This window comes from Ictalurus punctatus, chromosome 26, assembly GCF_001660625.3.
Source record: "Ictalurus punctatus breed USDA103 chromosome 26, Coco_2.0, whole genome shotgun sequence".
In the NCBI taxonomy this organism is placed as follows: domain Eukaryota; kingdom Metazoa; phylum Chordata; class Actinopteri; order Siluriformes; family Ictaluridae; genus Ictalurus; species Ictalurus punctatus.
This window is the reverse complement of record NC_030441.2, coordinates 12571809-12682190: the sequence shown is the minus strand read 5'-3', so window position 1 is coordinate 12682190 and position 110382 is coordinate 12571809. Positions and strand designations below refer to the sequence as shown.

The window sequence follows — 110382 nt, the reverse complement described above, 5'->3', positions numbered from 1 at the left end:
GCTAATAGGCGTTCCTTGTAATAGGCATGGTTTGTAGTCTTGCATGACCCAGACAGACCCTCCTGATACTTTATTCATTCATTATTCCCTAGAACAGTTTTAGATCGCTTCTTCCCAGAAGGCAGCATGGTGGTGCTGGGGGTAGTGCTGGCACCTCAGCTCCTAGGTTCAGTCCTGAGCTCTCTGCATGGGTTTCCTTTCACCTCCTAAAACATGCCGTTAGGTCAACTGGTTACTCTAAATTGGCCGTAGGCGTGAACGTGTGTGGACGGTGACCTGCGATGGACTGACATCATCCTACGGTGTATTCCTGTCTCACTCCAAATGTTCCTGGGATAGGCTCTGGCTCCACTGTGACCCTGAACATGATAATGCGTTTACTGAAGATGACTGAATGAAGATGACTGGGGCAAGTGATTCTAGTCTTGAGTAGACAGGGCTGCATGTGATGTGAGAAAACTGATCCCTCTACCCTTGACACTGCTCATTCTCTTAGATAAAATAACCCCAGGGAATAAAGATTAAGTCTTCGGTCTTCTCAGGGACCTTGGTATCATCCACACATTCCTGGCAGCATGGCCAGGATCCAAAAGAAACTAGAAAATGAAAGGGGTCATGGCACGGTCCTTAACCTGTCAATAAGGGAGCAAACATCCTACAAGATGTAGAAATATGTAGAACCACACAACAGAGATGCTTACTATTAGATTTCAAGTAGAGCAATTTTAAGAAGCAAAGAGCACATGAAGCAAGTACAGATGCCTCTGCCCAACATTTATCAGCATTTGGTGTCATTTTCACCAGTTCTTCAACACTGATCGGCAATCACCATTTACATACCCTAGTCTTTGGTCAAAAACTTGCAAGAATTGACAGACATCTAATGGAAATATTTTCCTGCACCAATCCCAACACACTGCTCTTCTTGGGCAATATTTTTTAAGAAGCAAATATAGGTCAGGACCTTGGACAGCGACCATGACACCTCATAACGCTGCCATCATTACCCATGACTAACAATGAAGGACTAGCACAAGACAAAACATGAAGGAAAACTCAAGTGTTCATATTAGTATCCTACTGTTGTAGAAGTTCCACATGTATAGTTGTAACCAATTATTACGCCATACAGTTAGAAGCTCAACATGCACACACAAGAAAGAGAAAAGAGAAGTAGAGTGTGGTGCAATTAGAGAAATATCAAACAGGAGGGAGCAATAAAGAACAGATGGCTAACAGCAAGTTTATTTTGGTTAGAATAATCGATACATAAAGCACGTCCTGAGGGAGTGAGGAGTGAAATATGTCACGTTGCCTTGGAGAGTTGTAAAAGTGGTGAAGTGGATAGCAGTGGAATTGTGGGTAGTGGTAGTGCATGGGGGGGGGGGGGGGGGGGGGGGTGCGCGCATGTGAATGAGGGAGAATGAAAGAGAATAATTACAAGTCAGCCAGGAGAATCAGCATAGAATTGAAATAGAATTACTGTATAGTCCAGAGCACAGCAAAGAGCCTCACTGTAAAATGGCTCAAAGAAAGAAAGGAAAAAAAACACTCCAGAGAAAAGGAGACATGACACCTGACAGACCCCATTTTTAAAACACCTCCACTGCTTAGCACTATTAAGATTTGCTCTGCTTTTAGTTCATTTAGTCAAAATGAAAAAAAAAAAAAGGCACAATGAATTTCAACTCGTTCATCTTTAATATGCACAGGAGTTGAAAAAAATACAGATGAGCCACCTTAAAGAGTGTTTCAATGCTAAAATTTATAAAAAGATACAAACAATCGGAGGCCAAAATGCGATCTGCCGCAGTTTTTTTTTTCTTCCGTCTTTTCTTCAGCAAGTAAAAATCTTGCAACTAGCAATAAGCTTGCATCCGTTTGTGATACAAGACAAAAATTTTTTAATTCTTTAAAGTGGCTCGTTTTTTTGTTGTTGTTTTTCTTTTTAAATAAGTGTCTACATAAGTTCATGAATTTCACACCTATGCAGGCCTTTGTTCATCAATAATAAATGGATAATTCCAGAAACAAAACAAAACAAAAAAAAAACAAACACACCAGGGCTGCCATTTGTCCTCAAATCCTCTTCGTCAGTAGTCTGCAGCCAAACCACAACTACATTAGTCCAAATGTAAATGTTTGTTTTTCCATACATCCCTTTACAATTAAATGCCAAGGGACCAAAAACAAAAACAAACAAAAAAAAACAGTCCTGTCCATTCTCGACAGTTAAAAAGCCTATTCCAACAATTATTTGCCCTCACAAAGAATGTGAATCTTAAAACAAAAAGACAAAAAAAATCCCCAATTAACTGTGAATCAGTAACACAATGTTATTGTTCTCAAGTGTCCCGTCAAATGTGTGGCAGCTTTTTCGATTTATACTTTACACAAGATACCCTTTTTTTTTTTTTTTTTTAAGTTTGTACAGTTATGTTTTGTAGCAAATAAATCTAACAGAAACAGCACTGCCATGGCGCTCCATTTTCCATTGCTTGTGTATACATAAAGCGAATGTCGCTTTCCAAGAACGTTTAGCCAAAATTAATAATAACAATAATAATAATATTCATATAGGGACGACAAGTGTGCATATAAGACTGAATCAAAGCTGCAAATGTGGAAGCTCCACCACAGAAAACAAACAAACAAAAAAATCACAGTTCAATCACTTCTGCAAAGTTCGTCTCTGCTGATGATTTAAGCCTACTTTTTTTGTTTTAAATTTCAAACAAGAGAGAAAATATATTCTCTCCATGTGTAGTGGAAGGGAGAAATGATTAAATTGCACATGGACATGACAACCTTTTTTGGCGTTTGTCCTTGTACAAACTTCTGTGGTTATGAAAGTGTAAAATGAAAACGAAGAATTATTCCCAAATCATCAAGTGCATGATACTGAACAATCCAGAAAGTCCACAACCACTTTGAATGGGGACAAGTGGCTTCCCTCAAAATGTCTTGTTGAATTTATGTCTTGCTATGTTTAATGATGACTTCACCTGTTCCTCTTCTCAAATGGCAATGGTTACTATGCCATGATTTAAAAAAAAAAAAAAAAAAAAAAAAAAAAAAAAAAAAAAAAAAAAAAAGAGCCAAAACCCCCCCCATACTTGTGTTGTTGATGTTTAAGTGGGTTAATCTAGAGTATGTACATTTGTTGTTTTGTGTGATTGTGTTATTTTCCCACTTTCCATATACACGTCACAGTTCCATGATGACTTCATAAAAAAAAAAAAAAGAAGAATCAGTGCTAGCATACATGCTATTTGCACACAGTTTAAGAAGAAGGGAAAAAAAAAGATGAACTGCACCACGGTCTAGTCCATAGACACCTCAGAGCAGGGGAGGCATGTTCCACATGGTTTAGCAGAGCAGAGGCTGGATGTCTTAACGTAGGGTGTCTGTCATAGCGCTCGAGAATCAGCATCGACATTTGGCTGTGACGTCCTGGTGAGAAATTTGCTGGAAGGAGAGAAATAATAAAACAAAAAAACCCTGGTTCATCTTTTTCCCCTCTCCCATCTTCCAAATAGGTTATATATATGATATGATGGCTGGTAGAAGAACGTTAGAAATTTCTAGAAATGTTGATGCACATATATGACTCAAGTCTGTGTGTTTGTGCGAGTGAGCAAAACAGCAGAAATTTCTTTTCTTTTTTTTTCTTTTGGCAATTGCAGTATGACTATAGAGGTTGTCTCCTCCATCTTATTATGAAATGTGTAGAATTCGCTCCGACTTCGGGTGACGCTCGAGAGAGATATTCGTATCCTTCAGTGCAAGTTACACCTGTAGTTTTTATGCATCTTGATTGGTTTTGACAGGTTAGTGAGTTGCAGGTTGATAGGTGATGGTTGGATCGTGGTCAGGGGTGGCGGGGAAGGACAGCAGCAGGAGATCCCGCCCGATTCAAGTTCTAACTTGGCTCTGTTAGAACTTAAACTCCTTGGTTTGGAGGTTGGATGCTGGGTCGAAGTTGAACGTGCCTCCTTGTGTGGCTTCAGGGATCAGACTTGGATCCTCATCGATCTAATCAAATAAAGCGAAAGAGAAATATATATATATAATTTTTTATCCTGGGTTATGAGAATGGAAGGCTGGTCAAATATCTGGCTTGTACAGTATCATCAAAGAAAATAAAGATTATTTTAGAGAAATGCCAGACCACGATACTCACGTCATCCCCTGAAAAGTACTGATCGATGATTTCAAACGCTAGTTTGTAGATGTCCTCGTTTTCATGCTGTTGCAGGTTTTCGATCTTTTCCAATCCTGATGAACAAACAGAACGTTTAGACCTTGCTGTTAAAGAGTTCCACACACAGCAGCAGAGAGTAGGGATGCTTTCATGACGGTTCAGGAACGTTTTAAAGGAGTTCCTGGATCCACACATGAAGGCTGAGAATCAGGATGCTAACACAGATTTGTAAATCCATGGAAGAATTGTGTTGGACAAATCAGTGATGTTTAGTAAGAAACAACACCCTACTAATTTCCGAATGAAATTTTTATTTATTTTTTCAAAGGCTGACAATAAAAAAATAAATAAATAAAAAGGTTTCTGGAGCTATGACCTAGGAACTAAAATGGGCTCTGGTGCCATTGTTGGAAACAGTTCCTGTGATGAAAAAAAAAACTCCTTTGCCGAAGACATTAAACCACTTGCACCTCAAGAGGATGACCACAGTCTAGTCCAGTGGCCACCAACCCTGTTCCTGGAGATCTACCTTCCTGAAGACTTTACCTCCAAGCATAATCGTGCCCACATCCTGACCATCTAATCACTGCCTTAAAAGGCACCAGAAATCAACTAAAACAGGTGTGTTAGATTTTGCTTGGAGATAAAAACCTGCAGGAAGGTAGATCTCAAGGAAGGGGGTTGGTGACCACCCTCTAGTCTGTGTTCTGTTTACCTCCGCACTCCTCAATGATCTCAGCAATGGTGCTAGCCTCCTCGCCGGCCATGATCAGGATGTTCTTCAGGCCGTCTAGGACCACCTGTACCACCTGCGAGTCCTTCACCGAGAGCAGATTACAGAAAGGTGGGATCACATTTTGCTGCACCAAGTACTCCACCTGTCAATCACAGCACACAGAAAGAGGAACTGATACGGTGTTCATTCTTATTCACTGTGCTTTATAAATCATGTGTGCGCATTGAGTTTACACAAACCTGATCTTTCCTTCCACTTATTGTTAAGTTGCTGATGGCCCATGCAGCCTCTTTCTGCGTGCCAAAATCACCCTGGAAACAAGAGCGAATACAAGCAGGGATATGAGGAAAACCTGGCAGCCCGCTTTATATTCACTTACGATTCACTGGTGTTATGGAATACAAAATGCACTCCCCTTTGTAGCATCTGACACTGGACCATTACAAAGGAGCCATGGTTGCAGAATTAGTGAAGGATAATTATGTGCATCTTACCTTGGCCAGCTGGTGTATGATCATGGGGATGAGCCCTGCATCTATCACAGCCTGCACCTGCTGCTGGTTCCCTGCAGTGATGTTGGACAGGAACCACACAGCCTCCTGTAGGAGAACACCACCGTAAAAAGAGACGCAATCCGATATTTGCATCCTTACAGGAGATCATTAATCCCCTGAGGCCAAAAGTACGACCTAGCATACATGCAGCGTGCATTTCAAGTACAAGTCATTTTCCTAAATCATATTCCATGTTCATTAAAGCATTTGAATAATCTTCATAAAAATAAAAACATTCCAGGTACAGGTTAAATACTGGTCTTTTGTTTCTAGAGAGTGACATGCAGCCCTCTTACTCCAATAATAAAGTTGCGGGGGGGGGGGGGCTGTCAGGCTTCAGACATGATGATTCAAACACTAGAGGGGGTATCTCCTACTGGACATCATTTTGCAAGTATACGTACATGCGCCATGTTGGCTCCTGATCATGCTGTGTGTGTGTGTATGTGTGTACGCACCTTGTTGATTTTCTCTTTGGGGTGTGTGAGCAGATTGGGGAAGTGGGAGAGAACGTCACAGTTGAGCACCACCTGAGTCTGCTCGTCCGTCCCTGTCACAATGTTACCCACTGCCCTCAGTGCTGCTGTCTGAGTGAGAGAAGGGAAAGAACATCATCAGCATGCAGATCAATAAGACATGGTGCCTAGTGCCAAAAGAAACCACTCTCCCTCAAACCCTTACTTATGTGTGTTATACAGCAGTTTTATTAATAGTTTTCAGACATGTGACTGGCGCAGACACCTGGAAGGCGAAACATCGTTCCAAAATGGCAGCCAACACTGGACACTCCATGGAACTGCAGCACAGGCCTGTGAACTTTCAATCTGTTTCAAGCCACGAATATTTTCATCAACTCTCAAAATAAGAAAAACAAAAAGGTATTCGAACAAACTGCAAGTTTTGGGCACTTTCAATCACCAAAAACAGCCAAGTCCCTGCCCGAGTTCCACTTTGGCGATGTTTATTTACATCATGTGAAGAATCCATCCCCTTACACTGCTGCCAGGATGAAAGCGTACAAAAGTATAGACCGTTATCTGTATTTTCAATCTGGATGGGTCAATAATGCTGCTGGTTGGGACATGAAGCACAAGAAATTCTTCATTGTCAGAGCAAAGATGAATGCTAATTAGCTAATGTTAGTTTCAGGTTCACCGTAGTCCGCGTTCTAGGGCAGTAATATTTTGGTTAACACAATATCTAATGACATAAATCCGATCAAAACTTTTTCCAATGTCAGGTAAACCATTCCTATTGTTTAAACGGATAGTACATCTGACTAAACAACAACTATACGGCATTTTGGCTAACGAATCTAGTAAAAATAACTGGCGGGCAGCTGAGGAAAGCCTTGTTTTGCCCTCCGGGTGGGCGTTCCCGTAAGAATGTGACGTCACGTGAACACTATGAATAGTATGTTTGGACTAAGCATTCCTTTACCAATGGGTATTTCCTTTTAGGAGCCTAAAATATTTTTAAATGCTCTAATGAGTTCATGATTTCTGTGCTAATATCTGGATTTCCACTACAAGTTTACTGTAGAACTGTTTATGCAAAATAAAGATTATAACTATTAACCCTCTCTGCTTCAGGGGCGCTGTACCATGGCCGACCCTGCGCTCTGATCCCAGCTTCCTGACATGCTGGGATATGCGAAGAAAAGAATTTCACTCTGCATATGTATGTGATCAATAAAGACGATCATTTGACAAGAAAATAGAAAAACGACCACAACTTGCATCAGGCAGAAGTACTGACTATACTAGGGGCACTCAACTCTTTTCTGGACAGTGACCACATTTTTTAGGGCTCAAAATCCTTGCGACCCTGAGGTTGAGAATCTATGCTTTAAGCCAAATACTTCCTTCAATGTCCCTCCCTAAGAAACACCCCCAAAGCACACGCATACACGCACTGCTCAGGCTAGAACCCCTAAATGCTACAACAAGGGGCAATGCTTTCTGAAATAACAGGCAACTTGATCGGATGTTGGTAATCCACATCATTTGTTTTAATTTCTTTGAATCCGTTTGCAGAGCCTTGGGTACCACAGAAATCTGAGAAATTCCCAAGCGCTGATTTTATTGAATCACTGTATCATTGTAATATTGCTCTCAATTAAAAATCTGTAGCCACCATTTAAATTAGAAAGAAGCCAAAACAGAACAGTTGAATAAAGCAGCAACTCCTATGTAAGGCCTATGTGTACTAGCTTGAGGATCTGTTTCTCCATCACACACTTCAATGCACTTCTGTAAGTTGCTCTTGGATATGATTGCCTGCTAATTGATCCTAATGGAAATGTGATTACAGCCATTTCTTCAGTCCATATTACTGCCTGGAGACTAGATTGTGCTAAAAATGGCATTTTTTTCCTGTTTATTTACCTGAACTTTGACCTCTTGGTGGCTGAGCAGGGGGACAAGGAAGGGGACGACACCTGAGTCTATGACCATTTGTATCTGTTCATTCCCTCCGTCTGTTAGGTACGATAAAGCCCACACTGTATCTACAAGAATCTAGAGGGGGAAAAAGAGAGAGAGAGAGAGAGAGAGAATTTAATGGAAAACTCAGCATTCACTTAATATAGTGCATACCTGTATGTCGGTTTATAGAATACCTGAATTTCTGTAACAGAATGAAGAGTCCAGTGCACTTACATTGATGTCTGTGTGGTATATGAGTACACATAGGGCAGGAAGGATCTGTACAAGAGAAAGAGAGACTCTGTAAGCAGTGCTTATTCAACCTGAGTCATCCGACTAGACCTTATAGCTTAGGACATGTTACGATTTCTAAACAGGAAGCGGTTTGATCATGTTTGCCTCATCTCTAAGATGATAACATCGTGTGATAACACCAATAGAGCATGATCCACATTATAATAAATATTAAAAAGGCCAACACATCAGTATCTGAATTATGTGAAAATCAGTCACCTTTACACCTAATTTGTTTATTATAGTTCAGGCAGTGAGAGGAGGATGAAGCAGAAGCTCTACAGGAAAGAGTTATCTTGAAGCTGCAGGCAGGATTTCAGTGGTGTAAACACACAAGCCTTAGGGAGTTTTTCCCCCCCTTACAGAGTGTGTATTTTTTATTTATATATATTATTATATATGTATCTCAAATACACAGACTCACTCACTCTTTCACTCACACAGCTCACCTCCTGTACTGTTTCCATGGGTGGGGGCGGGTCTTTGTTTCGGCACAGGTTGACGATGACCCAAGTGACGTTCCTCAAGAAAGTGATGGGGATAGAGGGATTGATGAACGACAGGAGAGGTTTGACCACGCCCAGTGAAATGACATAGTCTCGACACTGTGGCCCATCACCTGCATGGGTCACACACATGCACAAATTAGCACTGTTCATTCAGTTCAGTTACCAAGTCTAGTTTTATGTAAACTTGATTCATTTATCAAAAATTTGGCCAAAAATATTCACTTAATTTGGACTAGACTTAAGCCATGCCCAAAAAACTCATCCTAGTGTGTTCAAATGGAGCTATATTCACAATGTTTATGAAGGTTATTAATAACACCTTTAGTTTGTTATTAATCATTTTTAAAATAAATTCTGATTTTGTGCGTGACACATTACTGAGGTCTGTGCTGTTGTCCCTGTGCCTTTACATTGTTCATGAGAACAAATGAATAGCTAGCTGAGATGATAAGTTTAAATACTCCTTGAAGAATCTGCAAAATGTTAATTTTTTTTTTTTAAAACAATGAGGGTTCATAAAAATGGCATTTTGTGTTTTATTTAGTACTGCCCTGAATAAGCTATTTCACATAATCGATGTTTACACATAGTCCACACAATAATAACTGAATTTACACAAATGAAAAGTTTGAAGTTTATACACAGTGCCCTCCACTAATATTGGCACCTTTGGTAAATATGAACAAAGGCGGCTGTGAAAAATTGTCTTTATTGTTTAAGCTTTTAATCTCCTCCGATAATGCCTGATGAGCTTGGGGAATACATGACAAGGGAACGGAGACCATTCCTCCATACAGAATCCCTCCAGATCCTTCAAATTTCGAGGTCCACACTGGTGGACTCTCCTCTTCAGTTCACCCCACAGGTTTTCTGTGGGTTTCAAGTCAGGGGACTGGGATGGACATGGCAGGACCTTGATTTTGTGGTCAGTAAACCACTTTTGTGTTGATTTTGATATACGTTTTGGATCACTGTCCTGCTGGAAGATCCAACCACGGCCCATTTTAAACTTTCTAGCAGAGGCAGTCAGGTTTTCATTTAATATCTGTTGATATTTGATAGAGTCCATGATGCCATATATCCTAACAAAATGTCCAGGTCCTCTGGCAGAAAAACAGTCCCAAAACAAGAGCCTCCACCATATTTAACCATGGGCATGAGGTACTTTTCCATATGGCTACCTCTTTATGTACACCAAAACCACCTCTGGTGTTTTTATGGCAAAAAAGCTCTATTTTGGTTTCATCTGACAATAGAACCCGATCCCATTTGAAGTTCCAGTAGTGTCTGGCAAATTGAAGACGCTCGAGTTTGGTGTACTGAAATTTTTTTTTAAATATCAACGGGAATATACTTCAAATATATTTCTCTCATATGGTTGCCAATAATTGTTGCACACATATTTAACAAAGATTTTTTTTTTATTTTATAAATCAGTGTTGTGTTGCAATTGTCTGATATCCTTGAGAGCAGAGTATTTTTGTGATTTTTTTTTTTTAACAAAACAATCAAAAGATTAAACAGACAATTTTCACAGCCCTCTTTGCTCATATTTACTAAGGGTGCCAAAATTAGTGGAGGGCACTGTACACTTGATTCTTAATAGTGTGTGTTATCTGGATGATCAATGACTTTTGTGATAGCCGTTCATGAGTCCCTTGTTTGACCTGAGCAGTTAAACTGCCCACTGTTCTTCAGAAAAATCCTCCAGGTCCTGCACATTTGCTTTTTAAAAAAAAAAATTTATTTATTTTTTAAATTTGCTTATTATTAACCCTCTCCAACAGCGGCTATATGACATTGATTTCCATCTTATTCACACTGAGGACAACTGAGGGACTCGGACACAAATATTACAAAAGGTGCAAACATTCACTGATGCTCAAGAAGGCAACTTGATACATTAAAAGCCAGGGGGATGCAGACTTTTGAACAGGATGATCGCTATATTATATATATATATATATATATATATATATATATATATATATATATATATATATATATATATATATATATATATATATATATATATATATATATATATAGAGTTAATTATTAACATTTTGAAGATTCTGCAAAGCGCATGTAAACTTGAGACCTCAACTGTATGTGCAAGCTAGCTGTATCTTTACTGTCAGTCACCAAATAGTTTCAGAGATCAGAGTCCATCACTGACAAAAAGTATTTCAGTCCAAGTATTTCAGAGATAATAACTTGCCAATGATGTTGCCCAGCGCCCACACGGCCTGCTCACACACATTCTGATGAGGGGAATGGAGCAGTCTCAAAAACAAGGGAACAGCATCTACAGACACATGAAAGCAAAGGCATGAGAGGTCAGCTGAATATAAAATTCACATAGCTGAGAGAAATGCTCAGGGCCTGGAAGGCAGCCATCTTACTGGATTTGACCACAGCCTGCGTCTGTGCCGAGGTCCCCGACGCGATGTTAGTCAAAGCCCAGGCAGCCTCAAACTGCAACGAGGGACTGGAGAGAGATATGAGAAAGAGGGAAAGGTAGACAGTTTGAGAAATGACATAATGAAAGGGATCGAAGGGTCAGTAGCAGCTCCAGACTCCCTACACACCAAAAAACAAATATGAGATTCTCCAAGACCGGGTGTGTACCACTATCACTCAAAACTAGAACACAGCAGAAAACCTGTTCTCTATCACGCTTTGCATTTGCGTTGTATTCAACTTCTGCTATTAGACATAATGGGTCTTTGTCAAATGCCTAATAATGCACCATGTTCACCTCAAGCCACTAAGAAGGAAGTAGCTACACTAAATGGCCAAAAGTTTGTGGACACCTGACCATCACTCGCGCATTTGATTTTTGAGCATCCCATTCACTTTACTGTTAACCTCCACTCATCTTGAAAGGCTTTCCACTAGATTTTGGAGCGTGGCACGATGGACAGGTGTCCACATACTTTTGGCTACACAGTGGAGCCGTTCGTCTGGTAAATAATGGACTGGTTAATCAGACTAGAATAAGCGTAACGCTGTTCAAGATAACTGTTTGATGGTTTAATGAAGAAACAAAATAACAGAGAACACACATATACTCTATCAATACATCGACCAATGGGACAGGGTTTGGAGCGGGGCATCATGCGTTCACATCGATGTTGAGCAAGATGGAGAAGAAATCGGTAGTGTGGACTGAACTAACAAAATATTTCACTGTGCTGTCTTGGCTGATGCACAGAAACTGAATCCATCTAAAAATGGCATTGACAAACAAAATCAGGTCTAAACACAAGTCCTTCACATTGTGTGTATGATGCTGTAGGGCAGAAGTAGTAGGGATACATTGATCACAGTAAAAAGAGAGAGTGTGTGAGAGAGAGAGATATGGAGGAGGGAAAAGCCTGAAGAGCACAGCAGAATGAGGAGCTCTCCATAATCTTGGTCATGTTCCAAATGCTCTCTCCCTTACACTTTCCATCCATCCACCTCACTAATACATTGGAGTGGCGTAGTTGGGAAACCTACTTGTCGTCCCTCTCCAGGCATTTGACGAGGATGGGTAGGATCCCAGATTTTATCAAGTCATCGATGGGAGGGTTTCTGTCACTGGAGAGTAGTTTTCTGCTCATAGAAAGATCACATTATTCAGAACATGATACAGGCACTAACTAAACAGCTCAACTGGTGACATTTATTATTTTATCATCCCATTAACAATGTACCCTAAACAAACGCATTTCTAACCTGGCTGCTTGTACAGCACTGAGCTGTACTACTGCGTTGTCACTGGTGGCATTCTGAAAGAAAGAGAGACCCCGAATGAGGCGGAAAGAGCGCGTAAGACTGAGCAACAGGGGCAGAAGTAGTTCCACCACACATCAACTGGCTCAACCAGTCAAATCCCTTGCACACCACCATAAATCCCACTATCCCAGTGAAGCACTTACCTGTAAGATGGCGTCTAGTGTTACATTTTGCTAAAATACAGAAAAGGAGAAAAACAGAAAAGCGAGAATTAAGAAAAACTAAGCACATCGCATGGTTCTGTATGACAGTCATTGAAGTGAGCTTGCAGACAGACAACAGACAGGAAGAGGAAACGGGTGAAAAGAGGATGAAATTACAGAGAAAGAAAAAGAAAGGAAAGGATGGAGAGTGGAGGAAAGTCAGGAGGAAATCCTCACCCCTTTGAAGTCGGCGTCTACGTCGGAGTCCTCGAGACTTTCATCCTGTGGAACGTTGCGTTTCTTCAGTAGGTGCTCATCTCTCTTGTTCTGTAGAGGGGGAAGGTATAATGCAGGTGATGATATATGGGATGCTTACAATGCTGCCCAAATATGTGCACTTTCACATGGTCACTCGTTCACTCAAACCTCACTCGCTTAAACGTCTTCCAACACACTGCGACCAATGATCCTGAACAGGTCTTCAAATCATAGCTTTCTTAATTAAAAATAAAGGCAAACTCGGCAAAATTTTAATTATTTTCTAACAAGTAGCCAAGTTAATGCACTCTTCTATGGCAGCTGAGACGGCTCGCAAGTGTAACTGATTTTATTGCCCCATAAATATTCTGGTTACTTTGATTAATCATACTCCCTGAATGCGTCATTGAGTCTACTGTGTGGTATGTGATCTTACTGCTGTTGGGAATTTGTGCTTGGAGGAATGCACTAGTTTTTCCTCTGTACTACACACGCAAAGCATCCACATTCCCCTTCTTTTGTCCAAACAGCCTTTTATAGACAGAAACCACTGCTTCACAGATCTGCTGTTAGCCTCAACACAGGCTGGTTTCTGTGCAAAATCCTGCTTCCTGTCGAAACATGCTCCAGCAACGATTAGTTTAACATCTGAAACAGCTGTTGGATTGGAACGGGTCTGTGGTCCACAGAATCAGGACACTGCGGCACTCACAGTGGGTGAGTTCAATGAAGCGGACCTCTTTTTTTTTTTTTTTTACTTGTCCGAGACAGAAAGCGCCTACCCAGGGCCTACAAAGAAATTCCCCACCCCCACCTTGGACAATCAGGCCATACCCCCCTGTTTTTGCTGCAAACAGATAAGCAGGTCCTCAAACATGTGAAGTCTACAGTCAAAACTGAAGGCTTCTTCAGAGGGAGCTGAATTGGTGCTTCAGGACTGGAAATTGTTCAAAGAGGCTGCTACCCAGGGTTCTAACATTAACTTTTGTCGAGGATGCTTCACAGCTTACTGGCTTCATTGCCAAATGTGTTGACAAGGTCGTGATTGAAAAGAAAAGGACTTAACCCAACCAGAATCCCTGCAGGAAAAGCGAAGTCTGGATCCTCACTCAAGCGCCTCAAAACTGGCAAGGGAAATGAGCCTGGAGCAGTAACAGACTATCTAAAACAAGGTCTGCAAAGAACATCTACAGACTGCAGATTAGAGACTATGGCTGATCTATGGCACATGGCCAAATGAGCTCAAAACATTCTAGGTAGGCTTTGACGCCAACAGCCATAAGATCCTCTGAAGACCAGGTGTTTCAGCTGTCCATATATAAGGTGAGCAGATGCCTGAAGATGGCAAACGCATGGAAGGCTGGAGCATGTGCAGAACAGCTGGGATGTCTGATGATCATACCTGTTCCAAAGAAATCTGCCATTTGAATGACTACCACCCAAATTATATGAAGTGGAGAGATTAGTCATGGCACATCAAAGCCAGTATACCTGGGCATCATTCACTTTAGTTTGCCTAACAGACAACCTACTTGACAGAAGACAACCTCAGACTTGTGCACCTTGACAAAAGTAATGTTTATGCAAGAATGTTTAATATCATTATCTGCAAGAAGCTTGCCACCAAACTGTGAGCCCTTGCCATGCACTGGGTCTCAGTGGTAGACCCGAGTCTATCAAGATGTTTGACCACAGCTCCAGCACACTCATCCCAGACACTTGTGCCACACAGGCCAGTGTACTCAGTTCAATCCTATACGCCCTGTTCACCAGACATAACAAATCCAGTCAACTTCACAAAACATGTAGATGACACTACTGTGGTAGGCTTGATCCAGAGCAGTGATGAGACCACCTAGCATTTGGAAGTAGAACGTCTGGTGGACTAGTGCACTGAGAATAAACTGCACCACCAGCTCAGCAAGATTTCGGAGCTGATCGGTGACTTTAGGAAGCTGAGTGCAAACCACAGAGTTCTGCAGAGCATCAACATCATCTTGCTTGAGGTCCACGTAACTCAAGACTTCTCATGGACTCTCCTCATCTTCACCAGTGAGTATTTCACCAGGAGGGTAAGGAAGATCAAACCTACAGACCACATCCTCACCAATTTCTTTACATGTAGAGAACATATTAACCAACAACACAGACTTGTACAGAAACTCCACTTTGTCTAACCACAAAGCTCTGCATCGGGCAGCCCACCGCATCATCTGGTTAGCTTTGCCAGCCATAAAGAACACAGGGGGTTTTTTTTTGTTTGTTTTTTTTGTTTTTTTAAATGTCAAACTGCTGGTTTCCCCACACATACACACTTCCCCTGAGAACCAGAACTGTTGCAATATTGTTATCCCCTCAGTCTAGACTGTGCAATATATTTGGCATTCATGCAATCTGTACTGTATGTGATGATCATGCCTGACTAACCCAGACTGTTTTCACCATATGATATGAAACACTATTACTTCCACCTCCTTTTGCAGATGCAGTGTGTATGTGTATTTTAAAAATACATGTAGTACAGAGTGTATGGTTGTGCACTGTCATCATGGTCTTGTATTGCACTACAGTAGTGTATCCGCACTGTATCATGTACCGTTTGTTTTTACGATGCATGCTGCATCAAAGAGAGCAGTAAGGAAGCTTTTTTGTTGTTGTGCTGTACTGATATAATGACAAAGTGAAGAGCGGAGAGGCCCACATACCCCCATGAGGCTTTGCAAGGGTCCTCTTTCTGGCTTTGGGCCAAGAACAAGTGCCCAAGTATTGGGATGAGGAAAGCCCTGACCCAAATACTGCCAGCCTAAGTGTTCACTCCAATAGCAACAGTGCTTAAGGTATAGAGAGGCGACGCTGGGAAGGGAATAAATCAAGGAGAAATAAACATCCACAGTGGTAGAACAACTCAGCAGAGCAGGAGAACTCCAGAAGGGGTCAGAAACAGCATGCACATGCCAATATAATAAATATATAAATAATCAGAATAAGAAGCCAGGTTTATTCCTGGTTCAAGTTTAAAAAAAAAAGAAAAAAGAAAAAGGGGGGATATATATATATATATATATATATATATATATATATATATATATATATATATATATATATATATATATATATATATATATATATATATATATAAATAAAACAATTTTTTTTTTAAACCAGACTGAAACTGTATATCTAAATCTCACAAAGGAGGATGCGTCACTGATACAGAAGTTTTGAAATTTAATTGCTGCTCAAGAAAAAGAGTCAAAATAAAGTCCAGTAGAAGAACACCACAGTAAACAAAAAGAAGAACTGCGAAGCTGAATAAAAACCCTCATGTTTTTGTCTTGAAAGAAATGCCTCCATTTCAAAACACACAAAATTAATATGTAAATTTTACTGCAGTTATATTAAAGGAGCGGTCTGTGAGACAAAGTGCAATTGCGGTTGAAGCGAGTCACTAATAAGCCGTGCTCAGTCTGGTGAAACTACAGATCCTGAGGATGAAGGCATTTCATGGTTCATCGTGTTTCAAATGCACGACCTATATTTTGTTTCGAGTCTAGTTTCACTCCTTGCCAACACTGTGCATCTTTTTTGCAACAACTGACTGAGTTCAGTCTTTTGTCCTCTGTGACATGATCTCCCTTGTTAGTCATATTTGAAATGCTAAATTAACCCACGCAGCTGGTAGATTAACTTGTATTCCTTGTCAGTTGCATAGCAGGGAAAAGTGTAAGCTGTGCAGCTCTGCTCCTACTGCGGTGGGTCAAATCAGGGACGGAAACATGTAAACAAATAGCCTTAAAACAAAGATATCAGTGACATCCAATTAATTCTAATATTCCTCGAGAGGCTTTCGATGGCGCCATGATAATAATATAAATATGGAAGACCAGCACTTCTGTTCCCCAGTTACATGGCTGATTCTAGATCACAATTTGTAGCATTGGCTTGGTGTAAACCTGCTTATCTGGATTTATCTGGACTTTTAGGAAGGAAATCCAAGCAAATCATACTTAGATCTGAACACCAGCAAGAGCTGTTGTATTTTGTCTAGCAACCAACATAGTTACAACAGCACAGCTAACAATACTTTATAAAAGACTTTTGAGATTTTCAGGTTGGCAGAATATATTATAGTAATGATATAAAATCATTAAAACAATAACAAAGTGACTCTCCATAGGGAACCACAGTGAGCTCGATGTCAGCCTTTACACACCCTTTAAATCAAAACTCACTTTGGCCTCACTCTTTCCTGGACGTGTTTCCTTTCCATGGCACTTTTCATTCTATCTTCTGTTTCGGAGTAGACGTCATTGCAAATCAGCGAGCTTGAATCTTGAGGTTGAACATCAGCCAACTTTACTGTAGCCTCCATAAAATATTAATGACTATTGAAATACTAGGCTTATCTCTTACTTAATAAAACCCACGTATACTTGTAAGGGCTATCCATGTATGTGAAAGCTTCCCAAATGGAACAGTCCTGACTACGACAGTCAAGGTGTGTATTTCTGTAATATCGATCAGACTATAACAAACTTTAGACCCGAGATAACTTTTTCAAAATTGCTTACAGCCCCTTTAACATTAGAGAAGAACTAATTTCACAAACCTATGCTTAATCCCTACTGAAAACCATTCTAATAAACACAAACTCAAGACTACTACACACAGTCTGTTGTCTCAAACGTAAGCGTATCAGATACCTGAGGAGAATCGTGCCATGCTCAGATTAAAGGTTCCTCTCTCTGTGATCTCTCCTCTATTCCACCTACCCACACATCCACCCCCACACGCCTCCACCCAACTGTAGCTGCACTGCAAGGAACCTTCAGACATGCGGGTTTAGTTACGCTAACCGATTAAGCGCACTGTGCTGATGAGAGGAAACAAGTTTGTCAAGAGATGTGATGGTCTGTGAATTCCGGGTTTGTTATGGCATGAGATTGGAAAGATTTAATAATACAAAAAAAAAATTTAAAAGGAGGGAGTATGCATATACTTAGGAATTGCATATAGTATGACTTTCGGGAATCATTGTATTTTTTTTTTATAGTTAATTAAAAATATATTCCAGCTGGGGCGTACACCAGTGTAAAGGTAAACTGGATTTGAACAGTGATAAGCCTCGAGGTTCCCGACCCGAGTCGGTGCAATAACATCCGAGGTCATTTTCATTCTCAGAAATGGTTACTGAGTCACTGCTATTACATCAACAGGGGGAGGCCACACCATGCTCTATTTTTACCCAGAGTCGTGGGCCAACAAGCAGCAAACAGACTCGGATCAGCTTGACATTTATGAGAAGTAGAAATAACCGTAGCTATGCTTTTCTGCTGTGTACGTTTGGTCTCGATAGTAACACTAATCATTTCCAAAACCTGTTGCATGACTTACTTACCTTTCTCAGTTCGACTGTTACTTCATTACGATGTCTTCGCATAGTCTGAAAGAGAAGAAAGAGCAACGTGTCAATGCCAAGGCGTATACAAACTGGAAATTTTACCTACGTAGCATTCCACAACACAAACTTATGAAACATTTAAATTATCTGATATGAGGAGAAGAACGGGGAGAGGAAGAGGGACGCTCGCCTGTTTGGGCATTCTTCATTTTTCAGGGTGATGCCTGTAATAAAATATTGACATGTCTGCTCGGTCATAAAACTCTTCTGAACAGTCTATGAATCAACAAGAGACACGTCTCTAGCAGGTTTCCCTTCCTACCAACCTGTATGTTCTATTTATTTGATCCCATTACTGAATCATTTATTTACAGAAAAACTACAGTGATATTCCGGCATATGCAAATAAATGTTTAGCAGCTACAGCTTTCATGATAAAAGCCAATTTAACCATGTCATTTTATGCATTTCCGCATTTTCCAAATGAAAGAACTAAAAACAACATGGAGTAGTGGTCACTAAACTTTTGTAAAGTCCAATGTTAAAATGATCAGAGTTCATCAATATTAAGGGCTGTTCAGAGTTACAGGAGGAAAAGATCACTGTTGTGTCATACAACTGTATCAAAACGTAGTAGATGAAGTGTACCGAGAATAGCCTGGCTATTCTGGGTGAGAGAATTACAGAGCAGTGCTTTCATAATACGTATGAAAATCATTAATGCAGGCCCAATCCAGGACGAGGGCGGCTTATAACAAACGAGGTGTAAAGCTGCATCCACAATGAGATGAAAACAAGTTCCAGTCTGGCCACTCCACAGAACAAAGAAGCAACCGGCCGGCGTAGTCATGACAACCGGAGAAGCCCCACAGTCGCTCAAGTCTGGAGAAGCAGAGGAGCTACTTTTAACCCAATCACATGTTGAGATTCACACAGAAACCTCTCTCACACACACGACTGAATTGCCCAGTTTACTCAGTACTCATGCTCGCAAATAAGTCGCTGATTTCGCTCCAGGTTCATGTCTCGATGGGTAGCGAGCGTTACTCCTGACGCTTGGCCATCTTTTAAACATTTCCGATAAGAACTGCTAGGAAGCAAACCGTATACTGCCTACCGTACCGGTTTTACACACAAACACGTTATATTACATATTAGCATTTAATTTTTGTTAAAAGATGTTGATGGGAACTTGAGTTGAGTTTGGGGGACATCGGACATCCCGAGCAACAGGACTATTCTGAGGAACGTGTGCGCTTATCATTTGAACGTCAGTCTGCATCCCGTCTCAGCCTCCGACTCTCCAGCCATCAGTAGCGATATTAGATCGCATCGTCATGAAACTTGCACCCCTACTGTAAATCCAAGTATTAGCTTTTGATTAATCAACATACAGTAACATCCTTTTGTTAAATCTGCAACCCCAATTCTGAAAAAGCTGGGACAGTATGGAAAATGCAAAACAAAAACAGTCATTTGAAAATTCGACTCACCCTGTACTATATTGAAAACACATTATTTGATGTTTTGTGAAATTAATTTATTTTTGAAAATATACACTCATTTCAAAATACTCCAAAAAAGTTGGGACAGTTGACTGTTTAGCACTGTGTAACATCACCTTTTCTTTTAATAACACTTAAGCGTTTGGAGGCTGAAGACAGCCGATGGTTAAGTTTAGCAAGCGGAATTTCCCCCATTCATCCATTATGCATTTCTGTGCAACTGTACAGGTCTTCGTTGACTTATTTTGCACTTGACAATGCACCACACATTCTCACTGGGAGACAGGTCAGGACTGCAGGCAGGCCATGCTAGCACCCGCACTCTCTGCTTACACAACCATGCACTTGTAATCCGGGCAGAATGTAGTTTGGCGTTGTCCTGCTCTGGATGGCAGCATATGTTGTTCCAAAATGTGTACATATCTTTCTGCATTAATGCTGCCCTCACAGATGTGCAAGTTACCCATGCCATGGGCACTGACACACCCCCATACCATGAAAGACGCTGGCTTTTGGACCTGACGCTGATAACAGCTTGGATAGTAAAGCCTGATAAAGCTGATAACTTTGCATAGTAAAGCCTTAACTCGCATCTGTGGATGCAGCGGCGAATGGTGTTGAAAAAAGCTTTACTAAAGTATTCCCGAGCCCACGTCAGGATCTCCATTACAGACTCATGACTGTTTTTAAGACAGTGACGTCTGAGGAATCCGAGATCACGCGCATTCAGAAGTGGTTTTGAGCCTTGCCCTTTACGCACCGGGATTTGACCGGATTCCTCTAATCTTTTAATTATATTGTGCACTGTAGAAGGTGAGATGCCCAAAATCCTGCCGACTTGTCTTTGGGGAAAGTTGTTCTCAAAGTGTTGGATGATTCGCTGACACATCTGTTGGCAGATTGGCGAGCCTCGGCCCATCCTTGCTCTTGAAAGTCTATCCTTATATACTATGATTAGACGATTGCCTCACCTGTTTCACATCACCTTCTTATTTCAACTTGTCACATCGCCATTAGTCCTCAATTGTCCCTGTTCCAACTTTTTTGGAACGTGCTGCATGCATCAAAAAACTATGCAGTTGATTAGGTAAAACCTCAAATACCTTGTCTTTATGTTTTTTGTTTAAATACAATTCAAAGTGCATTTACAAAATCACTCCTCGTTGTTTTTATTAGCATTTTCCATACTGGAAAACTTTCAGAATTGGGGTTGTAAAACACTGATTATACAGTTTGCTGTTCGATAAAGAAAACATTCACTACTCATCGGAGTTAGCAGCCTAGCTCGTCGCTAACCAAATACGGAGATAGGGGCGTCTGGTTTCCCACACTGTCGTTGCGATGGACTTTAACAGGAAACGTGGCAATCACATCACAAAACATGACACTGCTGCCGAACTGTGAGCCAGAGTTGGGAGAGATGACTCCAAGCGTGTTTACAAAGAAATGGCAATCATATAGAGAATGTTTTGCAAATTAAGTTTACATTTCACTTTTAAAAAAACAACAACAAAAAACCCCATTAAATCTAATTAACCAAATTAATTGTGAAAATCGCTCTAGTTAGTGGTGAGGGAACAAGATATTCGTCCGTGTTTACTGACAAGGCTCTGGGGGAAAACATGTGGTTGTTTTCAGTGTCAGTCAAATGATCTCTTTCTATGAACGTACATGTTTCATGACAAAACTCTAGAGAAGGCTTCGGATTTGACTTATGAGACTAGTTTGCATCTAAATTCAAATGCATCCTGTCGCCGTGCTGCTGGAACAACAGCTCTATCACAGGAAATGAATAATCCCGTCACTTGGTAATGTGAATGGAAGCTACGCATGTCACTACATATTTCAAGTGTTTTTTTTTTTGTTTTGTATTTTTAAATGTAAAGACAAGTTTTGTTACAACAGCCAAGTTTACAAGTTTACCAACAATATACAGTTGTTGAGAAGTAAACCGACAGAGGAAGGAAGGGAACGAAGGGGTGGGGGGGCGCTCTGGAATGAACACGCGGAGATTCCACACAAGGGGGATGAAGGGAGAGATCAGGTTTGGTCTTATGACTGGGCATCTAAGTTCATGTTACAACACCAGAGCCCAAGCACCAACTTAAGCAATCCAAATGCCATGAACATGGAAAGAAACGGACCAAGAGAGCAGAAAATCTACAAATATCAAATAAATAAATAAATAAATAAATAAATAAATAAAGCAAGCAAGCAATGCATTGTATAAGTAAGTTTAGGAGCAGTAAAATAAAATTTATTGCTGTGTGGGGAGACCAAAAGGAGCGTAACTGAGTAGACATTAAACTCAACTGTGTTGTGTTATAAACCACAGACAGTCACCATTCGCTTGGTCCATTAACCCGAAACTGAGGACTTGCAACAAAAAATAAATAAAAAAAATGGCAGAAATGCCTTACACAAAAAAAATTCTTAACACTTAGTGCTTAATGGAATTTGAGCTTACTTACTGGTCAAGTGGTTAAAGACTGTTGCTAGGCAACTGAGAAACGTGAACCCAGGGCCTAAGCTAGCTAATGACTCATTTTGCTAGCTAGCAAGTCTGTGATTTAGCAGTTAAGTCATTGATACGGACAACTTAACAGCACAATGATGGTAGAAACAAAATCCTGTCTGAATAATATTAACATTTTCCTTAGCTGCGATGTTAAATTCTGGAGAAAACACTCAGTATGGCTAAAATGACACCACAGAGACACTTGACATCGACCTTAAACAGAACTTCCATGGGTTCTGCTATACTGGAAACAGCAACATCAAAACATTAAAATGAGCAACTCGGAGCTACCAAAATTTTTTGACCTGACATCATAAAAACAGCACTCTTTAGGGGAATCATTTCAAACACAGGGATATACAGTCCCTCCGAAACTATTGGAACAGAAAGGCCCATTCATTTTTTGTTTGTGTTATACACCAAAGACATTTTCCATCTTTGCTTAGCTCCAAAATGGCTTGCATTTCTCCCATAGACAGCTCTCTGATAGTCATGTTGGCTTATCCTTTTTTAATAACAAATGCGGTCCTCACAGGTGAAACTGAAGGCTAAACCCAACAGTAAATTTTCAGAGCTATTTACTGTTTAAACAATGAATCTAACAGGACACACCTGGCTAACAAGAAACACCTGTCAGTCACATGTTCCAATATATTTGCTCACCTAAAAATTGGGTCTCTGATACAAAATGAGCTATGTTCTATATCGTTTAACACATCTACATATAAATACCAGGAAATAAATGCTGAAATTCTAAACTCTCTTCTCATATCCATCTTTTGATCTCAAACCCAAATATCTTCAGTCTACAGCAACATCAAATGAACAGGCCTTACCGTCCCAATAGTTTCGGAGGGGACTGTATTGACTAAGAATTCCACACATGCCTCCTGGTCATGACTGGGTCACTACAACAGAGAAACAAAGCGTGTGCTTCATCTTAAAAAGATGTCACACAAGTACAATGGGTGGCTCCAAACAACTGATTTGCTCTTTTATGGAAATTAAGCAGAAACGCAGACTAATGTTTACAACAACATTCAGTGAAGAGAGCTGCAGGTTAAAGCATTTGCCACGTGCATGAAGCGTTAGTGTGGCCCTACAGTCTGGCATACTAATGTGTAAATAGCGTATATCGCCAACGTTGTGTGTGTGATGAGTCAGACTCAGAAGTGGGCTGAAAGCAGAGCAAAGCAGTTGGGAAACACTCCATAAGCCAGAGGCCTGAAGCTTCCCCTAGTGACATGACAGCTTGGCACTGCTGAGCTGTACATAATGGCACAGTGTGAGTATCTGTGCGAGTGTGTTTGAGATTGCTGATAGTTTGTGAACGCACGCTTGATGTGCTAATAAAGAGGCGAAACGTCCAAGACAACTTGTAACGTGTTGCGTAAAAAACTTTCTCTGCTCCTGAGCACCACCTTATCGGTCCTGGTCTTTATCACTTCCATGGGCGGTGCTCTGCGATTATTTATTTACACCTTGCTAGCAACAACACGGCACCAAATATGGAGAGACCTGCGTGATACTGGAATTTGGTCAATATTGAAGTGCTGGATTAAGAAAAAAAGAAAAGGCTTGCCTCTATTTGCAAAAGACTCAAAGACATTTAGTACGAGTCTGACTCTTTAAGCTGACTGTAAATCAATTTCATTCACGAGTCGCTTGATGTGATTCAATTTGGAAAAGATTCTTTCGCAAATTAATGTGCAGATGGGAGAAAAATTCACTGTTACACCCTTAATATATTTAGTGACAGTGAAAATTCACCAGCTTGTCGAGTCCAGGCAAGTATGTCTGTTACTAGCCTTAATGCTAACGTATTGTGCGGTCGTACAATAGGGCAATATGGTTGAGGATATTTCTATGATACATGATGCCTATCATGATATATAATAAAGCTAACAAACTGTCCGCAAAACAGTAGTAAAATGAACAAGAAGTTCAACTGGGTTTGTTGATACTTTTCTTTAATGCCTACAAAGGCAAAGAAGATAAAGTTAAAAAGTTATATATATATTACACACATTTTTAAAAAGTATGTCAATTCAGTGGCATCTATTCAGTACTATTTAACTTGTTTGTTTTTAATAATTACAATACACAGCCATGACCAAAAAGAGTCTCTGCATACAGCCAATCAGTTAATCATCACCCTTCGTTCAAATAAAGCTGATATTTAGAAAATAAATAAATAAATAAAACACAGAGACAGCAGCTTATCAACTAGGAATTCCGACTTGAAAAACAAAAACAGGAAGTGATTCTCAACCCTGAGTTCAGCACATGGCATCGTATCAACATGGCTGCTCACTTCTCTACCTTTAAATGACATTACAACAGTACAGACACATTAGCTGCTTAAATCTAATCTAACCACGATAGTTCACGAACTTGTGGTACTCAGAGTAAACGAGAGAAGAGCCTTCACAGAGACGTTTCAATCGGGGATGCAGCGTTAGCATCTTGGAGCGACTGCATGAGAACTACGAACTACAGCGCAAATTCCTGGAATAAGAGGAAGAGTGATGGCTTTCTCTTGCTTCACCCAAGAGCATACTAGCTTGTGCACACCGAAACGGCGAATCTTTACCTTCATCAGAAACAAAGCACAGCTTGTGTTGACTTGTGCGCTTCACTCGAGTATAAAAGGAAAACATCACTGTTTATCCAACCTAATCGCTATGAATCTCATTTGTAGCACATCTATGATCGCTACAGGAATGAAACCTGATAGTGAGAGGGGAAAAAAACCTGTTTTATTAATTTTATTTTAATAATGACTCTCTAGGGGCAGCTGATGAATTCTGGCACTAAGTATTTATGCAAAATACTCATTTTTGTAGAACAGCTTTATAAACACTTCATAAACCCAAAATGTGCTTGGAAGTTGAGCTTCAATTTGTCCTTTAAAAACAATACTTCATTACAGAAATGAATGTGTTTAAGGGACCAACATGGGTGAACATGGTGCACAAATACAATAAAAACTTTAGGAAAACATTAAGAACCAGATATTGCTCCAGTGTAGGAAAGCACCTGGAACGAGAAAACTCCATAACTACATTAGACATCTATTTTTGGTCAGTTCCTCCAGGATTTTGCGATCGCAGAAACGAACACAAAATCAAACAAACTCTGCTATATTTGGAGGAGCTTGCAATTTTTCAAGAATTTTTGACCAAGACACGTCATAACACGCATTCAGTCCGAGCCCTCTTCGATTCACGTGCATCGAACATGTGTACAGCTAAAACAAACATCACTGTGAAAGACCGAGCAAAACGATTTTGTGCAACTGCAATTTCACCAATTCAGGTAGTTTTCCGCAAAAAATTTAAAATAAATAAATACATAAATAAAACCCTGCATGGCAAATTTTTTTTAAAATCCGCAAGAAAATCAAGAATTTTTGGCTGCAACGATCACAAAAAAACTCCGCAAAATCCTGTTCGGACTGCATGGTTAACAGATGTTTTGAATTAGCATTATATAGTCTCATACTTTAAACGTTTATAGACAGAATTCAACAACTGCCCTTAGACATTCAGACAACTGCATAAAGGCTTTAAGTTCGTTTCTCAATGTAGTGAAATGGGTCGAAATTATAACAATAATGAGTCTTTATTAATCACGTATACATTACAGCACAGTGAAATTCTTTTCTTCACATGTCAGGAAGCTGGGGTCAGAGCGCAGGGTCAGCCATGATACAGCGCCCCTCTAGCAGAGAGGTTTAAGGGCCTTGCTCAAGGGCCCAACGGTGGCAGCTTGGTAGTGCTGGGGCTGGAACCGCCGACCTTCCGATCAGGAACCCAGATCCTTAACCACTGCCCTCATCGTATTTTCCATTGTACTCTCATGTAAACTAGCTACACAGTAAATAGAGATGAATTACTGCTTTAATGCAAGACTCTTTCATGCACATCAGTCGTTTTCTTTTGCCAGTGCTTGGTAATAGTTTGTCATATTGTACGCAAAAAACAATAATGTTTAATTCCCGTGGAAGCACACTGTTATTATAAAACACACTATTATATATTCACGTTTGGGCTGCCTAAACCACCTCTAGTCAAGATGCTCATCGTTGAACAGAATTCAAACTAACCTGTAGACACTAAAAATGTATAAAGAAATTAAAACAGGCTTAAACCTCCACAGCGTTCACACTAGGAAGAGACAAAACTTTTGTCATGTCGTCTGTTGTGGGCGCATAGCGACTGCTACTGTTGAAAATTGGTTGTTTAATTAATGTGTTACATAACAATGTCTCTATACGGGGCGATATGGATGAAATAAAACCAGTTATATGTTTTTCTTCCATTTTTTGCAGGTCAAGCAGTAAACGGGCATGAAAGTTGTGAGTGGGGAACTAAAGAAACGTCGGAGTGACTTCCAGCATGCAAATTTTCTTCAGAGACTGCAACTGGATATGACATCACGCAGCAATGTTAAAATATACCATCTATTCCTGTATGCAGGGACAACACAATCCAGGTAACTTCTCTTCTGATGTTGATTTCATATTCTTTTAAAGCTGTACTGTATAAATGCCGTAAAGCGGGAAGGTGCGACACCACTTTAATCGGTACTCCCTAAATCTCGGATTTTCTGAAGAGGTCACAGGTCTTCACGTGATACGAACGCCAATGTCAGAGTTCGCCAAACTTGAACTTTGTAACACAGCGAAACTTCTTCATATGAAGCTTCTGGTCTCCAGCGTTAATAAATGGAAATCCATGGAAATTTCACATGCTGAAACTCCAAGTGTGACCGCTCCCTTTTTTTTTTCTTTCTTTTAAATAGTGTCATACCTAATTTCAATGGTATTTCAAAAAGCTCGGTTTTCCGCAGAAATCCTGCTTATCTCTCGCACAGAAAATGAACCCGTCACTCGTTACTGTAAATGCAGGGTTGAGTGTAATAACGATGAATTTAACCAGCACTAATCAGGTAGGCTGTTCTACCAAAGAAATATGTTTAGGTTTATTTGGAGTGCACAAATCCAATCCTGACCTGAAAAGATGGAGCATATCAGATCTTTTAAAGAACATTTTAAACCAGTTTGATGCTGACTGACAGGACACACACACACAGCACCATGCACACTCAAAGGAAACAACTCATCTGAAAGCACGCCGTCCATCACAGCGCTGTTATTTTCCATAACTCAGCAACGAGAAGCTTGCAGAGTCGCTCGGTTCCTTCAAATCAGAATCGACTCTTCGATTCATACCTGACATTTATTCATTTTTTGGCAGATGGTTTTATCCAGAGTGGTTTAAGTGAGAACACAATCCAAGCACAGAGCAGATCCTACTGTGGCTCTGTCGAGACCTTCTCATGAATCATTACAGTTGAACTACTAACTTCCCTGAGCCGCTCGGTTTTATTAGACTAACAGTACTAGTTAGTAAAGGAGAGCGAGCTTGATTAACTCACACTGCTAACACGCTAGCTAATATCACCACCGGCACAAACGCTTTCTCTTTCAACATTTCTATGAAACCTCGACCACAAGGGGTTTTGTACAGCGAAGCCATGTTGGAATCGCACTAACTACCTCTACCCGGCGTATACACTCACTCACTCTCTCTCGGTCGGTCGGTCTCTACAGCTAGCTCGCTAACCAAGTAACCGGCTAAACACTAGCTAGTCAGCGTTAGCCCGCAAGAAGCTAAACTCGGTGTCGACGGTCACTAAGGAACGCAGCTCGAGCTCAACAGTCTCTCTCTCTCTCTCTCTCTCACACACACACACACACACACACACACACAACCCAATTTTTTTTTACGTTGTTTTGTTTAATAACGCTCGTTAACAGCAGATAGACAGAGTGGTGCATGTCTAGAGACATATCAGCGGTGTAAAATGAGGCCTTTCCCCCGTAGGCCGCGCCCGCCGCTCCGCATGTTACACTGAAGCAGGTTCCGGATTCGAGCTGCTGAAAATTCACCGCACAATCCGAGTGATAACGCCGGTCACTACCGCGGTGATCCTGTGTTCACTGAGCACCAACAAGACCTCCGACTCACCTCGACATCTCGGCCCTTATTTTTGAAGCTCTTAATGCGATGATTTTCCAAGCCGGCGTTTTCTGCCATGGCTGTGTGTGTATGTGTGTCTTCTCCGTGTGTTCTCTCGCGGAGCTCCGTTCAGACACTCAACCCGAGAAGCAGCGAGCCGCGGGCGAACAGACGTGACAGCATTATTTTTTTCCCCACCTCTATTCCGAGAAGTCCCTCCTTCTCCGCGTTGATTGGCTACAGCAGGCTGGAATCCGATTGGATTGTTTACTGTTGTGTGCAGACGTATGAACTAGTAGCCAATTGTAGCGCAGGAGGTGGTACAGTAAACCCAATCCTGGGGTAGATGGCGGGGTTAGTCGGAATATACTGGGAAAAGAAAATAATTCGACGTAACGGAAGGAGCAGAAGAGCTGTGAGAGGAGAGGAGGGAGGGAGCAAAGTGCAGGATTTCAATCCGTATGTGCTGCTGAAATGATTAAACTTTTTCAGACGCATAAATAACTCGTTTTAATCAGTTCTGTCAAGCTAATATAAACCCAGCTAATGTTGTAATATGTAGCTGGAATACAGTAAGCATTATGCCATAAAAACATTAAAGAAGTTAGCAAAGATGCTAAAAGCAGTTCAGCACATCATTTACGTCAGTCCTGCGTAGATGTTGCGCATGTTCTACTAGATGACTCGCTTATCCAGTGTTGGTGTTCATGCGCCAAAAACCTGTAAGAGGATGCGTCAAAACGCAATTTCAATATTTTAATATCTTGCAGAAGGCAAATGATGAATAAATATATTGGTTTAAGAATAAGAACTTTAAACAAATCTAACTACTGGTATGCCGAGGATGAGTTCAACTATGTCAAAACGATTTGCAAAAAACAACAAAGTTTGTTTTTAACGTTTACAACTAAATGTTTTTATTACTGTCCTTACATACATCACACAAACAACACCTGACTAATCAGTGCACATATCTTATTGGAACTTTAAAATAAGGTGTTTTACAACAACAACAACAACAACAAAAACAACCCAGAATAACTTAAAACCAAATATACTAGACCGGCACAGCATTTTTCCTGCAACCTTTATATCTTAAGTTGCTTTATAACAATATTACATGTTAGTTGCATTAGTTAAGCAAATTTCTGAAGACATGAAAAAAGACAAATATTAGACAATATATAGTGAATTAACTGCTATTACTTTCTTATGATATTTGGTGAAACCATGTTTCTCACATATGTACTGTTCAAGAAAAATCTTAAATTAAGACATGGCTTAGTTTGTACTAACGCAGTACAGAGATAACCCTCTTCCCGAAATATTCAATAATGCATAAATAGGCACAAAATATGATTCCAGCTTTGGAAATTTCCTTAACATCGCAAATATAATTCACATTTTCACTTCAGGTCAGTTGTAATGTGTCATGTCAGTTGACCCTGATTTACAAGAATTTCTAATAAGATCAGATTAGATTATTCTCCAAATGTAACCATTTTTTAAAAAGCAGCATATTATTTGTAATCCAAATCAAAGTGTGAAGAATTTTGAGTTTTTTGTGCAGACACACAAATTAGAGTTCTAATAACGATTTCCTCTAAATACATAAATCAGGGCAAAGTTGGAGTGTTCTGAGCGCCAACATGGATCGATTCTACATCATCAAAGAAATTACTGAAGATATAACACTGGTCAGTTGCACTTTTCTTTTGAACGTGGAAAAGTAAAGCATCAGCCACATAATCACAAGCACGTTGTTTCCGACTCCGGACTTCTCCAGAGATGTAGTACAGGGATTAGACACGATGACTGCAGTCTGGAAAGCTGATGGGCTCAGAGTTGCCTGAGGATCAGAAGATCTGCTGCTCAAAAAGAATCTTTTGGTAGCCTTGAGGGGGAGGATGGTAGAAGTCACTAAACTGACAATCCAAAATTGCACTGTCATCCACTGCATGATATGGGGGGAAAAAACAGAAACAAAGAATGAAATGACTTAGAACATGCCATTCATGCTACCAAAATAATGTACCAAAAATATTAAAGTGTTCCACAAGCTGTCTTATACAACAGCACTGCTGAATTCTCAATTCTGATTGGACAGACGGTGTTGCTCAGACAGTAGCTCTGATAACTGATAATATTAACGTACTCGTTCTAATACGTTATTGTTTCTATTATAACAGCTCGTTCACTGGGACCTTTGTGCTGCGCACACATAATATAATCCTAATAATAAACAGATTAAAATATGACGTGCTATTTAATGTATGGTGAAGTTATATTAGGAGTCTCCGGTGTCAGCGTTTTGTAATGGTCAGTATGTTTTCCACCGTAGGGAACAAGATTCTTCAGGACAGAGCAGCTTGCAACTCTTAGTTTGTCAATGACATGACCAGCTACGTATCTTTTGTTGTAATAACTTCACGAGAAAGAAAAATGAGAGGCTGGTGAGGGGAAAGAATGTTTACAGCTGTTATAACGTACATAACGTGAAATGACCTTATTTACAATATTAAATGCAACTAGAAATGGATAAAAAACCATGATGTCACTATGTAATAAATTAAGAATTGTAATTGATGGCAAACTGCAGTGAGATGCAATGCAGAAGAAGAATCACAGAGGTTTTATTCTGTACCACACCATCCTGTCATTGATTAGTCACCCAGAACAGCACAAGAAAGTATTTTTGAAAAGGATATATAAATGAATAATATGGAAGCCCGTTTCCACCACGCTTAAAAATAAATAAAGAAGGCAACAGCGGCTTTATATCTCAGAATTGCGACTTCATTTCCCGCAACTGCAAGTTTACATTTCACAATTCTGACTTTTTTTTTTTGCCCTTGCTATTTAGATGTCCACTTGACATTTAGTGAGTTACAAAGAATGAACAGACAAAGCATCAATCATTCTCTATTAATAGGCTATATACAGTAAGAACAACACTCATCAGCTAGTCAAAACCAGGAAAACCAGACACTAACGCGCACTCGTTACCTGAAGCTGAATTAAAAGTCAGAATTGCGAGATATAAAGTCACAATGAAAAACAGAAACGGACTTCCATAGAATAAGCATCACATGCAAATGTGAAACGCCATTATGTCTTATTATAAGTTAGTCTCTACAATAAGTCTATTTAATTTACATAAAAAGTGGACCAAATGCAGGCCTGTTCTACTAACACAGAGGTTAGTAGAGATGCATTTTACAATTTAGCAAAATGCATTGATTCTTAAATCTAAATTTTAAGAATGAAACAAACTTGACTTAAATACATTGTTTTGTCCTTCTTTTAACACACATTCTCCAACTGGATAATGAACAGACCTCTTATTAACACTTACTGCTGTCGTGATGTCAGTACATCATCTGTACAAAGGAACCCTAATCATGTTCCTGTGCTAACTAGGTTAAGCAGGTAATTGTTTTACACCTCTCACAAGCGTATTGAATACTGTACTTTATTTCTTGAATACGCCACTGGTACTAGGTAACAGTGATGGAAAGTAACGATTGAGAAAACTAGCTATTTATGTTTAGCTACCCCTTGACAATCTCTAGTACAATGCTAGTCAGTTAGCTGGCACTATTAACTAGTTAACTATTCTGTTTAGCCAATGTACACCTGTTGCAAGCTAGCTAGCTTTAGAAAACTGTTTCTAGGAAATTAGTGTACCATTTGCACATTTTTTTTTTACATAAAGCATATATAAACAATGGAATCTGACACATGGGTAAGATGGTCATGTGATGTAGGAAATAAACAGAATCTAAGATGTCAGGGCGAGTCATCAGAGATTTCTCAGTCGCAGTAACAGTTATTATATAATACAAACTAGAACCAGAGCAAATCTGTACAGATTTGGTATCATTGAGACATTATTTGCTTATACAGTAAATTATTCAGTAATTACTAATGAACAAAGTAATAATGTGATTTTGCAGAGGAAATGCATTTCATGGAAATATCAACCTCCGTTTCCAGCTGCCTCACCGTATACTACAGGGAAAACTGTTCCTCGAATTCCTGATGCTGGACAGTTCATGTTCTTCCCATTCAGATATAAATTCATCTCTACATGGTCGTACGAAACGCCCTGCAAATGAACGGAGACAAAATAAATTCAGCAAATTGGGGGGAAACTGTGCTATCGTATAACAAAGAGAAACGTATAATCATGGATAGAGTGAATTGTTGGCAAACTGCTGCGTTATAAGAGCAATAGAGTAAAAACAACTCAGGAGGCAATGTTAGTGGAAAATAATCAACTTGGAGTGATGATAGGAACCTCGTGCTGGGCTGCATCGCACCACCTGGCACTGATTATTTTCCCATACCAGCACACCCTGTCATGTTTTATTCCTTAGACTCCCTCTGAGCTCTGAGGCCAATTAGTTGTTGTCTATGTAATGTAGAGTAATGAAATAGTGCAAAAAATGTAAATGTATATTAAACATAGGTTTTCTATCTTGCCATAACTATTTCCAAAAACATGTCTCTCTGTTTCGCAGTTGCTGGGGCCCAACTTTAATCAGTCCCTCCAGGATTTTGTGATTGTACAAATTAACACAAAATGAACACAAGCAAACTCCGCAATATTTGCAAAATTGCCATTTTTCTAAATTATTGCAGATTTGGGCCAAGACGCGTCATGTGACGTCAGTACAATGCACATTCAGCCAAAGCCCTCTTCGATTCGTGTGCGTCCAACATGAATACAGCGAAATGGTCTCATTTACCAAAAAACATCACTGTGAAAGACCATGCAAAACAAGTTCGTGCGATTGCATTTTTCCTCAATTCAAGTAGTTGAATTCCACAAACTGCATCTCAAATTTTGAAAAAATTCACAGCAAAATCAAGCATTTTTGGCCACCGCAATCACAAAGAAACTCGGTGAAATAATGCACGGACTGATTAATCATCTCAAACCAGTTTCATTGTTGCTCCTGAAGAGCCTTGTTGCCTCAGAAACTCACCACGACATCTCCTTCCTGTGGCAGGCTGTTAGCCGGTAACCGGTTCTTCTCCTCGTTATTATGGTACACGGTTCCGTCTTGCCGAAGCACCAGGCTGTGTGTGTCCCTGCCCATTGGGACTTGGTTAAGGTTCGTTTTCTGCGTAGCCACCCCTACGCCCCAAACGCCTGAAGGAGCCGAAGGTGAAATAATTACCACAGGTGTGTTAATAATATTATCGATAATTGACAACATTCAAAATTATGTATTACCGTTAGAATTTTTGTCCAATAACTGTTGATATGGAATTTTCTCAAACCATGGTTGTGTCATGAAATTTCATGGCCAATGTCATCTCTATTTATTTCAATCAAACTCTTTTATTGGAACAACAAAGGTACATAAACAGAATCAAGAGCTTGGATTACAATGGATTTTAAAGTTATATTAATAACAACATTTCAAATTAAATGGTTTGTCTAACTGTACAAAGAAAAAGAAAAGAAAGTTACTTTATCTACTTGTTTAATTCTTGCTAATTTCCTGAAATTTGTTGTTAAGACCATTAAAAGCTTAATATCATACTGCCCTGCTGGTACATGCTAGTTTTGTTGAAGTGTAACAGATGTGCACCTGAACTTACCTGTGGACTGAACCTTGAACTCAAAGTAGCTCTTGTTTTGATGGAGAGGAGCATTGGCGAGGCAGGCCCCTGTGCCACATATCCTTCTGCCACTTTTTACAATAACAACATCAGTGCCTGCAATATAAGTTGTATTCACGAAAGGAGGGAAATACATGTAAATAAAATGCACAAAAAATACAATCAGTAACCCTCATAGAATTTGTAATGGTTTTAATGGGAATTGTATTGGTATTAATGGAAACTGTAATGGTCCCTGTGGGTCTCTACTAGTAATCTGTTACCTTCTATTAGTGGCATGTTATGTCTAGTGGACACCATTAAAGATTATTAATGGTTTTAATGGTTAGCTGATGGAATCTGTAGTGGAAACCATTAGAATTTCTGTGATGGTTTCTATGCTGTTGTTTTTTTTCAGCAGGGCAGAGAGAAACATTTACTACGTACGTGTATCTGTGTACAAAGTGTACTCACAGGCCAGACAGCTTTGTAGAAAAACTCAGTAGAATTTTTTAACGCTATGTTTATGTCTCTGATTTCTCCTGTATAATGGAATCTAAGTGACTGCTTTGTCACGCACTTATCACATCTCTTACCCATGTGATGGGTATCCAGCTGCACTGTGGGCATTTCTTTCAGTGCGACGTGGCCGGAGCTTCCGCGATCACAGCAGTCGAAACAGCACGAAAACAAACCCGCCATGATGATTAATTTAAAAAAAATTTTTAAACACCCTCAAGTGTAATAGTGTTGAGTCGACGGGTCGCAAATATTGTACGAATCTGCGCCTGTAAAAAAAAATCTATTTATTTACCAGTTCAGCGGAGGTCATGTTGCCCCCGGATTCACATCCGTGCTTGTAAATAACCGGAAATGACGTACATGCAGTGCAACGTCGAGAGAAGACAAACAGCGACATCTAGTGTCCGATCTGATTATTATTATTATTGTTGTTGTTATCATCATCATTAGTATTATTATTATTATTAATATTATTATTAATACTAATATTATTGTTATAAAATGATAAACATCCACATTGAACAAGTTGACAGACTACAAACTCCACAAAGTGAAACATGTTTATTTAAGTGCAGAAAACAAACAAATCTTTTGAGCAATGTAAAGATTTACAATATGTCCAAATGAGGGTGGATTTTACACATAACTCAAGTAATGAGAATGTTTATTAACACAGGAGTACGAGGGGAAACTGCTCAAGCATTTGGACTGCAATATTCTAAATGGACAGATTAGAAATGGAAAGGATTGTTTAGTTGTTGTTGTTGTTGTTTTATTATTATTCGACTAAACTGTCGCATGTGCTGGAGAGACAGTGACAAAAATGGGGAGATAAAAAAAATGACTCAAAGTCGCGTCAAAAAGCAGTGTGACCTCACAGGCTTAACTTAGCCTCCCACCGCTAAGTTTTGCATGGCAACAACAGCTAGTGGGGAACTGCTGAGAGAAAAAACCGTTAACGTTTAAGAGTTATTTTTGCATTTAACGAACTGCTCTAGAGGTCAGGACCTTCTTTGTGTCATATCTGAGTGTTTGAAGTGATTTAAAGCAACAGTTTAACCGAACTCCACTCGATAATATATTTTTTTTGAAATCTGCACGGCAACAGTCGCCATGATGACGCTTGCGAAGCGCCCTAGTAACTGGCGCGCGCCGTTTCTGTCCAATAGACGCGCGCTGCGCTTCACCCCGCGCGGACACCGAGCCTCAAACTGCGGCCAGGGTTTTTTTTCTCCTCTTTTCCTTCTGTTTTTCTTGCGAGATTTCCCGCTTAACCTGAAACAATTTAAGCTACCGTTACATGCAAAGGGCCTTTCGGGCTACCCGTAAACAGATGGCGAGGTAAATGGACCGGGACGAGGTACAGTAAGTTGGTGCTGTGTGATGATGTGTCTGCTGTGAGCGTTTCATCTTTTCCAGGTTGCACTTATTTATTGATCTGTCCATATCTCCCTTGTTGTAGGCTGATCTTTGCGTCTTCATACTGTAGCAGTCAGAGATTTGGAATAACTTCAGTCGGCTTTGTGTACCACTGGTTAGATGATGCAGGGGGTAAAACGCAGCTGAGAGATGTTGTAAATAAAGTCTCACTTTGATGTCAGACGCGGCGGCTTCTTCAAACGAACCTAGTTATTTCGAGAAAGTCCAGTTAGAGACACGCTGATTTTTCGAAGAACCTTTTGTCTGTTGAATTGCAGTCTAACTGCTGTCCTCTTTGAAGATTACCGTCTAGATTTCGCATCATCAGCCTCCCTGAGGGCTCTGCTGCCATGTCAGCGTAAAATCACCAAGATTATGTCCTAGCCTGCAGCTGCACTTCTCACCCCTTTGCTCATGAAACAGTCCCAGATCTTTCCAAGACTTACTTTCTATCAGTTGTGTTTCTTGATGTTTGTAAAACTCATAACTAGGGAAACATGACAGTATGCATTTTAGACTTACAGGGTTCTCGAGTCTTCTTACCTTAACGACACAATATTCATATTTTCCATCTTTAAAAAAAAAAAGGTTTCTGATATAAGATGCTTTCGCAGCTTTGGATATGAGCCTGTAATTTGGAGGGAAACTACTAAAAGTGCACAGTGCTCACAAGTAACCAAAGAGGTCAGTCTTATAAATTGCAGGCGTGGACATGGCACAACCAAAGACGAGGCACTGACTTGCATTTTTTTTTCTCTTCAGTATAATGGCATTTTATTAAAATTGCACCATGATCATTTGATTAACCCGAATAGAGTCACATCTATGTGACCTGCACTATGGTTAGCTGCTTGAAAACAACTGAATCAAAACCCGCGCGCAAAAAAGGAAGAGTACTCCTTGCGCGCGCGCATTTCTGTGTGTGTTTGTGTGTGTGTGTGTGTGTGTGTGTGTGTGAGCTGAGTCATCATCTCTGAAACGAGGACATCTCATTTTCCTCTTTGCAAACGTTAATACATTTTTTTTGTAACAAACAACAAAAAAATCTCATTACATTAAAAGCTTTGCACTGGACCAGGAATTCAAATCATGCCATAATTTAAGACTGACTTTCTCAGAAAACAGGGTACTGGGCTATACTATTCCTTGTCTCTAAGGTGGTTATCCTTATGTTGTTGTTTGTTTATTTATTTAGTTATTTACCTTTAATATGTATCTTTCACCTGAAACATGGCTGTAGCTTTTAGAGTAAACCTTTACAGCTAAAGCTTGCAGCTTTCTCAGATATGTAATAGATGAACGCTGGATGGTACCAAGTCAGCGACAAGGAAAAGTACAATTCAGTACCCTTTTTTCCCCCCTGAGTGTGCAGGATATTATGAGACGTGTGCTGCTTTCACACAATATTCTGAGATATTGTTAGAATATACACCTAGGTACATCATCCTGGATATGAACACTATATAAGTTGTATAAAGAATTGTAAAAATGTATAATATATAAATACTGGGACTTTTGCTGTGCAGTGTTTTTTTTGTTTTGTTTTGTTTTTTACTGTTTACTCAAACTTTTGGTGACTATTATCTTGTCCCGGAAACAGATCTGAATCCAATCTAAGTGACAGCTTTTAAAAAGACTGCCTTAATCTGTTGACCAATCCAATAATGCTTATTTATTTATTTATTTATTTATTTATTTATTGTTACAGTTTTACAAAGTACAAAACTGTACCTTCTCTTGTCAGTTCGGGTTGTACACTTATCTTTAATATCTTTATCATGTAACTTTCGTTTTATGTTTAAAAAAGATTGACTCTTTTAGTGTAAAGCGTTAAAATGACGGTTGCAATCAAAATTATTCAACCCCCATTACAAATCAGGTTTATTGTCAAAATTTACAGACTTTCAGCTGTTTACAATGAACAAATCAAACAAAAGCAATTGAAATAGTTCAACTCAACGAATGTTTCAAGTGGTTTCCCCAAATCTAACTGAAAATACAACTTATAATGATTTCTCCATTCTCAAACTTATTCAACACCTTCATGGCAAGCACCTTTAATATTTAGTAGAGGATGCTTTTGCTGTTATGACCTGCTGCAAATGAGATGCATAGCCAGACACCAGCTTCTGGCAGCATTCCTGAGGAATCTGAGCCCATTCTTCATGAGCAATGGCCTCCAGTTCAGTAATATTCTTGGGTTTGCGTGCTGCAACCGCCTTCTTCAAATCCCACCAGAGATTTTCTATGGAGTTCAAGTCAGGTAAATGGTAAATGGTCTGCACTTATATAGCGCTTTACACTGTGTCTCATTCACCCATTCACACACACACACCAATGGTAGTAGAGCTGCCATGCAAGGTGCTAACTTGCCATCGGGAGCAACTCGGGGTTCAGTGTCTCGCCCAAGGACACCTCGGCATGTAGAGTCACGTGGGCCGGGAATCGAACCGTCGATTAGTGGACAACCCGCTGTACCATCCGAGCCACAGCCGCCCACCCACAGGTGACTGTGATGGCCCTGTAGAATCTTCCAGGACTTCTTCTACAAACAAGCCTTGGTGGAATTTGAGTTATGCTTGGGATCACTGTCTTGTTGGAAGGTCCAATGACACCCAAGATTCAGCTTCCTCACAGACGGCATGATGTTTTCTAATAGGATTTCCTGATACTTCAATGAATCCATCTTCCCTTCCACACGCTGCAGGTTTCCAGTGCCAGTGGATGCAAAGCAGCCCCAGAGCATCACCGAGCCACCACCATGCTTGACTATGGACAGGGTGTTCTTTCTTCATTCTTCTTCCTCCAGACATACCGCTGATCCATCGTGCCAGGTATTTAAAGTATTTTCTGCCCCTAGCCAGTTCCGGTATTTCATGTGTTCCGACTCAAACACACCTGGTTCAACTAACGAAGCCCTTGATTAGTTGCATCAGGTGTTCTTGAGACAACACCTGTTTTGCATAATTGTGCTGTGGTGAGGGATTCTGTTCAGGGGGTTGAATGATTTTAAGACTGGAGAAGTCATTAGAAGTTGCATTTTCAGTTGAATTTGGGGAAACCACTTGAAGCATTCGTTGTGTTGAACCATTTCAATTGCTTTTGTCTGATTTGTTCATTGCAAACAACTGAGTTTAAATTTTGACAATAAACCTGATTTGCAATGGGGTTGAATGAGTTTGATTGCAACTGTATATGCACCTTCTAAGTAAAATATACACACTAAGGTACTAAAGATGTATGCAGCGACAAAAAATGGTACAACTTAGTACCTTTTTTCCTGATAGTGCAGCTAAGAATCAGGTTAATTAATGATCACAGTAATTTGATCCATCATTTATACCTTGTATAGGTCACTGCTGGTGATTTGGTTTTGTTTAGCATGTCCGTAGTGTTGCTATGTAATGGATAAACAATACCACACCTATCCAGTACATTAGCTAATGGCAGTCTGGTAATACTCGACAGTCAAATATTCTATAAAAATGAAAGGCCAGGATTTTATCACTTTTAATGTTGGAGGACAAATCTTCACCACCAAGGTGTCAACCATTAGAAGACATCCACACTCAAGACTTGCTCGCATGTTAGATGACGCAGATCCTGAATTTAAAATTGTAAACAGCCAAGTGTTTATTGACAGAGACTGGGGGATGTTTCGGTTTATAATGGAGTATCTGAGAACCGGCCGAATCACTTTATCAGGTGAATTTGAGACTGATGCACTGCTGTGTGAGGCTGAATTTTACAACATCGGCGCACTTTCCGATTTTCTGCGCAACAACTGTTATGCGAAGAGCGAAATTCTCGAGCTTCGCTTTGTCATTCAAGATGCTCAAAGTTTCTTTAGGGTGTTCAGTTCCAAGAGCACAACTCTTGATGCACTGGCCTCAAGAATATCAGTGTTCATCGAACAGCCCACAAATCCTACTCAGAATTTGATGGAGCGTTTTCCAGTGCATCGACCCTCACACCATGACCTCGTTTTTCAATGCGGTGCTGACTGCTCTGATGGAAAACAGTTGTCTGCAAGGTGAGGCGAGCAAATGTAAACTAGCATCATGTACAATCTTATATAATGTTGCATTACATGTTGATATATTTTATATGAATGAATTTATGACAGAATTCAGCATCTAATTCATGTTCATGTGATGTTTCAATATTTGATATAAGCTGGTCATAGATAGCTTGTGCAAGCATATGTTTTTCCATTTTTTTATTTACAGGTATGTCACCATTGAGCCAGATGCACGAAAACTCCTCAATGCCACAAATGTTCTTGGCCTGATGGTGGACACGATCCTGAGGGAGGGCTTTCGCTTAATCAGCACCCGCACAGTTTCTCCAGAAGAGAAAATTGAGTGTTACACCTTTGAGAGAAGGGGAACTCTTAATATTCTCATCAATGACCCCTATAAAGCGGATGTATCACCTGTACCAAAACAAACAGAGAAAAGTACAAAAAAGGGCAAATCACATAAGTGATTAAATCAATACTTGCCATGCATGTGTAAAAACCCCCAACAAATAAAAAAACAAAAACAAAAAAAAAACAAGCCATCAGCCGAAGTGAGAACCTGAGGCGATTTGAGGTTTCCCAGAAGATGGCGATGCTGTGTTATTTAGGGCATGATGCATTTGTAAAAAAAAAAAAAAAAAATTTGATAACGGTTTATTATTTGAGACAATAGTACCATGTTTTATACAATAACCAGTAATGTGTATTAAAAAAAAATTTTGATGTCATTTACTTAGACGGGTTACTAATTTTTTTTTTTTTCAAATCTTTCTATTATGTGCTATTTTTATGACCAGAAAGGCCTTTAATGTTATTCTTCATAATGTAGCCCTGTTAATATGGATTAGTGTATATATGATTTATAATATCTTAGTTGTAATATTTGATCTGCACAGAGTAAGACAACCAATTACAAACAAGTTCATCTTTATTTAAATGTTATTTTATTTTCTTGCACAATAAATCATCTGTACAACAATTACATCGCAATCTGTCATTGAACTATGAATCCACAGTAATTATTTATGCCACATAAAAGCTTATGGACTTAGACATGTCTGTATGTATACATATGCAATATACTTCTAATCAATTTTGAATCCAGGTTCCTTGTACAAACAAATGTCACGTTAACTATTACATTCTTTATAACACTAGCAGTTATCAGAGTGCTGAAGGAGGCCCGCTCAGACTTAATATTTCACGGTTGTTGGCATGCTGTAGTGAGAGATGACCTACCTCCCCTTTCCCCTCTCCGTGGCTGAGACTTGTGCAGCGCGAGCGGACGCAGAACCGAGTGGAGTGGACGGTAAACGGCCCGCCTAACTTCAGCAGCACGGTCAATACTGGAGGATTCACTACTGGTTTAACTCCAATATTTACGTGCTGCTACAGCCAGGCAGCCAGTCGCGGCGATGGTCAGGACTCCCCCCCCCCCCCCCCCACGCGCACAGAGAGTCAGAGTGACGTTCACAAAGCTACCGTTTTGCATACTTTCCTTTTGATTCGGAAGCGCGCTTGTCCCGGCGTTGCTGCCGCAGCACAGCACGGCCTGCACCCTCTTTTTAAAAAAACTCACAAACCATTCTGTGCTGCTACGGCACCGCCAGGCCCCCCGCGCGTGTGAGCGCGCGCACGCGCAAACGCACTCGCGCGCGACCGAAAACACAGACGCGCTCGCTCGCCCGCGCGCGCAACCGGACAGACCGGGGCTTCCAATCCTGCAAACACAAAGACGAAAGAGAGAACTTAAAGATAAATAAATAAATAGATAAAATACGGCGAAAAATGTGCCGGTGCAGGGTAAAAAATTTCTTTCTTTCTTTTTTTAAACGCTGACATGAACCAACAGAAAGTGAGAGTGAATGTAAGCTAGTGTGAGATAACCAAGCAGAAGATGCGATAATTAAGACGCGACCTTTGAATGAAATGAATCTGTAATTTGTCATGGTGGTGATTCTGGTATTATAACACGTCCTGACATTAAACATGACGTGCACATTTCTATATTAAAGGAGTTTTTCACGCGCACTTGCGCAAATTTGGATTTATTCCTAAGCAACATACACCCTGACAAATAATAACGCGTTAATTAACTTTGTATTATGACTGTTTTAATACACTTTTCGCAAAACTGTAGTAAGAAGAGAGATATAGAGAGAGGGGTGGTCAGTACATCATTTGTACAAATAATTTCAGATCAAGCTGTGAACAGGCTTTAATTTTCCCTCATATCTACTGCTTTTACATTATTTTATGTGTGTGTGTGTATGAGTCAGAATTAGATGAGGCTGGTGTAAGTAATATAAAGTATCCTTTTCCACTAGACTTTATCTTAATCCATTTTTGTGTTACAAAACCTCACCATATTTAACACACACTGGCTTGAAAGTAACTAAATGAACTCTAACTGGACGCACCCGGAGGTGTGATCACAAACTGACGGTTTTGAAAGTGGAATAAAATTCAGGAACATCCAAACACCATGCCATATCCTGTGACTCTAAAATTTGAATTAAAAGCCCTGCTTCACCTATGCTTATCAATAAAAAAAATAAGGGGGGGGGGGGGGGGGGGTGGGGGGGGGGCACGAACAATAAGACCTTCAGAGGAGACTCAAAACCTTCTACAATCGGATTCGTGTTTAAAATAATAATAACACCACCACCACCAAATACGTTACTGCTTTATATCTGGCACAATTTTAAAATGTTGGCTCTCTGTTTATCAGTACTGCTTTCACATGTCATGTAAATAACTGATAATGCCCCCCCGCCCCCCAACACACACACACACACACACACACACACACACACACAAACAGCCTTTTTGCCTAAAGGCATTCCCCTCTCCCCTGCAAACCCATTGTACACAACACCTTTGCCTACCAACTGTTCACTACCATAAAATAACAAAAGGCCGGCTGATTCACAAGAGCACACCTGTATTTAAAATGATGTTTTTAAAAAAAAGCCTCACTAAACAACCAGACTAACTAAACAAGACTGACAGGTTTCTCAAGTTGTCATGTCACAGTGTCGAAAACTTTCAAACTGATTACCGTATAAAATTTCTAAACGTTCAGCAGAAACTTAATATCGAAACAATCTTTCCTTCATTATTTCTCATACTCTCAATGATCTGACAAATTTTACATTTGTGTGTGTGTGTGTGGTGTGTGTGTGGTTGTGTGGTAAAGTCAGCCAGGGGAACGTGCTGTAAACTGTAAAATTACACAGGACGAAAAAAAAAGGGCTAATGCGGTGGGTTTTCTAGGTACCCGTCCATGATACAGATAAATTACAGCATTTACTCTGACTGCTTTTTCCCCCTGCCTCTTTGAGACAGCAGCAATTACATAATCGACTCAGTGAATTTTCTTTAGGCTCCAACATGCATCAGACATCCGATCTCCCTCATAGCTGTGTTGCTTATATTGTTTTAGTATATTTTTGTACACGCTATTCTTGGATGTGGGGCATCCCGGATAAAAACCCTTGAACACTGCGTGGCTGCGCAGGAGTCTCGAGCTCAAACTCAAACACACACATCAACATACAATTTAGAGAAATGAACTAATCTACTTACCATGGCATTATTCAGATACGCCGTTGTCTTTAGCTGGAATTGTGTGTGTAACCGTTTACTTTAATTGTTCTGTGGGGAAAAAAAGGAGAATAAAACACATTACTGAAATGCATGGACTCGCATCACTGGCATGTCTGGCTGCTACTGTTCAGTGACTGGTTTATTTCTGTTTTCGCTACTTTTACAGCTACACGTGGCGTTAACACGAGGTAAATCGTTTCAACAATTGAGGTATGCACGGATTAAGATTAATCACGGTTTTATAGTTTCTATGTGCCTGGGTGTGTGCTTGTGTGTGTGTATATGTGTGAAGAAAACCTTTTCTGCCCTTGAATAATTTCCCTTGTTTTTGTTAGTTTTAGGTCTCAAGTTTTATGACAGTAGGAATGAAGAATCCTACAATGTACAGAGTTTTATTTTAATCAACACTCTGCTGCTGCATGCTTTCGAGGAGACAGGGTAATACAGCACTTTAGAGAAACTTTAAACAGACTAACTTCGAACAGAATTTTTATTTGACTTTCAACTCAATGAGCCAAAAATTATACAAATCCATACAAATGGATGCACCACAGCAAACTTCTTTCTTATCTATTCTAGCATAACGAAAATCGACGAGTCATCGCTCTGACCTCGACAACAGCACTTTTAATAGAAAACTGTATTCAAAAAATGCTTTTAACCAAGAGATTTAGTTATAGTAATGTGGATTATATACTATTATGTGTTCAAGCATTTATTCACCAGCAGCAGTGAAACTCAACCATTAAGACAAACATCAGGGTGGGAAAATGTGTTGCAAAGTATTTCAAGACCGTATCAAAGTAATCCACAACCGTAGCAAAAAAAAAAAAAAAAAAAATTATAAAATAAAATTATAAAATATAATAATGAATTGCTCTAAAAAGTTTTCCAGAGTGGATGGAAATGAAACAGCGTTTTTCTTACATCATGCTGTAGTGTAAACTTTTAATCTTAGGTACTGAGAAAGTAGTGTAAGTCAGTTCGAGTTTGTAACTGTGAATATGTCAAAGCTTACAAAAAAAAAAAAAAAAACATTTACTTCCTACCACAAAAAGGGAAGTTGCTACAGTATTTTTTTACTAAAGTCATAAGCAAAAGGGGATAACATGATACAATGTACCGAGTGTGTCAGAGTGTGACTTGTGCACCATGTGTATAATATATATATATATATATATATATATACACACACACACACATATGTGTGTGTGTTTGTGGCCTCAGCTTCTTATGCAGTATTAAGAATTATCAAACCAATGACATTGTAGCAAACCACAAAGTCCAAACACACCATCCACAAAAGTTTCTGCAACTTCCTATTTATTCTGATCATTTCTCAAACTGAAACACTTCCACTTTATCACACAACACCAGAAACCCATCAATAAAAAAATAAATAAAAATAAAATAAAATAAAGAAACAGGCAGGAAAACATTCAGCTCAAATTAAACCATCGTTAATACAAAATAAATCACAAAATAATCATTTACATCAGCGTTAAAGTGGTGGAAATCAGAAATTAGAGTGTACATACAGGCCTCTCAGGAGTTCAGTCCCAGCAGTCGTCAGACACACACACTAACACACACGACTCCTCAAAGGCAAAGGCAGGCCAAGTCCAAGTACCAAGTACCGTTTACCTTAATAACGTCAGAGAAGAGGGGGAGTCCTGACAGACAGCACGTGCTGAACTGAGGACAGCTCTAACGCAGCATGCTTACATCAGAGCCACATGTTCTTCAGAGCACACGCAGCTCTGTAATTGGCAATCACGTTGAGGCTTTCACTGCTGCACTTCACTCGCCGAAAACACACTCAAAGGGCCAAAACCTCCGAAGCGAATGATGAGTTCACAGACAACCAACTTGTGCAACTGAGCTCAACCCCCACACTGCTGACCTTCAAAGGCTTCCTACTCTCGACACTTTATGGCCTTAAAAATAACATGCAAATCTTTTTAATGTTCAAGCTACTTTTAACCAACTTCCTCGAATTTTACACACATGCTTACTTAAAATGTTTTAAACTAGAGGAGGGAGATAAAAAAAAATGCATCTCATCCTAGTGACAAATCCTGCTGGAGCATTTAACTTTAAAAATAATAATAATAATAATAATAATAATAATAAAAGGGTATAAATATAAAATGTTTATGGGCACATAAAAAAACAAAACAAGACAATGATAAAACTCAAGTGAAAAAGCTCGTTGGAACAGTCTGTATTATTTACAAGAGAAGCTTCCTCTCAAAGGGAGATTATAACGTGATCCCTTTGAAGTGAACACAGCCCTTAAAGCTCGAACCCCACGTCACAAAGCAGTATACATTTTGAAAGCAGCGCTTTATTACCAGTAATGAAACAAATATTTGTTAATAAAATCAGCTGTGATGGGCAGAGTGTATATGGATATAGTTTGCTCCATAAATAATATAAATATATACACACACACATTATTTTATATATAAATATATAAATATATAAATATATATATATATATATATATATATATATATATATATATATACACATACACACGTGTGTATATGAACTATATAAGCAAGCTATATATGTATATATTATACACACACACACACCTCACTCAATATGAGGTTGAGCCAAATGTTTAAAAAAAAATATTTTGCTTTCTTTACTGGTGTGACAAAAGTGTATCATTTTTCTACACATCTCCATTTCGTTCAACGCAAGTATCTGCATTCCTCCTGAAAACAATTTGAGTCACTCCTAATTTAACGTCGCACTTTTAAGGTTTTCGTTTGACTCACTCTCATGTAAAAAAAAAAAAATTGAAATACCTACGAATATAACTACAATGCCAAAATTTGAGGTCACCAAATATTTTTTTTGTTTTTGCAAGTATACGCGGTGAGGCAGATTTCGGCTACCAGCAGCACAGAAATGACTATGCAGCGGAAAACAGTGACAATGACGTCTGTGACCTAAACAACAAATCTGTCCAATGTTATTGGCCTCTCTGTAATTGTGAGAGGTGCTTGAGTCAAAGCCAATATCATGTAATCATTTACATTACACATAAATGAGTGGTGAAAACGCCTCTCGCTAATATGAACCACCGCTTAGGCTATATCAAGCAGGCCGGGCCTGTATCAAGCACTTTAAGGGTATCCTTTTGGACGTTTGCCAGGAGGTTACAAGTCTATTTGAAGCCTGACTAATTTGAGGGGAACGGGCTTGTGCGGTATTTCGCTGCACCACTAGTCATTGTTGGTGATCATTATTTCTACTAATTGGTCACAGTGGCTGTGCTGCAACCAGCATGTGAAGGGTGGATGTCCAAAAAAAGAACTGAGAGGAAAAAATATTTTTTTGTTCGTCTTCACAAAAATCAAGACAGAAAAATATCCAGAACTGATGTCAGCCTTATGAGTAAAAATGCTAGTTTGTCACTTTGTGCATTCACTACTTTGCATGGTAAGCATAACCACTAGATTTAATATATATATATATATATATATATATATATATATATATATATATATATATATATATATATATATATATATACACACACACACACACATACATATATAATATAATATTATATATATATATATATATATATATATATATATATATATATACACACACACACATACATACACACACACACACACACACACACATAAAATTCATTATCACTAATAATACAATGAGCAATATAGAAAATATTTAAAAATGTTTACTCTTAGGCTAATGGAATGTTTTAATTATGTTTAATTATGTTTTGCTTTCTTTTTATTTATTTATAGCATATAGCCACTGAGGACTTCTCTTTTCCACAGTCATGCTGATTGCGAGGAGGGACAGGGACAAGGACAGGAACGCCTGAGAGACACCTGGGTCTCAAATCGGCAATTCTGATTACATCACATATTGTGCACCTGAATTTAATGTCTATTATTGTACATGATACATGCACACTGCTTGGTGTTCTCCAGCACTGTGATTGACTGCTGGTTGACAATATAGCTTAAATTCATACGAAAAATATTTTAGGATTATTTTATTTAATATAACAAATTGCACTAAAATGTTTGTTGGTGTGGGATTGACTGTGTGATGTTCTTACACCACATGTAAAGATGCTCTTTATGACAAGTAGCATTTAACCTCAGTTAAGAAGATGGCTGTTCTTATTAAGGCCTACATTTTGAAGCCTGTGTCAAGTACAATAAGCCAAATACAACAAAAAAAATTTTTTTGGCAACTACCAAATAACATGAAATGATGTTGGTGTACATTATGATTATTAAACGTATATTTCTGCTTATAAGACAAATTGCAGCAGTCACTCCTGAGGTTAAATACTGAAATACACACTGTGAAATACACACTGTGTGTATTTTATGGGTCTCCAGACCTGAGTCCACCTGGGGCCTAACAAATCATAACTTTATTATTATTATTCTTGTTATATGATTACATATTAATAATTATAAAATAATAATAATATAATAACAACAACAAAAATACTCATAGTAATATATGTACAGCAAAACCAGCACTAGTAATTATACAATAGTGTAATATATAGAAACAATACATTTTACTTTTTAGGTTGCACTTTTTGTTGAAGTCCAAGATGAGGGCTACACTTTATGTAGAATAGGAGGAGAGCTACATAAAACTGGTACACAATTTGGACAATTCATTAATAAAGCCCAGAAAACTGCCATTGTTGAGCTGGACAAGTAACAGATAAACAAAACTCATCGTTACCATGACGATACTGGTTTATCACGTATCACATTCTTATCTAATAAGACCTCGAGGTGAGTGGATTCTTATGTACAGCCCCCCTTTTCCCCTTTCCAATGGGTCCTAGTGTGAAAAGAGACATGGTATTTTAGTCTAATAAAAATGAGGAATCTTATACACATATGTTAATGTGATCACTGAAAGTGTGGCGGTGTGTGCACACACAAGTTTTAAAGGGTGTGTAACCCGTGTGAGTATATTTAGTTACACAGGACTTCCTCAAACGACTGACAGTAACAATAAGCTAAAAGTAAAACTATTAACATATAGGAGTGTATCAAATATAAAGCATGTGCTACAATTTGCAATGTATAATTATATCAATTCAGATCTGACAGGAAACTTTATTTGCCACTTTTCTTCTAATCATGTCTCCTTCGATTGCAAAATGAAACAAATAGTTTTGTGACAACACCCACACACTCTCTAATATCTAACTTTCACTACACGAGTATTAGTGTGTAATACACTCACCTAGTAATTATGTGTGGCTACATGCATTATTTATTATCTGTCACAAGGAAATAGGATCCTGGCACCTAGTCATTTTTCATGCAATTTGAAAAGCAAATATTTCAAACACTCTCCTGTCAATAATGACATATGGACATGCAAGAACTTGGCCAACATTCAGGTTTGTGGTAATATTTCACTTTAGCAACTGTACTCTGTGGCAATTATCATTTTCTACAAAAGCCCGGAAATATTTTTCCAACATTATTGGTCAAGAGAATCTCTATTGCTGAGTCACTAATTTTTTAGAAGCTACATGGACATCCAAGAAACACTGGTTATGGTGAAAAGTGTGAGAAGCGTCATTCTTGACACTGTGTGTGTGTGTGTGTGTGTTGTCGAAAATGTATTCACAGTGTGAGACCACAGGCCAACAATAGAATAACAACTGGAAACTTGTTTTATTTTTTTTTTCTTTCTTTGAATTCTGGTAAACTATATTACAGCTGAAACCATCTGACCTGGCTCAGAAATGTACTCTCCCCAAACCTTTACAGTCTTATTATTATAATATAAGAACCTGTCTAAAGGGTAAAGTATATTTATTTAAAAAAAAACAAAAAAAACAACAACAACAACAACAAAAAAACAGCGCCTCCATGTTGAGATCTTAATACGACCAGAGAATGGGGGGGTCTTGCTGAAAGTTAATATTATGAATAATTATTATTTTTAAATTCCAGTACTAGTTAACCCTGTGCATACCTTATGTGCTGTGAATTGGTGTGACTCATTTAATATATAAGCACAGGTCATAAATACGTGTGTGTGTGGGATTAATGAATTTAATATATTTGTGCAATATTTCTGTGCTCTTGAAGGCGCATAGAGAATCTCCAGGTGCGCAACACACACCCGGGGCAAGTAGGGCTTGAGCTGAACGGTTAGTGGAACACACACACACACACACACACCTCTGCCAAGTCTGAAACTTCATTTTCCCCCCCTTCTTCTTCTAGCACTCCTTCAATTAACCACTCCCACACATCTTAAACTACACAAATAGCACAAAAATCAGCCTCCTTGACCCTGTAATGTAGTCAAAATAAATAAATAACAATACATTTCTGAGTGCTCATTTTCCCTGACACACATAAAAACACCACATACTCAGTCCTGAAGGCAGTAACGTAAACACACATCAAATCAAAAGCTCAAACACATTATGAGAGATATGCTATCTGTAGGAGCCCAGTGTGTATTTTATGATCAAAAGTGTCATTCTAAAAGTAGCTTAGCTAAACTACACACACTCAATAACCAGGCCCTCACACATCTAACACCTCCTTTACCCCCCACAATCATTTCAATAAGCACAAGGTTCATTTCAGTGTCTCTTTTAGGAAAAGTTACATAACAGAGCAAATCGGCTGACATTAACAAGGCCTGGTAGATATGAAACAAGCCTATTAGGGATGAATATGGAGAAGATGAATAAACATGGTAGCTACATTGTCCAGCTACAAGGCTATTTTGTTGCAAGGAACTTCTCCCTAGACGCTGGGAAACGTAAAATGGCGCAAATAGCCTAAGAGAACTCTTAAAAATATACATTAAATTATTTAAAAAAAAAAGTCATTTATGCGTCGACATGGTTTCTAGATATAACAACAAACTGGACATTAACAGGTAGGCTAGTTAGTTAGTAAATGAGGTTGGAAAGAAAGTCTTACCAGCCCGGTTGGGTGAGTGGTGTAGTTATGCGGCTCGGCTGTCAATGTGTGTGTGTGTGTGTGTGTGTGTGTGTGAGAGAGAGAGAGAGAGAAAGAGAGAGAGTGTGAGAGAGAGAGAGAGAGTGTGTGTGTGTAGAGTGCATCAGGGCGAGCGGACTGCACCAGCACACACATCCGTTAGTCCCGCTCAAACTCGAAGCCGAGAAAAACACCCAAAACGACGTTTACTCCAAAAAATCGACATCGAAACCGCGTCTCAAACATCTGAAGTATTTTACAGAATTTTTCAAGATTTTTTTTCTCCAAACACCTGATTCATTTTTTAAACGATTTTTTTTGGTCTTTTTTCAAAAAATGCTCCTTTTCCATAACGGAGCACGGAGAAAGAAAAAAAAAAACAACAACAGACGAGTCTTTCTCTCGCGCTCTCTCTCTCTTTTCCTCCCACGGACTCCGTATCAGTTAGAGACGTTTGATCACTTTGAACAGTCGCTTAATAATAATATTAATAAAAAAATAAAATAAATTAAACGTGGATAGTTTTTTTGTTTGTTTTTTTTTAAAGCTAAATTACTCGATGTTTTTTCCCCCTTCCTCCATTATCCGCAGCGTCGGGAGGGCCGGAGCGGAGTGCGCAGGCAGTGTTGATGTTATCGCGGCGCACTCGAAAATGGCGCCGAAAGTGACTCTGTTCATTCAAATCGTGAGGAGCCGCCCCCAGCCCGCCTGGGCATGCCGGGAACACAGACTGACTTTAAGAGCTTTGAAGGTGGCAGACTCCGGGTTTTTTTTCTCTTCTTCTTCTGGCAACTCTCACAGGCACATTTTCACCGCGAACACAACTCGAATGAATCTTTTTTTGTTTAGTCAGTGTCCTGTTTGAAAAAGGTCTGCAAAAGAGTTGGGAGTGAAAAGGCGTCGCCATATCGCGTTTGATAAGAGCATACAAGATAATGAAAAACAGAAAGCACCCTGTAGTCTCATGTAGCACTGAGGTCAATTAGGCTAAACCCCCCCCCCCCCCCCCCCCCCCCAAAAAAAAAAAAAAAAACCCCCACATCTTTATGGACTAGTGTATGTAAATCTATCCCCATCTCACTAATGGTCAACGGTGTAAAATGTGTTTTCTGCTCATTAAAAGAAAAACTGAGCTGATTTTTCCTCACCAGCTGCCTCTGAAACACACTTGGACGCCAGATTACAAACTTGCTGGCATATAGTTGCTACTACTACTACTAATTATTATTATTATTGTTATTATTAGTGAAATCAGGGGCAGCAGTGTGTAGCTATTAACTAGCCTATATACTCACTTATATTATAACTAGCTGAGGCCTGGTTCTCAGCTAGTTATAGGTTTAAATTAGCCAGATATTTAGGCAACACCATACCACAGCTTTCTTTCTTCATATTCTGGTATACACCCAGCTGTAAAAATAAAAAATAAAAAAAATAAATGCGTTCTGACTGCCATCTGACCAAAGCTAGACAAATCTATAGGCTATGTAATGTGATACATGGATAACATGAACTAGGCTATAAATATACAGTGCTGTGAAAAAGTATTTCCTGATTTCTTCTGTTTTTGTGTATATCTCATACTAAATAGTTTTAGATCTTCCTAACGAAATACAACATAAAACAGTGGCAACCTGATACAGTCGATAACACATGATACAGTCTTTATTTGTTTATTTATTTTTATTGAAGCAAAAAAAAAAAATGTTATCTAACACCTATCACCAATGTGGAAAAACTAATTGGCCCCTTAAACTTAAAATCTGGTCGTGCCACCTTTAGCAGCAATAACTGCAAACAAACGCTTCCGATAACTGGAGATCAGTCTTTCACTTACTTCTAGGACTAGGATTTACTCCTATGCTTTGGATCATGGTCTTGCTGCATAATCCAGTTGTGCTTCAGTTTCAATTTACGGACTGAAGACCGGGCATTCTCCTTTAGGATTTTCTGGTAGAGAGCAGAATTCATGTTTCCCTCAATTATTGCAAGTTGGCCAGGCTCTGAAGCAGAAAAGCATCCCCACACCATCACACTTCCACCACCATGCTTGGCCATAGGTATGATGTTCATTTTTGTGGAATTTTGTGTTCAATTTATGCCAGATGTAAAGGGACACCTGTTTTCCAAACAGTTCACTTTTTACTCATCAGTCCACAGAACATTCTCCCAAAATGCTTTTGGCAATTTTGGCAAAATTCAGACGAGCTTTTATGCTCTTCTGAGTTAGCAGTGGTTTTCACCTCGACACACTTTCATGGATGCCATTTTTGCCCAGTGTCTTTTGATAGTGGAGTCATAAACAGTGACCTTTTTTGATGCAAGAGAGGCCTGTAGGTCCTTTGATGTTGTCCTTGGCTCTTTTGTGACTTCCTGGATGAGTCGTTGCTGTGCGCTTGGAGGAATTTTGGAAGGTCGGCCACTTCTGGGAAGATTCACTACTATGTGGAGTTTTTCCATTTGGAGATAATGTCTCTCACTGTGGTTCTTTGGAGTCCTGGAGCCTTTGAAATAGCTTTGTAACCCTTCCCAGACTGATGTTTTTCAATCTCTTTCTTCCTCATCATTTCTGGAACTTCTTTCAACATTGGCATAGTGTATTACTGAGTAAGACCTTTTAACCAATTTCATGCTGTTGAAAAAGTTCTATTTAAGTGTTGATTTGATTGAAGAGGGCTGGAAGTAAACAAGCCTGGTTGCGTCTAGTCCAGCTGAACCCCATTTTATTATTGAATTAGTAACTGCTGGAGCAAATACATTTTTACACAGGCCTAGTTGGTACTGGACAACTTTTTTGCTTCAGTAAATAACATTATCATTTAAAAACTGTATTTTGTCTTTACTCTGGTTGTCTTTGTTTTATCTTAGATTTTGATTTAATTTCTGAAACAATTTAGTATGAGATATACACAAAAACAGAGTAAATCACTGTAGCCTATTATCCATACATTAATGCAATACAACTAAGACTTCTGATATTACAGTTAATATGTATTCTGTTTCTGTTTTTAAGTGATATACAAAGGCAATGTGTGTACACAGTATCACTTTTTATACAAGTTAGATTTGTCCCCCATGCATTGTTGCTAAGAAAAAAAAAGTACACAAATTTCTTAAGCGTTGTCATAAATAGTCAGAATTAAATACTAATCAGAAATAGAAATGCATAAATGACTACTTCATGGTACATTATTATCCTATGGACTATGTATATTCATGAATATGTACTATGTGTACATCCATACCTCAAAGCTTAGATATTTATTTGGATGTATTTTATAGCAAAAATGCTACAAATTTCTTTTTAAATTAAATGTCACCAAATTTACTAACAGCCAATTGTCTTTCTAATAAAAGAAACATGTGGATTCTTATTCATACCTCTTTTTGTTTTCCATCACTTCTTATAATCTTTTAATTATTCACTTTAAGAGGAAGGTTTCGAGGATACAACATTAAGGCCACATTTTAGGTGTGCATGCTTATTTTTTTTTATATAGTGTGTATTATATAGTGCCCAGCACCTCCTGTCTGTAATGTTTCTATCTATGATGAACACTATTACATTTTTTCAAAATTATATGAAACTATGAATCACAATATATTTATATGAAACTATGAATCAAAATATATTAAATGAAACTATGAATCAGAATATATTCTTGACTACCTTACAAAATCAGTCATAGAGTAACACTAATTTTGATGACCTTAAACTGTGACCAGGCTGTTCGTGCATGGCATGAGCCGTTTACGAGAGATGCCCATTATAAGAGCACATCCAAATTTTTCCTCTTGGTTATACTGTGGCATGGACAGTGTTTGACATAGCTGAGAGCTGCACACGAGCATGAATAGTAAGATTTACTTGAGTAGGACTAAGTGGTGAGTGTTTGGGGGCTGCCCAAAGTTAGTCACAATTTATTAAATGAAATCACAGCCAAAACATACAAAGCAGTGTTCTGTGACATATATTTCATATAACCATGGAGGTCTAGAAGTCCACTACTATAACTGCAGTTGATTCTCTTTAAGAATGAAAATGAAATAAGAATAAAAGTCTGACAACAAGCTTTATTCACTTCTATGAAAACTGACACTGCATATTTCTGACATTTACGATACACAACATGCAAATGTCTAAAGAGGCCTGTACCAAACTACAGTGACCTTGGAGCTACAATGCCTTTGGACCTCTGCTTGTATCTTTGAAAGGTCAAAATAAATTGCTTCATAACATAATCTATAATTCACATACTCAAGCTGTAAGTGAGATGCTAACTACCTCAATCTAATTGGCCATTTTACACTCAAACACTCCTCACACTACAATAAAATGACTCTCAGTACATGTTTGCAGCACTGTTATTTACATGTCGCTAAGGCATTTACATAAAAAATCCATGAGGCTGTTCGAATGCCTCTTCTTGTACGTAGTGAATAGATGAGGGCTATGTACCTATATGACCTGTCAAACAAGGTCAGCATGGAAATGCCCTAATAATAGTTTCTTGTACACTTTTTTGGTAGTGTCCATTCCTTCTCAATTTGATACAACAACAACAACAACAACAACCATTAATTCAGACCACCAGCAAAAATGTGGTGTAAATTCCACCACATGCTTAGCATTATTCATTGTAATAGATATTCAGATCTGTATGGCTGTCACTTCTGAGATGTCATTTTCATCATCGACTCAGAGAACGTCATTACAGCTGTGTTTGAAGGCCATCTGAAAATGAGAAGGTGGATCTAAACAATAGCTGTTTTGTATATCACTGCTAAAGAACAGGGTTGGGGTTGGAAATATACAGGAAAAATAGCGACCTACATAACTAGCTATAAAAATGAGTTTTAGAACATTTGCTATACGCCAGCCATTATTGTTGCAATTTGCCAGAATTCTTATGAACCAAGTACATTTGGTAGATAAAAAAACATTTCTGATTTTGATGCATTGTTACTGTGCCTTTGTATCCAGTATCTTTATATTTAAACAAGGTTTAAACCTTCACAGACCTATCTGAAGATAATAATTAAGGTAATAATGCTTCTGCAGCATTGTACACTATACCTTTGCTCTCTCACCCCCAGAAACGCTGCCAAGTCTGCTGCACGTCAAGTGAACTTTCGTGCACCCCGTCACTTGTCAGACACCGCTTTATTGTGTAAGAATAGGCGTAGTTGTAAGGGGCAAGCATGTGTGTGTATATGTGTGTGTGGAAGAGAGAGAGAGAGAGAGAGAGTGAGAAAGAGTGAGAGAAAAGGTTTTGTTCTCATTGAGGAGGCTCAGCCATCTCCCCTCCCTGGACTAAAGTTGTCTGTAGCAGCTGCACCCCTGTGATCTCCCCTAAACAGTGTGGGAGGGGGCAAGTGTGGGTACACGTCACCCCCCCACACACCCTCCCCTTTTATAGAGGCCAAAGCTGCACACTTAAGCGACAACATCCATCAAAAGCCAATAGAAGCCTGCAGGTCAAGCCTGAGAACACAACAGCGACCTCTGACCCCTGTTAAGTGAGCTGGCCTAACAAGACATGACCGCTGACTCACGCTGGTTTATTTGGTTTATTTCACCAATTAGAGTCCTGCAGGGGGGAGAGATTGCAAATGTGACAGCCTTCTGATTGCATGACATGAACAAAAAAGCCTTTATAAGCATTTAAAATATGTTCAAGCTTGTAGTGAGACTCCTTGATTACATAGCCTCAAGCAACAAATGCATCTTAAATAGTTATCAGTGTCTGAGTGACATTCTTCTCTATATTTTTAAAATCTAATGCAGAATTTTGTAAAGACATCACAATGCTCCTCAAATCCCCAAACTTTCAAGCTACAACTGCCTTGAGATCTTTTTTTTCACCACCAAGTTGTCATTAAAATCAGCACAGTCATCTTGTCATTAAAATACAAGTACAAGTACAAAACTACAAGTAGCCTAGTAAGCTACAACCTTCTTTCATAAAGTTACCGAGGTTCAAAGCAGAAGGATTGAGTACCTTCGTACACTGTTGATGTTCACAGTAGGCTAACATTTAGCCGATACACAGCTAATCACACATGCTCTGTCAAAAAAAGGTGTTTTAGAGACATAATTTGTTGCCCAAAATGCTAACACAGTTCCTTATAGTCTAATTATCTACCTCTACAATTTCATTGTACTAAAGGGTGCAAGAAACCTCAAATAGCCTGCGCACAATCGTGACAGGAGGACAGTCGTAACATGGTAACTAGCTTCTTCCTGTCACTGTGCACATGCTTGATATTGTCCTTTTTGAGTGTGATAAATTTCAACCACATGCACCTGACCTCTATTATGTTCTGGATAGCTCCTTGTATCTACTTGACCTTGAAATTACACATGTTATTGTGATCATTGGACTGTCTTCTAAAAAAAAACCCAAACATGACAGTGTGTACAATTTGACATTTTTGTAGCTGCTGTTTTTACTGTTAGTGTGTTAAATACAAAAAAACAAACTTGTGCATTGTGTATAGCTTTGAAAGACACAGGACTCTTGCACTTGGTGATCAATTTCAAAAACAGATTGATGGCCTCTAACAGCTCAGAGGAATATTAAAAGAAGGGCACAAATACATGGCAGAATTTAACTTCAGTTCTTATATCATATACTTGTTTACAGGCTTAGAAATATTTGTTACTGTTCCTGAAATGAAGATTGTAAATGGTAAGCACTGTACACTTTGTGTTTACATACGTACATGTCATGGAAATTATTCACTACGTCGATACGTGTTGTTGGTAGAACCAAGAGAGAAATATTGAGTTTTAAAGAGTGATATAATTATTCCTACCTTTGTACCATGAAATGTAACGGTTCATAAGTATACACACACACACACATACATACACACACACACACACACACACACACACACACACCAAGCTGAAAGCACAATCTGAAATGTTCTGCAAAATATAATAAAGGTCTGTGCATGTTTTTATTCTGGGATATTAATGTTTAAAATGTCTTAGGTTGCATGTACATCAGTCAAGTCCAGAATAAGCTCTTCAACTGTTTGGATGCAGCACTAAACATCCTTTTTTTTTTTCAAAAATTTTTTTTATCTGGGAATTCATTAATGTTACACACAGTCGATCTGAGATGCTGATGAACGAGCCCGTGCCTGCTTGCTCTCTCGCTCTCTCTCTCCCTCCACCGCCACCGCTACGAACTCAAACCCAACCGGATGTCCCGCCCTCCCGAGCTCTACCTCGATGATGTAAGCCCCCCCTCCGTCCAAATTTAGCACGTTGTTGATGCCTCAGAAGTTTTTCCTCTGGCTGAGAGCGCTGTCCGTTACACGACGTCACCACTATCCTGTTATTATTGTAAACAGTCTAGCCGTTTCTTTACCGAAGCCCCTCCACTGAGCGAAAAATCGCCCCGCTTCTTTGTTCGCAAAGTCAGCCGGTAGAGATGTTTTTTTTTAAAGCGAACTACACGGACTATTTTATTAGCCTAATAAACCGCCATTGGTAATACAGAGGTTTGCAAACGAGCAACATGTGTGAAAAATGTGTATTTCGAGATTGTCGCCAGAGTAACCTAGTGCTGTTGTCCTCAGTTTGAATGTGAGCTCTGATTAAAGAAAAAAAAAAAAGAAAAAACCGGCACTTCGGTTTCGCACAGAAAAAAAAGCTTCCGCCGGTGACTGAATACAAAAAGCGCACGGATTTAAACACTCAATGACAAAATAATAATAATAATAACAATGAAATTGAGACTTACAGCATTAACACCAGGGACTTCATTTTCTCAATCCTTTTGTGTCAGAGCGTAGCCTATAACCTGCCACCAAACCCGAATAAGCAATATTACTTTGGGGGAAATAGCGCCATTCTTCTTCTTCTTCTATTTGTTTGTGGTTTTTTGTGTGTGTTTTAAAAAAAATATATATTATTATTACACCCAACAACTGTAATGCACTCGCGCTCTCGTTGTTTACCTCCCCCGCTCCTGGAGGAATTTTGATAAGCTAGATAATGAGCCGTCGGTTTTACCCGGGAAACAACGCTGCAACTTTCATCCTCAAACATGAAGCCAGTGCATGAAAACACACCTATATGTACAGTAGATTTGTAAGGAAGCCCTACAACAAAGCGCGCTGGGTCGCGTTGCTCTAATTCGAGACAAACGCGCAGCTACACTGATATACAGGCTGTGGATAGAGGAGGAGAAAGGGGGGGGGGGGGGAAGGTTTGCGATTGAATAATGATACTTACTTCAGCGGTGGATAGCAGCGCTATAGGATTCCCATCACATCGTAATGTGCACAGGAGAGCACATCAAAATCACAAATAATATTCCAGCAAACTGGCACACACCGGGCTCCGGTTAGCGCGCGCCAGTCGAGGCGGCTGTATCTCTCTCTCTCTCTCTCTCTCTCTCTCTCTCTCTCCTTTACTCTCTCACTCTCTCTCTCTCTCTGTCTCTCTCTCTCTCTCTCTCTCTCTTTTTTTTTGCAATTATACGCCAAGCTTCAAGGAAGTTGTCCTTTTGTTCCAGCATTTATACATTGCGTCAATGTTGCGAAAAGAGGAGGCGGAGCGGTGGCACTTGGAGTAAAGAGAGAGAGAGAGAGAGAGAGAGAGAGAGAGAGAGAGAATAAAACACACAAGCACACGACCTTATGTACACAAACCCAGAAATCCTCCACCCTAACAAAACCGGCGGATCAGCTCGGGTCACGTGCTCCGGCGCTCGCACCATGGTCTACGGCAAAGTTAGCGCGGAGGAGCAAAAAAAGCTCGCCCCTTTTTCCACTCGGTTTCGTGTATACGGCTCACGGGAAGTGGGTAGACCAAGTGGCCCGGCAATTCTTCACCAATTCGCTCCGTGATGGAAAAACTGAACGTGGTGAAAACGAGTGCGTGCGGGCGCGCGTGCGTGCGTAAGTGTGTGTGTGTGTGTGTGTGTGTGTGTGAGAGAGAGAGAGAGAGAGAGAGAGAGAGAGAGCGCGAGCCGGTGTGTGTTGGCTGTCAGCACAGAGCGCGCGCACCCTGCCGTAGCAAAACCGATGGTTCAATGCGCGGAGAGAAAACGCTTCCTCCGTTTTCATGATGTCTGTATTTGCTGTTTGAAGTAGTAGAGAATGTAGGCTATTAAATGCTACTCATTGGGTTGCCCTATAGCTCGCTATTACAGCCGAGTTGCATCACGAAGTTTGCTTACCGGCTCTGCTGTCAATCATTTTTTTCTGGCTTCACGCGACGACCAATAAACGCTGCTGCTTGTCCTTCAGGTAACTGGACGCGTTCAATGTATAATGTTTTTTTTTTTTTTTAATTATTTAAATTTGGTAGTTATTCAATAATCTATTTTTATATTTGATATATTTTAGGTTCTTTTTGTCTTCTTTTAGAGTTACATATGCATATGTGTGTTAAGCGCCCGCACATAGGCTATGTTTTCAGGAAAGAGTGTTCAGTCTAATAACCAAAACGGTTCACCAGTGTGTACCAGGGAAACCTTGAAGTTCTATGTAGATTCTGAGAACAAAGGGTTGCCCTTACAGAAGAGTTTCTGGGAACCCGTGCACCCAAAAAATCCCCCTTTTTAAAAGAGTGAAGCTATTATTCTTATATCAAGAGTGTGAGCAATAACAGGTGGTTGTCTGAGGCTACAAGGCAAACTGGAGAACAGGCTGGAGAAGTGGTTGAGATTTTCCACTTGACTAGGCATTATTTCTCATGTGAGATCTCTATGCTTGTTTTACCACCATTCAACCCTGTTTTTATTTATTTATTTATTTATTTAATTTTTTTTTAATTGTAGCTGAATTTGAGACTTGGTGGAACTCACAGCATGAAAATATTCATGAAATACACACCGATAAGAAATAACCTCAAAACTAACAACAGACTTACTGCTTACAAGGTAAAGGCGTTATTATTTTTATTATCAAAGGTCACATTTCATGAGGCCGAATGTATGACAGGCTGCTTCAAACTCTCATAATTCAAAGACAGACCAAGGAAAATGTTTTTTTTTAATGAACTTTCATGCCCTAAAAGGAAGTGAGCAGCCCTACAGCAAATAACCTATACTATTCAAAATGTTGTTTTTTTTGTTTTGTTTTGTTTTTTGTTTTTTAAATAGCATGGGTCCCTGGTGGTGCAGGCCTATAAAACCCACACAGCCCATCTCTGTAGAGGTCATCTGAGCTTTGGTGTCACCTGTCAGTCGATGTAGGTGTATCTGTTCCCTAACACCCAGGGGACGACAAGTCCATTAATGCCTTATTGTGTGCATGTATAAGGTAAACAAAACCCGTACACCCTGGAAAGAGTATGAACTTCCATATTCCAGGCTACATGTCCGCATCAACAAGTAATTTTTTTATGCTGTTTTAGACAAGCTGATACCAATGTTAGGAATGAGTTGGACGCATGAGCAGATAAATAGCTCATAGGCTACTCTCGGAAATAAAGATACCAAACTGCACTTTTCCTTGTTGAAGGAACGGTACATCAGCCGTACATCTTTATATGTATCTCTGACCAGGGAAGGTGCACGAGAGTAAAGCATTAACGTCAGTGGTCCTTAAAGAGCAAATATTTACCTTAAAATGATTTATATATATATATATATATATATATATATATATATATATATATATATATATATATATATATATATTTAAAAAATATATATATATTCCCGTTTCCAGCTGAACAAAACCGATTAAAGATATATAAATACTCTTTGTTGTACCACACCAACGACAAGGGGAATAAAATACTGTTTATTTCTGAGAGTGTGCTGAATGATTCCGTAGGTGCCCGCACGTGCGTTTTACAGTCTAATTCTAACATCTAATTTAACGATCCTTCACTACAGGATATAAGAAGAGCCGAATTTTTGTCCGATTCGAGTTTCATAAATGTCTCACCGGTTTGCATTACCATCCCAAGATGCTTAATGTAAATTCAGGATGTTATATCTGGAACGAAAAGTCACACACCGGACTGAATCAGATGACATTATATTCTATGCGCTTATAATAAAGTTGTTGCATGACAGCAATCAACGCCAGAGAGAGATATCTATTAATCCGACACCCACAGGCTGTTCAAGTTCAGGTCTTTTTTTAAACAATAAAAGCCTGAAACAGCAAACTATAACGAAATCATTGACGCTGTATGGTTGTGTGGTGTTAAAACGATGGAAAGTGTCTGGTGGGAGTTTATTTTATTCTGAGCTCCATATAAAGCGACTTCTTACAAAATTCGTTGTAACGCTATTTTGACAACCGGTTTATTTTGTTCATTTCTTTCAGACATGACGGATGGACACGCGGGAATTGCGACTGTTTCAGTGAGTTATTTAGAAAAGGCAGACTATCTGGCAACAATAGTGTCTTTAAGAAAAAGGGGAAAAAACAGGGACGTTTCAAATTTCTCCAAAACTACGACATTATTGATAAACGCCAAACGGAATAAACGTGATTATAAGACAGAAATACGGATTATAAAACAGAAATACGGATTATTTTCAAGGGTGGGGAAAAAAAACCCCAAATAAACCCAAATGCTACTTAAAAATATGATCATATATTTCCATTTAAATTTACATGCAATATTATCAATCAAGTCTAAGTGAGTAATAGGAAGTAAAAAAAAACTTGTCATGTAAAGACAGATCATTTCCACCCTACACAAATAAAACTTCGTCTTGTATTTATTAATCACTAGTTTCACCAAGATATTATTTTTATTTTATGGTACATATTTCAGCATGTTCGTTTGCATAACACTCTGTATAGGTCCAGCACGCGCGTTTTGCATTGCCTGTTGTGTCTAACTTTTCTTTAGCAGAACATTTTCCTTTTTAGTCATTTGTTTATTTGTGTGTTCTGTAGATTTGTCGATTCAAATCGTAGCGCGCGCACACATAATTTAAATGGAGACTGTAACTGTGAATGCAAATGCATAGGCTATAAATAAGTCGAAACATGTAATAGAGGGTATAAGCTATTGCAAGATATCAAACTGAATGTTGCCTGTGACATTATTGGAAATATAGCCTATGCTCACACAGATAGGATATTTTTTGAAGAAGAAGAAAAAAAAAGGTCGCACATTTTTTCTATTACTTTTAGGCTATGTTTTTTTTTATTACTATTTCAAACAGCACCGTTTTATACTTTGACGTCATAATTTTTATTTATTCATTTATTTTTAATAAAAGGATCTACTTTTAACCAACTGTTTGAGCAGATTAGTTGATGGGCTTCATTGAGCCGGAGTTAAAACTGAATGCTCAAGCGAAACCTCCAACAATAGCGCTTTTATTGGCGTAATGAGTCATTACAATTACTGCACTAAACCTGAAATAGGATAAATATTGTCTTTCATTTTTTTCCCCCCTTGATGAGTCATAAGCTTGGGCTTATTGCGCGGTATTCTTGAAATGACTGACATGGTAATGTAGGCCCTAACAGATGAGAATGTGAAAGGTCACGTTGTATCGGTTTAACTCTGAATGTTACTCATGCTCAATTTAACTCTTAATTATGAATACTATCAAGTTTCTAAATATAGACCAATAGACCATAGTTTACCATTATCTCACTTGATAACACGGTTTACTTCATTCAGTCATTTATGACAGCAGCAATCGGAGTAGGGTCTAAATCTATAATTTGTGTGCACTGAAAATAATGATAACGCATTGATTTAATATTTATATACAACATTTTCACAGTCCAGAAAAGTTACAGTCCAGAAAAGCTTTAACACTCCAGCAAACTAAAACAAAACAAAACAAAACAAAAGCAAAACCTACTGTGTTGAATTAACGCCTCCAATGTTCCCACTTTACAAGTGAATAGGCTACTGTAAAAGTTAATTCAGCACCAGGAGTTAATTCAGATGGTTAATCCAGCACTCACGTGGTCATTTGGCCTCTTAAAATGTAATTCCAGTGACATTCAGAATTCATATCCTGCTTTCCCTCGTCTGTCGATTCAACTCACGGTTGCCAGATTGGGCAGGTTCCCTCCAAATTTTTTTGATATGACTTTAATCTAAATGGACTGGAAGATTTCTTGTACTGGTAGTGGAAATATTATCTGGACTGGTTTATTGAAGAAGGTTTTAATTGTTAATTGTTACAGTTAATAACACCCATACACTAATTCCTGGTGGTTCTTTGTGGCGTTCCCCTTTGAGGGGGTGGTTTCTTAAACTTTCTTAACATTTTCCCTTTCAGAAAAACAGTATCAACCCTGCTGGGAAAAAAGCCCAAGAGAAACCATGACAGAAATTCTTATGGTTTCCACTACAAATACAATTACAAAAAATCAGCTGTTAACCATCTGCATCCAAAATAGGATATAATGTGTTTGTGTACATCTTAGATCATTATCATCAAACCAATTAAGCCATGGTAGAGACAGATTTGAATTTGGATGCTTAATGATGTCCTAATGGTCCCTACTGGTGTCCAGTAGATACCAACATGTGATCTTTAAGTTGCCAACGGTGTTATATTGGTCCTTAATAATATCCACTCGACATAAAATGCCACCAATAGAAGGCAACAAATTACCAGACACAGAGGGACTATTAGAGTTTCTATTAAAACCAGTACAATTCTCATTATAAACATAAAAACCATTACATATTCTATAAGGGTTTCTATTGGGGGGTTTTTCAGCAGGGAATTTTTTTTTTAAAGAAAAATAGAATTAACAGAAACTATTAAAATACCCCTTAAGAGATCTCTATTTTTTTTTTTTTTTTTTTACTTAACATTTCCATGGTAAACAGGAAAGAAGCCTATTTAGATAACAGGACATTCACAGGTGTCTCATGGCCTCCTGTCTCTCAACTCGTTCATGTCTGATCATGTATTGCCTTCTCTGATATCACAACCGTTCCAGGTTTGTGCCCAGTTTCAGGATCAGATTCCTCTCCTGTTTGGATCCCATTATAATCATCAGTGTTAATTCCTACATGGTACATTTGGTGCATTTGGAGCTAATACAGTATGAATTCTAAAACTTCTCTAAAAGTTAGCAGTGGTTCTCCAGCATACTGACATTCAGTCACATAGGCAGGGCCTGAGATCTGTGTCGATCTTGAAGAATCCCAGACCTGGGGTCAGGTTGCACTGTGTCAGCTCTAATCTCAGTCACAGCAGCATGACAGTCAGGACTGATCCAGAAGCAGTGTTTCCACTCTGTGATGCTTCATAACGGGCGAGACCTATTTATAAAGAGTTGCTAGCCTCTTCAGTTTCACTGTCTGCTCTCCATCCCTATACTGCTGAGCATTCAGGAGTCTTTTACTTCGCCAAACAAGAAAACGGATCCAAGAGGGTTGTCCAAGTGTTCGACATAAACAGAAAACAAATATAGAGGAAACTGCAAGGTTAGAAGGTCAGAAGTGCTTGTGTGTTTGTTTGTGCCTGCGTGTGTGTGGGGTGTTTGTTAGTGTGGTGTACTGCTTTCAGATAATACTCACTGTAGTTGTGAACCGACTTTACCTTTGTATAAATGTGCTTAATATTTACTATGTACAATTTTTTGTACAATATCCAAATAAAAAATACAGATCATTCATTCAGTTGTGATGTGTGATGTGCTTTGACAAGGGTTTTAAAGGTGGGGTCAGAGATTTTTTTCTAGAGAAAAATTTCTGGAGTAAAAATTGTTTTGTAATATTTGGTAAAGTTCAAAACAAGGAGACGGATCTCTTTGCAAGTCGAATCTGAACGCAACAAACTTTTCACTATTGTTCAGGCGTTCTAGCCTAGGCAGCACAAATGCATGGTTTTGGGGGTATGGCTTTGGGAGGAACAACAAATAAAGGGTCTGTGTTTTCTTTTCAAACCACTGACTGTAACTTTAACTGATTTAGCTGTCCTAGTGTAGTCACACACAGGAAGAACAATATTATATTTATGGGTCCAATGAGGTTCCAAAGAGGCCTACATTTTAATGGCCATCTGTAGCTTCTCTATTTTGTATTGGCTAGTCAGAAGGCACAGGATGTGTGTGTGTGTGTGTGTGTGTGTGTGTGTGTGTGTGTGTGTGTGTGTGTGTGTGTGTGTGTGTGTGTGTGTGTGTGTTTATACAGGCATTTTGAGGAAGTTAATGAGTAAAAGTACAGTGGTTAGAGATACCTCCTGCTGTCATGACCTGAACTAGGTCAGAATCCAAACAGAGAGATCACTGACTTAGAACGATGTGCCCTCTACAAAAAGAAAAATAATAGAGTGAAAACCTTCTTTCCTTCTCTTTCTCTTTTGCTCTCTGCCTTTTCTTTTTTACCATGGAATGATAATTAGATAGTAAGGCTGACCTACATGTCCCCGTAATGAATTGTGGGCTGCTCTTCATTTAAGTGTGACATCTTGCCAGCAGGGGGAAGGCCAAGGGTCCCTGTCACAAGACACAAGAACCAGAGACACATGAAGAACCGCCCTGACCAGCACCCACTTGGCCTCGTGGGAACTGTGGAGGAGGACTTTATGGAAATGCAGATTTAAAAAACGTAGTAGCCTCAGGCCATCTTGCTGATTTTATTTTCTTTCAGGCAGCAAACAAGCACAAAAGCTTAAAGGACTGGTTCAATAGTTCATGCTATTTATCAGCTCAGGTATGTTTGGTGTCCGATGTTTGAGTTACAAGGCTATTGTACCTGTAACCTGCAACGGAAGTTTATCTCACCCAAATCCTTTTGTTTTAAAGGTCACTAGACAATTCATTTACTTCCTTTAAGAATTCATGTTATAAACAGATTTACTGAATAGATAAAAATCTATAACCTAAATTTCACAATATTATATATAACGTCCATAAATTTGGAGTGTGGAGTGTAATGTGTAATGTGTATAAATGGAGTATAATGTAATATTTAATTACATTATACATAATACATATTTAATATATTATGTATGGCCACACTTAGTTTTTGTCACGATATTGATTTAGAGGCAAATGCAGAATACAACTGAAACGTTTTAATAAGGCACAAACAAAACACAAAACAAGACTTACATAAATCCAGGACTAGACGAACATAATACAGAAGGATAAATCAAACAATGCAAGACAATCTGTGCAGTGCAGAACGCGACTATTTATACACAAGTGCTAATGGGCCAAACTTGAATCAGGTGAAACAGAATAGGTGCAGTGGCTGATGGGAATCGTTGTCTTAGTCTTTCTGCACAGCCAATGAGCAGCCAGTGGGAGGAACAAAGCGCAAGGCGGATGCTAGAGGGTGATGTGAGGGGGGAGGGAAGTTCTTTGCGAGGACAGAGGTGGGAGCAAAGTTGTCCACGAGGCCAGAGGGGGGAGTGAAGTTCTCCGCGAGGCCAGAGGGGGGTGCGAAGTTCTCCACAAGGCCAGAGGGGGGAGTGAAGTTCTCCGCGAGGCCAGAGGGAGTGAAGTTCTCCGCGAGGCCAAAGGGGGGAGTGAAGTTCTGAGCGAGGCCAGAGGAGGGAGCGACGTTCACCGCGAGGCCAGAGGGGTTTGTGAAGTTCTCTGCGAGGCCAGAGGGGGGAGTGAAGTTCTCCGCGAGGCCAGAGGGGGGAGTGAAGTTCTGAGCGAGGCCAGAAGAGGAAGGGATGTTTTCCGCGAGGGCAGAGGAGGGAGCGATGCTCTTCGCGAATCATGACGGAGGAGCGATATCCTCCGTGCAGCAGGAAGGGGAAGTGACATACAGCAGGATAACAGAGTGATGTCCTCAGCTGAGCAGGATGGCAGAGCGACGTCCTTAGCCAAGCAGGGTGGCAGAACGACATTCTCTGTTGGCTCGGTGAGCTGAACAAGATCCACAGTGGGACAGGGAGGGTGGGAGATGACTTCAGCCTGGTTGGAAAGCTCCTTCTTGATCTATCCCCTGATGGCAGACATCACTTCATTGGACTCTGAAAAATTCTGCTGCATCCATTGTTTTAGGTCATGTGTTCCGTCACGATATTGATTTAGAGGTGGATGCAAATGCAGAATAAAATTGAAACCTTTTAATAAGGTGCAAACAAAACAGAAACTTACATGAAACCAGGACTAGAATAACGTGCTACAGCTGGACATACCAAACAATGCAAGACAATCCGTGCAGTGCAGAACGTGACTATTTATGCACAAGGTCTAATGAGCCAAACGTGAATTAGGTGAAACAGACATGTGACTCGGTGCATTGGCTAATGGGAATCGTAGTCTTAGTCTTTCTGCACTATTTACATGACAGATCACCCTCCTTAACACGCAACTCCCGAATGTGTAATCAGATCAGGAGGGGATCCAGGATCCCCAGACCAGATGTCCCTAAGCACTTCAGAATTCCTTTGTCTCTCATCCCCCACGGGGCTGGACAGAGGACGCCTGATGTATTCTCTGAGGTTCAGGTGTGGGGCAGTCTCTTCCGAACTACAGAGAGATGACGATATGCCCCGCCTGGCATGGGCGCAGAGTGATGGCTACTGCGCAGCAGTAAGTCAGAAAGAGGAAAGAAGCTCAAGGCGAAGCCTGAGGGGGGAGCGACGTCCACCATGAAGCTAGAAAGGGGAGCGACACTCTCCGCGAGGTCCAAGGGAGAAGTGACGTTCTCTGCTAGGCCTTAGGAGGGAGCAAATTTCTCCATGAGGCCAGAGGGGGAGTCAAGTTCTCCCTGAGGCCAGTGGGTGAGGGAAGTTCTCCGTGAGGCCAGAGGGGGAGGGAAGTTCTCCGTGAGACCAGAAGGGGGAACTATGTCCTCCAGAGCAGAAAGGGGAAGTGACATATGGCACGAAGCAAAGAAAAGGAGCAACGTCTTCAGTGGCACATGGCGGCAGAATGACATTCTTAGCTGAGCAGGATGGCAGAGTGACGTCCTCAGCCAAGCATGGTGGCAGAGCAATGTCCTCAGCCGAGCAAAAAGGCGGAGCGACATCCTCTGAAAAGTAGGAAGGCGGAGCAATGTCCAAATAGGAGTCTGTCGTAGTGACATCCGAGGTGGAGCAGGGAAGCAAAGCAGAGCTCTTGTCTGCACCGGGAGATGGAGCAACGTCCTCAGCTGAACAGATAGACTGAGGGGCGTCCTCAATCGATCAGGGATGCTGAACGGTGTCCTCAGTTGCGCAGGGAGGTAGAACGACATTCTTCGTTCACTTGGCGGGCTGAGCAAGATCCACAGTGGGGGAGGGAGGGTGGGAGATGATTTTCACCTGGTTGGAAGGCTCCTTCTTGATATATCCCCTGATGGCATAGATCACGTCAAGCCATTCCCGATTGGCTTTGATTAGGGAAAATCTCCCTTCCTTCTCCTACTTTGATTTTTCCCTTTCATAAAGGGCCTCTTGGACTCTGAAAAATTCTGCTGCATCTATTGTTTTAGGCCTTGCGTTCTGTCATGATATTGATTTAGAGGTGGCTGCAAATGCAGAATACAAGTGAAATGTTTTAATAAGGTGCAAACAAAACACAAAAAAAGACTTAGATGAAACCAGGACTAGAATAACGTGATACAGATGGACATACCAAACAACACAAGACAACCCTTGCAGTGCAGAACATCACTATTTATACACAAGTGCTAATGAGCCAAATGTGAATCAGGTGAAACAGACTAGATGCAGTGGCTGATGGGAATCATAGTCTTAGTCTTGCTTCGCTGTTCACATGACAGGTTTTTTTTTTTCATTAGATTTTTATAAACAAATAAGCCAATGTAATGTGGTGCAGGTTCAGGAAATAAAAGTGCTCCTGTTTAGAATAAAATTTACATTTGCTACATGACTCTACACGAGCTACAGTACTGTAAAAGTAACACTGAACTTGAACTTGAACCCAGCTATCTGAATCAGCGAGATGACCAAGCACTTAGCTATTATGGATAGCATGCATACTAATGGCGTTATGAGCGTTACATTTCTATCCAAGTTGAGATGGACACCATATATGCATGCACACACACACACACACACACACACACACACACACACACACACATACACAGTACTCAATGTTGGGAATGCCATGCATCCTGTGCTCAGTCAGCTGGTCTCTATGTTAATTCATGAGGTCAAATGCCATAGTGAACCCGGTCAGCTTCAAATATACTAGTGCTAACTGGATAATGGACCCAGCACACTTAAAAGGTTTGTAATTTTTCAAGTGTTTTTTTATTTTTAATATCCATAAAATTCTAATGATACTTTAGAAAAATGGTCATTCGCAATGGACATGCAATGGATCTGGATCCAAATTTGTTTTGTTTGTATATTTAAGGCTCTTGTAAAGTTATTTTCTGGCCCAGAAATTAGTTCCTTCCAAGTTACGACATACCCCTTTTTCTTAAATCTATGTACGTAGTTTGAAATGACACGGCCAGTTCATTGGTAGGAAGAGGAAGACTTGTCGTTGCCTTGTTAGAAGAGAGATTTAAGAATAACAGACTGTTATTCCACTTTCCATAGCTGTTACAGTCTTTACCAGGACACAATGTATTTGTATTTTATAGTGTATAGTAAAAAAAAAATGATAACATCATTTTGTTTATCACAATACAAACAGCAATGTGGCAAGATGAAAATATCATGAACACCACTAGTAGGAATAATAAGAGTTACGAAAGTAACGGTTACAGCAGAAGTTATGTACTGTAGCAGACTGTTTGTGTTTTCGGGCCGGTTCAGTAGCAGGAATCTCTCTGGCATGACTTGCCAACAGAGGCAGCTGTGTGGCTCACAGACAGACACACACACCCATGGTGTCTGTAACCGCCCCCCAGCTGTTGCCTGACTGCATGTCAGAGCTGCCACAGTGAACGCGAGCGTGAATGCCAAAGATTGTAGCTTCTGACATACTCCCTCTCTTTCTCTCTTTCTCTCTCTTTCTCTCTCTCTCTCTCACCCCCCTCCATCCACCTAGCAGACTGATGAGTACACGAAGAAGGGAATGTACCTAAATGTGTACCAGTGCGAGTTTTCGTGGCACACTCCGCAGGCACCCGAACCATTTGCACTTGCTAATGACGTTCGCCAACCACACCAAAGGTTTAAACACAACGATGCCATGGCACTTAGCTGTCTCTTAAGAAAGGCCATCAAAGGCAGTAGTACATCCAGCTGGGTGCTTAGATTAAGCCTAGACATGAGCCATGGTGTAGCAGAGCTGTACAAGGCTGTAGGGATCAAGGGTGAGGTGACTGATGAGGAATTATTCTAGAGTTAGTTGTTTAATGCTATAGGTTACTTTTTAAATAATACAGATCCTTCTCAATGTATCACCATTTAGAGTCGCATATATAAAATTTCCTATTCCACTGTAAAAAATATTGATGACCTTATTTAATAAGACTTGATTTTGTATGATCAGTTAAACGTTGTGCCAACCTTTTAGCAAGGAAAGGAATTAAACTAAATCAGATTTTATTAACCCTTGCTTAAAAGTATAAACTAGGTCTAAATTGTCATCACTCTATGTTTTAACAATGTACATTATGAATGTTCATTTTCTTTTTTGAGTATTGTCTCTTAAGTCTTCAAATGGTCTCATCATAAATAATGATTTTGAGTTATGGCCTTGTCATGAGTTGTTTTTATTATGTTTTAAAGTATCATAATAATGTCATAAACATATCCTGACAACAGCCGTAACTGGGTACATTGAGTGATATAATAGTGTTTTGTTAGCCCATGTGCTCGCATATTGATTAGAACACCATTAGTGTCAAATAAGATGTAATGTTGATGTTTGTCATTAAAAAATATGCTAGCTACAGGACAAAAATTAGCATGTGACCTAAACTCTTGGAATAAACATGACAGCTAGCATGACAATTATTGGCATTAGACTCAGAGCCATCAAAGCTAACGCATGCAGGCACATGAGCGTCTTTCTCCCAGAGTGCTAGCCCTCATCGACCACAGTGGATATTTAGCACTTTAGCCTGAAACTCAGCGGAGAATTTCATCACAGAAATATATCAATAAAGTACCAATTACTAAATCAGTGCAGAAAAAACATTATCATGTACTATATGGGATATAATACTGTTTATTAGTATTCTCTTAAATAACAATTCTCCTAAAATATTGCGAATACAGTATGTATGTATATATTCAGTATTTTTTTAATACCTCAATTCCATTCTCAATTCCACGTCCTCCTTAGAATAAATAATTTATCATATATATTTTAGCTTAGTTTATTCCCTTTTTACTTCCTCCTATTTCTTTTAATTATTTGCATATCAATGTTACATGCATTCACCAGACAAAAACAGGGCCACATCAACAAAAGCATTGTTCAAAGTAAGTGCTTTTTTCTGTCCATTAGCATGTTTTTTTTTATGGTTCACAATTGCCACTATGGGATTTGTAACCGTTTTGTGTTATACTATGTTACGTGTTGTAGTTCCTATTGGTGGCTTTTGAGTGAGCATCATAGCAGAGATCATGCTGAAATTTTAATAAAAAATGTTGTCATCAGCTGTCCTTTTCTCCTGTGATCAAATCATTAAGTCACTTACTGCTTTTATCACAGGAGAAACAACACCACAGCTCTGTTTTTGACACTATTCATTCGTAAAACACTCAACTGAACACTGTACTTCCATATTTGGTTCAAATCTATTCAGGTATACCAACTGAACAACTGTACTAACATGATAGATCAGACTGGTTCTTCAAATCTGGCCCTCGAGGTGCACTGTCCTGCAGAGTTTACCTCCAATCTCAAACTCACAATAAATTACAGCACAATGCTACTATAGAGGACTTATTTCAGACAAAAGTTCATCATTTGTATCTGGTCCACCACCAGAGATATTAAACCCACAAGTGAGGGATTTTTTTTTTAAATACTCAAACATGAAATGTTTTGCATGGACAATATACTTACCTAGATATCCCATTCAAAATTAAGACTGAGTCTTGAACCCTTCCAATTATAAATTGACCCTACAAGTGGAACTGTGAGAAATCTTGAGCATTACATTTGGACTTAAGTTGTAAGTCTAAGGAACATGAATGTGCAAAATGTTTATATATGTACATATACCTTGTAATCTTTAGAGAAAAGTTTTTGTTCCAAGGAGCTAGGACCATCCTGAGCCGAGATATTAACATTTTTGTAAACAGCTGTATAACCAAAAGTTGTTCTGTGCCATGACACAAAGATGGCCACTATCATTAAACCAAGTAAAATAAAAATAAAAAATCAGGTGATTTTGCAATGCCTACAGACGATCACCCTGTATTGGACCACTTGAGATGGAATTACCCAGCACTGATCTCAACTCATGACCAATGAAAGGTCATAAATCATACAGTGTAAAGCCAAATAAATCATCTCTCATTTCTATTTCTTTTTTCTTTTCTTTTTTTTTTACCTAAACTAATTCCATGAAACTTTTTCCACTAAGCTGAATTAAAAGATGCAAAGAGGAAAAGAAAAACATAAACTGATGTAAGAGAAGCAACAGGAAGTGAGGGAGAGAAAAGAGAGAAAGAGAGAGAGGGAGAGAGAGCACGAGAGAGAGAGAGCACGTTTATAAACCAGTGAACATGTGTGAAAGAGAGATAAAGAGAGAGAATAAAAGACAGAGGGCTGGGGTAACTCTCGGAGCGTGAACTGTCATTTATATATCGAACATGAATCATCTTCAATGAGACGAACCCACACACTGACCACAAGCACATCAAAGCAGACCAAAGATCAAATTCGACAGTGTGTACTGGATAAAAAAAGTGCATGCAGCATATAGTTGTGTTTCTACACATATGTAATACTCTAAATACTCATCATGTTTACTGTTCAAAGCCTTCACATTACAGCATGTGTATAAGCCTGCAGCAGCTATTAGATCAGGTATTATTCTGGGTGTGGAAAATCTTCCTACTCAGTTGCTGGTACTGAATTGTTTATATTGTAAATTGTATTGTACATTATTATTATTATTATTATTATTATTATTATTATTATTATTATTATTATTATTATTATTATTATTATTTAACCATGAATTAAAATGAAATTGATGCAGTGCATTAATTTTAATATGAAGATAATTTATTGACAGTCTGACATCCTGACATCTGTTTTTGCACATATGTTTAACAAAAAAAAAAATTCTGCTACAAAAGACTATATCATGTTCCAAAAGATTTTTTTTATTTTTTTTTAAATCACATACTGTTTAATGAATGCAAAATAAAAAAAATCTGCCACCTGCCATCTAAATATTGTGCTTCTCCTCTGATGTCAATTTGAAAAATGTATGATGTGCATTTGGATATGAAAGGCATTTGCAGATGAGACATGGTCCTTGCACGTAAAAAATGAATCAAATTGTGCTCTGACCAGTACAAATCCATCATGTCATCAATGCACTAAAAGCAGAGGAGAAGGGAGTAGGTGTTTATGATATGTCCTTAAGAGATCAATATTAGACCAAGACCACACATTCCTGTGGGAAGGCATTACAGAGTACAAAAAAATCCCTGCTGTAGATGACATTTTTGGACATTTTTAACAAAAAAGAAAGAAAGAAGCAATTGAATATTAATTGTTTGTGTTCAAACACAATTGAATATTAAAGAGATTATACTGTTATACTGCCATGGACAGAAGTACTAAACATTTATATTTCATAAACTATGAAAAGTGAAAACTGTGTCACTTCCTAAAGCAAAGAAACTCAAGAGAAGGTAATATCATAATTTTTTCATAAGTGCCAGATTCTTTTTTTATTATTATTTATTTACTCACAGCAATGTTTTATTGACACTGGTAATATTTACCTAGAGATGGGTGACAAATTAAAGTTAAACCCGGTGGCTCTGTTATGCTGTGGGCGACATTATTTTCTGGCATGATTTGTGTCCACTTTTCCTCTTAGAGGAAATGCTCACTGCAAATCAATACAAAGTTCTTCTGACTGATCACCTTTATCCTATGATGAAACATTTCTATCCTGTTGGGAGTGGTCTCTTCCTGGATGACTCCTCCCCTATCCACAGGGCACGAGATCTCACTAACTAGAATGATAAGGATGAAAATGATGTCAATCATATACTATGGCCTTCACAGTAATCAGATCTTAATCCAATTGAACATCTTTGGGAGATTCTAGAGTGAAGTGTTACCCAGAGCTCGAACAATCATCACCACAGTCATCAAAGCACTAAATGAGGGAATATCTTTTGGAAGATTGGTGTTCATATCTCCGGTTCATCTCTCAACACCATACCAATACCATTTATGTTGTTTTTTTCCTTTCATTTAGGCTAACCACAGGCCATCTATTCCCTAAACATGCTCACTACATGGAGAAAATGCAGTGTGCCATACACCTCACCAACATAATCCAGTAAGTGACTGCTGGAAATGAACTACATTGCATGCAATATCATTTTTAAAACACATGATGTACTTGTTTATTAAACTTCATCAGTAAAAGTGTACAAATAAAAAAAAAAGTGAAAATAAAGTATGCCATAAATGACACGCATTCATTCAGCGACCTGTGAAATTCATACAGTTGTATCTATTGCATGTTTACGCAATTAGAAGGTAACTTATAATGAGTCAGAGGTTAAACATAATCAAAATCAAAACAATCATTTGCATAGACTTTATTTTCAGAATCACTGATCTGCTTTTCTTAGCTCTATCAGTCATGTTTCTTCTCAGACATAATCAAACTTTTCCCCTGTTCTTCGGTCAGTATAAGTCCCTCGAACAATTTTAAAAAGTGACATGTAAGTGTGTGGAGCTGATCTTGAATCAGCAGGAGGGGGAGTTGAGTTGTGGTGGATGCTAACAGCAGCCCACAGCACAGCCGTGTGGAGGCAGGGGGGAAAGCTTGTCTCTGTCATCCCCTCAGAGAGAGGACACCCTGCTGCAACTCCACACCACCGCACCTCAGTGCAACCTCAGCTATTCCCAATAATTCAACACACCCAATCACTCTCTCTCTCTCACACAAACACACACACCTGCTTCATCTGTTCCTGATCTCTAATGGAGAAAAAGAGGGAAAGAGGAAGAACGTTAAATTAACCAAACTAGCCATAACATGTTGTTTAACATATAATATGGTATACATTCTTATTCAGGGTTTGTTATCTATTCCAATTCTACAAATGAAGCAAATTAAAGTAGATGAAATATCCATTACAGGAATACTTCCATGGTTTTCAGCCTATTCTCTATCATCCATCCATCCATTTACCACTTATCCTACACAGGGTCAGGGGAACTCGGGGCATAAGGTGATGGACACCCTGGACGGAGTGCTACAATCATTCACACACTACAGACAATTTAGCGATGCCAATCAGCCTAAAATGCATGTCTTTGGACTGGGGGAGGAAACTGGAGTACCCAGAGGAAATCCCTGAAGCAACAGGAGATCATGCAAGCTCTGTGCACATGGGGCAGAGGCAGGAATCAAACCCCCAACCCTGAAAGTGCGAGGCAAATTTGCTAACCACTAAGCCACCATGCCCCCTGCATGCATGATCACCAAAGACAATTTCTAAGATGTACTGTAGTGAAAGCTGCTCGGAAAACCTTCCTACTCAAACTCTTGCTCATAATGGAAGTCTAAGGGGCAATTGTTGACCTTTGTCAATATACGAAAACATCACCTTCTAACATTAAAGGTCTTAGAAAAAAGCAGACATGTGGTAATATCTTATGAATGTTCTCATGGCATTTTGTGCAACTTTAAAACTGTGGGGTAGTAGAATAAAATGTCGTTTGTGTTGCACAAGAATTTGCGGTTTCCATGTCTGATCAGAGCAACACCAACTACAAGACCAACTACAACTGTTAATGCAAAGGTTTTCCATGAAAAAGTAGTCCTTCAAAGGACAAAATATACGGATTTAGAACTAAATTTACAAATACTTTGACTGAAGAATGATATAACAACTGCCCTTACACTTCCATTAGGTGTGTGTGGAGTAAACGAGTTTTCTGTCCTTTTCTGAATTTATGTGATAATCATACAGACTCACAGTATATGCAGTAAAAAAAACAACATCAACAGGTTGACAAATGCTGGAGTACTCCTTTAATCGGAATTCAAATATATTAAATAAATATGTTAGTTCACTTAATGTGTGAATCCTTCAAATATTCATATTCTGACGGCAGTCCTGGCGCTGACTGCAGAAGCTATTTGAGTGTTAAAGACGGAAAAAATCAGAAACAAAGAGATAAAATAAAGAGAAGCTCGGAGAGAAAGAAGGATGAGTCGCGTGGATAATGTGGTGAGTGAATGTGTGTGAGTGTGTGTATAATAGTTGAGAGGGGGTGGAAACCTGTGAACCATGCTCAGCTCTGTGTATTTGACTCTGCTTTGTACTGAGTTGATCATACCCCCAGTCCACCATCCCATAATGCTTTAGTCCTTCTGGCTTGTTTATTCACTCGTGTAATAATGACATAATGATACATGGCCTAGTATAGTCAAGCTAGAATGGTGATACAAGTCTGACTAAGACTACTACTAGACTAATCAGAGTGTTATTTGCACACTGGCATGCATGAATTGTAACAGTGCTGTGAGATTGCTTCAGATACTTTATATTGCACACAGGACAGGTGAAAATGAAACTTTTAGGTATGTAGGTGTTTTTTCATGTTTGGGTGTATGCTCGTAATATGCGTTTGTGTTTTACATAGTATGACACCCACGAGTCACGATCAACACTGAGTCACGCTCATGCAGAAACACAGACTCTTTTTTGCCATTACAAAGAAGAATCAAAACAGACTATCCCCCCCACCCCCCCCCCCACCCCCCAAGTTTTCCCTTTGCAAGATATTACAGTGTGTAAAGATTTATTTTAAAAGGGTTACTATTTGTGCTGTGTGTTTTTTTCTGAGTCATAGCAGAAAAGAAAACAGGCAGGAAATCACTGAGATGAGAAAAAGGAAACAGAACGAACACTATTAGAGCTTAACTGCAGCACTATGCAGTAACTAAACTGAATCCAAAACTATCTGTACCATAGTCGAGTGCTCGTGTGCGTTTCTTTCCCATTGCGTTATAGTACTCATGTAGCTCTTTGGAAATTCTTTGGAAGTTAATGAATTACATAGTGCTGGAATGTTAAACAGATTTTTTCCTGAAATAAAATAAATAAATAAATAAATAAATAAATAAAACAGGCATATAGCTTTTTATTAATGTGCCTATACTTTCATTAGAGTGAGAAAAGAGAGAAAAGTGTCCACTTTGTTATATGATATTCAAATAAACAACAGGGGGGGGGGGGGGGGGGTACAAGAAGCCATTCTTTTCTGTGGTTGAATGTCAAACATTGTCCTACTAGTCCTGTAGTGTATTATGTAGCTCTTATACATCTATCATGTTATACACATGTTGTATATAGTATATAGTGTATGTTTATATACATCGTGCATTGGAAACCATTTAGGATTCAGCCTAAAATGGCAGATTTAAAAAAAAATCAAAAACAGCATAAGAAATGTAATGTAATGGTATATTGCCTGTTACCAGAAAAACCACGAGTAAAGGACTAGAAGCAAATGTGAAACATGATAATATTAGCATGTCTTATAATAAAATTGTAACACTGCCTTCTAAAACCACCAGATCTTCCTAAACAGCACATCATTCTAAATATCATGTTACTATATGAAATAACACATTTTGGTCTACAGCAGCATTTTGTCGAACATTTCACCACCATTCTGCACTATTTATAGCTCTGACCTGTTTGATAGGTCATGGCAAGATGCATTACTAAATTCAGCACAGCTACTTAGCTATAGTACTTCTACAGCACTTCTACATCCTCAATGCACCTCAGCCTCGATTCTCCAAGTCTCTAAACATTGTACTGGAGGAATGAACATCGTTCTTCTAAAGCATATTTCCCTCAACTTGTGTTTTGATGATGCTGGTAGAGAGTGCTGTCTAACATGCTGGTCCAAAATCTCCCATAGGTATTCGATTGGGTTGCATTCTGGTGACTGTGTAGGCCATAGCAAATTACTTCCATCATTTTCGTCCTCATTAATCCATTCAGTGAGCCTTCGTGCCCTGTGGATGGGGGCAGAATCATCCTGGAAGAGGTCACTCCCATCAGACTAGAAATGTTAAATCATAAGATAAAGATGATGAGGTAGAAGAACTTTGTATTGATTTACAGTGACCCTTCCCTCAAAGGGAACAAGTGTAATCAAACTTTGCCAGCAAAATGGCCACCAAGAGCATAACCATTTTTCCTTTAATGCATTATTTGTATGTATGTGCTTCAATGAAAGTCATTTCAAAGGCATATTACAGAGCTTGGCATGTTGTAACATCCCATTGTGTTTCCTTAACTTTGCTTTCCTGTTTCACTTTCACTCTCTCCCTCTAGTTCAGAGTTAAGGTAGCATTTTATATTTGAAATGGCACATATTCAGCAGTTGTAGGCCTTCACATGACAGAGAATGGATTTTCAGCAAATCAAAACGTTTAAAGACAAACTTTTATTCTCCTGTCCAATCAGAAGGTAGCAGGGAGGCCCTATCACTATAGAGACTATCGCCATGGCGTGTCTCCAGGGGAGTGGCCCTTGATAATCCAGTTCTGCAGGTTAAAAGCTAAACGAACCGGTTGGCTGAGTTGTCAGGAACAAGATTAACAAACGCTAACAACAGCATAGACAACATGTTTGTTGTGTGACAACTGTAACTCACACAGGAATAATTCTTTTGAAATAAAACTTGCTTGCTTGACTTTTTGCTGCCTCTGCTAAACGCAACACTACAATGGAAAACAAAAATCCTCTGTCACCATCAATCCACTTGTTTAGCAATAGAGAGAATAGCAGGCATTGAAAGAGTGAGTGAAGGACAGAGAGTAGACTATAATGGCAAGAGCACATGGTAAATAAAATAGGAGGAAGAACAGTGAGTGTGTGGCGAAAGCAGACTTCAGTGTCGCGTGACTCTGGCTCTGTCTCTGGAAGGCCAGGAGACAAAACTGCTCTTCACGCCCAGAAAGAAGTGGGTTTATGGGGCAGAGGGAGGAAAACAAGGAGGAGGTGGAGGAGTTCAGGGTGGTCAGACTTTACTGTGGTGGTGTCTTTGTGTTATATCCATGTGTACTGCATCAAACTGGCATACAGTATAGTACGTACATCTGTGAGGCAGCATAGGAAAACCCTTCACATGGTGAATTTTTTTAAATATTTTCTACTATTTATATAATTTTGAAATATGTCTCTCAATCAGAAGTCAGTTATAGCATTTTAAATTTACCCTCCAAAAATTAAAAGGGAGAAAATTGCATTCAAAGATTTCATCCCATTTCCATTGGGACACATTATCTAAAAGCAGCTGCTATTCATTGATGATGTAATTTGCATTTGATTTAGCATGTAACAAATAAAATACAAAAATAATAAATCTGAGCATATCTTTACACATTCATAGCCTAGAACTGCTTCTGCATCTGCATTTGTTAAACTGACTCTACCTAATGTTATCTTGTAAAAAATCTAGGAAAGTTTACAAAGTTAATGAAAATATTTCTACAGCCATCCATTTTCTGTACCTCTTATCCTTGCTAGGTCACGGGGAACCTGGAGCCTATCCCAGGGGGCATGGGGCACAAGGCGGGGGATACCCTGGACGACGTCCCAATCCATAGCAGGGCACAATCACACACACATTCATACACTACGGACATTTTTGGACATGCCAATCAGCCTACAATGCATTTCTTTGGACTGGGGGAGGAAACCGGAGTATCCAGAGGAAACTCCCAAGTCACGGGGAGAACATGTAAACTCCACACATACAGGGCCGCAGTGGGAATCAAACCTTCAACCCTGGCGGTGTGAGGCAAACGCGTTAATCACTAAGATCCACATTGCCCCACATTTCTATATAGTTTTGGGAAATGTATTCATGTTTTCTTAAAGTTGAGGTTGTCAAAGCCAAAGTTATAGGCAGAAAATTGTTTTTTGGCCAAAACCCCGTTTTTGTATTTTGGTTTGCCAGAATTCAGCCGCAGCAACATTCAGTGGGTTTTCCCACACTACACATATTACAACTTACATTTACAACAGAATATATATCATTTATGATTATCCATCCATCCATCTTCTATCCATGAGGATAATGTAATGAAAGGCTACTTCACATTAAATCAAAATGGCTGCCACCACAACATTGCAGCATCCAGCTAGATAGTGAGGTTCTGTTCATTTTTATAGATTACACTAAGTGAAAAAGCGGATGGGGTTTGAAGCAGATATTCCCAGAAAAGATTTAAAGTGAGTCAAACTTATATTATTTGTTAGCTATGCTAGCTTTTGTTACTCAAAACGAATGGTGCAAAACCTGAAAGAAAGACTACATTTGTGGTGAGAAGAAAATTGTGTAAACGTTGCATTTTTTTTTATACTATTCCTTTAGCTGAAAGACCACTTTCGTTCTGGAATGGCTCTTTAAGATGTTTTGGAGTGTGATTATTGGAGTGTCTATTATACTGTATGTACCTATTTCATATATAAAGGTGCTTCATGCAGGTCAACCTACAGAAGTTCCTTTAATGTATACATAGGAAGTGAAGCATATGAGGTGTTTTTTGTTAACCAATTTCAGTGACTGGTTAAACTTAGCTCAGAATATCCATTCAATGTATGGTGCTTTTAATGGTAGAACTAGATAAAGACTTTTAAGGGTTTGTCTAAGGAGGAGTTTCATTTTAAAAAGTTTGACCATGACAAAGGAAAGGACTGGAGAGCGAGCAGAGCTTTTCAGAATTGTGAATGCAAAACCACGTGTTGCTTACAAGGGAGCACCTAATGAACTGCCTTTGTGTGTGTGTGTGTGTGTGTGTGTGTGTGTGTGTGTGTGTGTGTGTGTGTGTGTGTGCAGCTGGGGCAGGAGACATAGGGACACACTCACTGTGCTTGTATTGATCGTGCTGCAGCCAGAACTCATCTAGAAGCACAAGCCCTGGGGCACTGAGAGAGAGAGAGAGAGAGAGAGAGAGAGAGAGAGAGAGAGAGAGAGAGAGAGAGAGAGAGAGAGAGAGAGAAGCAAGAGAGGGAGGGGAAAATAGTGGGAACAAAAGACAACCAGAGTTTTTACTCCAGCGTTTTGGACAAAGAGGGTATGTGTATGTGTGTCAGCCACACACTCTTACACACGCACACACCAAACGAATAAGAGAGAGGCTGAAAGACTGCTGGCTCTCCTGGCTTCGGCCCAGAGGATGATGTCATGGGGATGACTTCACCATGCAGTGTCATCACGGCCTCCTCCCCTGCTCCCCATCCATCCATCCATCCATCCATCCATCCCTCCCCCTCTTCCTCCCTCCCTTCATCTCTCTCCTTCTCCTTCTCCCTCACTCCACCCTCGCTGAGAAGGTGCTGCTACACACACTCGCGCCAAAACACAAGCCATGACAATCCGTCCGCCTTGGCTACTGCCACTGCACTGTTTAAAGACAAAGAGACACGATTAGAGAGATGGGGTGAAGGATCACAATTTAAAAAAAAAGTCAGAAAGTTGATAGCAGAAAGAGAATGTTGTCATATTGTCAGGTGTTGAACAAAAAAAAGTGAGAGAAAGGAATTAGAGATCTGTGTTGGAGATGCTAAATAGGGATTAAGTGGCTTAGGGACAGTGAAAAGGAACGCGAGAAAAAGGGAGAGAGATATTGTGAGGGGGTGGGCTGGTTTAATTACATTTCTCAGTGCCACTCTGCTGCCATAAGGCCCAACAGTAAACAGCAATGTGCATGCACACACATACACACAATACACACACACACACACACACACACACACACACACACACAGCAGGGCATAGGGAGGTGCAGTTCTACCACCCTTACAGACTGCTTCCGCTTACTCACACAAACAAATGACGACAAACACACCAAAGAGTGAACACATCTCAATATAAGGGCATGGAGTGCACATAAAATAAACAAAGCAACCAATAGGTTATTTAAAAGCCTGTTATCCATTTTTGCATTTACATTTTTTTTCTTATTTATTTTTTTCAAACCTATTGATCAAGCCTTTTAAAGCACATATTATTACTATAATAGCCTAATAAAAATCTACACTATAATTTTCATAGCCTGTGCTCTTTCAGAAGTCTGACCGACACAAAAGTGAGGTGTGTAAGGTGTGTAAGGTATATAATTAACCCATCCTTTACATGTTCCCATTTTTTATTAAGACTTTGACGCTAGATCAGGGTTTTAAAAAGAAAACAAAACAAACAACAAAAAAAAAACAACAGTTGGGCAGCAGTAACTATATCCAGATTGGGCCAGACCTGGACCAGGCAGGGGAGCGACAGGCTTTGGACCGATGAAGAGAGAGTGAGAGAGAGAGGGATAGAGAGTGAGAGCAAGAGAGATGTATGCATTGCCAGGACTCCTGACTCTAATGCATCTGTCACTGAGTCACAAGTATCAACTGTGATCATGTGCCTCCATATCTGTTATGTGTGATCTATACCCTGTAAATCCTACCACCAAATGAAAAAAGAATTTATTTGGATGATATTCGCTGTAGTATTCAATTATGCAAATCTAAAATGTAAAATAAAAAATCTAGCCATACTGTGTATATGAGAACCTGCACTGAATTAACATATTTAATATATTTTATTTGCAGGTCCCCTCATAAAGACCTTATAGAACATTCATAACATGTACATAACTTGTTTATAAATCCCACTGGGACATTTATGAGCACTTATGTCAACAACTGGAGGTACACCACTACCTAAATGTGTCTACTCATGCTTGTAGTTGTCTATATAAGTGACCATAAATGTCCATTTGATTAAACATTTTAATAAAGTACTTGCATATAAAATTGAGCTAAAGGGATACTTTAATTCAACACCAGTCATTTTATCCAAATTTTAAAAAAACAAAAACAAAAAAACACGCATGAATTTCACAATCTGATGCTTTTTGTATGTTCGACTCAGAGGGCCCTCAAACTGTTTGCAGCAACATTCTATCAAAGCACAGATTTATTTTATGAACATAATCCACTCATTTTTATATGACAGATAGGTAAATATGTACCATCATGTTTATACGGAATATTGGAGGCAAGATCTTAAATTTTACCAACCACTAAACCCAAAGCAATCACACTGTCTTCAAACTTCAAATCATATTAACAATGCTTTTACTAGTTTTACTAAAATTGCAGTTCAGTTCACACTGACATTATGCATATTTTACAGTTATTGAGCTTAAGATTAAACACATACAGTTCAAGTGACCAGTTGAGTAGGCTTGTAATAATTCAATTAAAACTATAATAACAGTGATTAGTTAGTTATCATGTCCATCAGTGTAAAAGGTTTTTTTTTTTTTTTTTTTAAATAAATAAATAAATAAATTGTGGGGGACTGGTTATGCGTCACAGACCTCCACTTTGAGAATCATGGTATTTCAGTCGTATTTCTCTCTCTCTCTCTCTCTCTCTCTCTCTCTCTCACACACACACACACACACACACACTCTCCTCAGTTCTTCCCCAGCACATGGTTCAAATGAGGCCCTCACCAGGTCTGGTTGTGATTAGACCGGGCTAATGTGTAAAACCTCACTATCTTAAAGGCACTAATAGCATGGCCCATTAACGACATACTAATTACACCGTGTTTGTGCCCAGGGGGAGGGAGGGGGGCCGCTGCTTTGAAGTTGTGCCACAGCGTCTGCCTGTAAGAAGGCTACTTACTTCAGCGAGGGGGTGGAGGGCGGGCAGAGTCTGAGGCCTGTAAGAGAAGTTAACAGCAAAGTGTTGACAGCCTTGTTTATCTGTTATTCTACAGCTCTCTCTCTCTCTCTCTCTCTCTCTCTCTCTCTCTCTCTCTCTCTCTCTCTCTCTATGTCTCTCATATATCTGTCATCAATATAGCTTTCACCTAAGCTTCCTGGTATTGTGCACTCTCTCCCTACTTGCCTCAATTTACTGCCTTTAGTAATTCTTCAGTTCTTTCTGAAGCCTCGTTCACATCCCCACATTACAGAGGAATTTAATTGGGAAAGAGTTAAGTTATAGCAAGTCAGAGTTGTGACAATCAGTCAGGATGACATCTTGTACATTTCCAAAGAACATACTGGGAGGAAAGCTTGCATCCCTGTAAGATAGTGTTAAAAGGCTGCAGGTTTGAATGATGAAAAGCCCAAATACTCATTTATAAGTCTTTTAGTAAAGCCGTGTGTAATATTTTTAACAAAAAATTTCCACCAGATTTACAAATGATTACTGTTGATTTTGTTTTATATTGGCCTGCATATGTTGATAAACGGCGATCAGAAATGTGTATGAAACGTGTATGAATGTAGCAACAGCCACAAAACTCCATAAAAGGCAAATTTCAAAGAGAACTGACAGCAACCAAATAAGAACTAAATGGCAAAAGAGCATGCCATGTGTTAAATATCCAGTTATGCACCTCAGGTTCAATATGAAACAGCCACTGAAATTCCACAGAATGTTCCCTAAATTTGTGCATTCATTTAACATAAATAAGCTTAACTCAGTCATGACAGTGCAATCCATATATTAAATTTCAGTAACCCATGCCAATTATATTATCTGAAGCTTATCAATTGATGTTCACAGTAGTGAGTCTCCTTATATGTAAATTTACTCTCAGATGGGATATGAAGTGTTTTGTTCCAAACAAACTTGATTTTCAAGTATACCACATTTATTGTGTAAATGCTCCTGCAAAACATTTACGAATAAACTTGTATAAATAAATATATGCCAATAATAACTTTGGTTTTGAGTATAAAATTATTTCACTTGTTCACACTGATGATCATATTCTCACATTTACACCAATTTGCTCCATAATTATTCAGTAGGTTCTGTTTGCCAATAAGGGAGTCATTGGCCTTTTCACATAGTTAACATGTGCTAAACTGACAGGAAGTCATTTATAGATATTCAGAATTTTCACCACTAAATCTAGCCATCTATTTAACATAGGATAACATGACAGGATTTTAAGGTCATACTTAGAAATGTTCCTAATCTTTACTGTTACCACTTTTCAGCTAAACTAAGCTGCAGCATTTATGAGATGTTCATCATTTGCATTGCTCACAGATACAGTAACTATCCTGACATGATTTCTAAGTCCTGTCAGGTAAAATATTTATATAAAGTAAATATTTATAATAGCCAACTGGCTATTATAAATATATTTTTTAATATAAATATTTATAATAGAGAGTGATATTTAAAAAAAATTAAATGTTTTTTAAACATTATCTTTTATATAAAGTAAATATTTATAATAGCCAACTAGCTAATTAAAAAACAAACAATCAAAAAGAGTAATAAAAAGTGTACTGTATTAAAAACATATTATTAACACATTATTTGATGTTTTACTCTGTGAATTTAATTTATTCTTGAAAATATACACTCATTTCAAAACACTCCAAAAAAGTTGGGACAGTCGACTGTTTACCACTGTGTAACATCACCTTTTATTTTAATAACACTTATTAAGCGTTTGGGCGCTGAGTGAAGACAGCAGTTGGTTAAGTTTAGCGAGCTGAATTTTCCCCCATTCATCCATTATGCATTTCTTCAGCTGCACAACGGTACGGGGCCTTCGTTGACTTATTTTGTGTTTTATAATGCGCCACACATTCTCACTGGGAGACAGGTCAGGACTGCAGGAAGGCCATGCTAGCACCCGCGCACTCTGCTTACACAACCATGCGCTTGTAATCTGGGCAGAATGTGGTTTGGCGTTGTCCTGCTCTGGATGGCAGCATATGTTCCTCTAAAATGTGTACATATCTTTCTGCATTAACGATGCCCTCACAGATGTGCAAGTTACCCATGCCATAGGCACTGACACACCTCCATACCATGACAGATGCTGGCTTTTTCGACCTGACGCTGATAACAGCTTGGATGATTCTTTTCCTCTTTGGCCCGGAGAACACGATGGCTGTTTTGTCCAAAAACTATTTGAAATGTCAACTCGTCTGACCACAAAACACAATTCCACTGCGCTACTGTCCATCTCAACAGCACTTCAGGACAGTGTTGATGTATGGCTTCTGCTTTGCATAATAAAGCCTTAAGTTGCATCTGTGGATGCAGCGGCGAATGGTGTTGACTGATAAAGGTTTACCAAAGTATTCCCGAGCCCATGTCAGGATCTCCATTATAGACAGTGACGTCTGAGGGATCGGAGATCACGCGCATTCAGAAGTGGTTTTACGCACCGAGATTTGACCGGATTCCTCTAATCTTTTAGTTATATTGTGCACTCTATAAGATGAAATGCCCCAAATCCTACCGATTTGTCTTTGGGGAATGCTGTTCTCACAGTGTTTGATTATTCGCTGACGCTGATCTGTTGGCAGATTGGCGAGCCTCGACCCATCCTTGCTCTTGAAGGACTATGACTTTTTTGGAGGCTCCTTATATACCATGATTAAACGATCGCCTCACCTGTTTCACATCATCTTCGTATTTCAACTTGTCACATCACTATTAGTCCTAAATTCCCCCTGTCCCAACTTTTTTGGAACGTGTAGCATGCAAATTATGCAGTTGATTAGGTAAAACATTAAATACCTTGTCTTTACGTTTTTGTTTAAATACAAGTCAAAGTATATTTACAAATCACTCCTCTTTTCCATTTTCCAGCATTTTCCATACTGTCTCAACTCTTTCAGATTTGGGGTTGTGTGTATATATATATAGGTCATGAGTTCAAACTCCTAGCACTGCCAAGCCACCACTATTGGGCCCATGAGCAAGGCCCTTAACCCTCAACTGCTCAGATGTATAAATGAAATAAAATAAGTTTATTAAATAAAGTAAGTTGCTCTGGATAAGGGCATCTGAAAAATGCCATGAATGTAAATATAATGTAAATGTATTATTAACTCATATCAATTGCAATAGATAACAGGTAACTTACAGTAGATGAGGTCAACCTATTTGCATAACTGAACTCACATTTATAGATGTTTGTCATTTTCACCGATAATGCTAGCCAGGTAACTCACATGAGCAGCTAGAAGGGTTTCTGAGAAGATCTGTAAGTCATATTTATAGATTTTCATACTCTTCACTGGCAATGATAGCTAGATGGCTAATTTAAATTAACTTGTGCTTAAAGCCTACATTATGTCCATCATACTGCTAATTAGAGAACATTTACATCACAAGCTTACAATTTACAATGTGCAATCATTGACATTGCATTTAAATAATGTATGTTAAAGTCACTGTACAGTTATTTATTACATTTTCAGACAGGCAAAACACTTCTCACTGAGCTCAACCTTGTCCTCTCTCGCTCTTATGAAGTCTTCTGTTTGTCTGCAAGCACAGATAATATAGGCCAGGCCATAAGCAAACATGCACACACAGATTCTTGTCAGAACACAGGGGCTGTCCAAAGTAGTGTGTCGTCATAGTCTAAAAGCCTAAACAGCCGGCAGTCTCTTCTGCAACAAAATCTGCCCTCGGTGTATTTAAATTGCACCTCTGTCATCGTTACTTGCAGCTTCCCTATGGAGGCAGAGATGTGAAATAAAAAGTAAATCTGTTTATTGTTGAAAAGATAAGACGCAGCAAGGGGGGAAAAATGCAAGAGACAGAGGCTGGTCATAACCAGTGAGGGCGTTTTATGTCTTTTCTAAAAACAGACTCCTCTCTCATTCTCTCTTTTTCTGTCATACTCTTGCTCACAAAGCCCATCTTTCATTTCTGACCTGCTCAAAGTCACAGCGTTGGACTTCTTGAGAAGAGCCTCTCTCGTTAGCATTTTGACTGACACAAATGGGCTCTGCATTTAGGCCTGAAGTTGACCTTTAACCTCCCCATTCACAGCAAGGGTGCCTAACCTTGCGTCAATCATGCACAATGGCCTTTTTTTCTTCGGCTTCACTCTCAATAGGCTTTAAACAGAGCTCCCCATCTGACCGATGAACCAAACTGAATTGGTCGTCCATTCAGCAGGCTGGTTTTTCTATTGCTAACAGCCCATCCCATGTCATTAATGTGAGGCTAGTATGTAAAAGGGGTGTTTTACACCGGCCAGTTAGACCCTGTGTCTCTCATTCAGGTCAGAGAGGTTTTTTGTCAAAAAGCCCCAGCAAGAGATGACCTCACTCTAAAGTGTGTGAAGCTGAAGGGGTATATGTGTGTGTGTTGTTAGCGTGTGTCAGAGTAGAAAGGCTTAAATGGATCCCTATTAGGTCCCCCAGGACTGTGAAACACACCCTCTCAATATGATTCAGCCTTTCTCTCCATCTCCATCTTGCTCGTTTAGTGTGGGCTTCACGCCTTCGACCTGCTTTGTTTTCATTTTTTCAGGCTTTACTCTAAAGAAAACATTCATTCATTATTAACTATATTGCAGTTCCTTGTGAAACTATCAACCATCAAAGTATTTTCTTGGAAAAATATTGATTTTTAATTTATTTTTGTAATGGGTAATACCAGATCCTATGCTGGACTTTAAATTTGGACAATTTTGTGTAATTTTCCATTGAAGTTCAGTTTATTGGATGCTCATTCAGAAAAGAAAATGATTCATCCCACTGTCATTAAACCATTTCTTTTCTAGCCCATTCTCAGTTTGGGCAGTTTGTCTCTCCATTTCTCCCTCTGTCTCTCTCCATCTCTCTTTCCCTCCCCCTCTTCTCTCTCTCTCTCTCTCTCTCTCTCTCTCTCTCTCTCTCTCTCTCTCTCTCTCTCTCTCTCTCTCTCCCTCTCGGACCAGGAGTTAATTAAAGAACAGCCATGACTGGTGTTCACATGGCCCAGCCCAACGGGCGCCTGGCAAATGACAGGGCAATGTAGATATGCGGGCTCCAAAACCCAATAGAGCAGCCAAGGATAACCACCCCCCTGAACACACCCCCATCACACCATCTACCATGACTACGGGCTCTCTATGCCCCCTCCCCTTCACCTTATGGTGTTGATAACAGCTGCCTATCATTGCTGATCTGTGAACAGCACTGCATCTCTGGTTTGACTTCTTTTCTCACCGTCAGATTCACTGAGCTCTAGATTTAGTCTGAACTGAGCAAATAGCCTCTGGGAAAAGTCTTCGTTAGCTTATTTTCCCAATGCAACTGACCTGTGCAAATACAGTCAGGGAAAAATGTACAACAAGGTTCAAGATACTAGCAAAAGTGCAACAGTCTTCCTTAAGTTCCAAATATTTATCGTAAATGATATTCCTTAAAGGCACAACCTACAGAAAAGTGATTGTAAAATCCAGTAAACCCCCCCCCCCTCCCCCGCCCACCATCCCCCCTGCACCGCAAAAAAAAAGGAAAAAAAGGAAAAAGAAATGGTCACCCATGTTGGAGTTGGTCCAAAAGTTAAAAGGGTGGTGGAGCAGAGGACAAGACCCCCTCCCTAAGCCTGGCCTCCTAATTATCAGTAATTGTGATTGTTACTGTTTGTTTGTGTTTGAGTCTACCATGGTTTATGGTAGAGCATGTCAAGTGTGGAAGATAGGAGAGTGTGTGTGTGTGTGTGTGTGTGTGTGTGTATGTGTGTGTGTGTGTGTGAGAGAGAGAGAGAGAGAGAGAGAGAGAGAGAGAGAGAGAGAGAGAGAGAGAGCAAAGTAATAAAAAAGCTAAATCTTATGAATATGTTATGGTTATGTTCAATACATTTTGCTAGACATAAACTCATGTTTGTACAAGTAAAGAAGGCATCAAAGTGACCCAGAATGATACACGATATAACCAAAAGTATGTAGACTACTGACCATCACGCCCATATGTGATTCTTCCCCCAACGGTTGCAACAAAGTTAGAGGCACACAATTGTATAGGATGTCTTTGTATGTTGTAGCATTACAATTTCCCTGGCGGAAAGGGCCGGTGTGGGTGCAGGTTTTCATTCTAACCAAGAAGGCGCCACACTAGAGTCTACTGAAAGCCAAGATCATCTGATTAAACATGTGGAATCAGGTGTGGCTCCTGCTTGATTGGAATAAAAACCTGCACCCACACTGGCCCTCTGCAGATAGGACTGGACACCCCTGGTGTAGAAGATCTTGAGTGTCCTGCACAGACCCCTGGCCTCAACCCCATTAAACACCTGGGAACACTGAGTGTACTCCAAGTATCCTCACTTGATATCAATACCTGACCTCAGTAATGCTCTTGTGGCTGAGTGGGCAAAAATCCACATTCCAAAACCTAGTAGAAAGCCTTCACAGAAGAGTGGAGGCTGTTATAAAAGCAAAGACGGAACCAACTCTATATTAATGCCCATGGTTTTTTGAATGGGTTGTTCAACAAGGACATATTGGTGTGATGGTCGAGTGTCCACATACTTTTGACTGTATAATGTATATAATAGAAGTGAAAGTAATTGAACTGAATTCAGTTGCATACAAAGACTAGTGATTCGTTTTACTGTAGCTCAACAATTTAATGAATGTAGGCCCCTAAGAAATGTGATTTACTCATGGTGAAGTGTCACATTATTGTTTTTGGAAATGTTGCTGCAATTTCCTGCCATTTGTACTGAAGTCTTCTTTTAGAGCACATAACATCGATGAATAATTATATATGAATAACTGCTTGTGATGCTTAATCAGCATCATATACATTCATATTCAGTGGCATCTTCCTCTTCTAGTGATAACCATGGAACATCTACAGCATGTGACACCCCTCAGAAGAAGAATCAAACTCACTCTCTTACAGCCTCAAACAGGGACTTCACCCTGCACAATCCCTTATAATCCAACTTCAGAATAAATCGAGCTTTCACTCAGTGTGCTCCCCCTTTGGCCAGAGAAACTCGATGAGTCACCATAAGGGATTCCCTTCCCCTCTCTACCAAATATGGGCAGAAAGAACACTCTCCATTCAGGAAGGAATGCAGGGAGCCCTCTGGAGCTGTGCGTAAATATAAGTGTAGAACAGGGGAGCCTCATGTATTTCTTTTATCACACTTCACACTCACCCTGCAAGGAAAATATCCGAACGATGCAACCAAGAATGTCTGGCATTTTACAGATCAGTCATCAGCATGGCATTTTAGCCAATCAGGACCACACGCGTGACTTCCAGCATCGTTCCACCCTCCACAATTTCCCTTACGTTTACAGGAAGGCCTGGTCATTTGCCAAAGGTTGAGCCAAACATCTGTAGTCCAATTAAAGTTGATGTTTTTATTGTCGACTCTTAACCTTCTCTATGCTTTGGGAGGAAAAAATGTCAACTATGCTTGCAGGCCTTTAAAGACTTTTTTCTTCTTCTTGAAATACAATCTTTTAGAAGACTTTATTAATATCTTAAGTGTGGTTCAAAAAACAAAACAAAATATGAAAAGTATTCATATTTTAAAAGTATATTCAAGTCCAAAACAAAGACCAGCTAAATAGGGAAGCTATTTTATATGGCAGTTATCCTTCATACTGTCCTAAGGTGTGTATCCTGCTTTTCCAAAGAAACATTATCACAGAAAAAGCACAAAAGGGCAACTTACACACTGACTCACAAAACACGATTGTCTGGCAATAGTATAACATTCGACTCCCATGGAATAGCCATTATTCTAATCAAATCTGTCACCCCTAAGAAAAGAGCTTCACAAATCATCACTTACTGTTACAGTGAGTGGGGGTTAGGAAAACACACCCATGTAGGTGGTCCACTGCATAAAAGGCTGAGCCAAGGGTGGTCATTATAACTGTATAGGATCTGATGACTCAAGACAGTGTGAGAGAAAGAGTAGAGAGTAAGTTTTGACAGAATTTGCTTATGCTTCAGTTGGATCAAATCACATGATCTCAATTTGAGGGGATTGGGCCCTTCCCAGAATAATACAAATCACAGATAGTCTTTAAAATAGCTGGAAAACATGGTGCAAGTCAATTGATATACATAATAGCACCATTCATAGACCCACTGATGTGGGCGGGAGATAGTGAGCCAGCCTGAGATAAGGCCTGTACACCCACAATTGCAGATTTCAATGTGAATATTCCAGGAAATTAGTAAAGTAAAAGATTTACATATGTCGCTAAAAAGCAATCGACACGGAAATGACAAAGATATTTGTCAGAAATGTGTCTGTGCATTAAACTAGTAGCATCACTGGAGAGAACAAAAGTGTTTCTTGCCCACACAAAACTCACCCAACATTCCCGAATAAACATCAGTGCTGGGCTCGTGCCCCCAAACTAGTCGTGATTACTGGAAAAGGTGAGCATGTTCTTCCCTCACTTCCTTTGGCATCACCATTCTTCTCTGGAGCCTTCTAAAACCCAGCAGCCTCACAGTAAAATTACATGTGCCGAACCGACTCCTACGGAGTTAAACTGAATATGATTCAGCTCCGTAGGAGTAACTCTAGGCTGTAGGAGCAAATTTATCACTGGTGTTTTTATTTGGCAACTCTAGGATGTTTGTGTGCTTGTGTTTGAGGGGATGTTGCATCGTTGAGCTTTGGAAGATGGGTCATAAAGGGTCACTCTTTAAGCATAACTTAAACTACTCAACACTTCATCATTGCTAGCACTAATTACTGTTTTGCTACATCTCTTGTCTACTGTTACAACAATCCTTTTTTTCTCTCGCCATCTTTTTTCTGTTTTTGCCACTGCTGCAATTTCAGAGAGACCCAAATGTTCCCGACAGGAGACAACAAGAGGATAGTGGCACAGAGAAATTAAAGACTCAAGGAGCCCGACACTATCATTAAAGGGAGCAATATGCCAGCAAATCACTCTGCAGAGTTTCTGTAGGTTGGAGGAAAAACAACACAGTCGCTCATGGTGGCACGACAGTTTCAGATGCCACTACCCCTCATTGAGCCACTTGTTGGAGTCAGGGTGAAATACCATATTACGGTGTCATCTATCCTGGGAATACTAAGGACGATTGACATACTAAGCAAGGCAGAACTTACAATACATTTGAACATTTAGTCTTTAGACTGGTTAGTTCGCTGCAGAGAACATAAAGAATCATGAAAAAAAGATATAACAATGGTACATTTAGTGTCATGAATAGAGATACACATAGAAAAGGATGGAGATCAGGAACCTGTAACTGCCCACTCAATTAAAAAGGGTTCCTCATACGTTTTTGAATAGTTAAGTGTTCCTTACATTCTAAAGGGGTTCTACATGGAGCCCTCACTGTTAAAGAAAAACTCTGTTGTATGAGTATTCTTTTCTACACAGAACCTTTATATGTGGGTTCTGTGTAGTGCCCTTAATGATCAAATCAAAGAACCCTTAATGGTTAACAAGATTTTATATAGAGTTTATGCATATAGTTTCACCAGTTGGAACACTATAAATAAATGTTTCCTCAATGGTTACTTGAACAGTAAGGAGTTCTTACCTTTCTAAAGTGGTTCTACTGAAAACCCTTGCTGTTGTTGGGTTCTACATAGAACCTTCAAGAGCTCCTCCAGATGGAGAATGCATTTCAGGTTCTTAATTTGGAATGTAGAGCTTATGGATGAAGTATCAACAGCTGAAATACTATAATTCAATGCGTTACAAAGTAACTGTAATCTAATAATTTTTTCTCAAAATGCAGGTTATGTAATTTGATTACATTTACTGATATTAATAAAATTATGCTACTTGCATTACAAATTTATTGTTAAGAAAACAATGTTAAGTAAAACGCATTTTTAAAATAAATCACGTTTTGCCCCGAAGATTTTTTTTTATTTTTTTTTTTAGCTCTGAATAATTCTCCACTTGGAGTGATTTGTCACTACAGAACTGAACATCAGTAAAAGAAGACAGCAGTGTTGTAATTTTATATCTTCAGTGAATGGAGGAGATACCAATCAAACAGGGTTTACAGGAAAAACGTGGAAACACTGGTGTCTTAATGGCTTGCAGCTCACAGCTGGCTCACTGTCAGTATGAGGAAAAATTTATGTGTATATATATATATATATATATATATATATATATATATATATATATATATATATATATATATATATATATATTAACCAGTAAAGGGGTTGAAACTGAAACAGTAACATCCTCTGATGCTGAGCAGGAAAACAAGGTGTGTAAATGTCTATATGAGTTCCAGTTTACGTGAACATATGAGCAGAGCATTAGGAAAGATAATGTACGGCACTGTAGCAGCTAAACCCATACAATGATAGCTTAGTTGTGCCCTACCTTGGCTAGCGAAACCATACGGACCTAGTTAGAAAAGATTTATATTTTTTTTGGTCTGGTAGTCCTACAGTGACAACACAGAGGCAAGTTTTATGATAAATCCAACTTTTTCTGATCATCTCATACATTGATGCACACTAAAATTGCTGAAAGTACTATGAGTTTTATTTTGTAATCTTTGAAAGGTTTTGAAAGTAACTTGAAAGTAATTAGTAATCTGATTACTTTTTACATGCAGTAATCAGTAAGATAATCAGATTACAATTTTAAAGTAGTAATTAGTAATCTGTAGTGGATTACTTTTTTGAGTAACTCACCCAACACTGGTGATTTTTAGGTACAGTATTAGGAATATGGTTCCTCAAAGGTTCTACTTGGAACCCTTTTAAAATGGAAAGTGTCTATTGTAGGGGCTTACAAAAACTTTAAGGGATTCCCCCAGAGGTACAAGAATATAAATCATAGGGTCTAGCTTACCTTTCTGTTCTAAAAGTGTAGAGGTTAGAAATGTATGTGGACACCTAACCATGACACCCATATGTGCTTGCTGAACATCCTATTCCAAAGGCATGGCATTAATATGGAGTCTCCAACTTTGTTCCAAAATGTTTGGGAAGGCCCACACATGGAATTCATGGTCAGGCATCTACATACTGTACATTTGGCCATATATTGTAGGTCATGATTAGGTATACCCCTATAACAAAGGGTTCCTCAGGGCAAGGAGTTGTGTAGGCGAAGGTCCACTTAAGCAAGATCATGTGTGGTCCAGCTGCTGAGCCCTTAGTTGGCGATGGAAGTTTGAAAATGTGAAAGGAGTTGAATCCGTATGTGCCACTCCCATAGTAGTCATGGGATGGTGCAGCCCTTATAAGGTTCTGCTTGTGCTACATGTTTGATGTGCTAAGACTGAAATTAAGTATCTACGCAAATGCGTCCTCCAGTTTTAATTGAACCATGATGATCTCTCATCAAATTAAAATTAATGATAATAAACACGGATGGCAGATGAATTACTCTGGCCTCTGATTTCTTGTGTCTCTCATGATAAACCAAACAAAAGATCCCCATCTGGACCGAACACCTGTGATATTTGGCAGCTCAGTTTAAGTAATGGTTTGCATTAGTGTGAGCTAATACTGTGGATCTGAGTGGTAGCAGTAGTTTCCCATGATGGGGGGTGTCTCTGCTACTCACCGTGCCTGACTCAGAGCCGTCTTTGGGATGAGGATCATGACTCCACCGCTTGTCAGATTGAATGTCTGGATGTCTAGCAGGGTCTCATTACCTCACAAGTAGATCCCAGTCTCTGACTCACCTAGCTCACTGTTGGAATGGACATAGACCCAACAAAAGCTTTATCTCACAAATATTCAGACATGAATACATCCCACTGCCATTTCTGTTCACTCTTTTTCTCTCTCTTTGTGAAGCTTTTTCCACGACTTGTGGAATTCATGACTAACCGTCTGATTCCTCCACATGGGAATCACATGTACCTTTCCCTCTCTCTGTCTCTCTTCTTTCCTTTTATTTTCCATACATAGAGAAAAATAAGTGCCTTGACATTCCAGCGAGGTCACCCTTAACAATGCAAGCGACTGGCCACCAGCAACAATCCAGCCATAGTCTGCCAGTGAAAATATCCAAAGTATTTCTAAACTGGGAGACATTCTTCCTGTTATTGCTGGTCACTGGTTCCTATCTTATTTCTAGATGGGGGGGCTGGAGGGATGTCAAATCATCTTCCAGACCACAGTTTTAGAGATTACATGAACATTAAGGTATTCAGGCTGTATGCTGAACCAGATGGTGTGAGGGAGTGACGCTTAGAGAGTCTGTGATAACAGGAAGTTGCTGGAGAAGCTACACAATGCATCAAGAAGACCTGATCTGATCTGATGGTCCTATCTGTCAGCAGCTATTCTTGCTCCTCTCACACACCCACACAAACATGAATACACACTTTCCCCTCCTTCCCTCACATGAACAGGCACTGACGTCCTCCCCTGGATTGGACCCCATTGTGATAAAATTGATTGTTTCACCGCCTTGTGCTTAATCCACTGAATGACCTACTCAGGGGGATTGAAAAAGACAAGTCTAAATCACCATGATTCATGCGCCTGTCTGACACCACGGTCCCTCCCAGAGCTCACACAGTAGATGTGGTGGACCTGGGTGTGCTCCTGCCAAAATCTGACTTCAAAATGCACAGCATCACCAGAGTTGATATTAAGTGTTCCAATGGAAAATTAATGATGAGAATTAGGGAATAAAGCTTTACAAGCAATTGTGACAGTTGACCACTTTATTGGTGTCAGTTTCTTGCAGTTCCACTAAACTTCAAGATGAGTACTTTACTAGTCATATTCAGAACTGAATGAATTTGTCAATGATTCCTCCATCTAAAAAACAATAAGTGTATCACTAGCCATTTTAATAGGAACACCTGGCTAATACTGGGTAGGACACCCTTTGCTCTCAGAACAGCCTCAATTCTTCATGGTAAGTGTTGGAAAACATTCCTCTGCATTACTGCAGATTTGTCAGCTGCACACTCGTGCTGTAAATCTCTCATTCTATCACATCACAAAGGTGCTCGATTGGATTCAGATCTGTTAACTGGGAAAGCCACTGAAGTACACTGTCATGTTGATGTGACCAGTTTGAGATGACTTGTGCTTTGTGACATGGCACCTAATCATGCTGGATGCAGGTATTACAAGCTGTGGACACTGTGGTCATAAAAGAGTGCACGTGATCAGAAACAATACCCGGATAGGCTGTGGCATTCAAAAAAGTCTCGATTGGAATAAAGATTAAGAGCCCAATGTGTGCCAAGGAAACATTTCCCACACCATTACACCACCACCACAACCAGTCTAAACTGTTCAAACAAGGCAAGTTAGTTCAATGGATTCATACTGTTGATGCCAAATTCTGACTCTACCATTTGCATATTGCAGCAGACCAGGCAATGTTTTTCTAATCAACTGTCCAGTTTCTGTGAGCCTGTGCCCAGAATAGTCTAATTCTTGATCATGTCTAGTTCTTGACTGACAGGAGTCAAGCACCACCCAATGTGGTTTTCTGCTGTTGTAACACATCCACCTCAAGGTTTGACGTGTTGTACATTCTGAGACGCTTTTCTTCTCACCATGGTTGTAAAGAGTGGTTATTTGAGTTACCACAGACCTCCTGTCAGCTCATACCAGTCTGGCCATCCCAGATGATCGTCAGTTTCTGAAATAACACTTTTGTTACTTACATTCCAAGTAATTACCAGTGATGATCATAAGTGAGCAGATGAGACAGGAATCCTAAAAAAAAACCCACTACCACAAACCTCCAACTCTACAAAAGCCTTAACTACCTTACATGCTGTATACTTACCTAACACACAGAAAATATTCTACTCTCAGGCTTTTCCTACTCCTAGTACGATGCAAGACCTGTAACCATATTGCATTTCAAGTTTTTGTAGCCTGTCAGTGAAACTCAGTCAATTACAATGTACAGGAAAATCCACAGATTGTGCAGCACTGGTTGAGACCCACTTAACAGCAATGTTTTGTGACTTATGGATTGAAGAACATATTTTACCTTCCAAACTTAAACCCTTTTGTCTATACCCTGTACAAAGATACAGCTACATGCCTAACCCTGACCAAGATAAAACTACCTGCAAAGATGAGCTATACAAGTTTTAATAACTCTTAGGCATGCATTTGTAATATAAAGTTACAAATAGCTTTTGTGTTCAGCTACTGTACAATGTTTGTGAAGCTACAATGTTTGTTTGTTGTTGCCAGTAAAATTGTTGTCTCTTACTGGGACTACTGATTTATGATATTTATGCAATTTAGCAATTTTGTACAAGCAGGAGTGCAGTTATATTGAATATTGGCATGGCTGTGATCTGGCCATAGGCAGAAGGCCACAGGTTGATTGCAACAGCACAATTAACAAGTGCACAAGCACTGATTGCATGTATTAGTGCTTAGCTTTTATACCAAAAGTATAAAATAGCTTTTATACCAAAGTATTATAAATACTGATCATTAGAAAAATAACCAAAAATTCAGACACAGTATTGGAAAATATTTTGTTTCTTTTTGCTTGGGTAACAGAAATAGATCCCAAAGAAGCCACACTCACTGATTACCTCTGAGCTAGCTGGCTAGGTAGCTTACATTGATTTGCACATTCCTGTTAAAGGTGCATCTGGTGAAATCCCATATACCTTTCCATTTGCCATGTCCACTGATGTAGCTAACACTACTGTAGTAACTGTTACTTTGGGGCTGCTGCTAGAATTGGATTTTTATGTGGTAAACACAGACAAGCACAGTGATAGACACATTGAAATGTCCCATTGCAGTTATACTAAATATAAGCACTCCTGGAATGCCATCTGTCCAAACAAATTAGTGGACTGGAATTAACTGTTTTATAATATTTAATAAAAAAAAAATGTAATCAATAATCTTAAAAAAAAACAACAAAAAACAACAACAACAACAACAACACACAGTTCATATGACATCACCAGTTCACTGTACCAGACCAGTATCATTTTGGTGCCAGAACAGACTCTTTCCTCAATGGGTCTAACTGGTTCTAACGTTCTAAAGGGGGTGTTTTGGTGAGTTTTCTTATAAACAAACCCTAGGAAAACCCTCAGAGATGTAGCTTCTTTTTTTTTTTAAAGAGTGCAGGCACAGACAGAAAGACTTATAGAGCTGCAGATCTTGGAGAACCTCTCCTGGACTGAAAATGTCAAAGCAATCCTGAAAAAGAGATGAACTTCATGTACCTTGTCTGGAAGGCCTGAATGAGAAAAAAGACAGTTGACAACAAAGAATGGAATTAAAATTTCAGTAGAGTACAAAAGTTTATTTCACCCGGGGGTAGCAAGATTGTGTACAGTCCAATGCCTCAGGAAAGAAAGTTTTAACTACTAAAATATAAGAGAATGTGGAACTTGGACAAAAGAACCAGATATACCGTATATACACTGAAATCAACAGCATAATATTTTCTCTCTCCTTGACTCAATAAGAAGGTATTGTAGGGTGCCAGATTTTAAAACAGCGCCAATAAAAATAATTACAAATATCCTTATACCACAAATGCATGTTGCCCAAAGTAACCAATAATTATATCTCAAATTGCATTTGATATGTAAGGAATAAAACATGAACGGGTTTGCTTTTATAGGAAAATGGCACATTCAGAAGTCTTTTTTTTCCTCATATACCACAGTTTTGACAACAATTAACTTTTTTTTATTACCTATAAAACAGTATATTATACTTTTAATTTGTTTATTGTTATATTTAATGTTGTGGAACATCTGAAAAACAAGTTAGCTCCTGTTATCACTTATGATAAAAAGTTGTTTCCTCAAAAAAAAAAAAGATCAGCTTGTCATGTTTCCTAGAAACTGTAAAACCTTCCAGTGGTGACGGAAGACCTTACAGTTACAGCTTTACCTCTGACCTCTGTAAATCTGTTACAAAGTGCTGACACTGGAGACTCCTTCCAAAATGCTAAATAAACATTTATTCACAGAAGACTTTCCCTTACCAAAATTATTGCGCTTTCACCATTAAAGTCCGTTATGTTAGAAAAATAAATGGAGTAATATAAACCTTTCAGTTGACACTCAGAACTGAAGTTATGGCAAATTAATCAACACTTCTGACCAGTTAGAATCAAGCATTCAACAGTGTATAATACATAAACAGTATAATGTGCTTGTTTTCTTCATGCTGTTACAATGGATACATAGAGTATATGTCTTTTTGCAGCTTATTTATTATTTTATCATTGCATTTAATGGAATAGAAATGTGAATATGCTACAGTATATATATATATATATATATATATATATATATATATATATATATATATATATATATATATATATATATATACATACATACACACACACATGCACATATATACATATATATACATACATATATATATATATATACACGCACACACACACACACACACACACACACACACACACATATATATATATATATATATATATATATATATATATATATATATATATATATATATATATATAATATTTTATAGATGTATTTTAAATATATTATTGATACTGAACTGAGAGACTTAACCATGAGTCTCATATAAAGAAATTATAAATAATTTCTTATAGAACTGTGAATAGCTCTATATTTTTCCAGAAATTATGGGTGTGACTGAATGTACCGTGTGTGTGTGTGTGTGTGTGTGTATGTGTGCACTGTTTTTTTCTGTCTGTCTTTTTTTTTGTATGTGTATTTTTTTGTATGTGGAGTAGACTAAACAAACAGTGTGTCCTTGTCCCATAGGAGAAGCACTCATGTTCTGGGACTGTTTAGAGCCGAGATCTTTCATGTGTTGCTGAGAAAACAGAACACTTAGAGGAGACCACGAACAGAAAAAGGGACAGAGAGAGAGAGAGAGAGAGAGAGAGAGAGAGAGAGAGAGAGAGAAAGTTGTTATTTTATAAGGTCATACCTCACCGTTTCAACGATACTGCTTCTGACCAACTAAGATCATACTGATAATCACTCCATGTTTTTAAAGTAAACAAAGAAATGCTTTTCTCACCAGAAGCCAAGGCCACTGAGGAAAAAAGAGAGAGCCTGATAAAACATTTACACCTTATAAAACAACTTTATTAGGTCTCCTCTCAATGGAGCAACATCGGATATGGTTATAGTATTGAGTCCATTCCAAAGAAAAAATACACAAAAATAGTGCTTTAAATGTATTACCAACTAGGTTGAGTGTATGTGAGTGAGTGTGTGAGCCTGCTTAAGTCAGCATACATTACAGAAAGTCTCAGCATAATCATAGTGACATCATTCGACATGGCCAGTGCCCAAGAATCACTCAGACCTATTTCATGAATAACTAGCATGATGTTTTTTGGTCTGCGTCCACAGGATCAAATAAATCACATCAATGGGGTACATCTAAAAGTTGCTTTGCTTGAAACACACTCTTTGATATCTTGACTTCATTTAGCTGTTAATGAAATTGCTTCATTTTCTCCGCGTTGTTGAAATTGAGCAGTCGTACCAGAGTAAAATTTATACAGGCTGTGCGTTTAGGGCAATTCAGCAAGTTACCACACTGTATAACTTTCTGTTCCCTTAAAACACTCGTTACACTGTAAATCGAGTACAATTTGGTTAACAAAAAAAAAAAAACCTTGATACTGACACTTCTCGCTTCATCAACTAGGAAAATAAGAAGGTGTAGCTACTGGCCTAGGAGCTTCTCCCACTGTCTGGCTTGATAGTCCAAATCAATCCCAGGCCCTCCATATCCATCAGCCAGGTCCACTGGGAAATGTTTCTCTATGGGGAACATGATAGTTAATCTAGCAGGTCCATCTCCACTGACCTTCTCTGTCAGGCTTAAACACACACCGATCTGTAAAAAGCATCCTGACAAAATATTTACTATAGATGATGAATGGCCAGAGGGAGGATGCGTTTGTCCAACAGCCAAAAAGAGATGAAGAAAGTTAACTGCTATTAACTGTCCTTGACGGTAAGGCTGAAAATGAGGTAGAGTCTTCGAGAGTCTTGAGGAGAGAATGAGCGAGAGCGAGAGAGAGAGAGAGAGAGAGAGAGAGAGAGAGAGAGAGAGAGAGTGGTTATCTAGTTCCTACGAAGGTTAAGTGAATAGAAGTGGTTGTAGCTTGTTTGCTAAAGACAAGCCCAGGCTCGAATGGTAGAACATGTCAGGCTGAGCTGGTGATGAAATGGATCACCAAAATTTCACTGCTGTTGCAAAGAAAAAGTGTTTAAAAAAGTTTTCTTTAGGACAGAATTATTGCACTTTTTTTTCCAGGTGTGCTAAATAATAAAACACATGGGGCAGATGGGCAACTCTTCTGGTTACCAACAATTTAAGGTAAAATATGTTCTAACCTACTCACTTTTAGTAGAACAGTCCCAAATGTTAAATGTAAGGAGAGTCTATTTGTGCGCGCACACATCTAGCCAACGTGCATAAAGCTGCGTCTCAAAGATGTCTCATGCAGCTTGTTTGCTAATTGCCCACAACGTCATCTTGGATCTCTGTGAAAGCATGTTCATAATATTCCGCTTTTTATACCATTAGGAAAGTTGGAATATTTATCCAGTTGCTGATCACAGTAAGTTTTCTGTTACTGGCTAAAGAACACCCCGAAAAAGTAGGTTATGTTGATTAATCACGGGAGGAAAGTTGTGTAAAGGGAACTTGAGCTAAATCTGATTAGCTTATCACACAATGAGTGTGGAGGTTGAATAAATCTTCAACATGTGCTGGCTGTGTCTCACAACACAGATCGGTTTAAATCACACATTATACTCAAGGGCAGCTGGAAGTAGCAGAAAAAAAATGATGTTTGTACTGGCATTTTCCCAATTAGCAAATGAAATCTGTGCTACCTAGCATTAGCTACCCAGTATATCCAGTATATATACCCTATCTGTTTCCATACTGAAAAACACAGAAGCGCATCCATAGGAGAACTGGAAAATCATGATTACGAAGATACAGAAGTAAATTTAAAAAATGTGATTTTGTGTATATTGTGGGTATATTGTGCTTTACACAATGTAATAGTTTAGCACCAATAGCTAAGCAAGCCAGCTACCTAAACACAATATTATGCTAATGATAACCAGCTAATTGATTAGCTTTGCTACTTCAACAGTAACTATGTCATATTCAGCAGCTGACAAAGTTTCCTAACAAGCTACTAAATATTAGGCTGTTATATAGTGCAAGTAAAACCAGGAGCCAAGTTTGCCAGCAATTTAGGTAACATTAAGCTCAATATTAATATGGGAGCATAATGTTCTGTATGTGTTTGCTTTTTTCCTTGTTTCAATGATGATTAACGAGACTCTAATATTAAACAGAATACATTATAAACCCTGCAATGTTAGCATTGCTGTTGTTTTCTGAGTTCCAATGACGTATTAAGGATCCGTCACTACTTTCTGAGATTTTTAGGTCAATCACAATGTGGGGCATGGCTTTGATGGAATATATCACCTTAATACATACATACAAGTGTTGGTTATTTTATTGGCAGGAAAAGTGTGCAAATGCATAAGTGTAACATTATTCTATTATATAGTATAATTAAAATCACGTTTGTAGCCACATTTGCTAGCACACTAGCTAACAGTAAGAAACGTTTTATTTTTTTACTGTTAACCTAAAAATACAAACTAAAGTTTGTGCAAAATACCCACATTATTATTTTTACCCAGTGCAAAAATAATAGACATATGATTAGCCGGAACACGATCAAACAAGTTGCCAGTTCGATGTCTTTCCCCTTACGCTAATAATGTAACATTAAACAGCCTGTTATTTTGTGGATGTCAGTAGTACCCATAACCAAACCTGATTGCCAGGAAGGGAAAATCTCCTCAGATTTTTATTTCTGTAGAGTGGTGGTGAGATGCGGCGAGCGATCTGATCTGTATGAGGTAATGGCGGGAGCAGGCGGCGGGAGTTTTTATGGCTCTGGCTCGTGCGCTGCCTGCCTCCATTTGACATTATCGGAACCTAATGAAAATAAATGTGATTCTGGCCATAAGAGCTGGGACGCTGAGCTTTCTGAAGTTCCTCTGGAGAGAGAGAGAGAGAGAGAGAGAGAGAGAGAAACAGGTAAGCCCGAGGCTTAGCGGGGCGCGGTTGATCAAAAGACCGTCAGTGGATATAAATCAAATCATTATGATGTCCCCCAAGAGAAACAACACAACAGGCTTCCATGCTTTTCCCCCCTCATGATTTCCAAAACGAAGACGTCACTCTTTCAGCAGCCCCCTGAAGAGGAAAGTAATGGAGGAACAGGAGAGCGGGCCTGCTAGGCGAACGGCTGTCTGTAGCCTGGCTGTGTGACCTGCTGCTCTGTTATAAATGACCCGCGCTGGGCAGCGAGCGAAAAAAATAATCTGTATGACTTCACCCGATCAGTCACAATGTGCCAAAGTCACCCAGTAACGATGACATCATCATGAAGGATGATGTAATGCCAGGAATTCGGACCCGTTTTCAGACTCAGCAAAAGTTTTGCCACCGCTGTGAGATGCAGACAATTAGATTAACTTTTTAAAGTGTATGCCTAAGCTTAGTCAAAATGCAATAATATTAGCCAAAATAACAGCCATTGATTTTCGTATTTAATAATGACATGAATTCGGTATGACATCATTAGAATAAAAAAAGCAAAACATTATAATGTAATTACAATATCCCTTAAAACTCCTATTAACTAACAAAGCATTCATTCTAGAAAAAAAAAAGTTTTTGTAATTGAATTTCATTTTATTTCACACAGCCTAGACTTGTCATGTTTCAGTCTTTGTGTACTCTGAGAAAGCTGGGGGTGTTTTCCAGCGCTTATACAGGAATCTTTCCCTCACCTCTGTCCTTCGGGGCAACCACTCCACTCCCCCGTCTCAATAAATACAGTCCTAATTCAAACCATGTGCTGCCAAATTGGAAACATGGATTTTAAACAGAGTATTTGCTTTTTCACAGACTAATGCGTCCCACGAGACGTTCGCAGCCGGCCTGACTGTGTCAGAAAGATGGACAGGGGGGCACCAGTGAATATGCGTAACCTTTCAATTAAAGACACACCACTTCTGATATACAGAGAGGTGTCAGGAGAGGATTCCCTGTCACGGTGCTCTGAAACCAGTGTGCGGTTTCAGGGGTTAATATCTGGGATTTTGGTTGAAGAAGCTAATCCGAGATCAGTATGAAAAGAGGCAGGTTTCAGCAAAAGATTAATGTGTAGACTGAAAGGATAAAAACTTTGCATGAGGTTTGTATCAGTGAACACATCTGTGACAATGAATACATCTTGATAGCTCAACTTTTTGTTGAATGTTTTTTTTTTTAACGTTACAGTCCTCAGAACTTCCGGGTCCAAAGGTCTAATAATGTTGTGGGGAAAAAATGTCATTATTATAGCAGATGTTATGTCTGGAATATTAAAGTCTAACCTTCTTAGAACCTGCCAAATCTGCTGTGCATCCAGCCGCATCACACCATCCCATCCATCCATCCATCTTCTACCGCTTACTCATTTTCAGGGTCACTTGGAACCTGGAGTCTATCCCAGGGAGCATCGGGCACAAGGCAGGGTACACCCTGGACAGGGTGCCAATCCATCGCAGGGCACACAATCACACACACATTCACACACTACAGACACTTTAGACACGCCAATCAGCCTACCATGCATATCTTTGGACTAGGGGAGGAAACCGGAGTACCCGGAGGAAACCCCCGCAGCACGGGGAGAACATGCAAACTCCGCACACACCCCGGACCCTGGAGGTGTGAGGCGAACGTGCTAACCATTAAGCCACCATTCGCTTATCACACCATCCCGTCACTGATTATTTTCCTATAACACCATGCTTCATCATGTTTGGTTCCTCTTACTTTTTTGGGGGTATTTTTCTTATTTATATTATTATAAAATGATTTTTTAAAAATCCATTTATAGTTACTTTTAATTTAGTGGAATGTCAGTGAAATAATGTATAGCAACTAGCTATAAATAGTTGTTCCCTTACCAACATAATTTTTTTCTCTTCAGCTTGTCATGTACATGAGAAAATAAACTATAAGATACAGTTATAGTTAATAGTGTTCCGTGTTAGCTGACATACACTCTTCATAGCCTTAAGAGGTTTTGGTATATCAGTATATCACTGTCTGTTATTTACATTTGTAGCATCTTTACTGAATTTACTGTATTGATTGACAGATTGCTTTCACACTATTGCCTTACGCTTACAATGCAGAATGACCTCATCGTCACATTCTGCCATCTTTCAGCGCCGCTGCAGCTTCAACTGTTACAAGAAAAAACAGATTTTTTGATCTTTCACCATGGCTAAGTATCAAACAAATCATATGTCAAAATTTATTGCCCTTGCTGGTGTGAGAGGGAATAATCACTTCGTATCCCCCCCTGGAAAAAAAAGACGGCTGAGACCTCGTCTGCTTTCTTTATATTGTAATGGATAAAGGAGATGGAAACGGCACGAAGAGGAATATTTAGCTGTGATGTTGGAGTCATTTCAGGGCGATAGTTCAAAGAAGCCTCACGTTAAACTAAACCACATACTTACACGGCACAGATGACCAAGAGAGGGTTTGTTTAAGGTTTGCTGATTCATGTAAGTGTAAAAAGCAGAAAACCGCACCAAGGTTCCTTCATCCAAAAAAGATCCTTGGAATTCCCTCTCTGAATTCCCCTCAGGTGACCAAAAGTACCTCAGATCTGGAGTGTTTTTCAAAACAATGGCTTAACAATGTACACTCCTCATTCCTGGTCAGGTTAGGTGATGGAGCAGGAATGTATTACACACTGAAATTTGGGCTTTTCGAAAGCAGAAACTGCAGTTTCGAAGCCTCGACTAGACACAAGCCACATGAAAAAAAGGGGGAAAGGCTAAGTGGAATCAATAGACTGATGAGAGGTTGACTGACAGGTTACTCTGACACACTCACTTTATTCCCTTTCACAGGAACCACAAAGTGACCTCGACGTTGCATTATGTCATTATTAAAAAAAAAGCTTGATAGAGGATGAAAGGTGGACTCTTTAACTCCAGCTGACATAGAAACTAGACTAGGTGACTGAAACTGGGTGTTTTTTACTATGTAAACATGAAACCAACCCTCTCTGTCTCTGTCTCTCTCTCTCTCTCTCGAACACAATTAACAGTACAAGCCTTGGCAGGGAATACACGCTTCAAAACACTTATCCGTCTCATTTCAAGGGAAATCAAATACACCATCAGTGTGAATGGCATCATTATGAAATACTCATTATTGTCATCTAAGGAAGTCTTCCCAGGACTTCTGATTCGACAGTCCGGCCGCTTGTCGCCAATAAAAACCGTCCACCATTTTGTGGACCTTCAGCGCTTGTTGACTCCAAACACAAGGCCGCCCATACACTTCCTGTTTTCTCATATAGACACTTAGTCAGAGAAGAGTCAGCCAGGCATCTGGTGGGGGAAAAAGAATGACTTGGGCACATTAACGCAGATAGCAGGCAGAAGACAAAAACAATGGGCTCTTTCAAGCCTGATCTTGTGGCCACGCAGCCTTAAGGGATAACGTTTGATGACCTCTCTGTGGATTTTATGAGGCAGAGTGACAGTTTCAAAGGCCTGAAAAAACCAGTGACTGATTAGCTGTCTGTGAGTTTGTCTTAATATCCGCCATCACCTCACTGTCATGACGAGAGCTCAAACCCATATTTTACAACGGATTAGAAATGGTTTTAATGATGATACATCATAAACTATGAGCACTGATGAGCATTGAACCAAGTGGATAAACCTTTAACATGTGAAAAATCGTTGAATATATCCAAAAGGTCAAATAAAATGCCACTGATTAGTCTCTCGTGACTTCATTTGAAGCATATTTGATTTCAGAGGCAAAGAACGTGATCAGGCCTCTTTCAGAAGGTAGTATTACCCGCAACAGGGCCTATTTTTAAGCTTTCTCACACTAAAAATAACCACATTAATTCGTTTTCTATTTTTTGCAGTGAGAGGAGCAGCTGGTAGGACAGAGTGTAGGCTTTGGGGTATGATAAGATCGTGCAGGGGGGGCGTCACCCTTTTCTGTGATTTAACGATGAATCACACCGAAGAGCTTAAGCCTACAGAAAAGTCCCTCAGGCTAATACAGTGGAGGTCTAAAGCATCAGACCTAGAGGTAGCATGCAATCTGGGGGGCAGATGGACTGACACACACACACACAAAAGGGCAGGGCGAGATCCAGTCCGGGAGAAAGCAGGGGGTAGATGAGGTCATTCATGTGTACACACACAATACTCATATACTGTACATGAAGAGTTGCCGCTCTTTCAACACACGATAAATGAGAAAAACTGATTCTGACTAAGGATAGAAGATTAAAGGTAATCCTGTATGCATGTGAAAACCAAGTGGAAATAGGATATGACACCAAGAAAAACCCTAGGATTGCATATATAGTGAAGAGAAAGTGATTCCTTCACTCCTAAATGTTTTTTTTTAATGCTATAAAAAAAAATTATATATATATATATATATATATATATATATATATATATATATATATATATATATATATAATTAGTTGACTTCTGATGGCAGCAGAACTAATGCAGGGCTTTCACAGCAATGGAGGTGAATACTCACAACTTTCACAACATTTTAAAAATGATTATTGGTAAATACTTTTGGAAACTATATTAATTTTTCTCCTTTATTCAACATTATGGGATTATTTGATCGATTTATGACACATAATCCCAATTTATAATTTCAGTTCCAGGTTGTAACACTACAAAATGTACTACAAAAAGTTCAAGAAGTATGAATACTTATTCAAGGCACTATGTTTGCTCCATTTAAACTCTCAATTAACCTGAATGAAATTGTACAACTGCTTGTCGCTGGGTTGATCCTCTCAAGAGCAAGTCTGTAGTACCTTTAGTATGTATTTAGTATATATTTCACCTGGTGAAGTAAATGGAGTGGAACTTTAAAACTGATTTAATGCACATTATTATTGAACTCTTGTACCTTTAAGGGACACTATATTCATTTTCTCATGTCACATCTTCATATCAAATATACAGTAATAAGCAATGAAACAGTTTAATACCTTCTTTCTTTGAGTCCTAACAAAGAAAGCCAGAAAGCCAAATTTGACCACCCACTATGCAAATGCTTCTACAAGCACAACCACACACCTCTGGCCTTCCATCAGGTCAATGAAGAGGGAAAAAATGGAGAGAATGAGATACAAAAGGCAGAAAGGCAAATGAATGTATAGATATACTGTAAAGTCCTATTCCTGCATTGGAAAAAGAGATGACACAGGAATGGGATGAAGTGTAGAGAGATGAAGTGTGAGAATGGAGAAAGAGAAGATAAGACTACAGACCCCACAGTGAGAGGGAAAATGAGAGAGAGTGCGAGCACGCATGAGAGAGAGAGAGAGAGAGAGAGAGAGAGAGAGAGAGAGAGGTCAACGCCAGAGACTTGCCCCATAACTCCTTCATGACTGCAGTGTTCCTTAGAATGGAAGATTGAAGGAGAAAAAGAATTGTGGGAAAAGAAAGAAAGATACAACTATTCATCCATCTGCAAAAAAAAGGGGGGATCTATCAAGTGACTCATCATATAGAAATCACTGTCTGGCCTTGAATTAGAGGAGAAAGATGAAAGAAAAAAGAGAGTGAGAAAGGAACCTCTTCAGACCCCCCAGTAAGAAAGGGACGCCTTTGAACGACTCATACCACACACAGACACAGATAGACACACACACGTCCATGGCTGCCTGTCTGGCTTCACATGAGAGAATGGCGGGAGGGCGGAGGTGTGGGAAATCGGAAAAAAAAAGAAAGAAGCAGATGCAGAGTGTTTAGGAGAGCTAAACAGAGAGATACTGTAGATATGAACTGTTGCTATTACAGGCCTGTTCGGTCCAACACAAAGGACAGAGCAGCTGCTGTGGATGTCAAGGAAATACAAACTGAGAGAGAAAGAGAATGTGACGAAGAAGAG

The 110382-nt window shown here is 39.2% G+C and overlaps 3 protein-coding genes and 1 long non-coding RNA gene across 8 annotated transcripts; 1 reads left to right on the top strand and 3 right to left on the bottom strand.

The window, feature by feature from the left end:
- Positions 1 to 1678: 1678 nt before the first annotated feature.
- On the bottom strand, positions 1679 to 28557 carry kpna3 (karyopherin alpha 3 (importin alpha 4)). Of its 2 annotated transcripts, XM_017457947.3 has the most exons (17): positions 28367 to 28556; positions 18306 to 18350; positions 12887 to 12976; positions 12650 to 12679; positions 12447 to 12499; positions 12228 to 12323; positions 11129 to 11214; positions 10945 to 11031; positions 8664 to 8833; positions 8155 to 8199; positions 7882 to 8013; positions 5953 to 6081; positions 5435 to 5539; positions 5180 to 5251; positions 4920 to 5082; positions 4184 to 4278; positions 1679 to 4035 (listed from the first exon to the last, which is right to left on the bottom strand). In XM_017457947.3, exons 1-17 carry the CDS (start codon positions 28433 to 28435, stop codon positions 3937 to 3939), a joined length of 1566 nt encoding a protein of 521 aa, XP_017313436.1. In that variant the 5' UTR covers positions 28436 to 28556; the 3' UTR covers positions 1679 to 3936. The 2 variants fall into 2 exon arrangements, with proteins under 2 accessions (XP_017313436.1, XP_017313437.1); XM_017457948.3 differs by lacking the exon at positions 12650 to 12679 and having other exon boundaries at positions 28367 to 28557.
- Positions 28558 to 29257: 700 nt separating this feature from the next.
- Positions 29258 to 34848, bottom strand: spryd7a (SPRY domain containing 7a). Of its 2 annotated transcripts, XM_017457950.3 has the most exons (6): positions 34785 to 34848; positions 34567 to 34625; positions 33971 to 34087; positions 33349 to 33515; positions 32363 to 32465; positions 29258 to 30311 (listed from the first exon to the last, which is right to left on the bottom strand). In XM_017457950.3, exons 2-6 carry the CDS (start codon positions 34598 to 34600, stop codon positions 30214 to 30216), a joined length of 519 nt encoding a protein of 172 aa, XP_017313439.1. In that variant the 5' UTR covers positions 34601 to 34625; positions 34785 to 34848; the 3' UTR covers positions 29258 to 30213. The 2 variants fall into 2 exon arrangements, with proteins under 2 accessions (XP_017313439.1, XP_017313438.1); XM_017457949.3 differs by having other exon boundaries at positions 34567 to 34826.
- Positions 34849 to 34935: 87 nt separating this feature from the next.
- Positions 34936 to 41249, top strand: LOC108259046 (putative potassium channel regulatory protein). 3 transcript variants are annotated; one of them, XM_017458182.3, is made up of 3 exons: positions 35421 to 35852; positions 38619 to 39944; positions 40141 to 41249. In XM_017458182.3, the coding sequence occupies exons 2-3, from the start codon at positions 39397 to 39399 to the stop codon at positions 40397 to 40399; spliced, it is 807 nt and encodes a 268-aa protein (XP_017313671.1). In that variant the 5' UTR covers positions 35421 to 35852; positions 38619 to 39396; the 3' UTR covers positions 40400 to 41249. The 3 variants fall into 3 exon arrangements, 2 of the variants coding, with proteins under 2 accessions (XP_017313671.1, XP_053532368.1); XM_053676393.1 differs by having other exon boundaries at positions 35955 to 39944; XR_008393582.1 differs by having other exon boundaries at positions 34936 to 38745; positions 40141 to 40228.
- A 116-nt stretch (positions 41250 to 41365) lies between these two features.
- Positions 41366 to 59484, bottom strand: LOC108259047 (uncharacterized). Its single transcript, XR_001810804.3, has 3 exons — positions 58800 to 59484; positions 43521 to 43589; positions 41366 to 41653 (listed from the first exon to the last, which is right to left on the bottom strand). It is a non-coding gene; the product is annotated as an uncharacterized LOC108259047 (long non-coding RNA).
- Between the last annotated feature and the right edge of the window lie 50898 nt (positions 59485 to 110382).

What these genes read in the sequence shown, in the direction of transcription:
- spryd7a (XM_017457949.3), bottom strand. Translation starts at nt 34,672, where the DNA reads ATGGCGGGTTTGTTTTCGTGCTGTTTCGACTGCTGTGATCGCGGAAGC. An exon ending in GCTGGATACCCATCACATGG is followed by an intron (nt 34,088 to 34,566) that starts GTAAGAGATGTG and finishes CTTATATTGCAG; the next exon opens with GCACTGATGTTGTTATTGTA. An exon ending in GTTCAAGGTTCAGTCCACAG is followed by an intron (nt 33,516 to 33,970) that starts GTAAGTTCAGGT and finishes CGGCTCCTTCAG; the next exon opens with GCGTTTGGGGCGTAGGGGTG.
- LOC108259046 (XM_017458182.3), top strand. Translation starts at nt 39,397, where the DNA reads ATGAAAGGCCAGGATTTTATCACTTTTAATGTTGGAGGACAAATCTTC. An exon ending in GGAAAACAGTTGTCTGCAAG is followed by an intron (nt 39,945 to 40,140) that starts GTGAGGCGAGCA and finishes TTTTATTTACAG; the next exon opens with GTATGTCACCATTGAGCCAG.
- kpna3 (XM_017457947.3), bottom strand. Translation starts at nt 28,435, where the DNA reads ATGGCAGAAAACGCCGGCTTGGAAAATCATCGCATTAAGAGCTTCAAA. An exon ending in AGTGCTGTACAAGCAGCCAG is followed by an intron (nt 12,324 to 12,446) that starts GTTAGAAATGCG and finishes TTCTATGAGCAG; the next exon opens with AAAACTACTCTCCAGTGACA. An exon ending in GGCGCTGGGCAACATCATTG is followed by an intron (nt 8,834 to 10,944) that starts GCAAGTTATTAT and finishes TGACCCATGCAG; the next exon opens with GTGATGGGCCACAGTGTCGA.